The 128076-nt window shown below is 36.6% G+C and overlaps 12 protein-coding genes across 12 annotated transcripts; 4 read left to right on the top strand and 8 right to left on the bottom strand.

Moving 5' to 3' along the window:
- Positions 1-5832: 5832 nt before the first annotated feature.
- Positions 5833-6807, top strand: LOC125282580 (olfactory receptor 5T1-like). The gene has a single exon (XM_048217664.2). The coding sequence runs from the start codon at positions 5833-5835 to the stop codon at positions 6805-6807; it is 975 nt and encodes a 324-aa protein (XP_048073621.2).
- A 7486-nt stretch (positions 6808-14293) lies between these two features.
- On the bottom strand, positions 14294-15280 carry LOC113249661 (olfactory receptor 5T1-like). The gene has a single exon (XM_026491123.4). The coding sequence runs from the start codon at positions 15278-15280 to the stop codon at positions 14294-14296; it is 987 nt and encodes a 328-aa protein (XP_026346908.3).
- A 14162-nt stretch (positions 15281-29442) lies between these two features.
- LOC125282581 (olfactory receptor 5T1-like) lies at positions 29443-30441 on the bottom strand. The gene has a single exon (XM_048217665.2). The coding sequence runs from the start codon at positions 30415-30417 to the stop codon at positions 29443-29445; it is 975 nt and encodes a 324-aa protein (XP_048073622.2). The 5' UTR covers positions 30418-30441.
- Positions 30442-37812: 7371 nt separating this feature from the next.
- Positions 37813-38792, top strand: LOC113246371 (olfactory receptor 5T2-like). The gene is given in 2 exon segments (XM_026486974.4): positions 37813-38767; positions 38770-38792. Coding segments are annotated over 2 exon segments (930 nt in total). The 5' UTR covers positions 37813-37860.
- A 9067-nt stretch (positions 38793-47859) lies between these two features.
- LOC113246552 (olfactory receptor 8H1-like) lies at positions 47860-48807 on the bottom strand. The gene has a single exon (XM_026487160.4). The coding sequence runs from the start codon at positions 48805-48807 to the stop codon at positions 47860-47862; it is 948 nt and encodes a 315-aa protein (XP_026342945.3).
- A 7317-nt stretch (positions 48808-56124) lies between these two features.
- Positions 56125-57056, bottom strand: LOC113246493 (olfactory receptor 8I2). Its single transcript, XM_026487089.3, is given in 2 exon segments — positions 56125-56432; positions 56435-57056. Coding segments are annotated over 2 exon segments (930 nt in total).
- A 12380-nt stretch (positions 57057-69436) lies between these two features.
- Positions 69437-70494, bottom strand: LOC113246542 (olfactory receptor 1052-like). The gene has a single exon (XM_026487144.4). It carries the CDS (start codon positions 70373-70375, stop codon positions 69437-69439), a length of 939 nt encoding a protein of 312 aa, XP_026342929.3. The 5' UTR covers positions 70376-70494.
- A 7542-nt stretch (positions 70495-78036) lies between these two features.
- On the bottom strand, positions 78037-79046 carry LOC113246543 (olfactory receptor 1052-like). Its single transcript, XM_026487145.4, has one exon. It carries the CDS (start codon positions 78973-78975, stop codon positions 78037-78039), a length of 939 nt encoding a protein of 312 aa, XP_026342930.3. The 5' UTR covers positions 78976-79046.
- Positions 79047-91319: 12273 nt separating this feature from the next.
- Positions 91320-92270, bottom strand: LOC113246492 (olfactory receptor 1052-like). The gene has a single exon (XM_026487088.4). It carries the CDS (start codon positions 92256-92258, stop codon positions 91320-91322), a length of 939 nt encoding a protein of 312 aa, XP_026342873.3. The 5' UTR covers positions 92259-92270.
- Positions 92271-104257: 11987 nt separating this feature from the next.
- Positions 104258-105196, bottom strand: LOC113246491 (olfactory receptor 5AS1). Its single transcript, XM_026487087.1, has one exon. It carries the CDS (start codon positions 105194-105196, stop codon positions 104258-104260), a length of 939 nt encoding a protein of 312 aa, XP_026342872.1.
- A 13995-nt stretch (positions 105197-119191) lies between these two features.
- LOC113250029 (olfactory receptor 5F1-like) lies at positions 119192-120136 on the top strand. Its single transcript, XM_026491442.3, has one exon. It carries the CDS (start codon positions 119192-119194, stop codon positions 120134-120136), a length of 945 nt encoding a protein of 314 aa, XP_026347227.2.
- A 5274-nt stretch (positions 120137-125410) lies between these two features.
- On the top strand, positions 125411-126388 carry LOC113250033 (olfactory receptor 5F1-like). Its single transcript, XM_026491443.3, has one exon. It carries the CDS (start codon positions 125411-125413, stop codon positions 126386-126388), a length of 978 nt encoding a protein of 325 aa, XP_026347228.2.
- Positions 126389-128076: the final 1688 nt, after the last annotated feature.

Genomic DNA, 128076 nt, shown 5'->3' with positions numbered 1-128076 from the left:
TCATGACCCTGAGATCATAATCTGAGCAGAAATCAAGAGTCAGACACTTAATCGAGTGAGCTACCCAGGCGCTCCTCCTTTTTTTTTTTTTTAATGATTTTATTTATTTGACAGAGAGAGAGACAGCCAGCAAGAGACGGAACACAAGCAGAGGGAGTGGGAGAGGAAGAAGCAAGCTGCCAGTGGAGCAGGGAGCCCGACGTGCTGCTCGAACCCAGGACCCTGAGATCACCCCCTGAGCCGAAGGCAGATGCTTAAGGACTGAGCTACCCAGGAGCCCCTCCCCTCCTCTTTTAAATAAATTATAGAATCAAGGGTGTCTATTCCTACAAAATATTTGTTTAATATTAATTGGTGTTGTATTGAATCCGTAGAACAATTTAGGATTGCATTTAATTAATAGATCAATTTTTCACAGTTGGGCTAGCATCATCTTTTTTTTTAAATATATATATATTCCAATTCCATAGATAGCATTTCCTGTCTAATAACTTACAATCTCTTGAGTGTGGCATCTAGGCATACATATAGTTTCCACAATTTTTCTAAGAGTTTCTTATGTACGTAGTTTCTAGTCTATATTAGTATACAAGATCTCAAATACAAGACCAAATCCTATACAACCTAAAATATTTGACCTTTAACTCTGCCATTTTTGTCTTACATAGAATATTACCATTTCCTGTATACTGCCCCATCTCTCCTGTCAATAATTCCTATTCCTGTATTCATGTCTTATCTTTCTTATTTAACTCTCAATGAACTTAAATCTGTTTCTCAGACTACTTGGAACTACAGTATTTTAAAATTCATTAAAAATACAGTAATTTTATTAAATGATTATAAAGTCTGCCATAAGTTGTGCTGTTATATTACTTCATTATGTCCATGTTCATAGGATTTTTTTAGATTTTTTGTTTCTTAAGTAATCTCTACACCCAGACTGGGGCTCAAACCCACAGTCCTGAGATCAAGAGTTACAGGCTCCACCAGCTGAGCCAGCCAGGCATCCCAATGTTTATAGGATTTTGACGGAAGTAAACAGGTTATATTTCCAGGAGGAAGAAACTGGATTTCAGAGAATTTAAGTCGTCAACCCAATGACGTACAGCTGTTTAGTATCAGAGCCAAGACTATCTCTTATTCCATTAGCTTTCTTTTCCACTGAGGAATCATTTCAAACCAGAGGCCAAAGTGCATTTACGTAATCATTTTCATCATGTAGTTCATTATCCAGAACCACTCACTTGTTTACAATGAAAAAAAAAAAAAAAACCTCATCTTCATACTTTTCTGTCCCAGAAAAGAATTAGTGCGTTTTCCTCTTGGGACATCATTGTGAAGTTCAAGAACTCGAGATGGTATAAGAATCTAAACGCATTGTGTTCATAATGTACCTTACTGGACAGTTCATTTCCGCAGGTGAGAGGAGAGGTTTCTTGTAACTTAGAAAATATTTTAGTAACTGGACATATGAATTTGAAACTAGAATGTATGCCTTAATATTTGGGTTTAAGAGAGAAGATTCTAGTTAATTAGTTAATTCAAAGTTATATTAACAATTGATCACTTGGCTTGCTGGGAATACAGCAGGGAAAGTAAAATGGGCTTCCCACATGTTTTAGTCATTAGAGGTGTAATTAGAAATTTGCTTTAATGTTCTTGGTGAAAGAGTATGGTCAATTTAGAAATAGTAGAATTAAGAGGTTATATTTAAAGTTTAAGAAAAGTATTAAATTGTTAAAAAATGACTAACCAGCTATTGTGTATATATAATTTTGAAATCAATATATTTTTCTGATGGAGGGATACAAATTTTAAATTTGTTTTATTAGTGAGCTAATTAATTGTGAAGCAAATTTAGTTTTTTTTCATGATCTAGTAGAGCTTAATTTCTTAAAAAGAAAAAAAAAAGATTTCCAATGTGCAAGGATGCCATATCCTTGATTCTGTGTGATAACATTGCCAGAATTATAGCATCTCACAATGGGCTTGTAATACAGTCAAGTGGAAATAGTGTAGAGTTTGAAATCAGAGAAATCTAGGCTTGAATCCTGAATCTCTTAGAAATTATGACCTTGGTCAAGTTATAAGTCTAGTTAGGCAATTTTCACATCTATAAAATGACACTGAATTATTTAGTTTATCGATTGCTACGTAGATTATGTTAGAAAATGTGCGCAAAATTCCTACCTCCTAGGAACCAGTTAATGATACGTGGTAGCTACAATCATAGCCTTCCTTCTTACTGAGCTGGATATTTGTAACACTGTTCCCTTGGGTGTTTGGTACTTTATATTTTTTGACCACGAGTGCTGGGAACTGATCTTAGGGTTAGGGTTAGTCTTCCAGATTGATCATGTTTTGTTACGAATTTACGATCTATATTTTTGTCTTGCTAGCCTCTATCAAAGAGGAACAGCAAGACATAAACACAACCAGTTCTGATTTTCTTGAATATCAGTTCATAGAAACGCCTGCTTGGAAAGCAGTTTGGATGCAGCAGCTACAGCTCATACTTTTTCTCTATCATGACCCCTGTTTCCTATAGCGAAGTAGGTAAATGCTCTAATGCGACGTGATTTGGAATAAAACATACCTTCATTCATAACCACTTTCTTATTCTGCAGGCAAAAGCGGAGAATCAAAGGTTACTAGAATATCATATTGACAAGCGTATCAGAAGAATTTGAGTAAACATATTATTATTTTAATGGCATGCCCCCAAGCAGAATGTAGTGACGGAAATGGATTTTAAAGTTTCTTATGGCACAGAATATTGGGGTTCACTGGGTTCAATCTCAATAGAACAGTATTTTAATATATAGTTAGTGCCATATAACAAATACATGCATAGCTTAGAGAAGTACTTTGATTTTGTTTGGGACCCATTAATTGCAAAATGCTTTTATTTTTAAAATTTGCTTTTCTAGTCCCTATTCATTGTATTGGAACTATATACAATTTGAGGCCATATTTCATGTGTATGCATTTTCACACATAATTAACACTTCAAGCTAATACAAAATATTTTAATGCATCAGATAAATAAACACTCTACAACCAAACCATTGCAGATGTAGTTGAACAAGTATGCCTGAAAATTTGGGTCAATCTTAGTTATTCTTTGGAGATCCAAGGAGAAGTAACTTTTCCAAGTTCACACTGTCACCAGGTATTAAATCTGAGATTGTAATAGGAGGTTTTCTTAATTTTTTAAAAATGTTGCCCCCTGTTTTTTTAAGATTTAATTAATTAATTAATTAATTAATTAGAGGGGAGATAGGTGGAGCAGAGGGAGAGGGACAAGCTCACCAGACTCCATGGTGAGCTTGGAGCCTGACGAGGAGCTCCGGGTCTTCAGATCATGACCTGAGCTTAAATAAAGATTTGGGCACTGAACTGACTGAGCCACCCAGGCGCTCCTATAATATGAGGTTTAAGAGTCCAAATCTAATCTTAATCTTCTAGAATTGTCTTATCTTAGGCACATCAGTTACACAAAGTTTAGACTTGTCATGTCACTGACCCTTCTCCTGTGTGTATCAGTCAACATGTGTTCTGTGATGGTACCTTTAGCACACTGCCTATCAGTACATTTTTCAGAATTTGCTTGAATGTTTTGTTTTTACTGTACTTATTCTTACCTGCTTAGTTCCTGTTTTGTATCTGAGTCTCTTTAGTAACCATTTTTGTATGTATTCCATGGATTTGAGAGAAAGGGAGAGAGAAGAGAAGAAAAGGTTGGGAAAGAAAGAGAAAAAACAAGAATTTTTTAAACAGCAATCTATTTTTGGTGATACCCCAAAATGCATTACTCATTTTTATACTGTTCATTGATGTCTTTATAAACTGCTTTACTAATATAACAATTCGATGTTAATTATACATTATTTTAAGGGGTGTGTGTGTGTTCTCATGAGAGTTATGTTAGCTATCCAAATTTATAAAAAATCAGATTTAACATAAATGTATTTTTTTACCCTCAATTTTCCTAAGAATCAAATGAGCGTTTTTGGGTATTGTAGAGTGACATTTATGAAGCGACTCTGTGCATTAGAAATGCCTTCCACAGGAATTTCTAGAACATTTCTGGAAAGATAAAGACATAGGGTTTTCTTCTCTTTCTAACAGTAGCCATATTGATTTATTATCTCCCGATGTGTGGGCATCTCAATGTAACAAAACTGTAGCATGTTTCCCATCGTGAATATAAATCACTTGTGAGTAAATTCAGCCTGGCCTTAAGGACTGTGGATTTTTTTTTACTCCTTTTAAAAACAATTGTTGGTTATAAAATGCCAACAGAAAATCCAAAGTCAACATGCTGAAATCTACCCCCTAAATATGATGGATCCAGGAATTAACTGTGTTCCAATAGCTGAGATTTCAGTCCAGATACAGGTGCCTCTTTAACATTTTTTAAGTTTCCTTTATTCGCATGGCACTTCATGAGAAACACTATGATGACATTAAGAAAACAAAACAAAACAAAAAATAAATAAATTATTTTGAGGCAAACATAGTGACTTTACTCCCAGCAGAATCTTCAGAAACAATTTTGTTATCTATGATCAAGTGACATTAATTTCACAGTTATTTTAGAAACTGAAATTTCTATTAAGAAACTCCATAAGCAACAATAATATATTTTAAAAAATGGCCAGGATTTCTATATGAGACAAATATATCTCGAAAATAAATCCAAGGCTTTTGTAGGTATGATCACATAAATTGAAAAACATCTTACATTGTCATTAAGATAAAATTTGAAAAAAAAATAACAGTATGATAGGCTGTAGAGGCCAAAACGAATGACTTAATGATATGTATTTTGAGGAAAAAGAAAGAAAAAGAAAAGGAACAAAAAGACATAGCATGGTTTTTGTTTGCAAATAAGGTGCATCTCTTTCCAGAATATTGTCTATCCTTCTGTTCACCACAGCTGTAGATGGAAACTACTAGAACAGGATAATTGCCAGAAAAAAAATGATGTAAATGATTTTGGTGGAAAAGGCAGCCTTGTATAAGCTGAGATGCCGAACTTACCCCATTTCCTAGTCATCTGGAAACCTGTTAAAATTAAATAATTTCCATAGTATTTCTCATTTATTTTTTAAATATTTATATATTTGAGAGAAAGAGAGAGAGAGAGGGAGAGAGTGTGTGTGTGTGTGTATGCATGCAAGGGAGGGAGGGGCAGAAGGAGAGACTCTTCAAGCAGACTCCCCACTGAGCATGGAGCCCCACACAGGGCTCCCTCCCACTACCCATGAGGTCATGACCTGCACCAAAACTAAGAGCTGGATGCTCAGGTGACAGAGCCGCCTAGTCTCCCTAGTATTTCTCATTTAAATTCAACACAAGCTTGTGATATAAGTGTACTTGCTCCCATTTTAAGAGTTGCAAATATTAAAGAAAGGACTTTCATGCACATGGTAGCAAATCCAGAACTAGCATTCAGGTGTGGACTTTCCACAATTATACTTTAAGACTCAAATATTCCTACGTTTATTCATCATTGTGAATTTTAAGATTATTCAGTATGAAAAATACAATAAAGAATGGAACAGAAAATGATGTAGACAATAAACTGTTTAAGACAACAGGATATTTTTAACTTGACAAATGTAGTCAATGGCTGAAAAAAAGCATTTCTTCCTTTATTTAACAGCAACATGCAACCACATGGGACCAACATCTTGATTGCTGCCTATTTTATCAGCGGCCAGGAAATCATTATATCCTGGTAAGAAACAAATATGCGGACGTAATTGGCTAGACTCCATGTTCACAAGATATTGCCTTTAGCCCCTCAAGAAAAAAAGTGCAATGCCAGGGTTTCCATCCGATTTCGGTTTATACAGGATTCAGATGGAAAACGTGACTGAAGTCACCACGTTTATACTGACGGGCTTCACAGATGATATTGAGCTGCAGGTCTTCCTATTTGTACTATTTCTGGCCATCTATCTTTTCACGCTGGTAGGAAATTTGGGAATGGTTATATTGGTCATTGGGGATTCCCGGCTCCACAACCCCATGTACTATTTTCTGAGCGTGTTATCATTCCTGGATGCCTGCTATTCCTCAGTTGTCACCCCAAAAATGTTAGTCAATTTCCTAGCAGAGAACAAAGCCATTTCCTACCTTGGATGTGCAGCCCAGATGCTTCTCTTTGTCACTTTTGGGACCACAGAAAGCATTCTCCTGGCTGCCATGGCTTATGATCGCTACGTAGCGATCTACAACCCTCTCCTGTATTCCGTGAGAATGTCACCCAGCGTCTATGTGCCACTCATCGTGGCTTCCTATGTCGGTGGCATTTTGCATGCTTCTGTACACACGGTGGCCACGTTCAGCCTCTCCTTCTGTGCGTCCAATGAAATTAGACATGTGTTCTGTGACATACCTCCGCTCCTTGCCATTTCTTGCTCTGACACCCACACAAACCAGCTGCTGCTCTTCTACTTCGTGGGCGCTATTGAGATAGTCACTATCCTGATCGTTCTCATCTCCTATGGTTTCATTCTGTTGGCCATTCTGAGGATGCGTTCTGCTGAGGGGAGGCAGAAAGTCTTCTCTACGTGTGGCTCTCACCTAACTGGAGTGTCAGTTTATCATGGAACCATCCTCTTCATGTATGTGAGACCCAGTTCCAGCCACGCTCTGGACCATGACATGATAGTGTCGATATTTTACACAATTGTGATTCCCATGCTGAATCCCATCATCTACAGTTTGAGGAACAAAGATGTAAAAGAGGCGATGAAGAAATTGTTTGGTAAAAATTGGTTATCTCAGTAATGTATACTGTTCACGTTGACCAGTAAATTAAGAAAAGTTGAGAATAATATTTATTGTCTTAATATTAAAATGATAGTGAATGTATTAGTTTGCTCAGACTGCCATACCAAAGTGCCACAGACTGCTGGCTTAACAACAGATATTCATTTCTCACTGTTCCAGAATCTACAAGTCTGAAGGTGCAGGAGGGAGAATTTCCTCTGAGGCCTCTCTCCTTCACTTGTGGGTGGCATTCTTTTATTTTTTTATTTATTTTTTAGTGGCAGTCTTTTCTTTCGATTTCCACATGGTCATTCCTCTCTGTGTCTCTGTGTTCTGAATATACATACGTGTGTGTGTGTGTGTGTGTGTGTGGACACTGGTATGTATTTATTAAATATAAATATATTCACATGTACACATATTTATTATATACAAGTATATTTATACTGGAAGAGTCACATATGCATGTGATCTTTCCTTTAAAAGCTATAGTATTGCCTTTCACCCACATGTGAGTCAAACTTGATAGTCTCCCATAGTTGCAGTTCTTAATAACTTTATAATTATATCTGACTAGCTTGAAGAAATACCACCCAATTGATAGCAAAAGTCCAGCTCACATAATCCCAGTCCACTTCCCTAGAGTCTCTGGCATCTGTCTCCTGACAAACGCACTCTGCTCCATCCTTGTCTGTGCATTGGCGGCAGGGGGCACAGTCAATACATTTAAACTCTGGTGTCATTACCAAGCCGCTTGTGAGGGTGCATCTCTCCCCTTTTTGTTAGTTCATTGAGATGGTGGACATTAAATCCATTTTCACTTCCTCACAAAATACAGAGACCAGGCATTAGCATTTACCAAGATTATACTTAAACCCAAGTTTGACGAAAGACAGGCACACTTCAGAGAGTGACATACAGCAGCTGGCAGAAGCTAAGCTAAGCCCGAGCCCATCTTTGTGGGTTTTCCTGGAACCCTCTGCAGCCTCAGCCTTGGCTCTGATTCTTTTGACCATCATCACCCTTGATGCCCTTAGAGATGCCACCACGCCTCAGTGCCCAGACCCAAGAACCACGGTATAGAAATTCACCCTGACTGTACTCATGTTCAGTCCTGCTTCCAACAGACCTCATTTTCATTGAGGGCAGGCGTCCTTCAAAGTTAATTAACTGGAAATGGTTTTGGTTTTCTATCCCTCCCTCCTTCCTTCCTTAATCTTCATTATTATTTTTTTTTTAAGATTTTATTTATTTATTTGAGAGAGAGAGAGAGAGTAAGAGAGAGCACAAGAGGGAAGGAGAGGGAGAATCAAGTTCTCTGCTGATCAGGGAGCCCGACATGGGGCTTCATCCCAGGACCCTGGGGTCATGACCTAAGTGAAAGGCAGATGCTTAACTGACTGAGCCACCCAGGTGCCCCTATCATTACTATTATTTTTAAGTGTTAAAATCCATTTGGTTCCAATAAGATGATCTCCTTAGAACACAGAACACAACGTAAGGATATTTCCCTAAAGTGGGATTGTTAAGTTTAAAACAACCTTAACTATACAAATATAGATAATCTCTTACAACATCATATACTCCAGCACCCCCAATTTTTCTTCTTTTCTTTTCTTCTATTTGGAAGGTTCTCCCAGCTGCCATTCACATGACTTATTTTTTAAAATGCCTTTTCTTAGTGAGGATTTCATTGATTACATTATGATAATTGCAATTTACTTCCATTGACCATCTTCATATTCTTTCTTTCTTGAATATAACTATTGCATTTGTCCCTGTTTCATATAATATACACCTAATTTATATTTGATTTATTGTCAATTGATTTTCCAGACACATATATTTGGAACACTGTCTGATACATATTGTTGCTCAGTAAATATTCCCTAAATGAATAAATATTTTACATACGAAATGGTCAAAAACATTTTTTAACTTAATGAAAGGATGCACGTGAAACAAGATAAAATGTTCTATTTAAATATTAGTTACTGTTCTAAGTTTTCTAGTTTATCTTTTTCCTTTAAAAGAAGTTCCTAAGAAAGTTAAAAATAGAACTACCCTATGACCCAGCAATTGCACTACTAGATATTCAGCCAAAGGATACAGAAAGACAGATTCAAAGGGCCCATGTACCCCGATGTTTATAGTAGCATTATCAGTAGTAGCCAAACTATAGAAAGAGCCCAAATCTCCATCTACTGATCAATGGATAAAGATGATGTGGGAGATATATATATATACTAGAGTGTAGTATGCTAAGTGAAATAAGTCAGTCAGAGAAAGCCAAATGCCCTATGATTTCATTCACATGTGGAATTTAAGAAACAAAGCAGATGAACATAGAGGAAGGAAAGAAAAGAGACAGTGGGAGGGAAGTAAACCATAAGGGACTCTTAACTATAGAGAACAAACTCAGAGGTGATGGAGTGAGGCGGGTGGGGGATGGGCTAGATGGGTGATGGGTATCAAGGAGGGCACTTATGATGAGCACTGGGTGTTATATGTAAGTTATGAATCACTAAATTCTACCCCTGAAACTAATTTCACATATATGTTAACTAACTAGAATTTAAATAAAAACTTGAAAAGAAAAGAAATAACAATATTTCCTCTTTCTATTGGTCTATTTTGCTGTTCTTTCCTAGCTTTCTCATTTGGGTACAATTTTCCAATGAATAGTGTGTCAGTGCAATCACACATATTTTATTATTTCATATTTTTATTATCAGTATTTCTGATTTTTCCTTTTTTTTTTTTTTTTTTACTTAGTAGTAGTTGAGTAACATCTAAAAATGCTTAAATGGAATAGTTTGAGAGTTTTTGAAAAATTTGTTAATCATATCCAAATAGCATGCAAGTTTTAAAAATTTTGTTTGTTCAGATCTTACTTTTAATCGATATATGGAAGTTTTCATAAATACTGCCCCTACACTTGTAAAGAGAGTGCAATGTCAAAGTCAAAGCTTTATACATACTTATCTACAAAAACAATTTCATCTAATATTTAATTTAAGCCTTTATGTCCTAATTAATGTTTTCTTAACTGAAAATATTTAATACAGCTGTATTAAGTTTCCTAAAGTTAGCAGGCTTCTTTCCATTTCTCTCTTTGCATCTGCTGTATGAGAACTTTCCTGTTTGGGATATGCGTTGCTACATTTCTATTTGCATAGTTAACTTTCACTGTGGATGGCAGAGCCCAAGTGTAGGCACCCAACCTCAGAGACAAAGGGATGTGGTTACCCCCTAGGACGGCAAACTTAAAGCAACAATCAGGGTCGCCCTACTTACTTACACACATGGCCTTGGCAAGTTGATCATGGTATTCTAGAAGTGAAATAGATGAGGGATACTACATTTTGACGTGTTCCTTATAAGCAGAAAAGTTCTAGGTTAAGTGACCAGTCTAACTTGTCACAAAGTCTAACTTGAATCACAAAATCAGAGTCACTGTCCCTCAACCAATTTGTGAACTGAGACAGCTTACAGTCCTAGAACCCCTTTAATGAAGGGAGGCCAGGTACCCTTGAGGGAGGACTAAAGTATACTACCAAGAATTTAAACTATTACTCTTTCTCTAAGCCTTTCCCAGAGGGACTTTGGACCTTTACCAGGGTAACTGTGCGTTGGTGAAAAGGAAATAACCAGATCTTTCAGAACTACTGGGCACTAGTTCTGAACTGATGATGATTCCAGAAGACCCAAAACATCGTTGTGTGTTTTTGTGTGCGTGGCTCAACAGTAAGGGTAGGAGCTTGTGGAGGTCAGGTGGTCAGTGGAGTTTTACTTCTGACTCATCTCACAGTGAATCTTGTATGCCCCTGCACCATCCTGTGCTTATTTCTCCAGTTCCAGAATGTCTACTTGGAATAGAACAACTCAGTCCCAACCTGAATAGAACAACTCGATGCCCACCTTGGTTCCCTGACCTATGGAATAAGAGTTATCACGATGGAAATATCCAAATGCAATTATAACTGCCTCTATCAAGAAAAATAGTAAGCCAGAATCAATACTGCATTTTGAAGGGTAATCAGAGATTAGTTCCACCATCAAAGACTTGAAGGTTGCAGGAGTGATGATTCTATTATATCCCCATTTAAATCTCCTATTTGGCCTATGCAGAAAACTGATAGGTCTTTGATAATGACAGAGAATTACCATAAGCTTAACTAGGTGATTATTCCCATTGTTGCTCTTGGACCAGATGTGGTTTCGTTGCCTGAGCAAATTAACACATACCCTGGTACTTGGTATGCTCCTATTAATCTGGCAAATGCTTTTCCCTTCATGCATTTTCATAAAGTTTACCAAAAATAGTCTTCTCTGAGCTAGAGAGTCCAACAAACTTCACTGTCCTACCTCGGAGTATATCAGCTCTACAGCCTATGTCATAATTCGATTCATAGATATTTGTTCTCTTTGTCTTCCACAAGGTATCACCTGGATCCACTGTCCACATTGATGACATTGTACTGAGTAGACTTAATGAGCAAGAAGTAGCAACTACTCTAGACTTACCGGCAAGACATTCATGTGACATGAGTTGGGAAATTAATTTAATGAAAATTCAGTGACTTTCTGCATTAGTGAAATTTCTAAAAGTACGGTGGAAATGACGCATGTCAAGATATCCTTTCTAAGGTCAAGGGAAATTTGCTGCATCTGGTCATTTTTACAACCAAAAAAGTCCCACTAGTGGACCTCTTCTTTGAAGGCAGTATACTCTTCATTTAGTTGTGTTAGTCATGTCCTAACTGACCTCAAAAGTTGATGGTTTTGAGGGGTTCATGATAGGACAAGGCTGTGCAATAGGTTCAGGCTGCTGTGAACCTTCTCTTGCATGTGGACCATATGATCCAGCAGGTCCTTTGGTGCTTGGAGTGACGGTGCCAGAGAAGGATGCTGTTTTGAGTTTTGGTCAGCCCCTATGGGGGAATCAGAGTGTAGACCCTTAGTATTGTGGAGCACAGCCTTGCTACCCTCCATAGACAACTACTTCTCTTTTGTAAAACAGCTTTTAACCTGCCACTAAGCCTTAGTAGAGACTGAACACTTTACCACGGTCACTAACTTACCATGACAGCTGAGTTTCCCCATTCAAAGCTGGGTGTTTTCTGACCCAACAAGTCATAAATTTGGGCATACACAGCAGCCCTCCATCATGAAATGGAAGGGTTGTATATGAAATTATGCCTGAGCGGGCCTTGAAGGTCGAAATAAGTTACATGAAGTAGTAGCCCAAACACCAAGGGTCCACAATTCTTCTCTCTTCCAGCCTCAATCTATGGCTTTCATGGAGTTAGTTCCCTATGATTATCCGGCAGAGGTAAGGAAGACTGAGGTCTAGTTTACAAATGGTTCTGAATGATATGCGGATGCCACCCAGAAGAGCACAGCTGCTGCAATGTAGCTTCTTTCTGTGATATACCTGAAAGACTGCAGGGAAAAGAAATCCTCCCAGTGGGAAGAACCTTGAGCAGTATATCCAGATGTTTATTTTGCATGGAAAGAGAAATAGCCACATGTGAAACTACGTATTGATTCATGTTCTGTGGCCAGTGGTTTGGCTGGACAGTCAGAGACTTGGAAGGTACATGACTAAAAAATTGGTGTCAAGAAGACTGGTCAAGAAGTATGTGGATAGACCTCCCTCTCTTTGTTAAGCATGTGAGGATATTTGAATCCCTTGTCAATGCCCACCAAAGATTGACCTTAGCAGAAAAGAATTTTCATAATCAAGTGGATACGGAGACTCATTCTATGGATATCATTCATCCTATTTTACTAGCCACCCCTCTTATCAAGTAATGGGCTCGTGAAATGACTGTGGCAGCAGGGATGAAGGCTTGTATGGGGTCAGTAACATAGACCTCCATTTACAAAGGCTGACTTGTCTGAACCCATTGCTGAGCACCCAATCTGCCAGGAGCAAAGACCAGGACTTAGGCTCCAAGATGGCACCATTTCCTGGTGTGGTCAGCCAGCTACTTCATGGCAGACTGTATACATTGCACCACTTCCATCATTATAGGGCAATGTTTTGGGACTGGATATATTTGTCTTGGGGATTCCTAGCTTTAACACACCATATACTATTTTCTTAGTATGTTATCATTCTTGGATGCCAGTTATTCCTCAGCTGCTACTCCAAAAATGCTGATCAATTTCCAAGCAGAGAGTAAAGCCACTTCCTATCTTGGATGTGCAGCCCAGATGCTTCTCTTTGTCACTTTTGGGACCACAGAAAGCATTCTCCTGGCTGCCATGGCTTATGATCACTACATAGCAATCTACAACCCTCTCCTGTATTCCGTGAGTGTGTCGCCCAGAGTCTATGTGTCACTGATCGTTGCTTCCTATGTCAGTGGCATTTTGCCTGTTTCTGTACACACAGTGGCCACGTTCAGCCTCTCCTTCTGTGCATCCAATGAAATTAGACATGTCTTTTGTGACATCCCTCCACTACTTGATCTTTCTTGTTCTGACACTTACACAAACTGTATATACATATATATGCATATACAATGCATACATGTATGATATATATAGTGTATATATAATGTGCATATATATTATATATACATGTATTCATATAATTAACCAGTTGTTGCTTTTCTCTAAGCTCTACTTTTGCTTTCCTGAGCCTAAGTACACTATCAATCAATGTTACTATCTATTACTTACTGGCATAACTTCTGCAATTTCAGAATAGATCTTATCATTTCTATGATTGCACAGTAATAAGGAAAGATTTTGATAATGGAATAAAAATATATAATGTTGGGCCAAACAGTGAAAAAGTTATGGCCATAAGCCTAGATGGATATTACTCTGAAAGCACATGGAGAGCAAATGAAATAACATTAAGGAGGTCTTGCACAGGGAGCTCAGGATGGAGAAGTAACCTCATAATGAATGTGAAAGACTTTCTAAAAACAGTGTGATGATACACTAATCCATAGAATCCTGCGTACATAGGCTACTACATAGTAATAGTGAGTGAAAATTCATAATGACTGACAACAGCAATACACTTGCATCGACAAATATTCAATATGAATCAATCTGAACGCAGTAAAATTACATAGATGATACAAATGATCTATATTTGTAAAATGCTGTGTTGAAGGGCTGATAAATGCTTTATTTGAAAATATTCTAGGGGGGCGCCTGGGTGGCACAGCGGTTAAGCGTCTGCCTTCAGCTCAGGGCATGATTCCGGCGTTATGGGATCGAGCCCCACATCAGGCTCCTCTGCTATGAGCCTGCTTCTTCCTCTCCCACTACCCCTGCTTGTGTTCCCTCTCTCGCTGGCTGTCTCTCTCTCTGTTGAATAAATAAATAAAGTCTTTAAAACAAAAAAAAAACAAAAAAAAAGAAAGAAAATATCCTAGGATATACAGATGGTTTTATTCACTAACCAATACATTTTCTTTAGTTTCAGGGTATAGAGACATAAACTGAAATGCAACATTCTTCTCAGATTAACTCAATGCTAATGATGCGTTTTACTTAGGAACCAATTTCTTACAAACAATTTCTTCATCGCCTCTTTTACATCTTTGTTCCTTAAACTGTAGATGATGGGATTCAGCATGGGAATCACAATCGTGTAAAATATCGACACTATCATGTCATGATCCAGAGTGTAGCTGGAACTGGGTCTCATATAGATGAAAAGAATAGTTCCATGATAAATTGTCACTCCAGTTAGGTGAGAACCACATGTAGAGAAGACTTTCCGCCTCCCCTCAGCAGAATGCATCCTCAGAATGGCCAACAGAATGAAACCATAGGAGATGAGAACGATCAGGATAGTGACGATCTCAATTGCACCCACGAAGTAGAAGACTAGCAGCTGGTTTGTGTGGGTGTCAGAGCAAGAAATGGCAAGGAGTGGAGGCATGTCACAGAAGACATGTCTAATTTCATTGGATGCACAGAAGGAGAGGCTGAACGTGGCCACTGTGTGTAAAGTACCATGAAGAATGCCAGCAACATAGCAGGAGACGATGAGTGGCACATAGACTCTGGGCGACATGCTCACGGAATACAGGAGAGGGTTGTAGATTGCTTCGTAGCGATCATAAGCCATGGCAGCCAAGAGAAAGCATTCTGTGGTCCCAAAAGTAACAAAGAGAAGCATCTGGGCTGCACATCCAAGGTAGGAAATGGCTTTATTCTCTGCTAGGAAATTGACTAACATTTTTGGGGTGACAACTGAGGAATAGCAGGCATCCAGGACTGATAACACACTCAGAAAATAGTACATGGGGTTGTGGAGCCGGGAATCCCCAATGACCAATATAACCATTCCCAAATTTCCTACCAGCGTGAAAAGATAGATGGCCAGAAATAGTACAAATAGGAAAACCTGCAGCTCAAAATCATCTGTGAAGCCCGTCAGTATGAACATGGTGACTTCAGTCACATTTTCCATCTGAATCCTGTATAAACCGAAATCGGATGGAAACCCTGGCATTGCACTTTTTTCTGGAGGGGCTAAAGGCAATATATTGTGAACATGGAGTCTAGCCAATTACATCCGCATATTTGTTTCTTATCAGGATATAATGATTTCCTGGCCGATGATAAAATAGGCAGCGATCAAGACGATGGTCCCATGTGGTTGCATGTTGCTGTTAAATAAAAGGAACAAATGCTTTTATTCAGCCATTGACTGCATTTATCAAGTTAAAAATATCCTGTTGATTTAAACAGTTTATTGTCTACATCATTTTCTACAATTAATTCCTGGATCCATCATATTTAGGGGGCAGATTTCAGCATGTTGAGTTTGGTTTTTCTGTCGGCATTTTATAACCAACAATTGTTTTTAAAAGAGGTAAAAAAAATCCACAGTCCTTAAGGCCAGGCTGAATTTACTCACAAATGATTTATATTCACGATGGGAAACATGCTACAGTTTTGTTACATTGAGATGCCCACACATCTGTAGATAATAAATCAATATGGCTCCTGTTAGAAAGAGAAGAAAACCCTATGTCTTTATCTTTCCAGAAATGTTCCAGAGATTCCTGTGGAAGGCATTTCTAATGCACAGAGTCGCTTCATAAATGTCAGTCTACAAAACCCAAAAACGCTCATTTGATTCTTAGGAAAATTGATAGAAAAAAATACGTTTATGTTAAATCTGATTTTTTATAAATCCGGATAGCTAACATAACTCTCATGAGAACACACACACACCCCTTAAAATAATGTATAATTAACTTTGAAATGTTATATTAGTAAAGTAATTTACAAAGACATCAATGAACAGTATAAAAATGAGTAATGCATTTTGGGGTATCACCAAAAATAGATTGCTGTTTAAAAAATTCCTATTCTCTCTCTTTCTTTCCCAACCTTTTCTTCTCTTCTCTCTCCCTTTCTCTCAAATCCATGGAATACATACAAAAATAGTTACTAAAGAGACTCAGATACAAAACAGGAACTAAGCAGACAAGAATAAGCACAGTAAAAACAAAACATTCAAGCAAATTTGAAAAATGTACCGATAGGCAGTGTGCTAAAGGTACCATCACAAAACACATGTTGACTGATACACACAGGAGAAGGGTCAGCGACATGACAAGTGTAAACTTTGTGTAACTGATGTGCCTAAGATAAGACAATTCTAGAAGATTAAGATTAGATTAGGACTCTTAAACCTCATATTATAGGAGCGCCTGGGTGGCTCAGTCAGTTCAGTGCCCAACTCTTTATTTAAGTTCAGGTCATGATCTGAAGACCCTGAGCTCCTCGTCAGGCTCCAAGCTCACCATGGAGTCTGCTTGTCCCTCTCCCTCTGCTCCACCTTTCTCCCCTCTAATTAATTAATTAATTAATAATTAAATCTTAAAAAACAGGGGGCAACATTTTTAAAAAATTAAGAAAACCTCCTATTACAATCTCAGATTTAATACCTGGTGACAGTGTGAACTTGGAAAAGTTACTTCTCCTTGGATCTCCAAAGAATAACTAAGATTGACCCAAATTTTCAGGCATACTTGTTCAACTACATCTGCAATGGTTTGGTTGTAGAGTGTTTATTTATCTGATGCATTAAAATATTTTGTATTAGCTTGAAGTGTTAATTATGTGTGAAAATGCATACACATGAAATATGGCCTCCAAATTGTATATAGTTCCAATACAATGAATAGGGACTAGAAAAGCAATTTTTAATAATAAAAGCATTTTGCAATTAATGGGTCCCAAACAAAATCAAAGTACTTCTCTAAGCTATACATGTATTTGTTATATGGCACTAACTATATATTAAAATACTGTTCTATTGAGATTGAACCCAGTGAACCCCAATATTCTGTGCCATAAGAAACTTTAAAATCCATTTCCGTCACTACATTCTGCTTGGGGGCATGCCATTAAAATAATAATATGTTTACTCAAATTCTTCTGATACGCTTGTCAATATGATATTCTAGTAACCTTTGATTCTCCGCTTTTGCCTGCAGAATAAGAAAGTGGTTATGAATGAAGGTATGTTTTATTCCAAATCACGTCGCATTAGAGCATTTACCTACTTCGCTATAGGAAACGGGGGTCATGATAGAGAAAAAGTATGAGCTGTAGCTGCTGCATCCAAACTGCTTTCCAAGCAGGCGTTTCTATGAACTGATATTCAAGAAAATCAGAACTGGTTGTGTTTATGTCTTGCTGTTCCTCTTTGATAGAGGCTAGCAAGACAAAAATATAGATTGTAAATTCGTAACAAAACATGATCAATCTGGAAGACTAACCCTAACCCTAAGATCAGTTCCCAGCACTCGTGGTCAAAAAATATAAAGTACCAAACACCCAAGGGAACAGTATTGCAAACACTCAGCTTAGTAAGAAGGAAGTCTATGATTGTAGCTACCACGTATCATTAACTGGTTCCTAGGAGGTAGGAATTTTGTGCACATTTTCTATTATAGTCTACATAGCAATCGATAAACTAAATAATTCAGTGTCATTTTACAGAGTGAAAATTGCCTAACTAGACTTATAACTAGACAAAGGTCATCATTTCTAGGAGATTCAGGATTCAAGCCTAGATTTCTCTTGATTTCAAACTCTACACTATTTCCACTTGACAATATTACAAACCCATTGTGAGATGGTATAATTCTGGCAATGTTATCACATAGAATCAAGAATATGGCATCCTTGCACATTGGAATTCTGTGTTTTTTTTTTTTTTAAGCAATTAAGCTTGAATAGACCATAAAAAAAAAACTACGTTTGCTTCTAGATCGATGAACTCACTAATAAAATAAATTAAAAATTTTTTTTACATCCCTCCATCAGAAAAATATTGATTTCAAAGTTGTATATACACAATAGCTGGTTAATAATTTTGTCTCCATTTAATACTTTTCTTAAACTTTAAATATAGCCCCTTAATTTTACTATCTCTAAATTGACCATAATCGTTCACCAAGAACATTAAAGCAAATTTCTAATTACACCTCTAATGACTAAAACATGTGGGAAGCCCTTTTTGCTTTCCCTTCTGTATTCCCAGAAACGCAAGTGATCAATTGTTAATATAACTTTGAATTAACTAATTAACTAGAATCTTCTCTCTTAAACCCAAATATTAAGGCATACATTCTAGTTTCAAATTCATATGTCCAGTTACTAAAATATTTTCTAAGTTACAAGAAACCTCTCCTCTCACCTGCGAAATGAACTGTCCAGTAAGGTACATTATGAACACAATGCATTTAGATTCTTATACCATCTCGAGTTCTTGAACTTCACAATGATGTCCCAAGAGGAAAATGCACTAATTCTTTTCTGGGACAGAAAAGTATGAAGATGAGGTTTTTTTTTTTCATTGTAAACAAGTGAGTGGTTCTGGATAATGAACTACATGATGAAAATGATTACGTAAATGCACTTTGGCCTCTGGTTTGAAATGATTCCTCAGTGGAAAAGAAAGCTAATGGAATAAGAGATAGTCTTGGCTCTGATACTAAACAGCTGTATGTCATTGGGTTGACGACTTAAATTCTCTGAAATCCAGTTTCTTCCTCCTGGAAATATAACCTGTTTACTTCCGTCAAAATCCTATAAACATTGGGATGCCTGGCTGGCTCAGCTGGTGGAGCCTGTAACTCTTGATCTCAGGACTGTGGGTTTGAGCCCCAGTCTGGGTGTAGAGATTACTTAAGAAACAAAAAATCTAAAAAAATCCTATGAACATGGACATAATGAAGTAATATAACAGCACAACTTATGGCAGACTTTATAATCATTTAATAAAATTACTGTATTTTTAATAAATTTTAAAATACTGTAGTTCCAAGTAGTCTGAGAAACAGATTTAAGTTCATTGAGAGTTAAATAAGAAAGATAAGACATGAATACAGGAATAGGAATTATTGACAGGAGAGATGGGGCAGTATACAGGAAATGGTAATATTCTATGTAAGACAAAAATGGCAGAGTTAAAGGTCAAATATTTTAGGTTGTATAGGATTTGGTCTTGTATTCGAGGCCTTGTATACTAATATAGACTAGAAACTATGTACATAAGAAACTCTTAGAAAAATTGTGGAATCTATATATGCCTAGATGCCACACTCAAGAGATTGTAAGTTATTAGACAGGAAATGCTATTTATGGAATTGGAATATATATATTAAAAAAAAGATGATGCTGGCCCAACTGTGAAAAATTGATCTATTAATTATATGCAATCCTAAATTGTTGTATGGATTCAATACAACTCCAATTAAAATTAAGCAAGTATTTCTGCAGGAATTGACACCTTGTTTCTATAATTTATTTAAAAGAGGAGGAGTGCCTGGGTAGCTCACTTGATTGTTTCTGACTCTTGATTTCCACTCAGATTATGATTTCAGGTTCATGAGATGGAGTCCCTCATCAGGTCTGTGCTCAGAGAAGACTGTGTCCAATTGATATTTGTCAAAATTTCTGAGAAAAATCTGTGGAGGAAGGATAGTATTTTTTTTAATGGCGTTTAATTTGTAGAATATCCTTATGACACAAAAAAAGAAACATTGGCTCATTGTTTGCACATATATAAAACTTTTCTCAAAATGAATCTTACACCTTAATATAAATCCTTTGCTACACATCTCTAGAGAAAATTTGGGCATCTGTGTGACCATGGGTTAGTCACAGATTTTTAGATAAATCTCAAAATACATGAACCATGGGAGAAAAAAAGGGATATATTGTATTTCATCACAACTAAAATCTTCTGCTCTGGGAAAGATATTGTTGAAGAAATAAATAAACCACAGGCTAATACAAAATATTTGCTCAACAGTTACCCAATAAAGACTATATATCCAGAATATATGAAAAACTCTGAAACAATACAAAACACAACAACAACAACAACAACAACAACAAAAGGGCAATATATTTGAACAAACATTTCTCCACAGAAGACACACAGATGGTAACTAAGCTTGTCAAAAAGTTAAACACCATTTGATGTTAAGAAAAGAAGTGCAATTGAACACAACAAGGTCGTCCTATACTATATACCTACCAGAATGAGTCAAGTTTAAACATATAATAAATACTGATACTATATCACATGTTTGGATGTCAGGAAGTAATATTTTTAGCCAATCACTGAGGTTTTAATGTGATTTAATATGGAATCAGCTAGGAGCACCTGGCTGGCTCTGCCAGTGGAGGATGACTTTTGATCTCGGGGTTGTGAGTTCAAGCCCCTTGTTGGGCGTGGAGATTACTTTAAAAAAAAGTATGAAAACAGCTAATAGAACGCACTTGCTATTGTATTTTACTAAATCATCCTTGATTGATTTTTTTTTTATTTCTAGCTAATTTCTGTGTTCTCTAACTCATGTTTTCAAATCCTTCCAATATCTAGCCTTCTGCTTTGTAATTTACTAATATAATTTATGATTTAATAAAACTTTATTATTTTAAAGTTTGTTTGACATTATTCTGAGAGATTAAATTACCATATTAGTTTGCTTGTTCTACAGCCTTACTTTATTCTCTGATTTTAGTAACTTTGGAACACTTCACAAGTTATCCCTTCATACTACAGTTGAGCCTTGAACAACGTAGGTTTAACTATGTGGGTCCACTTACACTTGGTTTCTTTTGGTAAATACAGTACAGTACTGAAAGGTATTTTCTTTCTGATTTTATTAATTACATTTTTTGTTTTTATAGCTTATTTTTTTGTAAGAATACAGTATATAATACATATAACATACAAAATATGTGTTAATCAACTGTTTATCTTATCAATTAAGACTTCTGGTCAACAGCAGGCTATTAGTAAGTTTAGTTTAGGGGGAATCAAAAGTTATACACAGACTTTTGACTAGGGGGTGGCACCCTTATTCTCCATGTAGTTCAAAGGTCAACACTATAATATTACATTAATCCTTTTATCTGCCTTCCCCCATGTTTACGTATGATAGGCATTTTGACTCTCATAAGGACATATATATGTAGTTTGGAGATATGTCAAGGTAGCTTTTCAAGTTTTGTGCTCAAGGGATCTCGGGCATGTTTTTATAGTCTTAAAATATTGTCTTATGTGTAACTAATTGAAGTCTCAGAGCTAAGCCTAATTCATTAGCACTCCTACCTAGAACTGTTTTCCAAAGCGCTACTCTACACTTTACACATTAAATGTTGCTGTAAACGTACTTTCTGAGACCTACATCTTCCAGAACCCCCCTCTTATTTCAAACTTTCCTTCCTAGTGATTCTGCGCTATACACTGACTTTCCACTTTCAGGATTTTATTCCTCAGAGTGAAGCCCTATTCTTTTGGAAGGGAATGTATGTTGCATATTTCTGAGATCCTCAGGGACCTAGAGCACCCATCATTTTAGTCTCCTATAGTCTCTTTGTGACATCCGATTGACCCTGGGTGGGGATGGGGAAGTCCTAAATCTTCAACTTGGGGCATCTAAAGACTTTTCCATTTCACCAGCTTAATTTTGCTGATCATCCTCTCTTTCTCATGTGAGTTTTCAAAATTCCTAGGTTCCAAATATCATAGATCCTCTTAATACTTCCCTTTCCATATTAACCCTGTGTTTGGTGAAAGTGCTGATTTCAATAGTATTCTGCTGCTTAGGGGTGACTTGATACTTTAAGAACCCTTAATGTGGGATTAGTAGAGATCTTTTGCGATGGGCTCTTGTCAAAGGGGTCATTTTTTTTTCTTTCATTTTTGCCTTTGCTCATTTTTAGTTATTTTGTTTGCTGTTGCATGTATATTTCATTTTTGGAAGTGTTTTGGGGGAGCTTCTGTGTTTTATAATGAAAAATTTTTATAATATTTTTCTTCCTTCCTTATCTTAGTTTCTTTCTTTTTCATTTTTTGTGGACTTAAATTTTTAGAGAAGTTATAGGTTCGTAGCAAAATTAAGAGGAAGGAACAGAGATTTCCCAAATACCTCTTGTCCCCATGCATGCACTAACACATCATAACTACCTATAGGCTGCCATTTACCTTCGGGATCACTCCCGGTGTTAAATATTCTATGAATTTGAAAACAATGTATAATAACATGAATCCATCATTATAGTCTCATACAGAGTGTTTTTAGTGCCCGAAAATTCCTCTGTGCCCTGCCTCTTCATCTCTCCTCTCTAAACCCCTGGCAACCACCGATCATTTTAGTCTCTGCAGAGTTTTGCCTTTTCCAAATATCATACTGTTGAAATCTTACTGCATGGAGCATTTCAGATTGACTTCTTCCACTTAATAAAACATTTGTTTCCCTCTCATCTTTTCATGGCTCGAGAGCTCTTTTTTTTGGTTTCGTTTTGGTTTTTTTCCCCACTGTGTAATCATTCATTGTCTGGAGTACTGCAGTCTATTTATCTATTCACCTCCTGCAAGACATCAGGTTGCTTCCAGATATAATTCTGGCAATTACAAATAAAGCTGCTCTGAACATCTGTGTGCAAGCTTCTGTGTGAACCAAAGTTTTCGGCTCCTTTGGATAAACCCCAAGGAATGTGATTGCTGGATTGCATGCTAAGAACATGTTTAGCTTTGTAATTCCTTCCCCCTTTCTCTGTTATTGTTGGTCATTCATTGCCCTTATATGTAAGCTTACATAAGCGTGCATACACGTAAGACACACACAGAAGTATATGTTATCAAGTACATTTCTCCTATTATTCTATCATTTCACTCTACTCCCTTCTTGATTGAATGTTTTCTGAGAAGTTGGGTGTGATTCTCATGTGTTCTTCTATAGGGGAAGTGTTTTTTTCCTCTAGCTTCTTTCTGAAGTTTTTTGATTTTTGTTTGATTTTGTTTTATTCTTGTCTGTACTTCAAAAATGATATGTCAGTGTATAATTTTTATGGCATTTATCTTTCTTAGTGTCTTTGAATGTTCTGGACCTGGATCTGAAATTAATTTGAGGAAATTTTCGGTTATTATTGTTTCAAATGTTACTTCTTTCCTGTTCCACAATCTTTGGATATTCTATCTGTTTGTTTTTCAATCTTTGTTCTCTTTGCTTTTCAGTTTTTGAAGTTTCTATTGAGATGTCCTCACATTCAGAGATTCTCTCTTCTGCCCATTAAAGGCATTCTTCATTTCAGTTAGTGTTTTTGCCCCTCCAGTATTTCTTTTTGGATGTTCTTAGGATTTCCATTTCTCCACTTACATTGCTCCCCTGTGCTTCCAGGAAGTGTACTTGAACCCTTAGAATCTTTAGCATATTAATCATAGTTGTTTTAAATTCCCAAACTGATATTTAATTCCAACATCCCTGCCAAGCCTGGTTCTGCTTTGTGCCTTCAAAGTGCTCTATTCTGCCTTTTAGTATGAAATATAATTATTGTTCTGGGTAGCCAGGCAGGTGTACTGGGTAAAAGGAACTGCTGTAATTGGACTTTTAGTGATGATGTGGTTGGGTGTGGGAGCTGGGGACCTGTTCTATAGTCTCAAGATCAGGCCTCTGTCCTTTAGGGAGCCTGTGCCACCAGACTGAAATTCACAATTGTTCCTTAGTCTTATTCTCCCCCCTTAGGTGGGTCTGGATGGCTAGTGTAAGCTGAAGTTGGATATTTCCCTCCCCGCTCCTTACTTGCTCTGAGAATACGCCAGCAGGGTGGGCACTGGTTAACTCCTTTCTCCTGAGAGCAGGCTTTGGCATTCTTTGCAAATAGTTCCTTCTCTCTTCTCCTGCTGGAAGCAGAGGGATGTTTTCTTCAATATTTACTGTGGGAACCTGGTCGAGCTCCTGAAGGTAAATCTCATAATACTGGAGAAGGGGGGACTCTGTCTGGATACCCCCTGAAAGGTTTTTTTTTTTTTTTTTTTTTTAAGACTTTTTATTTATTTATTTGACAGAGAGACAGCCAGTGAGAGAGGGAACACAAGCAGGGGGAGTGGGAGAGGAAGAAGCAGGCTCCCAGCGGAGGAGCCTGATGTGGGGCTCGATCCCAGAACGCTGGGATCAGGCCCTGAGCCGAAGGCAGACGCTTAAGGACTGCGCCACCCAGGCGCCCCACCCCCTGAAAGTTTTAACTCCCAGAGTTGATCAGACTCCACTTTCAGCAATTGGTCAGTCATCGCTCCCGTGTTCTTCTCTAGGCGCTGGTTCCCATGGTGTTTTCTGTTCCTGAGTTTCTGACCCGGTAACATTTGATTCCCTCTCTTTGCCTGTTTCTTCAATCTTGGAGGCTACTGCTTGCCCTGTGCTTCCCACTCTTTAAGGATTCAAGAACAGTTACTGATTTTCCTTTTTTTTTTTTGCAGTTTGTTCAGGGTTTTACTTGTTGATAAGACAGAGTGGTGTCTTCCAGGCTCCTCACCTATGGAGCTAGAAACTGAAAGTCTCCAATTCTGTTCTATTATTTATTTCTTTTGTTCTCTTCCATAGTAGAGGATGTAGTGAGATGTCTGGTAACATACGTTGTCTGCCCATCGTGACGAGAGGGTGACTAAAAGGAATTCTTCCTGGCATGGTGCATCAGTTCATTCAGATTCATTTCCAACATCAGCACAGAGATGAGCTGCGCAAGCTCTGTAGTATGCCTGTCCCAACTTGCAGCGTCCTACTTTACCTTCTTTCTCAGTTTTGCTTCTATGCTGAGGAAAAATAGAAATCGGACCGGCAAAAGACCAAGTGACAATCAGAGAAGTAGGAGAACTCGGATTGATTTTACACCGGCGGACCCAGATGAGTTTGTGCCCAAAATTCTGGGCCCCAGGCAATGGGGTTATAGGGCTTTTATAGGGGACTGCAGGCAGTCAGGTTCCAAGGGCTATGCTGGCTGCTGGTAGGGGGTTTAAACTGGGGGAGTGGGGGGGGGGTGCTTTAGGCGGGAACAGCAGTGCAGGGAGCCTGCGGCAGGAAGCTTGTTTTTTACAGAAGCGGAAAGGGCTGGTTATCTCTTGCTCCCAGTAGGGCTTCTAGTTATCTCTAGCTTATTGTTAGTAACTTTCCATCTTCTGGGGCCTCCTGGCCTGGGCCTGCTCTGGGCCATTTTTCTGTTCACTCTCCTTGGTGTTTATAGTCCCCAGCATCATTTTTCTGCGTCTCCCCGATTTAGTAAGCAGAAGTATTTTTGAACAGATGAATACATGACTGATTATCATTTTTCTACCCCAGGTTTCACTAGCTCACCTATAAAGTGAGAAGTTATTCACTAGACCTCTTGTTTCCAATCCAACTGTTCATCAGGAGCACCTGGAGAATTGAATAAAAATAAAATTTTTGTGAAGCCTGCTTTGTCTATCAATGTTAAACTTCTGTATGTAGGTTCTAGGGCTGTGTGTGTCTGTGTAGAGATATACATAAATTACCAGGTTGTCCAAATATGCCATAGATCAGTATTCAGGAATCACAGTATTGTATGACTTCTGGAGTCATACTGAGCTTTAAATGTCTATGTCTTCTATTCTGCATGCTTATAGCATTTTGTATTTTTTTAATCTCATGAATAATAACCATTTAAGTAAGTCCAAACTTTATATTTTTCTTTTTATACACAGAACTTGATAATGTGAACAGAGTAGACCTATAATGAATGGAATGAATTTGGGTTACTCTAAATCCATGTGCTATAGCTTCCAAAAAATGTAGTGTAATTTTATATTTTATAGTTTATCATATATACTGATTTGTTGTAATATAAATAACTTACATTGCCAAGATGAAGAAACTAAGCCCCAGAGAAGTTTAAATACTAACCCAGTTATCAGAGCTATTATCATGTCTTAAGAATTCTCATCTAGTATTAAAACACACATATATGTGTGTGTGATTATTACATACATATACTAGAACGTTATTGAGGTGTAACTGACAGGTAAAATGCTGTACCTGTTTAATGTTCACCACTTGAGGATAAGTGTACACCTGTGAAAACATCACCACTATCAAGGCCATAAACCTATCTTCACATCTCCAAGTTTCCCGGCCCCCTTTGTTGCTCTCATTTCATGGTAAAAACATGAGCACAAGATTTACCCTCTTGGCAGATTTTAAGCATATAACACAGTGTTGCTAAGTATAGGCACTATACCAGCACTTACTTAACTTGAGTGATTGAAACATTGTATCCTTTGACCATGACCTCTCCATTTCCCCATCCTCCCACCCATAGAAACCACCTTTATATTCCCTGATTCTAGGAGTTTCTCTATTTTAGATAACTCACAGAACTGAGTTCATACATTATTGGTCCTTCTGTATCTGACTTATTTACTTAACAAACATCGTTCTGGTTCATTCATGTTGTTACAAATGGCAGGATTTCCTTCATTCTGAAAGTTGGATAATCTGTTGTATGTGTATACCGCAATTTCTTCATTCATCTTTCCGTAAATAGACATTTTAACGTTGTTTCCATATCTTAGGTATTGTGATTAATATTGCAGTGAACATGGGCCTACACTTGGGCTCTGCCACTCCACAGCGAATGTTATCTATGCAACTAGAATGTTAGCAACACATATCCTAAACAGGAAAGTTCTCATATGGCAGATGCAAAGAGAGAAATGGATAGAAGCCTGCTAACTTTAGGAAACTTAATAGACCTGTATTACATATTTTCAGCTAAGAACACATTAATTAGGACATAAAGGCTTAAATTAAATTTTCAATGAGATTGTTTTTGTAGGTAAGAATGTATAAAGCTTTGACTTTGACAGTTCTCTCTCTTTACAAGTGTAGGGGCAGTATTTATGAAAACTTCCATATATTAATTAGAAGTAAGATCTGAACAAACAAAATTTTAAAAAATTGCATTCTATTTGGAGATGACTAACGAAGATTTCAAAAACTCTCAAACTATTCCATTTAGGCATTTTTAGATGTTACTCAACTACTACTAAGTAAAAAATGGGAAAAATCAGAAATATTGATAATGAAAATACAAAATACTCCCCTCCCACTCTCTCTCTTTTCTTTCCTCCCTCTCTGTTCATCTGCTTTGTTTCTTAAATTCCACATGTAAGTGAAATCATAGAGCATTTTTTTTTAAGATTTTATTTATTTTTTTGACAGAGAGATAGAGACAGCCAGTGAGAGAGGGAACACAAGCAGGGGGAGTGGGAGAGGAAGAAGCAGGCTCCCAGCAGAGGAGCCTGATGTGGGACTCGATCCCAGGACTCCGGGATCATGTCCTGAGCCAAAGGCAGACGCTTAACGACTGAGCTACCCAGGAGCCCCCTATGTCTTTTTTTGACTGACTTATTTCACTTAGCATACTACACTCTAGCTCCATTCATGTTGTTAGAAATGACAAGATTTTATACTTCTTGATGGCTGAGTAATATTCACATATATATACATATATACACGACATTTTATTTTATCAAACAATAAATCAAATATAAATTGATTACATATTATTACATATTATATGAAACAAATGCAATTGTTATATTCAAGAAAGAAAGAATATGAGGTTAGTCAATGAAAGTAAATTGCAATTATCATAATGTAATCAATGAAATCCTCACTAAGAAAAGGCATTTTAAAAAAGGAGTCATGTGAATGGCAGCCGGGAGAGCCTTCCAAATAGGAGAAAAGAAAAGAAGAAAAATTGGGGGTGCTGGAGTATATGATGTTGTAAGAGATTGTCTATATTTGTATAGTTAAGGTGTGATTTAAACTTAACAATCCCACTTTAGGGAAATATCCTTACGTTGTGTTCTATGTTCTAAGGAGATCATCTTATTGGAACCAAATGGATTTTAACACTTAAAAATAATAGGAATGATAGGGGCACCTGGGTGGCTCAGTCGGTTAAGCATTCACCTTCCACTTAGGTCATGATCCCAGGGTCCTGGGGTGAAGCCCCATGTCGGGCTCCCTGATCAGCCGAGAACCTGCATCTCCCTCTCCTTCCCACTTGTGCTCTCTCTCGCTCTCTCTCTCTCTCTCAAATAAATAAATAAATAAAATCTTAAAAAAAATAATAATGAAGATTAAGGAAGGAAGGAGGGAGGGATAGAAAACCAAAACCATTTCCAGTTAATTAACTTTGAAGGACGCCTGCCCTCAATGAAAATGAGGTCTGTTGGAAGCAGGACTGAACATGAGTACAGTCAGGGTGAATTTCTATACCGTGGTTCTTGGGTCTGGGCACTGAGGCGTGGTGGCATCTCTAAGGGCATCAAGGGTGATGATGGTCAAAAGAATCAGAGCCAAGGCTGAGGCTGTAGAGGGTTCCAGGAAAACCCACAAAGATGGGCTCGGGCTTAGCTTAGCTTCTGCCAGCTGCTGTATGTCACTCTCTGAAGTGTGCCTGTCTTTCGTCAAACTTGGGTTTAAGTATAATCTTGGTAAATGCTAATGCCTGGTCTCTGTATTTTGTGAGGAAGTGAAAATGGATTTAATGTCCACCATCTCAATGAACTAACAAAAAGGGGAGAGATGCACCCTCACAAGCGGCTTGGTAATGACACCAGAGTTTAAATGTATTGACTGTGCCCCCTGCCGCCAACGCACAGACTTAATGATGGAGCAGAGTGCGTTTGTCAGGAGACAGATGCCAGAGACTCTAGGGAAGTGGACTGGGATTATGTGAGCTGGACTTTTGCTATCAATTGGGTGGTATTTCTTCAAGCTAGTCAGATATAATTATAAAGTTATTAAGAACTGCAACTATGGGAGACTATCAAGTTTGACTCACATGTGGGTGAAAGGCAATACTATAGCTTTTAAAGGAAAGATCACAGGCATATGTGACTCTTCCAGTATAAATATACTTGTATATAATAAATATGTGTACATATGAATATATTTATATTTAATAAATACATACCAGTGTCCACACACACACACACACACACACACGTATATTCAGAACACAGAGACACAGAGAGAAACGACCATGTGGAAATCGAAAGAAAAGACTGCCACTAAAAAATAAATAAAAAAATAAAAGGACTGCCACCCACAAGTGAAGGAGAGAGGCCTCAGAGGAAATTCTCCCTCCTGCACCTTCAGACTTGTAGATTCTGGAACAGTGAGAAATGAATATCTGTTGTTAAGCCAGCAGTCTGTGGCACTTCGGTATGGCAGTCTGAGCAAACTAATACAATCACAACCATTTTAATATTCAGACAATAAATGTTCCTAACTTTTCTTAATTTAGTGGTTAATGTGAACCGTATATACATCATTGACATAACCAATTTTTACCAAACAATTTCTTCATCGCCTCTTTTACATCTTTGTTCCTCAGACTGTAGATGATGGGATTCAGCATGGGAATCACAATCGTGTAAAATATCGACACTATCATGTCATGGTCCAGAGCGTAGCTGGAACTGGGTCTCACATACATGAAGAGGATGGTTCCATGATAAACTGACACTCCAGTTAGGTGAGAGCCACACGTAGAGAAGACTTTCCGCCTCCCCTCAGCAGAACGCATCCTCAGAACGGCCAACAGAATGAAAGCATAGGAGATGAGAACGATCAGGATAGTGACGATCTCAATAGCGCCCACGAAGTAGAAGAGCAGCAGCTGGTTTGTGTGGGTGTCAGAGCAAGAAATGGCAAGGAGCGGAGGGATGTCACAGAAGACATGTCTAATTTCATTGGACGCACAGAAGGAGAGGCTGAACGTGGCCACCGTGTGTACAGAAGCATGCAAAATGCCACCGACATAGGAAGCCACGATGAGTGGCACGTAGACGCTGGGCGACATGCTCGCGGAATACAGGAGAGGGTTGTAGATCGCTACGTAGCGATCATAAGCCATGGCAGCCAGGAGAAAGCATTCTGTGGTCCCAAAAGTGACAAAGAGAAACATCTGGGCTGTACATCCAAGGTAGGAAATGGCTTTATTCTCTGCTAGGAAATTGGCTAACATTTTTGGGGTGACAACTGAGGAATAGCAGGCATCCAGGAATGATAACACGCTCAGAAAATAGTACATGGGATTGTGGAGCCGGGAATCCCCAATGACCAATATAACCATTCCCAAATTTCCTACCAGAGTGAAAAGATAGATGGCCAGAAATAGTACAAATAGGAAGACCTGCAGGTCAATATCATCTGTGAAGCCCGTCAGCATAAACGTGGTGACCTCAGTCACGTTTTCCTTCTGAATCCTGTATAAACCTAAATCTGATGGAGACCCTGGCATTTCACCTTTTATCTAGAGGTTATAAAGGTTGTTGTTGTTGTTGTTCATAGAATACACCCTATGTATCCTTGGGTTTGTTTCTTAGAAAGGTACATTGAAATCCTTGGCAGTGAGGGAATAGGCAGTGATGGACTTGGAAGTTGGGTTCAAGTGAATGCATTATCCTGTATAAATAAATTAAATAAATTATGTTATTAAGTTGTTGGCTAAATTTGCCATGTTAAAAATTGTGCCAACAAGGGAGTTGATTTCCAGTTAGTTTCTGTTAAAATTCTCTCACCTGGTTTCATATTGCAAGATCTTAAAATCCTCAAAGATACATGAAGATAGGATTTTAAAAGTCTGAAGGTAGTATAATAAAAATTACATACGTGAGTACTAACCCTAGATTTTGTACAATGAGTGTGAGATTCCTTTTTTCTGTGTGTGCACAGTTGTCAAAATGGGAGCAACAGTATGTATATCACAAAATTGTGATGCATTTAAATGAGAAAAACAATGTGAAATTATTTAATTTAAAAATATTCTCAGATGAGTATAGCGTGGGATGTTAGACTTAATTTCATCTTGTCATATAGGGTGGCCCTTTCTGACCATCCCAATATTCTATGGTATCAGGCACCTTAAAAATTGTGCTTTGGGCATGTCAGTAAAGTGACAGTAGGTTTACTTGCATCCCCCTGATGATTTTGTCCATAATAATTTTCCTACAATTTTTAATTTATCTGATTTTATCTGTAGTGCAAGAAGGTAGCTTGTGGATGAAGGCATCCTTTAATCCAAATCATGTCCCAATAGAGCAATTATCTCCTTCACTCTAGGGAACTGCAGGGATGAAACACAAAAAAATATAGTTTACTTCTTCCAAAATGCTTTTCAAACAGGCTTTCACCAACTAATATTTAAGGAAATTAAAACTGATTGTGTTTATATCTAGCTAATTTCAGTGTAAGAAATAGGACCTCGATAGACAAAATTACAGACCATCAGTGTTAACAAAATAGACCAATCTGGAAGACTAAAATTGTCAATTCTTCAACTGTAATGCAGTTAGAAAACATAAAGTAGAGTATACCCATGAGAAAAATGTTATCATTGCTAAACCTGAGAAGGGAAGCTATGATAGCAGCAACCACATAATATTAACCACATAATACTAAGGGTCAGAAATTTTGCGTACATGATCTTATGTAATCTGCATAGCAACCTGCAAACTAAATAATTTAGGATCCTTTCATAGATGAGAAAATTGAGAAACAGCCCAACCTATAACCTGCCCAAGGGCATACAGTTAGTTAGTAGCAAAGCCAGGATCCAAGACCAGGTTTCTCTGTCCCATACTTTAACTGTGTCCACTTGACCATGTCACAAATTCATTGTGATATGCCCTAATTCTGGAAGTGTTATCTCCTAGAAACAATACAAAATAATATCCTCATGTGTTTGAGTTCTTTTATAAAGCCATCAAGTTTAAGCAGGCCATGATTTAAAAAAAGAAAACAAAACTGAAGTGGCTTCTTGATCAAGTAGCTGACTAGTAAAACAAATTTAAAGTCAATGCATTACCTTCCATTTGAAAAAAAAAACAAAAAAACAAAACAAACAAACAAACAAACAAACAAAAAACCATTATGATCCCAAAATGGTTTGTACCCAGTGGTTGGTTGATAGTTAATTTTCTCTCTATTTAATAATTTTCCTAAATTTGTAATATAATCCCTTATTTCTACTACCTTTATTCCAACTATTATCTTTCATCAAGAAAATGGAATCAAATTTCTTTTTTTTTTTTTTTTTTTTTTTTTTTAAAGATTTTATTTAGTTATGTGACAGAGAGACAGCCAGCGAGAGAGGGAACACAAGCGGGGGGAGTGGGAGAGGAAGAAGCAGGCTCCCAGCCGAGGAGCCCGATGTGGGACTCGATCCCAGAACGCCGGGATCACGCCCTGAGCTGAAGGCAGACGCTTAACGACTGTGCTACCCAGGCGCCCCCAAATTTCTAACTTACAAACCTATTGACCTAAATATGTCTGTAGTCTTTCTTATCCCTGTTATGTTCCCTGGAATTCCCTAATTCAATTTTAACTCAACTCTAAGTTAACTAGAAATGTTTGTTTCAAATTTAAATATTAAAACATAGAAACTAGTTGAAGATTCAAAGTTATGACTTCTGAAATATTGTGTAAGTCATAAGAAAACCTTTCCTCTTACCTGTGGAAATGAACTGCTCACTCAGTTAAGGTACCCTATGAACGCTAAGCATTTGGACTTTATACCAGGTTCTCGAGCTCTTCTTGAAGTCCACAGGGATGCCCCAAGGAGAAAATACACTAATTATCTTCTGGAACAGAAAAGTCAGATAATTTCATGTTTGTTTGTGTTTGTTTTTTGTTTTTTTTTCCCATAGTAAGTGAATGGTTCTGGAACAATGAAATACAAGATAAAATGATTACATGAATGCCCTTTGGCCTCTGGTATAAAATAATTCTTAGTGCAGAAAGGATAAGCATAGGGCTAGAATCCTAATGCTACAGGATATAATCCTGGCTCTGACAGTAAATAGCTATGTGTCATGGGGTCTCTGACTGAAATTCTCCAAAATCCACTTCTTTCTTCCTGAGAAAATAATCTATTTCCTTGTCTTTTAATAAAGATTACCATATTTATTTAACTTTTAAAGTGCTATCCTTTTTTTTTTTAAAGGTTTTATTTAATTATTTGACAGAGAGAGAGAGACAGCCAGCGAGAGAGGGAACACAAGCAGGGGGAGCGGGAGAGGAAGAAGCAGGCTCCCAGCGGAGGAGCCTGATGTGGGGCTCGATCCCAGAATGCCGGGACCATGCCCTGAGCTGAAGGCAGACGCTTAATGACTGAGTCACCCAGGTGCCCCTAAAGTGCTATCCTTCTAAGTGCCGTGAGAAATATATTTAAGCTCACTGAGAGTTTACCAAGGAGAAAGGCTATGAATAAACAGGAAGTATTGAAAGCAGAGATGGGGAAGTATACAGATAACTTTAACATTCTATGTAATAAAACAGGATATTAGAGATCTGGCAGAGATAAAGGTCAAACTTTCTGTGTTGATCAGGGTCTTGTCTTGTCTTGGAAAACTTATATACTCACCTATAAACCAGCTCCTGGTAATGTACTTAAATTCTTCAAAAATTTGTTGAAAATACATTGATGTGTAAGCTCAACACCTAGGGAACCTAAATTAATAGATAGGGAATGTTGGTCATGGAATTTGAATTTAGGAAGGAAGGAAGGAAGGAAGGAAGGAAGGAAGGAAGGAAGGAAGAAAGAAAGAAAGAAAGAAAGAAAGAAAGAAAGAAAGAAAGAAAGAAAGAGAAAGAAAGAAAAAGAAAGAAAGAAAGAAAGAAAGAGAAAGAAAGAAAGAAAGAAAGAAAGAAAGAAAGAGAAAGAAAGAAAGAAAGAAAGAAAGAAAGAAAGAGAAAGAAAGAAAGAAAGAAAGAAAGAAAGAAAGAAAGAAAGAAAGAAAGAAAGAAAGAAGGAGGGAGGAAGGAAGGAAGGGAGCTGATACTGATAGGGAACTGAATTATAAATAAAGGATCTATTAATTAAAATTAATTAATTTGCAATCCCAAATTATCTATATATTTAATGCAGTCCTAGTTAAAACTAAAAAAGCATTTTTGCAGATATTAACAGGGGAATTCTACAATTCTACGATATAGAATATTTCTATCACCCATAACATGATTGTTGTTACACCGATGTGTATGTCCATTTAAATTCACGTTATCTGGCACATATAAATGGTAGATTTTCTGTATTTATATTAAAAAAACAATAGCCCCAACTTTAAAAAACAAACAAACAAACAAACAAACTCTTACATAGATTAGCCTTTGCTTCATACTGCGGTTATCTTTTCAGGGGAGATATAGACTAAAAGGTATAAGAGGCTCCTTGGGTTCTGGCCATGTTCTACTTCCTTGGCTTGTTTACAGGGGTATGTTCAATTTAAAAATTCATCAAGCTGGGATGCCTGGGTGGTTCAGTCAGTTAGGTGCCCGACTTTTGGTTTTGGCTCAGGTCATGATCTCAGTGTTGTGAGATGGAGCCCTGCATTGGTTCCGCACTGGGTGTGGAGTCTGCTTAACATTCTCTCTCTCCCTCTCCCTCCACCCCTCACCTCATCAAGAAATTCATCAATGTGTACACTTAAGACGTATGTACTTTTCTCCGTGCTCATTTTCTTCAATGGAATTAAAAAGGAAACAAAATATTGTGCCATAACTTTTCTAATAAATGCCATAAACCCTTGTTACTTAAAAACTCTATCTCTCATTTTATTTGTATACCCACTACTGAGATGGTTATACATTTTTTATGTGTCAATTTTATGTTTGTATGAGTCACATTTCTATTGTTTTTAAAATTATAATTTAGTTCTTTTAGGTCTGTCATTTTCTATCATATTCTTAATTATATTTCTTTACTTGAAATTGATTTTTCTTCATCTCTCTCTTTACTTTCCTTAATTATACTATTACTGACCACTCAGTCTTACTGAATTTTTTTTTAAAAGATTTTATTTATTTATTTGACAGAGATAGAGACAGCCAGCGAGAGAGGGAACGCAAGCAGGGGGAGTGGGAGAGGAAGAAGCAGGCTCATAGTGGAAGAGCCCGATGTGGGGCTCGATCCCATAACGCCGGGATCACGCCCTGAGCCAAAGGCAGATGCTCAACCGCTGTGCCACCCAGGCGCCCCTGAATTTTTGTTTTATTTCCACTTCCTGGTTTATTATTCTGAGTTCTTTGTGTCATATTTGCATATCCTTATGATGTATTGTTGTCTCATTCCTGACACATTTGATTTTCTTGAGTTCTTAGTCGTTTAAAAAAAAATTTTTTTTGGTTTTATATTACTTTAAGATGGATTTGATATGGTTCATTTGATCCTTTTATGGTCTTATTCGATGCTCTGATTTTGAACATTACTTGGTTATTTTTATCCTTTTTCAATTTAAATATAATTATATGGAGTTCAGTAGTAACCCTTTTTTCCTTCATTGTGTCAGTATGATGGGCATTTTGACTATCAGAAGGAGGCACATGTGAAGTTGGAGATACATGGGTAGGTTTTCCAGTTTTGTGTCCAAAAAGATCACTCTCGTGTTTTTATGATGGTCTTAAAATATTCTTGTACAGCTCCTTTAAGTCCCAGAGCTAAGCTTTCAGGAGTGCTTTCTGCCTGCTGTTCCTTGGGTCTAAGCAGATGTTGCCTTCTCCAGAATACTCTATACTTTAGACTTGCACACACCTCTAGCAATCCTTTTTGGGTCCTCCATCTTTCAGAAGACCCTCCATTGTTGAAACTTCCCTTCCTAGTGTATTTGCCCTACCCAACTGACATGGTTCTCAGCATTTTCTTCTCCTTGAAGCCTTGTCCTTTTCAAAGGGAGTATGTGCTGCATATTTCTGAGATCCTTTTCAGTCTCTCATGGATCCTTCATGACACTGATTAAGCCCGGGTAAGAGCAGGGACTATCCAAAAAAATTCAAGAAAAATAAAAATTCTACTGGGTGTCCCAGTAGACATAGGTCTACAAGTGTTAAATGTCTGGATTTTGGTCCTAGCTCACTCTCTCTCTCTCTCTGTGTGTGTGTGTGTGAATTGCGTATGTATATATCTGTTTTCAACCAATCAATAGATATGTTTATTTAATCTGAGTAAATGCTAAATTAGCATTTACATTTTACAAAATTACATGATTTATCAAGTCCCACAGAGCTTTAAGCTTTTAATATCTCCTCCACATTTCTATAGAATTTTGGGGGCTTTTCCTACTACCTTCAATAATAATCCAACAGACTCAAAATGTATACTTTTAAATGTACACATTAAAACCACACACTTTATAATTTGAACAGAGTAAAAGTGTAATACATTTGATTTATTCTAATAAAATTGCTTCTATTGCCAAAATGAGGAAATTGCTTCTTAGGGAAGTTAGTTCTAACCAAGTGTCAGAGCTATTATATAAGTGTATGTCTCAGATCTAAAGATTTCTTATCTATTGTCAATATATACCTATTTTTTCTTAAGGCATTATTTTAAACCAGAAATCAAATAAGTATTTATTTTATAAAACATTAACATGTAGTAGATTATTCCAGACTTCTTACTTTTTCATTATTGAGTAAATTCTTGGGCTGTTATTTTGAACCAAAGATAATTGGGGCATATTCCTGTTGGGGCACCTCCCGTGGGGTTTATAAACAGCTGAGTAAGTGGATATAACCAATCTAAATGAACCATATTCATAATGAACGTAAACCTACCTTTGCTGTTCTGTAGGGAAGAGAAATTTTCAGATAATTTGCAGAATATATAGGATGTGAAACCTCAAACAACAAAGTTAAATATGCTATGACATCCCCAATACTAAAGCCTTGTTGCCTGTCACATAGGTGAATAGAAAGCATTTATCACCAACCAGATTCATGCAAAGTCTGGCTACGAATTGGAAAATAGCGCTTCCTGGCATAAAACAAAGGTAATAGAAAATAATGAATTTCTGTTTGTAAAAGTAATAAGAAGGCTCCCAGTAGATGGATGTGTTCATTTTCCTCATGTGAGAAGACAGACCAGTTCAAGTAAAACAAGATAAAATTTATCAATAGGAGCCCAGAAGACACTTGACTCATTCAACTCTCTGGGGGCTTATAGTTTGATACAATAAGGAAAATAACAATTCTTTTATTTTGTGAGCCAGTTATTGTAGAAGCCACTTCACAATGTTCCTTATCTTGTTATGTTTCTCTAGTCCTAATGACTTAAAAAATATTCAAATACATAAAAAGCCATGTTAAGTTCTACGTCCGTGGAGGTGTTGGGGAGGAAAGTCAGTTGCGAATGAAGCAGTGGCATAATAAGAAACAATGGAAAAGGTGAAAAGTGCCTGCTGTCTGAGGGAGACCTGGGAATGAATCCTGCCCTAATTCTATAGGTGAGTAGATTGTAGCAAATAATTTTACACAATTTCTGAAAGGTTTAGAATTCTGGTGTGAATTCCAATGTTGTGTTCACTGTTAGACTATTTTGTGTTCGTATGTTATAAGAAAAACATATTTAGCTGTTCAGTTTGTGGTTTAATGTGATTTAAAAGGATAATAGCTAATAGAATTCAGTGGTAAATTAACCATTTGACCTCACAACTTTAGAAATGACATAAGTTGAGCCAGTGAGTAAACACTCAAATATTCCATTTAATTCTGCAGTGATTGGCGTGAACCTTTGACCGGCCATCTTCCCACCGTCTTCTGATCAGCTGCTGGGAAATTATGCCTTGCCATGAAATAAATATGAGGACAGAGTTCACTATCCCTGAGTTGCACAACTGCTCACTTTTATCATATTAATATGAATTACAATTTTATTAATATCTTCAAGCTTGTTCCATGAGGTATCGGCATGAAGAATGTCACTGAAGTCACCATTTTTGTACTGAAGGGCTTCACAGATAAGCCCGAGCTGCAGACAATCTTGTTTTTCCTGTTTCTAGCAATCTACCTCTTTACTATGATGGGAAATTTGGTTTTAGTTGTTTTGGTCATTGGGGATTCCCGGCTCCACAATCCCATGTACTATTTTCTGAGCGTATTATCATTCCTGGATGCCTGCTATTCCTCAGTAATTACCCCAAATATGCTAGTAGATTTTATATCAAAGAATAAAGTCATTTCATTCCTTGGATGTGCAGCCCAGATGTTTCTCGCTGTCACTTTTGGGACCACAGAATGCTTTCTCCTGGCTGCCATGGCTTATGATCGCTACGTAGCGATCTACAACCCTCTCCTGTATTCCGCGAGCATGTCGCCCAGCGTCTACGTGCCACTCATCGTGGCTTCCTATGTCGGTGGCATTTTGCATGCTTCTGTACACACGGTGGCCACGTTCAGGCTCTCCTTCTGTGCGTCCAATGAAATTAGACATGTCTTCTGTGACATCCCTCCGCTCCTTGCCATTTCTTGCTCTGACACCCACGCAAACCAGCTGCTGCTCTTCTACTTCGTGGGCGCTATTGAGATCGTCACTATCCTGATCGTTCTCATCTCCTATGGTTTCATTCTGTTGGCCATTCTGAGGATGCGTTCTGCTGAGGGGAGGCGGAAAGTCTTCTCTACGTGTGGCTCTCACCTGACTGGAGTGTCAGTTTTTCATGGTACAGTTCTCTTCATGTATGTGAGACCCAGTTCCAGCTACGCTCTGGACCATGACATGATAGTGTCGATATTTTACACGATTGTGATTCCCATGCTGAATCCCATCATCTACAGTTTAAGGAACAAAGATGTAAAAGAGGCGATGAAAAGAGTATTTCAAAAAATTGGTTTATTAATTAATTATATTTTTCAGACTAAACATTAAATCGAAACAAATTAAGAATGCGGTACATTGTCTCCAGCTGAAGAAATTATGATAAAAATATTTTGTTTCAGTTTATTAGTGTCTTTCTAGTCATCGTAAATTTTTTAAAAACAGAGATTGTAAACGAAGGCTCTATATGCTCTGAAGGAGCATGTAGGACATGGTGCTGTTTCTCCCGTAGCCAGGATTCACAGGTCCAGGATTCAAAAGGTTGCAAAGGAAGTGGCACCACTCACTATTATGCCTAGTGATCTACACACAAAATTTTGCTCCCTGTACCTATAACCTTACAGTTTCAGGAACAAAGATTAAAAGAGACAATGAAAAATGATTTAAAGAGAAATTATTTCATAAATAAAGGACATTTTTAGCATTGAGTAAAACCAAAAAGTACGTTGGTTGTTTGTCCCTGCTTTTAAGCACATTGGTACATGGAATGAAAGAATACACTGATTTTTTTCACTTTGCCAACTGCATCATTTGGCTTCCAGAGTATAATTTATGGGGTATGGAAAATCATCTTTAAGTCATTGGCAGAAATAAGAGAGAAAGGAATATATTTAAAATGGTTCCCACTAGATTTGATAATTTATTCCTTTTACTGAAACACATAGAGTTGTCAGATTTTGAATATGAATGATAAATAAGATGAAGGCAAAGTAAAAAGTAAAAAAGAGGGAAGAAGGGAGAGAGAGAGGAAGGAAGAAAGGAAAAAAAAAAGAAAGGAAGGAAGGAAGAAATGAGATCAGTTTTATCAGTTATATCTATGCTGATTCTGAGATTTTGTTACATTTTCAAGAGGTGAAACTACAATCCCAATAAATATTGCACTGATACGTGGGGCATTAAGTAGAAATTACAGCACTGGTTGGGATTTAAAATGGTGTATGAATAGGTGAAGGGATTAAGAGTATATTTGTCTTGACAAGCACTGAGTAATATACAAAATTGCTGAATCCCTGTATTTTACACCTGAAATTAATGTAATACTGCATGTTAACTGCACTGTAATTAAAAATTTAAATAAATAAATGTATAAATTTTCCACTTTCACTCAGGATGTGGAAAGCTGCAAATAATGTTTTAAAACATCCAGATAATCTACAAATTATAACGTTTCATGACTCTGTCAAAGAGCGGAGTTTGAAAACATCCAAATAATCTGAATTACCAGGGGAGAAAAGCCCCTCCAGGAGGAGACGAGACACAGGAACTGTTTCACCTTCAGAAAGGGTGGGAGAATGATGTGGCCACCATGCAAGAATATAGGAAGAAATTAGCTAAATAGACATACATGTATATAGATATCTATATACAGAGAGATCATATATATAAATTATATATATATATACACACACAGAGAGAGATGTTAATAATATGTTAATAATACATATATATACAGAGAGAGAGAGAGAGAGAAATATGTTAAAGCCAGGTTTGGGCTATTGGGAAAAGAAGAGAAGCCTAGAAAGAGAGAATTTACCTTCACTATAAGTCTCTGCTGTACGCAGCCATGAATAGTAAGAATAGCTCATAAGAATAGTAATAAAAGGAACTTTTCCAAAACAGGTGTTTCTAGGTGTCTTGAAAAGATTTAATTACTAGGCTAAAAGGTCTAGTGGACAGGTGCTTGGGTGGTTCAGTTGGTTAAGCATCTGATTCTTGATTTAGGCTAGGTCACGATCTCGGGGTTGTGAGATTCAGCCCCATGTCCAGCTCCATGCTCAGCCCAGGGTCTCCTTGAGATCCTCTCCCTTTCCTTCTGCCCCTCCCCATGCTCATTCTCTCTCTCTTTCTAAAGTAAACAAACACATCTTAAAAAAGTAAGATCTAGTGGAGACAGTAAACAATATATATGTGAGTATATATTTCATCAGATAGATGGAAACCCTAAAGAAGTGTCCAATGCTAGGCATTCAACACATACCCACACACTCTCAGTATTAGAGACAAACAATTCTTTCAACAGGATCATTAGTAAATCAAAAAAGATGAAAAAAATCAGAAAACTTGAAGATAGATAAACAATAGAAATTAAGCAAACAGAATGAAATCTATAGAAAAAAATAAGAATAAAAGTATCTAACAATTGTGACATAATATCAAACAGTCTAATATACATAACAAAAATAGAGAAGGAGTGAATCATAAGAAATATTTGAAAATATAACAGCCAAGGGACTTTTCTAAAATTAAGGAAATATCAAACCATGAGTCTGAAAGGTCAGTAGACCCTAGGAAGGAAAAATACAAAAAGCAAACCAAACAACAAACAAAACACACCTAGACTCACTAGTATCGCTGATTAATAATAAAGATAAATAGAAAATTATGAAAGCATTCAGAGGAAAATGCATGTCACATACAGAAGAAAAATATAAGGATTACAGTGGATGCCATCAGAAATGATTCACACCAGATATAATGAAGAAACACATTTAAAATAGTGAAAGGTAGTCACTGCCAATCCAGAATTTAATATCCATAGAAATGTTTGAAATATCTTAGAAATATAAAAACAAAATAGACTTTTCAGGAAATAAATATACACATACTGAAATAATTTATATCCAGCAAACTTGTGTTCCAACAATTATTCAGCCAAAAGAAGTATAACAGAAGAAAATATGTGTCTACACAAAGAAATTAATAAAACCAAAAATATTAGAATGAAGATAAATATAACAAATATTGGATATTTAATTGTAATTTCTTTAAAGAGTAAATGACTGAAGTAAAGCTATGCTGATGCATTTTGGTTTAAATTATCCATGAAAGTAGAATTTATGACAAAAATAGAAAGAAAAATGAAGAATTTGGTCTTTACTGCTCTAAGTTTCTGATATTAAAAGTTATGTCGTATGTTATTCTAGGTCAACTGTGGTATATTAAATACGCGTATTATAATTCCCATGGTCACCATTGAAAAGAGAGACGATACATATTATCAATAATCAGGAATGAAAAAAGGGATGTCACTTGGTCCCCACAAATATTAAAAGGATAATAACAGGGTGCCTGGGTGGCTCAGTCAATTAAGCGGCTGCCTTCGACTCAGGTTCTGATCCCAGGTTCCTGGGATCTAGCCCCGCATATGGCTCGCTGCTCATGGAGGAGTCTGCTTCTCCCTCTCCCTCTCTCCCCTGCTCATGCTCTCTCTCTCTCTCTCTCTCTCTCTCTCTCAAATGAATAAATAAATAAAATATTTTTAAAAAAAGGATAATAATAGAATATTACAAACAACACTTTGTTAATAATTTTGAAAATTAAATGAAATATACAATTGCTTAAAGATGCTCCCATCAGAGGAAATGGGTGACCTGAATAGTCCTATATCTATTAAATAAATTGAATTACTCCTTAAAAGTCTGTATGAACAAAAATCAGGGAATTATTTTCCCAATGTGACAATTTCCCCTTTCTCTCAGACTGCAATGTGCAGAGTGCTTTTCAATGATGCTGAAAAGGACCAGATCTGGAACAGCAATGCCACAGCATAGAAGCAGCCTAGGAGCCATCCACAAACCTAGCCAGCTAAACTCTGCTACGTTCTAATCGAGGGTACTTGTTTCTTCTTTGCTGAGACACTGTTTCCGAATCCCTTTGCTATACCACCATATCCTGTGCCTTGACGATTACAGGTTTTCTCTCCAGAACAATTCTATCGTCAGATAAATTGTTCCTTTTTTTTTTTTTCCAGAATCATCTTTCTGTAAGTAGGATTGTGCCTGTATGCTTGAGAAAATTTAGTTAGCATTGTCAAAATCGTGCTTTCTTCCACCAGCAACTCTAGAGTCCAGAAACATCTACCTCTTAGCAGCCGCTGGTGTTTTACTTAATGCTTTCTTTACTATGATGGTGAATTCTCTGTTTTCACATCTGATAATAGCTGTATTCTCAGCCCGGACTGATGTTGAAGAATGTGAGTTCTAGAGCTGAATGGTCTCAGTTCTAATGTGGGCTTGTTCTTTAAAGTGGAGTGACCATGAACCAGTTACTCAATCTCTTTGTGCCCCAGGCTTATTATCTGCAAAATTCTTTCTTCAGATACATTTATTAAGGCAGTTTTCTAGATGATGGGGTACAACATTGAAGTAAGTAAAAATCCTGGCTCATGATATAGGGGCAATAGGGGAGGAATGCAAGAAACAAAAGGCACAAGATAAATATGTAAAATGTTAGTTGGGGGAGCCTGGGTGGCTCCGTTGGTTAAGCGTCTGACTCTTGATCTCAGCTCAGGTCTTGATCTCAGGGTCATGAGTCATGAGTTCAAGTCCCATATTGGGCTCCACACTGGGCATGGCACCTACTTAAAAAAAAATGCACACTATGTGTGTGTGTGTGTGTGTGTGTGTGTGTGTGTGTAAAATAAGTCAAATATGTATCTTTATTAGTTGGAGAGAAACAGTTATGGGAAACAAATGAAGCATAGAAGAGGGCGAGAAGCAGGTAGAACTTTAAATCAGGTGATAAGGGATATTCTTATTAAGTAAAGAATAAGAAAAAATCATACATTTGTATATGAAAAGGAAGTTGCAGGGTAGAGAGAAGAAAAGGGAAAATTCTAGGTACTACCGAGACTAACGTGCACAGAGAGAGTTAGGAGTCCTTTTTTTTGTTTGTTTGTTTTTAAGATTTAAAAGGTTTATTTATTCATGTTAGAGAGAAAGCAAGCACAAGCAGTGGAGGGGCAGAGGGAAAGGATCAGAGAGAGAGAGAGAGAAGCCGGCTTTCTGCTGAGCACAGACCCTGATGTGGGCCTCCATCTCACAACCTTGAGATCAAGACCTGAGCTGAAATTGAGTTGGATTCTTAAAGGGCTGAGCCATCCAGGTGCCCAGGAGGGCATGTTATTGAGATAAAGTAAGCATGATGGACAGAATGACAAGGAATGAGTTACTAGATGTAAGGGGTGGAGACAGCATCATTTTGGACCAGTGGGTTCCTGTAAAAGTTCTGGTTTCATTCTTAGTGGGAGGAGAGGTCTGGTAGGATTTGTGGAAGCAATATGATCCAACTTACTGTTTTACCACTCTGGCCCTTGCAATGAGATTAGATTCAAGAGAGCTAAATTCAAACAGAGCAACAAGCCGGGGGCCTGCGGCAGTACTTTTGAAAGTGTGGTCCCTCGGGCAAGTGTGGTGGCAGAGAACGTGCTGAGAGATAGACTCTGGCTATAGTCTGTATTCAGAGTCCACATAGGATGCTGTTGGAGTGGATGTCAGGTGTGTGACATAACAAGATAATTGTGGATTACTCTTAAATCTTTGCCTGAAGGACTAGAAAGATTGCTTTCCATTATGTGAGATTAGCATTTGGATATTGCTAGTACCTACCTGAAAGTTATCTTGCGAAGATAAATTATGATAACATATACACGTATATATGCCTCTGGCTTTGTTTGGCACACAGTAAATGCTCAACAAAATATGTTATCACCATATCTATCAATTATTTGGAAGCAGACACAGCTTCTCATATTTTTGTTATGCTCTATTCTACTCTTATTTTCTTTATCATATTTGTATTAAATAGCATTTGGCATGGCAAGAAGAATATGTCTTAAATTATGTCCGGGCATATCTTACATAAAATATGGTATGCACTAATATAACAAGGAATTTCAGAGGGCAAAGACAAACAGTCTAAATCTTTTATATAATGCATAGGTTATATTACATATATGTAATAACATACACACTTTCTAAATTATATTATAAATAAGATGTGGTAGCCCTACTTTAATTACAATTTGATTTAATTTAATTACCATCTATTCAACTTAAGTGCTATCCACAAAATCACAGAATCTCTTGGCCATCTTTGCCAACTCAAACCAACTGGATACATTTCCTAATCACAAAAGTAGACATCAACAGAAACAAGGTGAAAAGATAGTGTATAGAAAAGACCAGAAAAATGAAAAGACCTATAAATATATTAAATGACATAGTACAGCTGCAAGATGAATGATCAGCCAAAAAAGCGTATTATTGAGGAATAAATATTTATCATATACTTATTAGTAATTGCAAACAAAAACAAATAACAGTAGCAATAAAGAAAAGTCTAGACCATACAGATATCAAAGCAAAAATAAGTCATGATAATCTTAAGTGGCACTGATATACGAGAATGGAAATTTTAAAGTAAATTAAATGGAGGAAAATGATGCATATTTAAAATTTTGAATTGTTGACACTTTTGAATTGGTGAAAAATTTTTTAACTTTTAACTTTTAAATGAGAATTTGCACTTTTGCACTTTATTTTAAACCTTTAAAAAGTATTTAGGAAAAATAATCAACTATAATTACATTTCAGAAATAAAAATTCTATAATATTATTGCTTGAAATGAAAACTATGTAGTCACAAGAGTTTAAACAAAAAAAAATCAAATACTTGGAAAATGGAAGAATACATTCTTAACCTCTACATAGCAGAGAAAATTAGACTGGTGATGGGTAGTGAGGAGGGCACGTATTGCATGGTGCACTGGGTGTTATACACAACTAATGAATCATCGAACTTTACATCAGAAACCAGGGATGTACTGTATGGTGACTAACATAATATAATAAAAAAACATTAAAAAATTAAAAAAATAAAACGAATTCGGATTATATAGAGGTAAAAAGGAAAGGTAAAGGAAATCTCAGTAGTATGACTACAGTTTACAGGTTGCTACAAATTCTGAATTCATTGTTATTTCTTGGCTTTACAACTTGTCTCTGTTGAAAGAAAATTAAAACAAATGAGTCAAATATTTAATTCAACATTTATTTTTAGTGACCATAGCAAACCTATAAAAATTAGGAGAAAGGAATAATGTAAAAAAAAAAAAAACAAAAAAAAACAAAAAAACACAGAAAAGCAGCGTTTACTGAAGCTTATTGGCAAGTCACAGAAAGGTAAGGTTTTTAAATAATTATCAGGTAGCCACCAAAGAGATATCACTGCATACAGATTTTTGTATTGATGCATTTGCATTTCAGATCCAAAGCTGTGCAAGATGACAGTCTTGATTTTTTTCCCCAAATACCCATAACACATTCACCTCATATTTCAGTGACAAAGGCATTATCAAGGGTTATACTCGTAAGTGTACATAGAAAGCTGTAGAAAAGTGCATAGAAAATGACAGAAATTTTGCTTATATAAGTAATATATGCACATGCATACCTAACTATAGACCCAGAGGAACACACACAAAACAGTTACTGACTGCTAAGGCATTTCTATGCCCTTCTTGCATGGTTTCCATGGTGAGCTTGTTCTCCAATGTTAACAGACACCATCTTAAAATCAAAATTGTGAAGTGTTGAGTTTTTTCCTTAGTTGTTTTTCAATTAAATTAGCCAAAAGTAACTTATAAAACACGAGTGAATATTCTTTTTTTAAGATTATTTATTTATGTATTTATTTATTTTGGTGGGGGGAAGAGCTGAGGGAGAGGAAGAGAGAGAATTTCAAGCAGACTCCCCACTGAGTGTGGAGCCCAATGCGTGGCTCCATCCCACGACCCTGAGATCATGACCTGAGCTGAAATCAAGACTGTACACTTAACCAACTGAGCCACCCAGGTGCCCCACAAGTGAATATTCTTTAAGAAAAAGCCATCGTGCATTAGAAAATATGACAGGAAGGGCAATGGGTGGCTCAGTCAGTTAAGCATCTGCCTTCAGCTCAGGTCATGATCCCGAGGTCCTGGGATAGAGCCCTGCATTGGGCTCTCTGCTCAGCAGGGAGTCTGCTTCTGCCTCTCTCTCTGCTGCTCCCCCTGCTTGTGTGCTCCTCTCTGTTTCTCTCTCTCTGTCAAACAAATAAAATCTTTAAAAAAATATTGCATGAAAGTAAGCCTTCTAATGATATTGGCCAGCATTTATTAGAACTGCCTTGAATGCTTTACACCCATTATCTGATTTATAATTAGTTATAAATTAGTTATATGGCCCTGGAATCATTATTAATCTTGTGCAGTTGAGGAAACTGAGGCTGATCTATTAAGGGTCATACAGCTAAACGGGTAGCAGATTTAGAATCTAAATCCTGGAATGTTTGATTCCAAAGCAAGCTCTAGTAATTAGTTATATGGCCCTGGAATTATAATTAGTTATATGGCCCTGGAATCATTATTAATCTTGTGCAGTTGAGGAAACTGAGGCTGATCTATTAAGGGTCATACAGCTAAACGGGTAGCAGATTTAGAATCTAAATCCTGGAATGTTTGATTCCAAAGCAAGCTCTAGTAATTAGTTATATGGCCCTGGAATTATAATTAGTTATATGGCCCTGGAATCATTATTAATCTTGTGCAGTTGAGGAAACTGAGGCTGATCTATTAAGGGTCATACAGCTAAACGGGTAGCAGATTTAGAATCTAAATCCTGGAATGTTTGATTCCAAAGCAAGCTCTAGTAATTACTCTGCTGTATTTTTTCTCCATATAATAAATGAAATAACTTCTGAAACTGCTGTCATTATGCCCAAAATGGAGTTTTTTTCCATAATAAAATTCTCTGAAGTTGGACTATTCACGGGAATTTGTATGATATTGTTTAAAAGAAGACAACTATATTGTCTCATTTTGCATATCAGTTGCGCTTAGAAACACATATATTTATTTTTTAAAGATTTATTTATTTATTTATTTAAGAGGTGGGGGAGGAGCAGAGGGAAACGAGAGAGAGAATTGCAAGCAGACCCCCTTCTGAGCATGGAGCCCAACAAGGGACTGGATCCCTTGACACTGAGAACATGACCTGAGCCAAAACCACGAGTCCAAGGCTTAACCCACTAAGCTAGCCAGGTGCCCCCAAACACATATATTTAGATCATAGTTTAAGCTATGCTTCATGGCTTTCTATTATAACTTGGAATTTCTAAAGACATCTTCCAGGAAATATCTGAGATCATATTTGGTCAAGTAAAGAATGGTTCGATGGAAATAAAAACAAATTGAAGGAGTCAATTGGTTTTGCAGACGAAGGAAATACACTGTAAGGAAGAGGAAAAGCGATGAGCTGAAAAGTTCAGCATTGCTTATTTCAATTGCCTGGAGCCCTCTGCCCTCTGCATGACTCTAATGAGAGCATTTTTCACTTCTTTGTTCCTCAGACTATAAATGAGTGGATTCAGCATGGGGATCACAATAGTATAAAAAACAGAAGCCGCTTGATCCTTTCCCAAGGAGTAAGACCTACTTGGCTTTAAATAAGTAAAAATCATAGTGCCATAAAAGATGGTGACACCCAGGAGATGAGAGGCACAGGTAGAGAAGGCTTTTCGCTTTCCTGAAGTAGAAGTAATTTTCAGGATAGTTGACAGAATGGACACGTAGGACACAGATATTGTGATAAGAGACACCATTAGGGTGGAACCAGCAACAATAAATATCATGATTTCGATGTCATGTGTGTCAGTGCAAGACAGGGCTAAAACTGGGGGTGTGTCACAGAAAAAGTGATGGATTACATTGGAGTCACAGAAATGCAATCTGCTCATGCAAAGCACATTGACAGAGGAGTCCGCAAAGCCAATCACATAGGACCCAAAGACGAGGGAACAGCAGAATCTTGTGGACATAACCACGGGGTAGTGCAGAGGATTGCAGATAGCAACATAGCGATCATAGGCCATTGAGGAGAGAAGGAAACATTCCGCGGCCCCCAAGAAGACGAAAAAGTACATCTGGGTGAAGCAGCTCCCATATGAAATATGCTTGGTGGAAGTCAGTAGGTTCTCTAAGGTTTTAGGTATGATGACAGTTGAGTAACTGAGGTCAAGAAATGACAGGTGACTAAGGAAAAAATACATGGGGGTGTGCAGCTGGAGATCCAGGCGGATTATCAGGATCATTCCTGCATTGCCCAGCACAGTAACCAGGTATATCAGGAGAAACAGCACAAAGAGGACCAGCTGGATCTCGTCAGAATCTGTCAATCCCAGAAGGATGAAGTCAGGCACCTGTGTGTCATTCTTCCTACCCATAGTGTCAACTGCCATGAACTGGGAAGAAATCAAATTTGACACTTAGCAGGAATGACTTCAGAAAGGTTTGTGTTTGTATGAACCACATGGCATATTTATAACTGTGTTTCTAGAAATCGATGATGAGTGGTTTAAAGACTAGGACTGAAAAAAAAATTAACTTGATTGCCAAATATAAAAATAGGCATAAATTGATATTTGAATACAGTATAATTAAAGGTAACATACTGAATAATTAAAATGAGACTGATACAGTTCTAAATACTTCTTAATGCATTTAGTCCTCCTGAGACCATTATACCATAGGTGCCACTGTTGGCCACGTTTTTTAATACAAGTGAGAGGGCACAGGTTAAGTAACTTATCCAGAGTCAGTGCTACTCAGTGTTGGCACTGTGATTCTACCAAGATAGACGGACTCCAGAAAACATGCACATAATACATATTCCTGTTTATAATAAATTTCAGCAAACCTGAAGAAAAAGTTAGATACATAACAAATGTTGATATAAAAACAGTTCTAGTGCATTATTGACTGTCCTTTTTTTTTAATATTATTTAATACAAATGACAAATTTCAAATTTAGGAGACTTTAGTAAGATACAATAAAATTACAGGCCACATATTAGTTTTAATTTCCAAAAGATATGAAGTTGTCCTAACCTGATCATTCAAAATTAAATTTCTAAAATATGTTCATTATTTATAGACCCTGATTCCATTAAGTCTATATTTCTGATTTCACAAATCCTGGCATTATTTGGGGTAAGATCTAAATGACATGTGTATGCAGACTTCTAATTTTGAGAGAATAATACTTACTGTGAACCAAAGTTGGAGGAAAGAAAACCTTCCAATATTATCTGCCTAGTAGCTTGTCAACCTCAGGTTGCTCGCAAATCAAATTTGATAACCATTTGAGTCGAAAATTTCTGTGATATAATATTTGGTTTTTTTTAGATAAATTCTTTTTAAATTTTAGTGTATTCATTTTGTTTTATTCTGAGATAAAAAATTATCAACCTAGAAATTTTGTTCAGGTCCTGATCAAACAGAAAATTTGCCAGGAAATTATTTCTAAGAAGAATACCAGGAAGTTACAGTGAACATAAGCAGAGCGGAGTAAGTCCTGCTTTTAATCCTGATCATTCCTGGCCACCTCATATCCTGGGGACCTAAGATAATTTGATGTATGGTCATCCCTGTGGACCAATTTCCAAGGAAGATTGCTTGGCATGTTTCCAAAGACAAAAGTTCAAGGACTAACTGCAGCTGTGTTAGGTTTGAGAAAATAGTTGCCTTTTCCCTTAGAAGCCACACAATGAAGAGCCTGATGGTTTGATTTTCCTTCGTGATGCTCTAAATTTTTTACTGGGACAATGAAGAAGCTTTTTCTATTTTTCTTGCTCTCAAATTCATCAATTGTTATCTAAGTTTTATCATTGTATTTCCTGTATTATGTTTGTGGGGAAGGAAAAATAATATTTCCCTCTACTTTTCTAGATTCTTGGTTGAGACAACCACCTCCTCCTACAATAAAAAACATACTAACAAAAGAAAAACAAAAGTTTAACAACCTGTATATGTCTTGTATACATGGGAAATTATAAGCAGAAAGAGTTATGGGTCCCCCAATAAAGAAACAAGACGAAGCTTTCTTGACATAAGAAAAATCATTTTAGGCCCTGGTCATATTGTGATCTATGCCTGACCAGCACTTCTTAACCAAAGAATATTCTTGAGGTATTTGTGCAGAATTTAAACCTCTTTGAGCACTCAAAAACTGGACTAATTGAAGCCAGAGAATTGATGACACTAACCCTTGTCTGCCCTCCCTGAACTTTGTTCAACCAGGATCGGGACTCTATCACCTTCAGATGACCTTTTCCCCAATTCTATGCTGAATTCCCCATTGTGTAAGTTCCTTCCTGAATATGCATGCACCCTTAGCTTAAAACGTCCCAGGTTTTGTTGTTTTAGGAAACACTGTTCTGGGAAATATTCGCAATGTTCTCCTTTACTTGTTGCAGATAAAACCCTTCCTTTCTACTCTTTGGCTTCCTTGTGTCTTTTGGCTCAACACCCACCAAGAAGTGAACCCAGCTTCAGGTATCAAGATGACCAGGAAAATTAGCACCTCAAGTGGCCCAAGTCACCACCTTAAGTACCATCTCCTGCTAAAGACAAAAGATTTTGGGGGTGGAGGCCAGTTATAGGAGGTTAAAGGCAGAAGAAAAATTATTAAATTTCCTTACTACCTACAGCCCATTGACAAGTCCATTAAACAGGCAGAGGGACATTCCTTTAGTAACTTAGCTGACTAGATGTTGATACTTTGTTAAGGGCAAAAGGCAATTTTAATCCAACCCCCAGTCCCCTGTAAGTCTACTTTAACATATAAAATTCCTTTAGAAACTTCCTTTATCTGTACCCTCTAAGATACACATTGCCCAAGCATATGGCCCACTGATCTACATCTGATGGGTCTCATGACTAAGGTTTTATTAGGCAGTAATAAATGACCTTTTCCCAATAATTGCTAGCCCCCTCAAGGTCCTGAAAACCTTGCTTCCAAAATTCCTTAGAGGCTTAAGCTGTCCCTAACCCCCTCCCAACTTAAAACCATACAATAATTTTTCTTCTGCCTTTGTTTCCCACAGCAGTTACCAGGAAAATCACAGTAAATAAGGGTTTGGTTGTTATGCAGATTTAAGTCTATGCCTTCTCCATTCACAGAAGTTTCTAGAGATTTAGTTACCCTCTTCTTCTTGGAACAAAGAAGGAGACATTTATACAAATAGAAGAGAGTGCTTGGAGACAGTTGGACTTACTCCCTTAAAATAATATTTTTTTCAGATAAGTCTCCAGTGATAGGGTCACACTGAAAGAAATGAAGTAGATATCCACAAAAATATATGGAGGAAGTGAGCTTCAGGCAAATGGACTAGTAAAAATAACGTTCTGCAAAATTAGTTCCTTCTTCCCAAAGCCGAGGTCCATCTTGTCAGTTCAGATGGAAGAATGAACACGAGGTTATATGAACCCCAGGCATGGGACCACTCAAGGAACACGTAGGCCTAAGCTCAAAGGATAAAGATGCTTATCATTCAAAGGAACCTGTAGGACAAGTAGTTAACTAGCATTACCCTAGGGATAGAATCTTCAGGTGCACCTAATGAACTCTAACATAAAGAATAAAGATATATTTTCAGATTCTGAGTCTCTTGAAATGGAAGCGACTTCCAGAGGACCAGATGAAGCAGCACCAGAACAGTTGCTAGGATGACCTCAGGGACCTCCAGTCAATGCATTCACCTACTCAGGAGATCACTGCCACAAATGTTGCCCTCAAAAACCCTCACTTGCAAGGCATCACGGTGTTCGGGACTTTAGAGCATTAGCTCCTTGTTCTAGGTGGCACCACTCCAAGAAATAATAGCCTATCTTTCTCCACTGCAAAGGCTCAGGGTCTGTTTTTATTGGTTTGCTGTGCATTGGTTGGACAAGCTCTCCCTTGGTTTAGTTACATTCCTAATGTTTTACATCACTTTATTTTGGTAAAGATTATGTAAAAATATACTGGAGTTTGTATTTTTTTCCTCCAAATTTTTATTTAAATTCCAGTTAGTTAACACACAGTGTAATATTGGTTTTTGGTGTAGAGGTTAGTGATTCATCACCTACATACACCACCCAGTGCTCATCACAGGTGCCCTCCTCATCCCCATCACCTTTTTAGCTCACCCACCACTCACGTCCCCTCCAGGAACCCTCAGTTTGTTCTCTGTAGTTGAGAGTGTTTCTTGGTTTGCCTCTCACACACTGTCTCTCTCTCTCTTTTTCTTTCTTTTACCCTTATATTCATTTGTTTTGCTTCCTAAATTCCACATATGAGTGAAATCATATGGTATTTGTCTTTTTCTGACTGCTTATTTTGCTTACCACACTACCCTCTAGCTCCATCCACGTTGTTGTAAATAGTAAGATTTCATTCCTTCTTATGGCTGAGTAATATCCCATTATATATATATATATATATATATATATATATATATATATATATATATATCTCACATCTTTATCCATTCATTAGTCGATGGACATTTGGGCTCTTTGCATAATTTGGCTATTATTGATAATACTGCTATAAACATCAGGGAGTTTGCACTTTGACTCTCTCTGATAGTCTTTGTCTTTTTAGAATGTATTACACTTAATAAATATAAAATCAGTTATATTTTCTCTAGTATTTTCATACACCATAGTACGCCTATTTCTAGTTTCCTTTCCTGAAATGCATTTTCCTTTCTTACTTGTTGTCTTTTAGTCATTTTTAGACAGTTTATCTACCCATTTTGAAAGAGACATATCCAGTGCAGAATCCCGATTTATTCTACACTACTTTCTCCAATTATCAGACAGTATTCTGACATCTCTTTCTGAATAAGCCCCTAATCTTTGTGTATGAGCATAAATGTGACTCTAACTTTACCTGATATCAAGAAGTCAATTTCATTCACTATGTTTTATTTTCATTGAGTAATGTATTGTTTCTTCAGGAATTTCTATAAGATTTCTTAAAATAAAACAAGTTAAGAAGAATAATCGTATGATATTTTGTTTTGACACTAAAGGTATGTTAAAGGCGGCGAAATAGAATGCACGCTCAAGGAATATACCCAGTTAACAGGAATGCGACAAAGGCACCCCAGGTTTAACAGTCTGAAAATAAAAAAAAGAACACTCAGTATTTTTATATTGAAGCCTGATACATCAAACATATTTTAAATAGAATAATTTTTTCTACCATATTTTTTTTAAAGAAGAAGATAACTGGCAAATTAAACATACTATGATCACTTCTGGGACAGAGTCCCAGAGATTACGGAGTTGGTTTTCTGGATTGGTCAATGGCAAAAGTTCTGGAGAGTCTGGCAGAAAGAAGCACTGAAGAAAAGACAAAGACATGCGTGGCCCATTGTGAAAAGATGTATATTACAGGGTCCAGAGGGAAGGTACAAAAAGCAGCTGGAGGAAAGAATGATGGGAGGTATACTAGCAACAAATATGAAGAACATATTGAAAAACATAGATGGACATCTAATCATAATTTTGGACAAATAAAATATAGTTCTACTTCTTATCTTGAGCAAGAAAAGTGTGACATGTTTTTGCTCCAAGACAGAGATCAGCAAGAAAACATTAATAATATAAAAGAGCAATTAGATATATAGTTTTATTAATGGTAAATAAATATTAAATCTTGAAATTATTTATAGCAGCATACACATGCAGTGTAAGGGAAGATAAAAATAACATACAATTAGAACCAGGGTAAATACAAGTCATGTGCAAAAGCCACACAATTATAAAAAATTGAGCGTTGTGTTTAGAATGCATGAATGAAAATCCTTGGTGGAAAGAGTGAAAACAAGGGAAATATAATCATTTTAATAGTTCTTGATGATGGCGATGAAAAATCTTCAGAACCACCAATCTGAATCAGACACTGTGCTTAGAAGGAAAAAAAAATCTCACATAGGCTTAATAAAAGGGAATGAGTAATGAGACAGAGAGTAGTCTTAGTAGGTCCATAAATTAAAGCATAGTATGTTTCTTAAGTTATCACTTATAATAGTTTGTAGAATAAAATGTTGCATTGTAAAATGAAGTTTGCAGGAGTCAGACCCTAGTAATACAGATCAGAGAAGAAAATTAAAAATTGAAAAGCAAAGGGGCGCCTGGGTGGCACAGCGGTTAAGCGTCTGCCTTCGGCTCAGGGCGTGATCCCGGCGTTCCGGGATCAAGCCCCACATCAGGCTCCTCCGCTATGAGCCTGCTTCTTCCTCTCCCACTCCCCCTGCTTGTGTTCCCTCTCTCGCTGGCTGTCTCTATCTCTGTTGAATAAATACATAAAATCTTAAAAAAAAAAATTGAAAAGCAAATGTATATATGTGCACATACAGATCCCTTCACATGCATTACCATCAGCCACTCCAAAGACTGAAACCTGATTTTCTTAATAAGAGGTTTGTGATGTATGATATATGCATTTACTCCAATTATTTAAAATCATATATGCCAAGTATGATTCTGCATATACTTATTTCCATATCCTAACAATTGAGGGAAAAAAGTCCTTTGATAGAAAATATATCTGTTAATTACTATGCCAATTTTAGCATGTAAATAAGAAATGTTTTTGAAAGAATTCTAGAAATAGAATTTTCAACTAAGCTAATAATTTTTGAATGCCAATATGCAATGACTATCCAGATTCTACCCAAGAACGATGGAAATGGGAGAAAGGCAGAATGTTGTACCTGGATGTATTGATTGCTGTTCTTCCACCAGCAAATAGACAGTGAAGAAAATATTTACTTCCATATTTTGTACATGATACATTTCCTAAATGTGGAGAGCACAATTATGAATAAGCAAACTCTTCTCTGAAAGAGCTTACGTTCTTGTTGGACAGAAAGAAGTATTACAGACCACACATATTTTCTTATATGTGCTTCATCAAATTTGTCTGCAGGTCCTTTCAACATACATTTTAAACATGATTGCCAGCTCCTTGGATTACTGCTCAGTGATTTATTCACAATAAAGACAGTACCGAAGGACACATCTTTCCAGTGGTCATTTTGTAACAAAGCTTGGGGTGGTCCATTAAAGAGGGTCTCTTTTCAAGGAAAAACAAAATAAATACCCAGTTTCTCCTTCTAATACCATAGACTTCACCAAGCATTTCTGCCTGATTTGGAAAAGCAAGAATCTCTGTAACATACTTCCAAATGCTTTGGGAATTGTGCCATAGTTGGTGCTTTATCTACACACACACACACACACACACACACACACACACAGAGAAAGAAATGCTTATCAAATGTTTGAAATTTGGGAAGCATTTTACGGTTTTTTTTAGAAATTAAACTCTGCTGCGTTTGATAGAGACCATACTCCATAAACACCACTTTCCTTTGTCCTCAAAGCTCACGTTTCACAGATAAATGACCAAAATTTTAACTCTGTGGCAAAACTAATCCACATGGTCAAGAGATTTTCTATATTAACCAGTGTGTGTTGCCATGGTGTTTGGTATATATAATCTACATGCCGACATGAACTCCTAATATGCTAGTTCAGTATTCTATATAAATAAATTAAATAATAATTCACCACCCAAATATCAAGGCTCTAAGTTATCATTTAGTTAACGGTAAGCCTTTTGAGTTTACTCTATGATTTTCCTGATTGCAGTCCAATGCCTGAAGCCATCCAAGTGTGTTTTTATGGTAACACACACAGATTTGTCATGACAGAGGTTTTCTACGTATGACTCTTAGGAGAGCATTTTTCACATCTTTGTTCCTCAGACTATAGATCAGAGGATTCAGCATTGGGATGACAATGGTATAGAAGACAGAGGCCACTTGTGCCTGGGTCAGGGATGACGTGTTATCAGGCTGCAAATACGTGAAGATCAGGGACCCGTAGAAGATAGTTACGCCCATGAGATGGGACGCACAGGTGGAAAAGGCCTTCTGCCGGCCTGCGGCCGACTGGATCCTCAGGATGGCTGAGATGATGGCCGTGTAGGTGACCGTGATGAGGAGCAGGAACTGAGAAGTGTGATCCCAGCTAACACAAAGATCACCATTTCTGTGCGGAAGGCATCTGCACAGGACAGGGCCAAAAGAGCTGTGGTATCACAGAAGAAATGACGGATGCTGGAATCACAGAATGCCAAGCTGCTTATCACACAGACTGAGACCAGAGAATTTGTGAAGCCTATTGCATATGGCAGGACTCCCAGCCAGTTGCACACTTTCTGGGACATAATCACTGGGTACAATAAGGGATTGCAGATCGCTACGTAGCGGTCATAGGCCATCGATCCCAGAAGAAAGCACTCACTGCACACCAAACCCACAAAAAAGTACATTTGAACAAAGCAGGCGACAAAAGAGATGGTTTTCTGTTGGGATTGGAAATTTACTAGTGCCTTGGGTGTTACAGTGGACGAATAAAATATGTCAATGAATGCTAAGTTGCTGAGAAAAAAGTACATTGGTGTGTGAAGCTGAGAGCTGATTCTGATTAACATGATGAGGCCAAGGTTTCCCAAAACAGTGAACAGATAAATAAGGAGAAACATTAAGAAAAGACCGACTCGCAGTTCAGGGTGATTTGCAAATCCAGAGAGGATGAAGAGGGTCACCTCAGTGAGATTGTTCCCAGCCATTTGTATCAAGGCAGGCCTTTGACTTACCTGCTGAATGACAGTAGCAAAAATTAGAGAGTGATGCAAACTTCAAGACTGAATCATCGGAGTGGACTTAGAATCCAGTAATGAGAGAGTAAAAGATGGCAAGCACACACGTGGTGACCTCAAGTTAATGGAGAATTTATACATGATGTTCCATTTTTTTTAAAAATAGAACTGGCAGACATGAACAAAAAATTCCAAGTTGACAATTGCATGGGATTGGTGGCTCTCTAAGAGACAGCTATCTGGAAGGATTTGGGAAGAGATTCCTCCTGAGATACACAATCTCCTACCTCAGTCCGTCATTGGGCCCTGAATTATACACCTAGCAGTTAATCTACTGGAATTAATTATATGATACTTTTAGAAAATATAAAGTTTATTTAGGAGAGGAGGTTCTATGATTTGTGAATTTATTGATACTTTGTGTGGCAGTCTTAATTTGTCAGCACCTAACAGACACTTTACGGGGTCATTTTAGCAGCGTAACAAGATCTGAGATGGGCACATCTGATCATTTCTTGGATTCAATAAAGGTTTGTTAAATGTTGTAAGGGGGAAAAATATATATATATATAAAATATCCTACTTACTTTATATGTTAATGCTAAAATTCTTTATACTTTTTTTTTCTGTCACATACCCTTTCTATTGGCTAGCTAAGGCCAAACATGAGTTCGTGTGTAATATAGTCAAATTGTTTTGTGTACGCATTCAGCAAACATGTTTGCTCCCAACATAAAGCACGTGGTTATCAGTGACATCGAGCAATAGTCCATTCATCACCAAAAACAGTAGTTGCAAGTCAAGAATAAAAAGACTACATATAGTAAAATGTGGTTTGCTATATTTACAACAAAGTGTTAAAATGCAAGGTGCTCTTACAAGAAAATCAGAGAACTTATTTGCCTAATTCAGTCAACGTAAATATGATGGTTAATGCCAAGTGTGGTTCAGATGTTTGACACTCCACGCGAGTGACCCAGAGGGACTTGATGTTCATGCAAGGAGACTTAATCATTTAGTGTTTCCCACCTTCGCAAGGGCCTCTATTCTTTACCAATTCGTTTAACAAGCATTTAATCAATAAAGACATTTGTCTTGCCTGTTATTAGAAGCACTTTTCTTAAGGCTTACTGGAAGATGCAGGCGTGTAAAAAGGAAAAGATTTTCAGTGTGAGAAACACACACTTGCACACACACACACACACACACACACACACACACAATGATAAGATTAAACTTACCTGGGAATTAGTTATCCAAAGGAGACCTCTGTGAGCCGTCTTCCAATTATTCTTAGGTTTATCAGAGGACAGGAGAAAACATGCAATACTCACCAAATTCACCATTAATTTTCGACATACCTTTGCCTCATACACAGTTCTGGATCTCATGAATTGTTAATACGATGGCTTTGATCTGTTGCTGCGGTTTAGCCCAGAGCTAAATTTCCTATATAATAGACTTCTATTAATATTATGGAGTTGAGGGGAAAAAAGCTGGTGTTGGGGACAGTTCTAGGTAATGGGTCTATTACCTTCCATTGGTAAAGTAGAAAAAAACAGCCAAATGAACTAAGATAACTGTTTATTTTTATGTGCTTTCTTGAGAATTAAAATCTAATATTTTAGCAGAAACCTAGATTCATATTCAGGATTAGTTTTGTTCTTCATATATTTCTAAAGCAGTGTCAGAACAAAGGATTATCTTCAGAAATCTAGTTGTGTTAACAGTCTTCTCATAGCAGCATCTGTTCCTCAAACTCTCAAGCTTGTATCATAAAGAAATTGGCCAATTAGCATCTCTTGAGATTTGCATTTTAATTGTACCCCAAGGTCTATTCTTAATTTGCCTGAGATACATCTCCAATGGAAATTTTCAGAAATACATATTCCTTCCTTTTGTGTATTTCAGTTTAAATGGCTATAGGCATACTGAAAAATGTAACTGATATAGCTTTCAAAATCAGGTTTTTAAAATATTATTAACATATATGTAATATATACATGATACATGTTTATATAATATAAATGATATATTTAAATATATTAAAATATTTTTATAATAATATATTCAATGGTATTATAATATGATGTGATATAATATATAATCATATACATAATAGCATATATGATGTGATATTATATATAGTGCAATATATATAATGTAGTTATAATGTATATATCATGCATATGTATATATATGAAGCTTTTCTAAAACACTAAACATTATAAAAATATGTGAGATACACAATGTTAGAGAGTATCAGATTACTGTTGCCTCTGCCTGGGCTTCCTAGACAACCCTCCCAGCAAGGGGAAGTAGACTATTTACTGATTACTATTTACTGATTACTATTTACTGATTACTGTAGACTATTTCCTATTTACTGATTAAATGATATTATTATATATTGAAATTATGCTACCACGATGTCAACAAACCATCTACATATTTATGTTTAATGCAGGCACTTAGTGATTTTTAGCTGACTGTGATCAATGACACATACACAAAATCACTGACTGAGAACAAGCATGCCATTGAGGAAAATATAAGAGAAACCTGAAATGAAAAAAAAAAAAATCAAACTCTACTCTCAGTTTCATGATCAGCTGATAGGAATTCAATTCACATCGTTATCCCATTTGTTGTTTGTTTATTTTTTTAAAGCAACTTCCTGGGTCACACTCCTAAAAAAGAATTCTGGGTTAGTAGGATCAGACCCCCAAAAGTAAATTTTTCAAAATGCCTCAGGTCCACGGATGATTGACAAACATCAGGTTTGAAGGACTTCACAGACTTGTCTAATTAAATTGTTTTCCTCCTGTAATTCTTACAGTCTCTCATTTTACTTATCTTTAAAAGGGGTTTGGTATTATGGTGATGAAACAAGACAGAGTCTTCATTGGGAGAGGGAAAAATGCATTTCTAATCCTACTTGTCACATTAGAGACTTTTAAGAAGGAATAAAATCTATTATGTATGCACCATAGCACTTACAGATAATCAAGTACGTTTTTGGTTTTGCTCTTCTATGTATCTTGGAAAAAAACAACAACTTTGAAAGACTTGGATGTATACCTGAAAACTTAATTTTCCATCCACTCATCATTAAGCAGCTATTTAATGACAGATACAGACAGGACTCACTTTATTGTCACTTTATTGGTCTTCACAGATATTGCAGTTTGTTTTTTTGTTTTGTTTCATTTTTAACAAATCGAAGATTTGTGGCAACTTTGTGTCAGCAAGATTTAGGGGTCATTTTCCATTACCATTGGCTCTCTTCATGTCTCTTTGTCACATTTTGATAATTCTTGCAGTATTTCATACGTTTTCATTATTATGTTTGAATTGCTGCAATCTCATGATAAAACTTTAATGAATGAGGAATTGCTTCTTATGAATGAGCAAAGGGCATGGTTTATTGCATTGGAATCTACTGCTGGTGAAAAAGCCATGAAGACTATGGAAATGATGTAGGACTTAGAATATTACGTACACTCAGTTGGGTTTGGGAGTTGACTCCTATTTTAACAAATTTCTACTGTGGGTAAAATGCTATCAGAAAGAATCACATGGTACACAGAAATCATTTGTAAAAGGAGGAATCTATTAATGCAGCAAACTTCCTTGTCATCTTATTTTAAGAAATTGCCTCAGTGACCCGAACTTTTAGCAACCACCACCCTGATCAGTTAGCTGCTAACAACACTAAGGAAAAACTTCCACCAACAACAACAAAAAAAAAAAAAAAAAAAAAAGACTCACTGTAAGCTCAGATGATGGTTAGCATTTTTATCAATAAAGCAGTTTTAAATTAAAGTGTGCACATTGCTTTTTTTAGACCAATGCTATTACACACTTACTAGGACACAGCATAATGCAGATGTATTTTTTAGGTACTGGGAAATCAAAAAACTCACTTGACTGACTTTATTGCCTAGAACTGAACATGCAACATCTTTGAGGTGTGTGTACATTATGCTTTGTGCCAGACTGCGAAGAGGAGAATGATATTGTCTCTGCTTTCACATTACTTAGAGTTCATTGGTTCTTTCAAGGTTCAAAATTTGGCTCGGTTCTTTGATAGTCTGATATTTGGTGAGCCTATAGGCTATGGTGGACCACGGTATAGGATCAGTGGACATTTAATAAACGCCAGTTCAGTTGAATTCATATTTGCTTATTAGCCCGTTTTGAGTTCTAGGTGTTAATCAGTTATATTTAGCATTTTATTTAGATACTTTTAGGTTTATGGAGTTTTGAGTTGTACTATAAAGCTGGGTAAACTTTATAAATGTTAACATCTTACTTAATCATAATACAATTATTGCCACTAAAAAAAATTTACAGTGAACCAATAATATTAACTAACCTACATATTTTTTCAATTTCACCAGTTTTACCATAAAGGCCTTTTTCTATTCCAGGATCCAATCCAGAACAACATGCCGGCATTAATGCCATCTCTCTCTAGTCTCCTGTGTTCTGCGACTTTCCCATTGTCTTTCCTTTTCTTCCATGACTGACACTTGTCAAGATTACTCATGGAGCATTTTGCAGAGGATTACCTGATATTTTTCTTGTGCTTAAACTGAGGCAATTCATTACAGGGAAAAGTGCCAGAGAGGTGGTATGTTTGCCCTTTCATCGTCTCTGGGGATGCATGATGTCAAGGAGTGATATTACTAGTGATTTAAACTTGATCACTTATTTAATGTGGTGTCTGTGGGACTTTTTCACTACAAAGCTAGGACTTTTCTTTATAATTTATATATACTTGGGGAAGGTAATTTAGACTATGTAAATATTCCATTTTTTCCTTTGGGCACCCATCAAAATGTTTCCTTTACCAATTATTACTATGTTGTTTTTGTAGCAAATTTCCATTTCCCCATTCTCTCAACTTAACTTATTTATTTATTTATTTATTTATTTATTTTGATGAAAAGATTTAGATTTAGATCCAGCCTACTAGACTCAGTTTAGATGATTTCAATTTTGTTGGCAACATTCAAAGTATTATCTTCAAAGAGCCACTGGAACATATGCCTTCTTCTCTCCATCGGGCCTGAGCAGGGTGTTGACTTTGGCCACATCGATGTCATAGAGCTTCTTAACAGCCTCTTTGATCTGGTGCTTGCTGGTCTTGACATCCACAATGAACACAAGTGTGCTGCTGTGTTCTATTTTCTTCATGACTAACTCGGTAGTCAGGGGAACTTGATGATGGCATAGTGGCCACACTTGTTTCTCTTGGGGGAGGTCTTTGGAGAATATTTGGGGGGCCTTCAGAGAGCAGTGTCTTGGGCCATGGGAAGGTAGGTGATGGCGGATCTTCTTTTGTGGCTGTGGATGCCTTTTAGCACCATTTTCTTGGCCTTCAAAGCCTTTGCTTTGGCTTCAGCTTCGGGAGGAGTAAGGGTCTTCCTTCTTCACCTTTCATGCCACCTTCATGAAAGGGCCTTTCAACATATTTTAATTGAAGTTATTCTGTAAGGAAGAGTTGTTCTTTCTTCTCTGGGTATTTACTTAGTTCCTAGTTATATGAATATATACTCATTGTAATTACTTTTTCTTTGGGTCATCCAACACTACCATCATTTATTTTGTTGCTCACATTGCTCCAGGTCTGCTATGGAACCATCATGGAATTAGCTCCTGTACACTTGCTCTTTGGTCATACTTTTGACTTTTTTTTTTTTTTTCTCACCTCTTACATTCTGGCAGTGCAATAAGCTCCAGGCTCATCTTATATTTTCCTGGACTCAGCTCCAGAAACAACTACTTCTCCAAGGAATCTTGCCATCTTTTATGGGAGGATGGTATTTGGAAACCAGAATCTGGACATATTCTATTTTTATGTGTGCACCCATATTTTTCATGTAAGAATATGTCACACATATTTTTGATGCTTTTGAATTTCTAAGTCTCTGTAATTATAACTTTTCGGATGAAGACTGTGCTATAGTTGAAAATGTTTAGATTTAGGAACCATAATTCTGAGTTTATGTCTTGACATATCATTTACTACTTTATGACCATGTGAACATGTCTTAATCTCTTTAATCCTCAGCATCCATGTCTACAAAATGACAATAGTGATACCTGCCTCATGTGTTTGTCAAGATGGATTTCTTTTTTTTCTTTTTCTTTTTTTTTTTTTTAAGATTTTATTTATTTATTCGACAGAAATAGAGACAGCCAGCGAGAGAGGGAACACAAGCAGGAGGAGTGGGAGAGGAAGAAGCAGGCTCATAGCAGAGGAGCCCGATGTGGGGCTCGATCCCATAACGCCAGGAACACGCCCTGAGCCGAAGGCAGACGCTTAACCGCTGTGCCACCCAGGCGCCCCTGTCAAGATGGATTTAAATACTATATTCAAACTGTCTTGTATACTATTGAGGATATGCTAGATGTTCAATCAATGTTTATTTCATTCCTTTATTATAAATGAGGTTGTGATTATCTATTATATCTATACACCCACGTTTATTAAACTGTGTTCTCCTCATTGGACTTTACATTCATCATGATTTCTCTCTTTTTAAAAGTAATTCAGAATAACTATTATCTTTTTTCCTTTAGTTAAATAACCAGAGTTTATTTTGGGACTAAACTTACAACTTTTTGTTACATATTAGTGGGAGGCATTCTAGAGTGGTCTGACAAATTTTAGTTTCAAGGACGATTGTCCCTAATCATCAATGTCATCATAAAACCTTGCCTCCATTGAGCATTTATATCTTTTCAAGCTCCATATATAATAGAGCTCAGTAAATGCAAGGTTATTTTATTAGGGATTTATTTCATTACTAGGCATCAAGAATACTTCCTTCTACTTTTGTTTGCTATCTATATGACCATCCCTTTAATATTATTGAAAACCTCACTCCTATACGTGACTGGTTTTTTTAAACTGTACTAGATAGAAAAGCTCTTAATTTAGAATTTATTTTTATGAATTCCTCAAAATCAAATATGCCATTACATTATACGTTAAAATACAACAAAAACCCAAAACAAACAAAAACCAAAAACACTCTTTGAAATACTTTACTTATTGATGTATTAAACAAGTAAATATTGTATACCTGCTATTGTGATAATCACTATCCCAGTAATGCTGAAACTATGAAGCTGAATAGGATGCAGTCTTTTCCTTACAGGACTAAACAGCTCAGAAGAGGAATGAAGAGTAAAAACTAAAGTTCACAATCCATTTTTACAATACAGTGTGCAATGATAGAACAATGGAGGAAATCAACTAATTTTCTCAAGGAAAGCTTTCTCTAAAGAAAGTCTTTAGAAAGATGGGCGTTCTTGCTCTTGGACCTTGAGAATGATTAAAGATCAGTATAAATTATTAAAATGAGAGAATACATGTGGCATTAAGGAAAGAATTATGACCAAAACCTTTTTCTGAGATAAGAATAGAGACACAGTGAAGGTAAGGAAGCAATGGAAGAAGTCAGAAGACTATTTCAATAGTTAGGGTTGAGAACATAAGGCCTGAACTGAGACAGCAGCACTGATGATTAGTGAAGAAAAGGAAACTGATTTTAAGGGTATTTGGGAACTGGAGTCAGTAATACTTAGTACAATAAATATTTGAATAAAGTAAGTTAGATGAATCTGGCTGACTTGCTAGGTATTTGACTAGTGTGATTGAATGTACGAAAATACTTTTGTCCAGAAAAAAAATAGTATAAGAATAGAAATGAGGTGCAGGGACAGTGGTGAGATTACTTTTAAATGCTGGGTTTTAGAAATTTGAAGGACATTCAGAAAAAGAACTATTTTTCTTCAGTGAGATATAAAATGCTCACGTCTAAAAAAAGTATGAATGTGTCTCTCAGACTTTCTTAGTTATCTTAACTAGCTTGCAAAACAAATTGCTCTGTAATATCATGTACAGTTATAAGGGAACGGGACTGAAATTCAGACTGCCACTAATTACCCAACGAGCAATGAGCCCAAATGCATATATAACATATAGTTGCATTTCCTTCTCTTCAGTACTTGGCTTTCTCACTAGAAGAACAGATGATAACGTTCCATTCAATTATAAATTTCTATGATTCTGAAAAAAGAACATGGTGCCAAAAAAGTAGCCATCCATGTTCAGGTCTTTAAAATTCATAAGTAATAAACTTTTTAGTATCCACCAGCACAATACCTATGGAACTTATAAGACAGTACACATAACATCTGTCTGATACTCTAAACTACTCCCTACAAATTCTCACCAAATTGTTGTCCATCTTTGGCTTGAATCTTTCAAGGGATTTTTATTCTCCATGCATCTCCCTTGATCTCAGGATATCATATATTGTAAAGCCTCATTACACTGAGTTGAAATGTATTTCCACATAGCTTCTAAGAAGTCAAGGTAGCATTAAAGACACATTTCTTTGATTTTCAAATGCATATAATTCAAACCTTTTAAAATTTTTATATTGTATTCCTTTATTTATTTATTTATTTATTTATTTATTTATTAAAAAATATTTTATTTACTTATTTGACAGAGAGAAAGACAGCCAGGGAGAGAGGGAACACAAGCAGGGGGAGTGGGAGAGGAAGAAGCAGGCTCCCAGCAGAGGAGCCCTATGTAGGGCTCAATCCCAGAACGCCAGGATCACGTCCTGAGCCGAAAGCAGACAATTAAGGTCTGCGCCACCCAGGTGCCCCTATATTGTATTCCTTTAAACTCTGTAAAACAAATCTAATCCCTTTTTTTATGACATTTCTTCAATAATGAGGCAATTATAATGTGTGCCTTGACCTTTTCAGTTCCATATCCATCGACATGATATGTTTTTATCAGCATTGTTCCTTTCCCCTGCAAAAGCACTTTAATAAATCAGAACATTGAAATATGTAGTATTCACACCTACATATATTAATTCAGGATTGCCTGACCACTGTTAATTGAAGTAGAATCAAACACCTTAATACCTTAATTTTATCATACAAACTATGTATCTATTTATCCTCAGTGTATCTGAGGATAGATAGATCCTCAGATCTATCTAGACAGGGAGGTTAATATATAGATACATTGAGATGTCTATAGATATAGATATATACTATCATTAACATTGCACTGCTACCAGAGGTTTTAAATAGCAACAAAATCAAACATATATGTTCAGGTTGGCTATGGATCTAAAGAAAGAGACTTACATTCACTCACATGCCATAAAATTATATTAAATTACTGCTTTAATTTTAAAAAAACATAACCAGAAACAAGATCATCACAAAGTACAGCAGTAGATAAAGCAAACCTCAGCGAGAACTTTGCTTGGTTAAGATCCTTTACTGACTGTTGGAGAAACTATCTTTGTATAAAGCTAATATCTCACTAGATCAGAGAAGTTAATTTTTGTGGCTCTTTTATATATCAGCCTTAAACTATTGGGAAAATTCACTCTAACGATTTATAACTTTTGTAAGGAATATTTAAATACATCTGGGTTCTTTGTGGTTTTAATGGTGTTCCTAAACAATACTACTATCTATAATTTTATAATATTTCAGAATGCCAATTTTCCACCAATTTCACCCCTTCCATATGATTTAATATTCTCCCATTTTCTTGATTTGGTCCAATGATCATGTTCTCAAGTCTTTATTATTATTATTATTATTATTATTATTATTATTATAAAGAACAGAGGAAATTTATCTCCTCAAATTGCTTCTCAATCAATTGATAATTTGGGGAAAGAAGAGCACAATTGCTCATTCTACCTTCATTAATTTTCACATTATGAGTTTTGACTTCCCTCATTTATGAAATTTTATTGTGCAGTACATTTTTTATTTCTATGAGGTTATAATAACTAAGCTTTTAAATAAGCATAATTGTATTGATGAAGGAATTAGGTTTTATACAAATCTTTTGGAAAGTAATTTATTTTTTTTTAAGATTTTATTTATTTATTCGACAGAGATAGAGACAGCCAGCAAGAGAGGGAACACAAGCAGGGGGAGTGGGAGAGGAAGAAGCAGGCTCATAGCGGAGGAGCCTGATGTGGGGCTCGATCCCAGAACGCCGGGATCACGCCCTGAGCCGAAGGCAGACGCTTAACCACTGTGCTACCCAGGCGCCCCTGGAAAGTAATTTAAAAAAGCATCAAAATACATTTTTCTGTGTATTTTACCAAAGAATTCCATTATCAGAAATCTATTGAGATAAAAACAATTAGAAAAAAAGATTTATATGCAGGCTTTATCATTATGATAGAAATTTCTTCGTAAAGCAAGAACTCTAAGTATATAACACTGGGAGATGGATACTTTAGTAGGCCCAATGTAGCATTAAATTATAGTCTGTGATTATGAGATATCCAGAAAACTGCTTGCCATTGCCTAAAATCTCCCTTACTATAGGTGATAGTTTTGCTTTTGGAAGTTTGATTATAACAATAACAGTGATGACTGAAAAGCTGTTATATTAAAATATTCGACAATGGAATTATTCTGGAAGAAAATATGAACTGTCTGAAACAGGAAATTAAAATTTGCTTTAACACATCATATTACATATTTACCTAAATTTAATTGTCAAGCAATAAGAAAAAAATTCCAGAGACTTACAGATTTTAACAGGAAAGATTTATTGCTGTGAGTAAATATCATTCCATTTGATAAACATTCTTTTCACAAACTCAAAACCATTGTTCATTACATATTGTGAATGTGCCGTTAGCCAAAGGCTATGCTTGCTTTCTTAACAGCTGTGGTAACAATGATACTGGACAGAGTTTTTGATGCATGGCTGAGTGAGTAGAACAATAAACACTATATAGAATGGTGAACATAAGCAACATGGGGTTTTAACAGTCATTTTGTTGAGAAAACTATCAGCATTTTCAAGTGGTTGTTTTATAGAAGTTTTCTAAAGGCTGATTTTAAGGGAATTCCACTGTAATCTGATATGACAGAATACCTTTGCATTGCTATTTTGGTATTTCTTTTAAACAACTGACACTGGGGGTACCTGGCTGGCTCAGTTGGTGGAGCATGCGCTCTTGATCTCAGGGTAATGAGTTCGAGCTCTATGTTGGCATGGAGTCTACTTAAAAAAAAAACAGTATTAATCAGCTGGCAGAAATGGAATTGCCCTAAAAAGGAGCCTGTGGAGGGGCACCTGGGTGGCTCAGTCAGTTATGTGTCTGACTCCTGACTTCAGCTTGGGTCATGATCTCAGAGTCTTGAGATCAAGCCCCGTGTCTCCCTTCATGGTCAGCGTGGAGCCTGCTTAAGGTTCTCTTTCTCCCTCTCCCTCTGCCTCCTCTCCCGCACTCGCACATTCTCTCTCTAAAAAGAAGAAAAGGAAATTGAGGAAATATTTTTTAAGTTAAATATTCAGATTGTGACAGTTCTAGGTAAAGATGGCATACAAAATACAGGGATTTCTATTTGTTTCTTAAAATGGGAGGAGGCCTGTGTGCAAGTATATGTATGGATGTATGTGTGCGGGAATTCTATCTCTCAGATGTTGATCTTGTCTGGTCCTGGGTGAGCTTTTAACTCCATTGATCCTTTGTTTTCCCATCTGTAAAATAGGTCAGCTCCTTTAGAGTTGTAAAGAAGAAGGAAGATTGAGTGCGCTCTCTGTAACCGATTTTCACTGAGTTAGTAGAGATTCAAAATAATAAGTTGCATTCGTAAGGGATCAAAATTATATAGTGGCATAAAATTATTTTCAACTGGAGACACTTGGGATTCAGTCGATGCATAAAGAGGCTTTTTCAGAGCTTTCGTCATCTGACTAAAGGCAGGAACCTCTAAGAGTGAGGCTGTTAAAATTGCTCTCTCCCTGGGGTGTTGTCTCCCAAGAAAGAAGACAGAGAAGACCACTTGCCCCTGTATAAGCAAGCAATATCACAAAATTTCCTATCTCTCTTTTGTTCCTTCAAAAATCCATTTGTTCTTCCCACAGAAACCTTTCACATACCAAATTAAGTGTATGAACCCCATCTCTAATTATTGAGTAAGCTACTTTTTGTGTGTATCTTACATACATATGAACAAACTTTGCCTGTTCGCCTGTTAATCTGTCTTTTGTCAGTGTAGTTCACAGGTCCTCAAACAGTAAACTTAAGAGGACAGAAGAAATATGTTCCCTCTCAGACAGAATGTATTGAATGTGTATCTGCATATACATATATACATATACATATATATATCTGTGTGTTTCCAAAAGCCAATAATGAATACATACTTTGAAAATACCATTTTTTTCCTCCAGCAAATCTCACAGGTGTTTAACAATGCTCCTGCCTGTGGAATCAATAAACATTCCTTAAAGGTTTCTTCTCTAAAATTCATGGTCACTGAGCAAATACTTTTCTCAAAATAATTCTTTTCATTGCTTCTTTGGCCTCTGTATTTCTCACACTGTATATCAGGAAATTTAGGACTGGCAGCAAAAGAGTATAAAACATGGACAGGATTTTGGCTCTGTCCTGTGGGTAGTTAGAGCTGCTCCCCAGATAAGTAAATATCACTGTTCCATAGAAGATAGTCACTACCATTAGGTGAGAAGCACATGTGGAGAACGCTTTATATCTGCTCCTTGTCGAGTGTAACTTCAGGACGGTGAGGAGGATTCCCAGATAGCAACTAACCACTACCAGAAAGGTAGTCACTGATGTCGTGCCAGAGAGGACTGTAAATAAAATTTTGCTGTACTGGGTGTCGGAACAGGACAGTTGAAAGAGCAGTGGGATATCACAGAAGTAATGGTTGATGACGTTGGGCCCACAGAAAGACAGGCTGAGCAAGCTGCTCAGGTGGGTGAGTGAGCTGGCAGAACCTGCTAGGTAGGAAACGGTCACCAAGTGGACGCAGAACGTGCGAGTCATGAGGCCCTTGTAGTGAAGTGGGCGGCAAATGGCGACATAGCGATCATAGGCCATGACCGCCAGGAGGAAGCATTCAGTGGTCAGGAACATGCTGAAGAAGGAATATTGAAGAAGGCAACCGTGATAGGAGATGACTTTCTGTCCTGCTATGTAGTTCACCAACATTTTAGGAATAAAGACTGAGGAATAGCAGAAATCCAAGAAAGCCAACTGGCAAAGGAAAAAGTACTTGGGGGAATGGAGCTGGGCACTAGTCCAGATGACTGTGATGACCCAAACATTGCTCACCACAGTGGCGAGGTAGATGGAGAGAAACAGCATGAAAAGGACAGTATTCAGCTCTGGGTTATCAGTCAGCCCCAGGAGAATGAATTCGGTTACCACACTGACATTTCTGTTGGCCATTTGTATGTCCCCTTGTGGGGGGTCTGCAGGGAACAAGAGGACAATGAAAATAACCAGAGTATAGTGTGAATATATGCATTCAATCGACTAGCATCTTTAGGAAACTGCACGGTCTTAGTTAACAGTCACAGTCCATAGGAAATTCAATTCTCTCAAGTGTGAGGAGTCAGCCTGAGAAGAGACTTTGATTGACTCAAAGTCTCATCAGGGGGTGTAAACTGACATTACGCACTGTAAGAACCTTGGCAGAATCAAAACTCCCTTGGAAAGCCTCTAGGAATGTAGATTTAACAGAAAGAATTTAGGAGATGGACCTGGGGTAACAGTATATTCCAAATTCCAGAATACAAGGCAAGAACCCTGTATTTGAGGAAAAACATTTCTTAAAGAACACAAAAACTCAGTATGTAACAAGTAAATTTCTGAGCCATCTAGCAAAACTACTGTGTATGACATCTTTTTAATTTAGACAAATAAAACATGGCACATGTTACACAATAATATATATATATATATATATATATATATATATATATATACACACACACACACACACAATATATATATACATGATGGAATTTATAGACCATCCATAAAAATGGAAAATGAGAATTAGGGATGTCTGGATTAGAGAGTGAAAAGAAGTCAATCATTTTCTATCATAACATTTGCTATTCCAACAGATATTTGTCATTCCATTTTCTGATTTCTTAGAGCATTTATTATCCAATGGCGTGGATTAGTCCATATCAGATTTTTTTCATTAATCAAGAAACTTTTCAATATGCTTTGATCCCTGCAGTCAAAAAACCTCGACCCTGATTTCAAGGACAATACATATACTTTTGGTACATTAAATCATGCATGGATATGGATTTTTATCAAGAAAAGGATTATTAAATTAATTTTATTTTAGGCTTTCTCATACAATCCGGATTACATGAAAAATAAAATTATAATAGCTGGCATATTAGGGAAATGAAAGATTAAGTAATTTTGGAGGAAAGGTTTCTTCATTCCAGGATTTATAGGAATACATGATGGACTATTGTACTTTGGGAGTTTCCAATAAGAGAAATAAAAATAAAGCATGCTTTGCATTAATTTGACAATTGAATCTATTTACATTGAACGTTAATGAATAGGATGTTTCATAATCCAGGCTTTGGGAATAATATTTCTTTGCTATTGAATAAAAGGTGAGAATGACATGGGTTTGATTCTCTGCCCTTTACTCACAATGTAATGTAAAGTTATTTAGTAACAATTCAAATGTTGCAAACCTTGGGACGGGATTGCTTTGATCATGTCTACTTTACTGAAATGCCAGAGGTGAAAAAGAAGTACCAGTTCTTTTTTTTGCTCCATTAAACTGTGGATTTCATGTCTAAGTCTTAGTTACTAGCTTAACTACAATTTCATCTGTGGATCTTTCTCAGAAATAGTTGTGATAATTGAATAAGAAAATATGTGAAAACTGTCTGCACAGCCCCTAAATGTTTGTTGTGTAGTCAAAGTAAAACAAGTAAAACAGATACCAGACTGTCTATTGACATACCGGACAAAAGGCTTTTGACTAAAGTAATATTTTGGATCTTTGCTCTTTTTTGTTGGTTTCGTTTTGTTTAGATAGTTTTGCCTGCCTCCCTGGACTTGAAGCAAACCATTTGTTACTTTGACTATGAGTTCCCTCTTATGTCACTGATTTCATACTTGTTTCTTTGATTTTCATTTAACAACTATTGACTTTCATCTGGACTGCCTTTAATGCCATTTTTCCTTTTACTGTAAAGTCGGTTATACACAATAAATTAATCTTTGAATCTAAAAATTAGCTCTGGTAACAGGGCCAAAAATCACCACTCTCTCAGATTTAATACAAGTCACAGCTTGTAATAATTAAACTTAAATTTTAAAGAATTTCTTTAAATAAATTTCTTTTTGTAATTTACATATTCATATGAAGCTCTAAATACAGTTACCTGAGGATGTAGGGAATGAATCCACTAATTTTTTTCTTAAAGATTTATTTGAGAGAGAGAAAGCATGAGTGGGAGGGGCAGAGGGAGAGGGAGAATCTCAAGCAGACACCCCACTGAGCATGGAGCTGGACACAGGTCTTGATCTCACCACCCTGAGATCATGATCTGAGCCAAAACCGAGTTGGACACTTAACCTGACTGAGCCATCCATGTGCCCCAAACACACTAATTATTTTAAGAGAGCTATTCAATGGGCTCAGTGAGTTACGCATCTGCCTTTGGTTCAGGTCATGATCTCAGCGTCCTAGGATGGAATCTGGCATCAGGTTCCCTGCTCAGCGGGAAGCCTGCTTCTTCCTCTCCTTCTGTCTCTCCCCCTGCTTGTGCTCTCTCCCTCTCTGTCAAATAAATAAATAAAATCTTAAAAAAAAAAAATAGAGCAAGAGAGCTATTTGATGTGGCAATGGTCTAATTCTATTTCACTTATCTCAATCATTTGAATGGATTTGAAGCAGATGATTTTTCTTCACTTTCCATTCATAGCATGTATTAAGAGTTGCTGTTTTTGAAACCTGGAGAGGCATTTATAATTCCTCTGTTAGAGCACATAAATATAACACCTACCTGATGCTGAGATGAAGCTTAGACCTTTCTCTTAGTTTCCTGACTTGTGCTTATATTTGGTTCAGGGTCTTTGGAGGATGGAATCCCCAGTGATTCTGTGATATTACATTTCATTAAAAGAGCAAAGAGAGACTTGGGAAAGGTAAGGTCCCAGCACCATCTTTCCAAATTATAGTAATTCATGGATTTGGCCATTTCTCAGTTTTAGAAAAAACTGTCACATAAAAAATGTATCACACACAAAAAAATGTATCAACTACATAAGCCTCTGCAAAACAACATCTAAGTTATTAAAAATGAACTCCATCAGTGTTTATCATTATAATTTACATAATATAGTTATATATATTTTATATATATCTTTTTTAGTTTTATTTATTTTTTTATAATAATATTTTTTATTATATTATGTTAGTCACCATACAGTACATCCCTGGTTTTTGATGTAAAGTTCAACGATTCATTAGTTGCGTATAAAAGGGCTAAATTCCATTTGCTGATGACCATATGCTTCTCTACATATGTATTATTATTGGTAGTGATTATGGAAAATATGTATATATCTTTCAATCTGAGATAACCCAAAAGAAGTGGAAGCAATCAGCAATCACTAGATAGTCAAGCGTGTGTACGTTCATACACTAACTTGCCTTTTAATATGAGACAATTTAGTCAATTAAGACACTAAAATAAATATCAAGTTTAACATTTTTGCCACTGTGGTGGTTGAACACAAATGTAATTTTTAGAAATTCTAGGTAGGCTGCTACTTGGAGGATAGAATGAAGAACAGAGAAGGTGGTAAATCAGAGTAAAAGGGTAGGCATTTACATTTAGTAAAAAAGGGGAGGGGGCAAATAAGAATAAATAAGTCACTGATACAGGACAAATGCAACCAAAGCAACAAACTTAACTGTACAAGAACAAGGTGGTGAAAATTCGCAGTGATATTCAAATGAAGCAATAGTTAGACTAACACACAGGGGATATTATAATTAATTTTACTAACAAGAAGATTGCTTTTTCTTTGGCAACAAAATATTAAGTAGGATCGTAGTTGGGGTTGTTTTTATTTATTAAATGCCTCGTATGTTCCAGGCACTTCACAACTATTATCTCTAATCATTAGGTAATTTTATGTAGTTGAATATTCTGATGCATATGATTCGTATTATATGTGGCCCAGAATTATTAAAGGAATTGTCTGAGTTTGGACTTAGGAAATGGTGGGACAATACCTTAATACGGTGATTGTCTCATGTAAAAATTTGTGTTGCTTTTACTATTTATTCCATACAGTCTTTTAATACCGACAGACTAAGAGTGAACATAATAAGGATGGAATTTGGAACCATATTATATGAAAAATATGAAAAAGTCAGGGAATATCCAGTATGAGAAAAATTAGACTCAGGACAGTATTCTTTTTTTTTTTTTTTAAGAATATTATTTATTTATTTGTTTGTTTATTTGTTTGTTTGTTTATTTGGCAGAGAGAAAGAAAGAGCACAAGCAGAGGGAGGGGCAGAGGGAGAGGGAGAAGCAGGCTCCCCACTGAGCAGGACTCCATCCCAGGACCCCAGGATCATGACCTGAGCTGAAGGCAGACGTTCAACCGACTGAGCCACCGAGGTGCCCCTCAGGACTAGTATTCTGATTCAGCGAAAACTGAACATCTGAGCAGTCTACGAATGAAGAGTGAGAATATATGAATTTTAAGACTTCATGAGACATATCTAAGACTGATTCCAGCTCTAAAGAAAGAGACGGGTTTTGCTTAAATTGAAAAAAAAAAAAACCCTCATATTTAATTGGTGAAATTTAAGAAGCTAGTTTTATAGGGTAAGGATGATAAACTTTAGACCATTTTTAGAGGGCATTCTATAGTGGATTAGGGTTTTGAAAGGATGACAATATGCTCCATAGATATCCATAATTCTGGGAATCACAATTCATTCACAGGCACAACTGACCAAGGACTAACTGAAAATTGCCATCAAAGCTGGGATCAGTGTAATCACTATTGTGTTCATAGCAAAAGACCAAATCTCAAATCTTGGGAACCATAAATTCCTTACACTGACTTGTGGGTCCCTTAATAAATAACAAGCATGACCATGGTGCAAATGCACCCATGACTAGTCCAAATACTGCCAGCAACTTATTTCCCTGATGCATTAGGCCAATTCTAAACTCCAAACACCAAGTCTACACATGAAATAAAAAAAAAAAATATATATATATATATATATATATAATCACATATTTAATAGAGATTGTGAACTAAGAGGAAAGTTATGTTAGATAAACATCTGCTGAGTTCTGATTTCTCCAAGTGTTGATGTTGAGCAGTAATCAATTTTATGGATGGGGTAGAGAGATTGGAGCTGAAGGTGCCCATTCTCAATTTTTTATCCTGGTATTTTACATGAAAATGGAAGAAATAGCATCAGATACTTCATTCATGAAGTTCTCATTTATTTCTAATTGACTAAGTATATTAACCACTTAAGGGTATTTGGAATGTGCTTGACTGAGTTACATTTAGTGATATGTGTGTGTATACACACACACACACACACACACACATACATGTATATATATGAATCAGGTGCATATATATACAGTATATTACTCATTATGTAGGGTATAGTACCCATTATATAGAATATATTGCTCATTTTCCAATCTTCACCCTACAAATCTGTGACACACCCTTCATCTGCCTCAAAATTTAAGGATTTTTTTTTTTATCTTATTTGAACATCCAGTTACTGTTTATACTATAATACAGTAACTCTTTGTTAGGGTGAGTTGAAGGTCAGTATTAAACATAAACAAATGTCATACTTTTGTTCCATAAAATAACACCCTTCCCACACATGTCCACTTAGTAAACTATTTTATCTACATCCTGGCCGGCCAGGGTTTTATGAGGTGAGTATTGTAACAGAAGGAGGTGAGTATTGTAACAGAATGAGTTCAACTTGTTTTTCTGAGTTTTAATTATCTAGCTCGTGTATTATTATGTTTGATACTCTAGGATATAAGATATTGAATGCTGTTGAAAAAATTGTGAAGAACTATATAAAATTAGGTTTACTTATCATTATTATTTTACCTTTTGATTTTTTCTGAAAATCAAAACTTTAATACAAATTCATTTATATGAATGCCTCTTATACATAAATGTCACATACATGTAGCCTTAGGGGCCCAGTTTCAAATAATATATCAAATAATTTTAGGGACACCTGGGTGGCTCAGGCAGTTAAGCATCTGCCTTGGGCTCAGGTCATGGTCCCTGGGTCCTGGGATGGAGCCCCACATTGAGCCCTGCATCGGGCTTCCTGTTCAGCTGTTTCTCCCTCTCTTTCTACTCTTCCCCCCTGCTTGTGTTCTTGCTCTCTCTCTCAAATCATAAATAAAATCTTAAAAAATAAAAAAAAAGAAATGATTTTGGATAATCATAAAGGGTCATACAAATTTTATATGATGTTCTTGGTGTTGGTGGTGTCATTATTTCATTCTGAAAAGTAAACTTTCGCATGAATTTCTTTGCTTGCATTTCTAATATAATAAGAATGTCATTTGCTATCTTTTTTCATGTTTCAGTTTGCTATCTTCACAGATATTGGAGCCATTCACTCACTGAGAGGAAAAAAAAATAAAAGTTTAATCTAGCCTGCCATGTAAAACCATATATTAATATTTATAGAGTAGTCAGGTGCCTCATTGCGCTGCTTAGCCTAGCTGTCTCTTATTATTTCAGTATTTAAAAGACTCTCAAAAAATTAAATATAGTTTTATTTGCAAATGAAGAATACTTTTGTTTCCTGGTAGGAGACTTCATAGCAATTTAGGGGGAAGAGATCACTATGAAACAATCAATATTTATGGGCCTGATTTCATCATTATGCACCTGTACATATGATTTGAATCAAAGGGAAAACAATGGCTTCACATATGTTCCCTTCCTGTAATGCATAGAACAGATGTCCTCCTGCATAAAATACCTTCAGGAAATTTCTTGTTTAAAGTCTAAAGAAGATTCTGGAAGTTCTTTAATGGAAAAAACGGGAAATGAGTCTGATTTTTCATGACTCCCTAATTATCTTGGAGGCCTCCTTCCCATGAAGTCAAATTCTTCAAGGTAAATTTTCTCTGAGTTTTAGTAACCCTTCCATGTGGAGTGGTAGTAAAAGTGTGGCATTCTGTCCTGTTCAGTTTCATATGTAATAAGGGAAACCAAAGCCAGGAATAGGGAAATGGCTCAGACTAATGACTGGGAGTGAAATCATGCAGGCAACCTAGAACCCAAGTTCTTTTTCTGACTATTTTTGAGTATTTGCATTTATTTTGAAAAATGTCTGCCTATAAATAATCCAGGCTAATTTCAGAACATGCATATGCCAGCTATGTGGATAATTCAAGTACCAATCCTTTTTGCATTAAAAGTATTTTACTTATTTCTCGTGCTTAATAGAGAGACTGAGTTAAGAGATACTTTATTCCTGGGGCGCCTGGGTGGCACAGCGGTTAAGCGTCTGCCTTCGGCTCAGGGCGTGATCCCGGCATTATGGGATCGAGCCCCACATCAGGCTCCTCTGCTATAAGCCTGCTTCTTCCTCTCCTACTCCCCCTGCTTGTGTTCCCTCTCTCGCTGGCTGTCTCTATCTCTGTCGAATAAATAAATAAAATCTTTTTAAAAAAATTATAAAAAAAAGAGATACTTTATTCCTTACCAATCTTATGTTTGTATCTGTCTATATGTCTGTTTATGTGTCTGTTTATCTATTTGTATGTACTCATTCTTCAACTGTCCAGAGATAAATAGCCTAAATCTTGCTATGGTTTTTAGGTTAGTTTACACAGTAACCAGACATACCTCTTGTACCTGTTACTCTTCTGGCTTTTTTCTTCTACTGTAAAATGGAAGGCTCCCATTAGGTAAACTCTGGAATTCCTTTGGCTCAAAACTTTAATAAATTCATGTAAATATTCTGATCTAGAGGACTTCTTTCTATGCTATTTTGGGACACATATGGTGTGAAATTAACAAGGAAAATATTTCATTTCTATAGCTCTTTTCACAGCATCTTTTACTTCCTTGTTCCTTAGGCTGTAAATCACTGGGTTTAACATAGGAATCACCAGCGTATAGAACACAGACACCACCTTTTCTTGTTGTAAGGAATATTGGGAACTTGGTTGGATGTAACTAAAGCTTATAGAGCCGTAGAATAAAGTCACAGCCATTAAATGTGAAGCACAGGTGGAGAAGGCTTTGTGTCTACTGGCAGCTGAGCGGATCCTCAGGATAGTAGCAACAATGAAGACATAGGAGACCATCACAACCAAGAAAGTGATCATAGCAATAATTCCAGAGAAGATTAAAAGCAACAGTTCATTCATGGATGTGTCAGAACACGACAACTTCAATAGTGGGGGAAGGTCACAGAAGAAGTGACTGATGATATTTGGCCCACAGAAAGACAATTTCACCAGGCCGATTGTGTGTGTCAATGAGTTGATTAAGCCTCCTACACATGACCCAATGACCAGGACCATGCAAACTCTTTTAGTCATAGCCACTGTGTAAACTAAAGGGTTCACGATGGCTACGTAGCGGTCATAAGCCATTGCCGCCAGCAAGAAGCCCTCAGTGGTAAGGAGTGACACAAAGAAAAAATATTGCATGATGCACGCAGAGAATGAGATTGTCTCCCGTTCAACAAAGAAGTTCAGCAGCATTTTTGGTGCAAAGACTGACGAATAGCAGGCATCCACAAATGACAGACAGCTAAGGAAATGATACATGGGTGTTTGGAGTTTGGGAGTTATTTGAATTAGAATAAGCATTCCTAGATTCCCCACCAAAGAAATGGTATAGATCAGCAGGAACAGAACAAAGAGGACCACTTTCAGTTCAGCCCTATCTGTCAGTCCCAAAAGAATAAATTCCGTAACCAATGTAAAATTCACATCAGCCATGTGCGTGTGTTTCTTGGTACCTGTTGATGACAAGAAAATTGAAATTGAGAATAATCATGTCACACCATCAAGACTACTTGGAATCCCTAACTAGCTGTGCAACTTGGGCTGTTGACTTTTCTTTCCTGGTTTTTTCACCTATAAAATTAGAAAAAAAATTTTTTTAAGATTTTATTTATTTATTTGACAGAGAGAGACAGCCAGCGAGAGAGGGAACACAAGCAGGGGGAGTGGGAGAGGAAGAAGCAGGCTCATAGCGGAGGAGCCCGATGTGGGACTCGATCCCAGAACACCAGGATCACGCCCTGAGCCAAAGGCAGACGCTTAACGACTGCACCACCCAAGAGCCCCTAAAATTAGAAAATTTTAACTAGAAAGTCGCTAGTCTCTTCAAGTACTGTTTACTAGTCCATTCCAAAAGGACATCCCATGAATAAAAAAAAGTAAATAAAACATTAGGGTCTTAGCTTCAAGGTGCATGTAAATGCTTCTCTTTTTATGCAGAGGGGGAAAAAAAGCTAAAGTAAATTTTATTCTAAAAAAAATATGCAAAGCAAAGTCCAATTTATAAAGCATAATAACCAAGGTTGGAAATTTAATCTGTGGTCTCATTGAAGTTCTTTTAAACTTCTCACTTTGGGTTTAATGGTAGCTAATACCAAGTACATCAAAATATAAGAATTAACTTTACTATGGCATTTGAACTGAGAAATTCCACGTAATTTCATGTTTAGTTCATATTACACAATTATTTTTGTAAATCGGTTGTGATGAAAGACAAAGCCCTAACATCCATAAACTTTGTGGTCATCCTTAGAAAATAGCCAGAGGCATTGGTTTCTGAGAAAAATGCCACTGGGAATGGGAGGAGAAGGTACTCTGAGCTGGCATGTGAAACATGGTGAATAGCAACTTATAATTGGCTTTTGATATGCAATAGAAATATCTTACTCAGGAGACTCAGGAAACAGAGTTTTTATACTTTTTCTGATAAAGAGCAATGTAAACCTATAACATAAAGCAAACCTATAAAGCATACAGATACGTTTCCACAATATTTTTTTGGATGTTGCAATACATTTCCTAAAACATGCAATGTCTTTTCCACTGAATACACAATGGTTGATTATTACATTTTGTCTGAAAAAAATATAACTATCTTTTTACACTATATAGAAAATAAAAATAAACATTTTAGGCATTTACAGTGCTATAGTTTTACCTCTTTAGAATAAAGGGAGATGTTTTTGATGGCTTCATTATCCTTTCACTTGGGAGATGCTATATCTTTAGTACAGTAGGCAAACTCAGAAAAAACAACATTACAAAAATATTGAAATAGTCAGAAATGACGTAACTGTGTTAGATGTAGACTACCTACACTGATAGGTGAGGAATGCTATGGGGATGTAATTATGACAGATAGCAATTCACCCTTTACAGAAGAATATTCCACACTGATTGAAACTGATTTTTCATTGTTTCACTAGATGTTGCCTAGCAATCTTGATGTTAATGTAGAAAAAGAAATTGAAGTGTAGGATAAGGGGTGAGAATAAATGGCCAAATTATAAATTCCTCTTACTCTGTGTTTATGAGAATAAAATTAAAACATAATTTTTGTGTCTTCATCATCGTGTTTTTGTATTTTTAACTGATTTGCAAAATGTATTTATAAGAGAGTCAAATAAGTGAGTTTCACTTACCAGTGGAAGAAAAAAATATTCAATACTTTATCTTATTTAGGAATCTTTAACTGCTCATTCCAGTGGATTATTTCTCTATATCCCCCCCCAAATAATCAATCAATCACACAGAAAAGTTATATTTGTCTAAAACAGTAGTATAAAAACTGGGTAAATGATAGTAGTTACAGGTAGGAGGATTGAAATTCAAACTTCTCCTTTAATATATGATAATCATAGGCAGAGCCTCCATGATATGAAAGCAAGAGTAAGATGGTCAAAAATTTTAGTTATATATTTACTTTAGTACCAATGGGAATAGAGTCCCCGGGGCTAATCGTCTGATCAAAAGGATATAATAAATACATGATTAAAAGTTCCTCTGTGTTTCTTGAGGAACTTAGGAAACTCTCAAGACCTTAACGGCTCCCTGAAGGCATTTAATTTCCTGAATGTTAGAATGAATAGAAGGAAATATAGGGCAAGTAAGTATAGGGGGAAAAACAAAACAGTATATAAATTCTGAAAACCAGTGCAATAGAATAGATAGTGATGATGCCTGCTTGGTACTTTAGCAAGAGAAGCTTTTCAGAAGAATCCATTAGTTAGGCCTACTTGTCAGAAAACACACATGGTGATGAGCAATGGGTGTTATACGTTACTAATGAAGTGTTGAACCCTACATCAAAAACTAGTGATGTACTATTTTTTGGCTAATTGAACATAATAAAAAAATTTAAAAATATAAAAAAATAAATTTAAAAATTAAAGCTCTAGGGGCACCTGGGTGGCACAGCGGTTAAGCATCTACGTTCGGCTCAGGGCGTGATCCCAGGGCTTTATGGGATCGAGCCCCACATCAGGCTCTTCCGCTATGAGCCTGCTTCTTCCTCTCCCATTCCCCTGCTTGTGTTCCCTCTCTCGCTGGCTGTCTCTATCTCTGTCGAATAAATAAATAAAATCTTTAAAAAAAAATTAAAGCTCTAAAAAAAAAAAAAAGAAAGAAAGAAAACACACATGCATACGTCCACATCCACACACACACAAAAGTGAAACTAAAACCCAAACATCAGTGGGCTTTAAGGTAGTAGAATAACACCTGGTTAAAAAAAAAAATCTCCTCTGTTTTCTTGGATTGTGAGGATGGAATCAAAGAAAATTAAAACTACTGCTTCTTCAAAGGCTTCCTTGAAAGGAACCCAACCACCCCTATCTTGAATGTTTTTTCCTCCATTCTAGCATGTGTCTGCTGATAGACAACTTTTGGCATTTTGCCTTCATCTTAAAATGAATAATGAGGAATTCTGGTAGCAGAATTGTAAAATTGTAAATTTGATCTGTTTAATCGTAAATTGTCGTTTAGTTACAATTCTGTAAATAGGAATTGTCCTTTACTGTTTATTCTGAAAGTAATGAAAATTTGCCTCCCTAAATGGACATTTCCTAAATGCCTCAATTGAAAGCTAAAAGAGCAGGCTATAGGAGAGGGTATTAGGTGATAGTCTAAAGTTGAATTAGGCCAGAAGATGATTCACTATTTTAGAAGGCCTAGAAGATTCTAAGTACCTGATGCATTCTGTGTTATTTTCAAGTATATAATTTATTACCAGTCCATATATGAAGAACTATCTGAGACATATATATCAGAACTATAAAAAAGATTAAGCTTCTTAGACCAATAGCCTCTTTTCTCCTAGGAAATTATAGATCAAGGACAAAAATTATCTGAAAAAACATAAATGTCTCTATTTGCAGGTGATAAGGGAGAGAATAAAATAGAGTAAGGATTGCTAAAAGGATTATTTAAAATGGAGCAGGGAGGACACCGAAGGGGTGGGGCTAGAAGCCAAGGATATGTTCCATATTAAAATGGATGCAAATGGACTTTCTGCCTCAACACAGTTCCACCTAGCAACCAATCCCAAACAAGTGAGTGTAACTGTAGCTATGCCAGCACCAATCACATTTCCTTCAAAATGATTTATGTAAATTCCCTCTCTCCTCTTTGAAAACTGTAACCTCCTTTGTTTCTCCCAAGCACACTTTTGACTTTGGTTGAACTTGCAGTTTTGTATTTCCTTGGTTGACACAGGCACTCAGTTGGGGGAAAAAAAACCTACATTTAGAAAATCCCTATCAGGTTCTCTATCTTCTGCAGATCCATTAATCCCTTGAGATTACACACAATACTATTTTCTTTTTTCTTTCTTTCGCTTTCTTTCTCTTTCTTTCTTTCTTTCTTTCTTTCTTTCTTTCTTTCTTTCTTTCTTTCTTTCTTTCTTTCTTTTCTTCCCTCCTTCCTTCCTTCCTTCCTTCTTTCCTTCCTTCCTTCCTTCCTTCCTTCCTTCCTTCCTTCCTTCCTTTCTTTTTTTTCATAATTTCTACACCCAACACGGAGCTCAAACTCAGGACCCCAAGATCAAGAGTCAAATAAATGTTCTACAGCTTAGTCACCCAGGCACCCCACTCAATGCTGTCTTTAAAACACCTATTTCTGGGAAGTGGCCTCATATCAATCATCAGATACTTAAATGGATACCCAAACTAAGATGTAATGTCTTAACATTAAAAACTGATATTAAATTTTAAAAGTTGATATTTAGCACATATATAGGGCTGCAATTGAATTCGGCATATAGAAAAATTTAGCAGCATTATTTAAATGAATTTAGTACAGATTTATTGATTTTTTTGTCATGAAAGACTTTGTAAAATATAATTCAGAAGTATATTAATTAATACAACATATTGAAGTGTTATATTTTAGAAAATAATAACTTTTTTCAAATAAAAGTTATCAAGGAATAATTATGATACAATAAACAGTGTTCAGTTTAAGTGTGTAATTTAATGAGTTTTGACAAGTACATACTCCAGACCAATTAGTACTATAATCAAAACATAGAATTTTATCTTGTTCTCTTCCTAAGAAACCCCCATCTCTGACCTCCAACCCCAAAGAACTGCTGATCAGTTGTATATATTTATTTGTGAGATTTGTTTTTGCAGAGTTTCACAACATTTGGGATAATACAGTTTTTTTTTGGTCTAGATTTTTTTTTTCAATCAGAATAATGTTTTTAGATACATTCGCATAGTTACATAAATCATTAGGTCTTTCTTTCTTTTTTTCTTTCTTGGTAATATTTCATTGTATGAATTAGCATACTTTGTTTACCCACTCACCTGTTATTGGACATTTGTGTTGTGTGCAGTATTTGGCTACTTTGAATAAAGTTGTTGCAGGGGCACTTGGGTGGCTCAGTCAGTTAAACATCCTACTTTTGGTTTTGGCTCAGGTCATGATCTCAGGGTTGTGATATGGAGCCCTGCATTGGGCTCCTGCTGAATATTCTCTCCCTCTTCTTCTCCCTCTACCCTCTGTGCTGTCTCTCTCTGTCTCTCAAATAAATTAATAAATCGTTAAAAAAAAAAAAAGCTGTTGTAAATACTAGATTAAAAGTTTTGAATGGGCATGACTACTCAGGTTTCCTGGATAAATGCCTAAAAATGGAGTGTTCCAATTCATTAACAGGGACTATGTATTAATTTAGATCTCCTATTCCTCTTAGCAATTTTTTATAGTTTTCATGTCTTTACTGTTAAGTCTTGATTTTTTTGTTGTTGCTGTTGAATTTATTCCTAAATTCTGTCTTACTGTAAGTGGAAATATTTTATTAATTTTTGAATTGTTTGCTATTAATATACAGAAACATAGTTCATTTTTGTATATTGATTTTGTCTTTGACATACATAATAATTTCACCTGAGAAAGAGAATTGTGCTTCTTTTCTAATTTGGATCCTTTTAGTGTTTTGTTTTGTATTATTCATTTCATTTTGTTTTGTTTTCTTTTGTATTGTTCTTTCATTTTGTATTGTTCTTCTATTTTGTATTGTTCATATATTCCTTATTTTTTGCCTCACTTTTGAATTGTTCTACCTTTCACATTTAAGCCCATTTATTCCTGGAATTTATTTTTGTGTATTTTTGTGTATCATATGTTACGTGATAGGAATCTCCAGTAAAATGTGGAATAGAATTTTTTTACCATACGACGGCAGTTTTGTCCAGGTTTTGTTTTGCTTTGTTTTTTGCTTTGCTTTTTACCTCTCTTTTCTCCTCCTTTCTGGAAACTCCACTATGTATCTATTGATATACTGAATGGTGTCGTGCAAATCTCTGAGGCTGTTTATTTTCCTTCATTCTTTTCATGTTTGTTCTTCAAATGGGATGATTTCCATTGATCTAGCTCCAAGATGACTGATTCCTTCTTCTAGCACCTCATATTTGTCATTGGATCTTTCCAGTGGATTTTTCATTTCAGTTATTGTATTTTTTTTTTTTAAAGATTTTATTTATTTATTCGACAGAGACAGAGACAGCCAGCGAGAGAGGGAACACAAGCAGGGGGAGTGGGAGAGGAAGAAGCAGGCTCATAGCAGAGGAGCCTGATGTGGGGCTCGATCCCAGATCGCCGGGATCACGCCCTGAGCTGAAGGCAGACGCTTAACCTCTGTGCCACCCAGGTGCCCCTCAGTTATTGTATTTTTAAGTACGGAATTCTCATTTGGTATTTTTATCAATCCTTTTCTCTTTATTGAGATTCTCTATTTGATGAATACTTACTGTAACACTTTCCTTTAATTCTTTATATATATTTTCTTTAGTTACCTGAACATGTTATTTACAATAGTACTTTGAAGTCTTTTTCTGCTCAATATAACATCTGGGTCATTCAGTTTCTATCGACTTTTTTATCCCTGAGTCCAATGTGTTGCATTTTTCTGTTTCTCTGTAGGTCTTGTAAATTTCTGTTAATGACTACACTTTATATGCAATACAGTGTTGATGCTCTGCATTTTGTATGTGCAGGTTTGTTAAGTACGGACAATTGTTTTTCCAAAGTTGTTGTTCTGAGTAACATCTCCATCAGGCTTTGTAAGAGTTGTAACTGCTCCATCTCTTCAGCACTTGATATTGTATGCTTTTTTTTTTTTTAAGATTTTATTTTTTTAACTAATCAGCTATACCCAGCATGGGGCTCGAACTCACAACCCTGAGATCAAGAGTCACTTGCTCCACTGACTGAGCCAGACAGGTGCCCCTGATATCATATACTGTTTTTATTGTCTTATCTTTTTGTGGTTAATTTTCCTTCCCCAGATTATTAATAAAGTTGAGCAACTTTCTTTTATTTGTATTGGAAGTTGGGAAATTTTCGATATTTATTGTGTCATGTGCCTTACAAATACTTTGCCCCCATCCCCACCTTTTTTTTCTTTCCGTTATGTTGTTTATCTTAGTTTTATTGGTTTGTAAGATTTCTTTATACATTTTGATTATAGTTTCATAAATATGTAGGAAAACTATTTTCACTGACTCTGGTTTATTGTTTCATGCTATAAATATATTTTTAAGTATCAATATAATTTAAGTTCCTTAATCTCTCCTTAATGGTCAGAACTTTTTGTGTCTTATTTAAGAAATGTTTTGCCTATTAAGTTTTTAAGACCTCTCAATGTATTTTTTTTTTACTGTTCTAACTTTTGCATTTACTATGCTATTGATTGCCTTCCATTTTAAATTGTGAAATTTGAAATATTAAATATAATGCACTCTGTTCCCTTTTTCACTTTTCTTATTAAAGCCTTAGAAGATTTAACCCCATTGATCCACACTGTTTTTTGCATTATTGTTTCCATGCATTTATATTCTATTTATTTTAAACCTCCTAATAAAATATTATTATTGTTGTACAGTCAAAATTCAATCACAATTTATAATTACCCAGAAATCTCCAATTTACCCTTCCCTTTGCTTTCCATATTTTCATTGAAATTCCATTTTTTGTCCCTTCCTCTGAGCACTTGTTTAAGAATTATATACATACACGGACACATACATTATAAAGTGCCCTGATATCAAGTATACAATTTATTTCAGATTTCTTTTTTTATTTATTCATTTGAGAGAGAGAGAGAGAAAATGCAAGCACTCAGGGAGGGTCAGAGGGAGAGGTAGAAACAGACTCCCTGCTGAGCTGGGAGTTCAACGTGGGGCTCGATCCCAGAACCCTGGGATCCTGACCTGAGCTAAAGGCAGACTGAGCCACCCAGGTGCTCCAAGTATACAATTTATTTCAATTTTATGTACATGTACATGAGCATAAGCACCACACAAATCATAATGATAGAGATATTTCCAACACTAGAGAATGCTCCCTTACAGCTATATTACCGTAACTTAAATTTATCTGTTGTTAAACCTTATACAATAGAATCTTACATATGGAGTTTTTTTTAACATATGGACTTTTTGTTTCTGCTCTCTTTTATTGTGCATAACATTTGTGACGTCCATTTACCTTATTGTACATCAGTAACTTTTTAATAAAAGTGCCGTTTAGCCTTCCATTTTGTGACTATATCAAAATTTATTAATTTATTCTCTTAAAATGGTCTGGGTTTTGTTTTTAGTTTATAAATATAAATATAAATAAAACTGCTGAGAGCATTATTGTTCATGTATGTTTGTGAACACACACACTCATATCTGGGAAATCTTGGGATATAAGTTAGCCGTATATTCAGCTTACCATCAGACAGTTCTCCAAAATGTCTGTACCATTTTCGTACTCCTGTGGAAATGTGTGAGTAATGATACTAAGCATTTTTACATATGCTTATTAGCTATTTTGAATGTCTTTCATGTAAGCTTTTTTCCTACCTTTCCCCCCATATTTAGTTGTCTTGTCATTTATTGACTGGAAGTTCTTTTTAATATATTCTGGATGAATTTTTTGTCAGTACACACTCTATGAATATTTTTTCATATTCTGTGGCTTGGCTTTTCAGTCTCATAATGGTATATTTCCAGGGACAGAAGTCCTCATTTAAAACAAAACCTCACTGGGTGTTGTATATGTGTTGAATCACTCAACTCTACACCTGAAAGTAATATTACACTGCAGGTGAATCTACTGGAGTTTAAATAAAAATTGGGGAAAAGAATAAATAAATAAAACACAGATCTATTCTCCCATTGTTCTTTTTATTTTACTATTTTTATATCCTTTTTTTAAGATTTTACATATTTATTTGTCATAGAGGAAGAGAGAGAGAGCAAGAGAGCACAAGCTGGGGGGGGGGGGGGCAGCAGGCAGAGGGAGAAGCAGGCTCCCCACTGAGGAAGGAGCCCGAAGTAGAACTTGATCCCAGGACCCTGGGATCATGACCTGAACCAAAGGCAGACACTTAACCAACTGAGCCACCCAGGCGTCCCTATATATTCTTATTAAGAAATATTTGCCTATTTTGATGTCATGAAGACACAAACATTTTTACTTCTAGAGGCTGTATTTCTTTTTCATCTTTCATACATTTCGTTCCCTGATCCATCTTAAATCAATCTTCATGTATGATGTGAGTTGAAGTTAAGGTTCGCAGCTCTTCTGTGATTCTGCTTATATTGTGTGTTTTCCCACTCTTTCTTACTCTTTTTAGAAATATTTTCTGGTTCTTTGCATGTGATTAAAGATGCGTAGAAAGTAAAGATGACATTACTTTCCACCACGGAGGGCTACATTCTTTCTAAAAAGGCATAACGGATGAGAGGCTGACTAAGTTAATTTAAATATTATTTGGGCTGGTTCTGGACTGAGTTGAAGTTAGACCTCATTTTTCTTCTGCCTTGTCCCTGTTTGGGTGTAGAATTCCCAAGATATTGATTAAGAGGTGGGCCTTTCTGTCTCTAGCCCTTAAACACTGCAGAAAGTTAAGTTTTAATTCTTTGGTGGCGTGAACTTCGCTCCTGTACAGGCATACCTTAGAGATATTGTGGGTTTGGTTCCAGAACACTCCAGTAAAGTGAGTCATATGAGTTTTTTGGTTTCCCAGTGCATATAAAAATTATGTTTATATTGTGCTATAGTCTGTCAAGTGTGCAATAGCATTGCGTCTAAAAAAGCCAGGGTGCGTACCTTAATTTAAAAATATTTTATTACTACAAAAGGCTAACCATCACCTGAGCCTTCAGCAAATCATCATCATTGATCACAGATCACTGTAACAAATATGCTAATAATGAAAAAATTTGAAATATTGCAAAAATTACCAAAATGTGACACAGAGATACAAAGTGAGCAAACGCCTTTGGAGAAGTGGCATTGATAGACTGGCTTGACGCAGGGATGCCATGAACCTTCTGTTTGTAAAAAAACACAGTAGCTGTGAAGTTAAAGTGAAGCATAGTAAAGTGAGGTGTGCCCGCACATCTTCAAATTGCAGCCAAGAGCTTGAGGGGGCTGCCAGCCTTGTGTCAAACGCAGGCTTCTACCTCTGGTGGGACCTTATCAACCAAACACCTAAAGACCGAGAAAAAGATCACCGTCTTGCCAGCTCCATTTGAATCTGCAAAAATCTGAATCTTCTGTGCTCCATAAAAAAACCCTCAAGCCCTTTTTGCCTGGCTTACAGCAAGATCAAAATCTGCCAAATGTTCTTGGGAGGAAACCTTTGTTACATTTGTTGTTAGCTCTTCCTTCTAGCAGGACTTTGTGTCTTCTAAGCACAGGAGGAGAGTGGAAGATTTCAATCTACTCCTGTGGCCCAGAACCAGTATTTTACACTCTCCACCTTCTGTCCCATCCTATTTCCTGGGGCGGGGGGTGGGGGGAAATAGCTGTGTGTTTAAGCTCCGATATAATCCAGTTCATCTCCTCAGGCCACATAACTGCCGAGAGGACCACTGTTTTCTCTTCCCCCAGAATAGTTACAGGGCACCGGAGACCCTGCTTTTGGTAGATGGCAATTGTTAGTATTTGTATTGTTTCGGACAACACCAAACATTCCTCTCTGCTTTTTAGAAGTTCTTTCTTTCTTTCTTTCTTTCTTTCTTTCTTTCTTTCTTTCTTTCTTTCTTTCTTTCTTCTCTTTTAATTACTTAGGGAAGAAGGAGCAGAGGGAGAGGGAGAGAGAGAATCTTAAGCAGGCTCCATGCTCAACACAGAGCCCAACACAGGGCTCCATCTCACGACCCTAAGATTATGACCTGAGAGGAAATCAAGAGTTAGACGCTTAACTGACTGAGCCACCCAGCTGCCCCAGAAGTTCTCCACTTAAATCTATCTATCTATCATCTATCTATCTATCTATCTATCTATCTATCTATCTATGTATCCATTCATCTACCATCTATCTGTCTCATGTATCATCTATCTATCCATCCGTCCATCCATCCAACCATCCATCCATCTATCATCTCTCTATCTAATCATCTATCTATCCAGTCTATTGTGTCTCCATCCCTCTGTATATTTGTTTACCTGCGCTTCAGGCCTACTCAGACCCAGAATATGGCTAATGCCCTGAGAAGAAATGCAGCCATGTGATGAAACCTGAAAAATATCTGTCTGAACCTCTCCTGAGTCTGCGGAGCCCTTTCCAGGGCCCTCCATGCAAGCCAAGCCTGCACTGTCAAGTGTGCCCTGAATCAGTGAGGCCGTCAGCTCGCATCCCAAGGTCATGCCTCCCTGAAACCTAAGTCCCTCTAACTCTCTTTTCTTCAATAGCTACTCACTTCATTCAACAGATAATGTCTTATCTTGCTTTGCTTGTGATTTTTGTATAGATGCTGTTTTGATCACAGGTTACTCCATCCAGAAGTAAAAGTGCATATTTTCTTAATTTTTTTTTTATTTTGAAACATTTCAAACCTATAGAACAGATTCAAGAATAAAACAGATTTGCAAGAATATTTAAATGATCTCTCCTGTGTTCCTTACCGATAGATACAAACTTCAATTGCTTATTTACTTTATCAGTCTGTTGATCTTTAGCTTACTGTATGTATATATGTATGTGTGTGTATACACTGGTTTATATACACATAATTTCTTTATAATTATAATGACACAATATTATTTTATATTATCCAGTACACAGTCATGCTTTCCAAAAGTTTGAGACATAACATCAGGTAATTCATTCATCTTCACACAATACTCTGAAAACTCGCTTCCCATACCCCTCCATCACCTGTTTCTCTAACAGCTTTGCCCCATATCTTAAATCTCTTAATGTTTGGATCTCACAGAGTAACTGGTGCAAGTAAAGGTACTAAACAGAACTATATTGAATGAATAAACTATAACTAATGACAGTTTTTTTCTATAGCTATTCTATACCATTAAGATACATAATTTAAATACAAAAATGGAGATATGTGTCTTTACTTGGGTGACAGCATTTTTAGAACAACAGCAACAACAAAAAAGATCAGATCCAAGAAAATCATGCCAAGAAACTATTTCATTTTTCCTCTGAGATAAGAATACATTTGATAAATTCCTATTGTTGGAGCGTTCTTTTCATTTGAATCAATGTCAGAGTCCATGGTGAGTTCTTTCAGAGTTTAGCATCAGAATTTGTTAGGAAAAAAAAATGTACTAGCTCTTGAGAGAACGAAACTGTTAAGTCACAAAACAGTGAATGGTAGAATATAGTGATTTTCAGTCTTCATGTCAAACTCAACATTCACATCTTCAATTTCATGAGACTGCCTTCATTATAGTTTTGTTGGTGTTTGTGTCTGTGATACAATTTTAAGAAAAGTCTATCTATTTAATGTTAGGTTAACAAAGCCATGGACAAGATTGGCTCAGATGGGAGTTCTCTTCAACGATATTGACCTTTTGGCTGCATCTTTCACATCCTTATTTCGTAGGCTATAAATCAGTGGGTTTAGCATGGGTATCACCAATGTATAAAACAGAGCAGAAACTTTCTCCTGTTCCAGGGAATACTGAGAACTTGGCTGGATATAACTAAAGGTCACAGACCCATAGAATAAGGTCACAGCAGTCAGATGAGAGGCACAAGTGGAGAAGGCTTTGCGCCTCCCCTCAGCTGAGCGGATTCTCTGGATGGCAGTGATGATGCACGTATAAGAGACCATGATGACAGTGAAAGTGAACATTGCAATGACCCCAGAGAATATTAAAAGCAACATTTCATTGTTATGGGCATCAGAACAAGAGAGTCTCAGAAGAGGGGGAATGTCACAGAAATAATGATTCACAATATTAGGACCACAGAAATCTAGTTTGAGCAAACCTATTGTGTGTGTGAGCGAGTTAATGAGCCCACCCAAGTAAGATGCAAGGACCAACTGAACACAAACCCTTTGGGTCATTATGACTGTATACAACAAGGGATTAGCTATTGCCACATAGCGGTCATAAGCCATCATAGATAGGAGGATGCCCTCTGTGGTTACATATACTGCAAAAAAGAAACTCTGTAGAACACAACCAGAAAATGTGCTGGACTTACGTTTCGATAGGAAATTGACCAACATCTTTGGAGCAAAGACAGTAGAGTAGCAGATATCACAAAAAGAAAGGTTGCTAAGGAGGAAGTACATTGGAGTATGAAGTTGGGCATTTAACCAGATCAAGATGATCATCCCCCAATTACCTGCCAGAGTGGTGAAATAAATAAGGGTGAAAAGCAAAAAAAGAGGGATCTGCAAATTAGAGTTTTCAGTTAAACCTACCAGAAGGAATTCCTTCACCCCTGTATGGTTCCAACCTGCCATGCATTCAGGTTTATATAGCTTTTCAGTTGCAGAACAAGATGATATCACTCAGATGAAAAAGATATATGTATAATTTCTTCCACGATCCAGTATCCATAATAGTATTGGGGTGTTTGTGTTTACCCTGTAGCTGGTTGAAGAAAAGAAATAAACTTCAGCAGTGGGCTATATGTATACTAGACAATCCATTTACAGTGACTCAAATTCATGGAACTAGAAATTATTTTATGCCTTGTTTCTCAGTTTCCACATCATAAATACTGAGAGAAGGAAACTCTTTCAGATCAAGAAAGTATTAATTGGTAAAACTGACAGTTAAACCCCAATATACCTCAAACCGAACCTCTGACTCATGTTAGGACACATATACAAGTTCTCTGCTTACATCGGCTATGCACTGTGGCTCCTTGTGATAGAAATTACTTCCTTACCTTTTGGCCAAACTACTGCTACTTTTCAACACCTAGTTAACTCTCGATGCTGACATTCATAATAGGCAACCCCTTTCCTTTCCAAATCTCTATGCCTCACCTTCTTCTCAGATTCTGCACTTGGAAGATCAATGACCATGTCCTCCATAAGAGCTGAATTGAGAGGAAGAGGTAGAACAATCTTTTCTTCATTTAATATTGTTAAGGCCAATCAAAAAAATAGCAGTGCAATTCAATTGGAAAGCCCTTTCCTTTTGCATCTTTGGATAATTTCACTTATGCATTTTTTTTTTTTAATCAACATTAAAACAAACCCTCCAAAACCCAATGTCAAGACTCGGGGTGTGAGGGTGAGATACTGAAACTATACCTATCAGATATGTCTTGTTATTATAAAATATTATATACAAATAAATATATAACTGATTAAGTATTATATGAAATATTGTTATATATTTAAATTTACAATTCTATAACTTCATAAGTATATACATGTACTTGTAATTTGAAATGGTATATATTGAATGGCTTGTGACTAAAAATTGCTTATAAGACAAAGGAAGCAAAAAATCAGATAACATACAAAAATAAAACTTAAATAATAATCACAAATAAAAATGCAAAAGAGCGCACTATCAACAACAAGCTGCCGTACTGAAAGACCCCAAATTATAGCTTAGATAGTCTAATTTAAAAACAATACATATTGATTTGAAGTCTATTATATTCAGGCACGCTAGGGTTGTAGTGGGAAGAAGTAGCAGCTTGTAGCAAAAACAGTCTTAAGCTCTGAGAATCAAATGTCTGTGTGCATGCCCTGGTTTTATTGCGGACAGGCTACAGTGACAAACTCAAGGAAAAGAGAAACTAATTCTTAACATATTATTGGATTCATAAAATAAAATTATGTCTAAAATATTTCCAAAACACTATTATATAGATATGAAAGGAATGGTTTTTCTTGTGATATAGTTAAAATACATTCTAATTCTCAGATACTCTATCTTAAAGAATTTTCCATAAATGTGCAAGTAGCCATAAGTTACTATATAAACCAACTATTAAATACTGTAAACACACATGCATACATGAGAATATTGAATGTAGGTGTTATGCAAATATTGCCCTTTTTCCCATAAAATGAGAACCTTTGAAACCTTTGAAATATAAATAACCCGCAAGTTAGGACATTGTTTTCTGGCTATTTGGAAACAATATTGAAATCCTGTAGCTGGTAATGGATTATTTTAGTGTGGGGAGATAGAAAATATTAAAAGATTTAAATCTACCTACGTTACTACTTCTTAAATATATTCATAACAAAGCCAAGTTCAGAGTAAATAGAATATCCAGTGAAGACGACCAGGTTTTCACGATTCTTAAAAGACTAATTGCTGAGAGTAGAGATTTCTTAATGTTCGGTTGCTTTTCTTTCGGGGACATGAGCGCTAGGTCATGTGTAGATGTGAATCTCAGATGTCCAGAGGTTGGCTCATTAGCATCCTTCTGGTCTCTGGAGACTGGAGCTAATCAGACCCCTGCAGGCCTTCCCAGTCGCCATTCACTAGATGCCTTTGCCCTCACTTTGATAAAATGCATTTCCTTTTATAAACAGAACACTCACATGTCTTGGGGAAAAGGCACAAAACAGAGAGTAAATGCAATGTAGGAACTAAAGAAATGTGTTCCACTCATATATATGCTACTCAGACAAATCTTCAAATGTTCTCATGTTGAAACAGCTGAGAGTCTTTTTTCCCTGTGAAATGGGGACATTTACACATGTTCTATCAACCTCATTGGTTCCTTATGAAATTGATATAAATTAATGCATGACATCATACTCTCCACTTTAACAGTAATTTACATTAGATTTTTGTGAGATTTTACACACATGCACATACACACAGAATTAGTTGAATTGTATACTCTCCTTTTGGTTTATTTGTATAAAACAGTGTGCTTTCATTGGAAACCAGGGATGTACTGTATGGTGACTAACATAATATAATAAAAAAACATTAAAAAAAATCAACAGTGTGCTTTTCTTTTCTCTAATAATTCAATAGACATCACAGAGCTGTGGATTATGTCTTATAATTCTTTTGTAGCTTCCATTCTATTGAAGTGTAGACACATGAGACACTGTGGAGATTTTACATATATTTCACATAGCTTTATTAACTTTTTGCATAATTTATATTTGGCACTCTTAATCACACAAATAATATATTTATTACTGTATGTTTGGGAGAGGGTGATGGATGGTTTTGTTAAGGTGTGTTAATTTTAACATGAAAGCAGAGTAAGTTACAACATATGCAGATAAATAAAATAATGAAGTCATGTTAATCCAAATATTGTAAAAAAACAAATAATTATCCCAAATTACATGCAGTTGTGAATCCAATAAAACAGCATTAGAGCATCTTTAGATACAAAATAGGATACATTGCCATGTAATGAGAGAAAAGAATTTCGAATCCAACAAAACAGTCAGTGAGGAATGGAGTTAGCTACATAAGGAATTAGAGTTGCAAATTAGAAGCAGAAGAAAAAAAAGCAATATGGTTAAATGTAGCCAGATTAATGGCATATACTTTAAAACCAACTGTTTCATAATTTGTGAAGTCATTGCTACAATAACTTGAACAAGGATCGGTGTCAATGGCAAGAAGAAAATCCTGTATTTGCTGGCCAAAAATATCTTGGCTGATACACAACTTAAGTTTTTTGAAATGGAATCTCTGACTTTCTTGAGATGGGTTAGTTCCTTCAAAAATGGGGAAGTATCTTGGATCCTAGGAAGGTTAGATTTATTATAGAAATGATAAATTCACAAAACCCAGAGTTTAAGAAAACTTGTTATATTTTATCATCAGACTCATCATATTTGTGAAACCAACTTCAAATACATAATCAGAAACTGACTTAGAACTGGTTGTTTTGCTGAAAATTGAAGGAAATGTTAGTGTGATTTTAAACAGTATAAATTAATAAGACAATTTGGAATTCAACATATTTATATATTCATGTGTTAAAATATAAAGCATTTATATTCTTGTGTTGATTTAATTTGTTGACCTAATAAGCTTGAGAAAATCAAAAGAAATATATAAATTCAATTTAAAATATAATCAGTTTAATTAAATAAGATTATATATTATAGCAATTTTAAGAGCCCTTTGAAAAGTGATTGTTATAATTTACTAGTTATATAATTAGATTACCCTGTTTTGCAATTTGAATCAAAATGTAAGGGAAAAAGTTGATTTTTATGTTTATTACAGCAAAATATTACTTGTTAAATAAAATAATAGAAAATTAACAATGGAAAGTCTTTTCTGTGTGGAAAAGTGGTTCTTGAGGCTAACAAACAGTTCACATTTCAAGAAATAGATGAGGAATAATTTGTTCAGTATTCTAAAACAAAATCACTATTCACATTAATTTCCAGCCTTTTAGATAAATTACATTTGAAGTTTGACATATTAATAACTTAGTTTATTAATTGCTGATTACACACTGAAAACTTCATTATATTCAGAATCTCACATAGCATTCATGGAATTCTAGTGATATTGGATTAAAAAATGTAACTTTCTATATGCATCCATGAAATCCAGTATTAAATAACAAAGAAAGAAAGGACCAAAGAGGAAGGAAGGATAGAAGGAAGGGAGGGAGGGAGGGAGGAGGGAAAGAATGGGAGAAGGAAGGAAGGGAGGGGGAAGAGACAGAGAGCGTGAGAAGAGAAGGGGAGAAAGAATATCCATATAACTTTGAATATAAATTGTAAAACAATAGATAGCCTAGGATAAGCATTAGTTTTGTTTTGTTTTTTATGATTTTTATTTATTTGAGAGAGAGTGAGAGAGAAAGAGAGAGAGCAGGAGCAGTGGGAAAAGGTAGAGAAAGAGAAGCAGACTCCCCACCGAGTAGGGAGCCCCGATGTGAGACTCATCCAGGACCCTGGGATCATGACCTGAGCTGAAGACAGATGCTTAGCCCACTGAGCCACCCAGGCACCCTAGAACAGACATTAGAATCTCCATCATTATTTTAAAAGCTTTTGTAATTTCACTTTCATAATGCAAAGTTCAATCATATGAAGAATGATTTGTTATTCAGGTAAGGATTGGCAATTGAAAAATTTAAGAAGAATTACTAACATGCCATTCTTAATATATACTCAGCATTCTTCAACATCTAGACCTATGTCTGGCAAACACTACCATTTAACCCCCTTCCCACTCAAGATTACAGACATTCTTTAACCTTATTTTATAGATATAGATCAGATTTTATATCATTGTACAAGCCTTCTATTAGAGTCCCATAGACAAAATCTTTCTATGTCTTTCTGTAGCAGTGCCTAACAAAATGCCTGGTGTATTGAGTTGTACGATAACTGTTAGTTGAAAAACTGAATATATTTTATATTACTCTATGCACCATTTTTGCAGTTTTAGGTAGAAATAAATAATAGTTGTAAAAATTATAAAATATGAAGGGATTGATTAAGATATGTGTGCATGTGAGTAACTAAATATGGCAGATACAAAGGAATAATTGAGTTGCATTCCAGAATAATCAATGAAAAATGTGCACTGCAAGCAGAATAATCAACAATTGGCTATTCCTCTGTAAATGGATGCCAGCACTCCAACTGATCATAGTGGCTGACATTAATTCTGTGAAAATATATTCACTAGTGGAATGTGAAGCAATACTTGTTAATCTAAAAAGCTAAGGCAGATGGGCTATTCCTCAGAAATGACAGGTAAGGATTAACTTAAAGAGTGATTTCTTACAGGCTGTCCTCTTGCAAAGTTGCATGGAAATCAGCTATGAATCAGTGTGAAGTCAGTAAAGGAAAATGCTGAGGCGAGGGAGCAGTGAAGGCACATGTCAAAAGCTTCAGCATCAGTAATTGGACTCCATTCCCCTGATTACGCCAGGAAAAAAAAAAAATGGTGTTTCCTTAACCATGAAGGCTGAGCTCGCAGATCAAGTTCCTGTCTAATTTATTGTATTTGCACTTAGGAGGCTTGGACCAGAGGATCTCAATCTTCAAGTCATGGGGACACTGATGCATCCCAACCTATAAATGTTGAGGTGGCGTCTTTGGGTGGTCATTAGTCTGCCTACCACACCCACCCAGATGGTCATTAGAAAAAGTTTCTAAGCAAAATTACCCATTTTTACACTGTAGCCACAGATTTTAGCCTTATTTATATACCACTTATTTTCATGATGGTGATAACAGCTATGGGCTAGTTGACTCACATGACACCTCATTTACTGGACGATTTGTTCCTAGAAGGCTAACCTTTGTATGTGGACAAATGCCCACCCCTGTCAGCCACACATGAACATGGCCTGCACCCTGGGGCTTGTCACTTAACCATCCTTATGTTTCCACACTTCTTCCATGACCTATGATTTCACTACCGTACTTTAGTTTGGGTGTTAAGGAGCAGTGCTTCTCAGATTTCTAAGAAGTGAAAAAGATCTAACTACAGCTTCCGTGGTGGTCTTTTTATCGGACTGACCTGCCAGTCATGCTATGCCAAATAATCAAGAAGACCACCCAATTTTGGGGGGCAAGTGAATTAGCCTGGAATACTTGTCCTGGAAAATTTTAAACTTCAGAATTATCCTCTAAATTATCCAAGGAGGTATATGCATCCTGGTTCATGACTTGGGTCGCATGTACCTCAACATCAGCAGTCTTCTGAATTGGGGAAAAGCCCAGATGATTGTCTAAATTGAACCATCACTGTCCTTGGACATCTTCTCTTGGAGGAGTCTTAGATGGATTGACTCCTGGTTGAGTAAAAGGCTTCAAGTGTAACCACACCTTTTTTTGTTATGTTCACAATCCTAAATGTACATACTTGCTCTTGCAGCAATGTCAGGGATCATGTCGACAGCACTTTTTAGTGGAAATGGAAAGGATCACGGACATAGTGTGGTCGGAATCATGGAAGCCACCATTTTGGATAGGAAAGAAAGAATTAGACTTAAGGGCTAATTTGTTCAAAGCAAATTCTTTGCTGCCTATGAAAAGTATATAGGGTTGAGAAGTTAAGAAAATCAATTATGATTCAATGCTGTGGTGGATCAAAGATGGCTGTAAATTCATTGACACACCTCCCCTGGAATCTGGGGTCACCTTCATGACTTACTTCTTAACAGAAGACAGACGGAATTATGTTCTGGGACTTCTGAGGCTAGGGCATGAGAGGCTGGTAGCATCTGCTGTAGTCTTTTGGAACACTTGCTCTTGGGTTATCCTAAGGCTATTTTTTGAAAGGAAAATTTGGAAAGACCAAAAGGAGATGCCCTAAGACTGCATGAAAAAGAGATGCCCAGCCAACCTCTAGCTATTCCAGTCCCAGCTATTCAAGTGATCCTAAGTGAGACACCAGGCACTGGGGAGCAAGGAGACTATCATTATCTAGCCCTCCCCGCATGGTAGATTCCTGAGCAAAACAAATGGTGATTGTTTTTAGCCACTAGGTTTTGTGGCAGAACAATATACAACCAGAAAAAAATGCTGAATACAGGGCAACTCAGGTCACATATTCTGGCATCACTTTTATAGCTCCATCTGAAAGATCTGGACTCCAGCCCTAGCTCACCCAGATGTGTGGTGGTGCCCCTTTGGCAATGCCAGGGTTCCATCGTCTTGCATGGTCTCAATTGTAAGGCTTGTTTTTCAGCTTCAAAATCAAGCTTTAGGACTTGGTGCTCTCCCAACTAGTGAATTTTGAGTTTGCAGAAAAGGGTTAAAACAGGGTTTGGCTATGAGGTATGGGTATTAGACCCTATCCCCTGATGGGAAGGAGGGATTGTTGCTTCCATAAGAATATACGTTAATATGTATTCTGCTTCTCAGTAATGATGGCTGATCCAGCCAGATTATCATACATTATCTCAAAATGGGATAAACACTGATGAGAACAGTGTACTTGATGCTGCTTCCATCTGTGAGGAGGGGTGACACCAGGAGGCAGTGCCAGGAAATTTTCTTTAGTTTGCTCAAGAACACATAAAACAGAAATGATTTTTGTGGAGCATAAACTCTTACGTTCTTATAGGAGGAAAATGATATGTGCTGATAAAATCCTGTTTTTTTATAAACAATGATGACTATGTTTATATAACAACGCAATGGACCATGTACATGCTTAATTAGAAGCTGACTTCTATTCTTAGCAGCTAAGAGAATGTATGGATTTTCAAAACTCACCCTTCATCTCTATCAACTTGGCAAACATCTCACGTGTTCCAAGAAAGTATTTTTTATTTATTTCTCAGATGAAAATCACATATGGATGTATTCTTTTGAATATATCTTTTAAATACAACCAAAATATTTTTTTTGTTTGTGTATTTCATGTCACTAGAAAAAAATGGTATTTTTTAACTCCTGCCATGAAATTCACTTGTACCTACCTTCCAATGTTCAATGTAAGGGTAATAAAGATGTAAAATTGTCACATAGATTTTATTTCTGACCTGAATAGAGATCCACATTAAAATGCAGATATTATTACAGAAGGTACACTATTTTTAGGATTTTAAGTTCGTCTCTTCCTTGTAACCGAAATGTAACATAGCTTCTCTGGTAACATTTTCTCTTTCTCATCATAGACAGAAGCAGAAAAATAAATCTCCTGAGATGTGATGAACATAAATACCCTACTTTATTATAATTTTTTCTCAACTGTAGCCCACTTCTTAATATATATGCATTCAGCTTTAAATTTATGTGCTTACATTATTAAAATTATGTGTCAATTTTCTGTGTTCATGCAGTAGATATTAGAAATAAATCATCTATGGGGGCGCCTGGGTGGCGCAGTCATTAAGCGTCTGCCTTCGGCTCAGGGCGTGATCCCGGCGTTATGGGATCGAGCCCCACATCAGGCTCCTCAGCTATGAGCCTGCTTCTTCCTCTCCCACTCCCCCTGCTTGTGTTCCCTCTCTCGCTGGCTGTCTCTATCTCTGTCAAATAAATAAATAAAATCTTAAAAAAAAAAAAAGAAATCATCTATGGAACATAAGAACTAGGAAGATCAGTAGGGGAAGAAAGGGATAAAGAAAGGGGGGGTAATCAGAAGGGGGAATGAAGCATGAGAGACTATGGACTATGAGAAACAAACTGAGGGCTTCAGAGGGGAGGGGGGTGGGGGAATGGGATAGACTGGTGATGGGTAGTAAGGAGGGCACGTATTGCATGGTGCACTGGGTGTTATACGCAATGAATGAATCATCGAACTTTACATCAGAAACCAGGGATGTACTGTATGGTGACTAACATAATATAATAAAAAAACATTAAAATTAAAAAAAAAAGAAATAAATCAACATTAGGGAAATAAGGCAGAACAAAATAATATCTCATCTGAGATGTTTTTACCTAATTATTATTCTGATATATTCAGGCAGTGACCTCACTCTTATGGGTTTCACTTGTTTTATAGTCAAAGGAATAGTCTTGACTAAGTTCAGTGGTTCTCGCTCATGGGTAATTTTGCCTCCAAAGAGACATTGGCAAAGTTTGGATACATTTAGCTGTCCTGGACAGGGAGGGTGCTACTGACATCTGGTGAATAGAGATCAGGATGCTGCGTAACACCCTAAAATGTGCAGAATAGGCCTCTCTTCCTCCCCAGTAAAGAAATATTGGCCCAAAATGTCAATAGAAACTTTGGGCTAGATAAACTCTTCACAATTTTACAGTTTACAAATACACTATAGTCAAAAAATGGGCAGAAGACATGAATAGACAGTTTTCCAAAGAAGACCTACAGATGGTCAACAGACATCAGAGCAAAGGTGGTGATGATGATTAGAGCCAACAGAGCCAAGGTGCTCACCACCAGTGGTCATCAGGGAACGACAAATCAAAACCACAATGAGACATCACCTCAATCCGGTCAGAATGTCTAAAATCAGCAACACAAGAAACAATAGGTGTGACAAGGATGTAGAGAAAGGGGAACCCTCTTACACTGTTGGTGGGAATGCAAACTGCGCTAGCCACTCTGGAAAACAGTATGGAGGGTCCTCAAAAAGTTAAAAATAGAACTACCCTATGACCCAGGATTTGTACTGCCAGGTATTTACCCAAAGAATACAAGAACACTAACTCAAAGGGATACGTGTACCCCGATGTTTGTAGTAGCACTATCAACAATAGCAAACTACGCAAACAGCCCAAGTGTCCATCAGCAGATGAATGGATAAAGAAGATGTGGTATATATACAATGGAATATTACTCAGCCATCAAAAAGAATGAAATCTTACCATTTGCAACAACGTGGATGGAGCTAGAGAGCATTATGCTAAATGAAATATATCAGTCAGAGAAAGACAAATACCATATGATTTCACTCATATGTGGAATTTAGAAAACAAAACAAAGGGACAAAGAGAGGGGGAAAAAACAGAGAAGGAGGCAAACCAAGAAACAGACTCTGAACTATAGAGAACAAACTGATGGTTACCAGACGGGAGGTTGGCAGAGGGGATGGGTGAAATAGGTGATGGGGATTAGGGAGGGCACTGGGTGTTCTGTGGAAGTATTGAATCACTGTATTGTATACTTCAAATGAATATTACATTATATGTTAACTAACTGGAATTTAAACAAAAACTTAAAAAAATAAAAACAATGATGGCAGCAACAACAAAACCAAATACATTGTAGTTTATTTATTTTAAACTAACTTATTTTAGAAAATGAAAACTTGTCTCAGATTTAATAGGCCCTATTAAGGAAGCTGATAATTTTTTTATGCAACCTCATATCCATAACACAATGGATGGATGATGAGAAAGAATCAGCTTAATGTTTTTTTAAAAGGAAATTGCACTAAAATTAAAAGAAAAATTCAAACTAGCCTATAAGTTTCAGAAACTAGTAAAAAAATAAGAACAAATTAATGGCGTCGTACTGTGTACTCGGGCAGTCTTCATAGTAGGACAGGTGTTTTAACATGCTGAAGGTCACTAATTTGAATATTGAGTTCTGCATTTTTGTTTTTTGGGTTGTTTTCTATCTTCTTTCTTTCTTTCTTTCTTTCTTTCTTTCTTTCTTTCTTTCTTTCTTTCATTCATTTTGTTTTGTTTTGTTTTTTGGTTTCCAGCAACATCTCAGAACATTTGGAATGCTTCACAGATATTTTTGAAATGCCTAATTTCTTCTGGGAATCAAATCTTTACTGTTTCTTTAAATCAAATGGTAATATAATAGTAAAAAAATAATGAGCAATGATATACCATTACATTGTAATTGACAGTATAAGCTTTACATGTATTCAGGAGATTGATACATATTTAATCACCTAATTTTCGAATCATACATATGCTAGTAGTTTTACATATATTAGTTCATTTAATACTCAAAGCAATCCATGGCAATGGGCAATATCTTATCGGTGTCCATTTATAGGGTAGACTAATGCAGTCATTATATCTTCATGCTTACTAGAAAATGCACAGTATTATATATTCACACGTACACAATTTATTCCTTCAACTTTGTCAAGATAAAACAAAGGAAATGGAGACCGAAGGATCAAAATCAACCTCAGAAAATGTCTGACAATTTAATCCTCAAAAGTGATCCCAGAGCAAGGAATATTTATACTTTAATTGGTTTGCATTGTCATTTGCAGAATAAAATGATTAAAACAATTGTTCACTCCTTGAAGATAGGGACTCAAAGATTAATTCAGTAACATGGTCAAATAATTAGTAATGTATACAGTTTATAATCTTGATGATCTTCACAAACTTGTTTGGTTTGTACATGTCCCCACTATGAATGGAACAGTAGAGGATCCCTTACACTAATCAATCTAGCCCAAAGAAAATCAGTGTGTCATAACTTCACTCTGTCCTAATATTAAAGACACCATTACTATGTGACGTCTATCTGATTTCCTAAGAGCCAGTGAAACCACCATTTCTTACCATGAGTGATATCAAATGTCCCTGATGATAAATGTTCTGCAAGTGCAGAATCTAGACTCAGTTTCCCAAACAAAGCAAGCTACATTTACTCACTCATCTTTCCATCCATCTATTTATTCTACCCATTCATCCATGAAACACACATGTAATGCGAATGTGCCATATGTCCACTACTATATAGGAACTGGAACAATAAACTAATAAGATACATATACCCTGCTGCCAAGGAGCTTCTAATATGGGTGGGTTGACAGACAATTCAACATATATCTTTAATACATCATGATAAGGAATATAATGAATCAATGCACAAAGTATTTTATAAACACTAACTGGAAAGCAATTATTATTATTTATTTTATTTCAAGAGTATTTCACAGAGTAGAATAATTTTGGAGAGCACATTTCTGAATGAGAGGACAAAAGTATCCTAAAGTATTGAGGATGAAAAGTTATCTTTATTTCTGAAAAATGATAATAAATTTCAAAGAGTTGACATACAGGGTATGCACGGCATGATGATATTGGAAGGGCAAGCTATATCTTGAATATTCTTAAATTATTCAAGTTCTTATTCATTTAAAAGTCCAGTTTCTTTCTAGTAGCTTTTTGAGGGCATCCTTTACATCCTTATTTCTGAAGCTATAGATTATTGGGTTAAACATGGGAAAGACAACAGTATAAAACACCGCAACTACCTTGTCAGTGTCTAGGGAATAGCTGGTGGTGGGACGTAAGTACATAAACAGGAGCGTTCCGTAGAATAATGTGACCGCTATGAAATGGGAAGTACAGGTGGAGAATGCTTTGCTCCTGCCCCCTGAGGACTTAATGCTCAAAACAGTGATGAGGATACAGAAGTAAGAGATAAATATGACCACAAAAGTGCTGGTCTGAATGAAGCCACACAAGGCAAAGAGCAAAAGCTCATTGATATGTGTATCCACGCATGATAAAGCTAAGAGAGGTGGGATATCACAGAAGAAATGATTAACAATATTGGAGCCACAGAACGGTAGCCTGAACGTGAGGCACACATGTGCCATCGCAGTCATACTTCCGCTGAAGTAGGCCAACACAACGGAGCAGATACAGACCCTCCTGGACATAAGTGTAGAATAGAGCAATGGGTTACAGATGGCTGCGTAGCGGTCGTATGCCATTGCTGCCAGGATAAGGCACTCAGCATCAGCAAAACAACCAAAGAAAAACATTTGTATTGCACAGCCATAGGGAGAGATGCTTTTCCTGGATGCTAAGAAGTTCACCAACATTTTAGGGGTGATTGCTGAAGAATAGCAGATGTCCAAGAAAGACAAGTTGCTGAGAAAATAATACATGGGTGTTTGAAGGCATGAATTGATATTAACTAGGATTATTAAACTCATATTTCCCACCAGAGTGAGTGTATACACTATGAGAAATACCAAGAATAGTGTGACTCTGAGAGGGAGATAATCTGTGAATCCAGCAAGGAGAAACTCCGTTGGCATGGTGTAATTGCTCTCCAACATCTTGGTTCTCTTGTTTTTCTTGTCCAAAATAGATGATATCAGAATACGTGAGTTGACTTGAGTGGTGTATGAAGCAAGGGTATCTTTAGTCTCCCTTTTAAGGAAGCAAATAGAAGTATAATAAAATCACAGCTATCACATTTTCTGTGACCTATTTGGTTTGTTTCCTTTTTTTTGCCATTTTCTTTAAAAGAGGTAATTAAAAATCTTCCTTGATACCAGAGGCTGTTATGCTGAGCTGGTGTTCTGAGATGCAGTATAACTCTCCAAAAGTTGTGCACATTAAGAAATGAGATTAGTTCCTTTCAAGCTGAAGGGAAAGGAATGTGGCTTGGTCGATAAGATCTAGCAGAATTGTGAAAATTGACAAAATCCTTAAAGCAAAGCTTTATTTTTCCATCCTAAAATCACGTTCTTCCATGTAAAGGAACGTTGAGAAAAATTCTAGGAAAAAAGTGCCCACAGGTAAACTAGATAATTCTACAGAACCATATCTGTGATCTTGGGAAGTAGTTAAACATCACAGTTAACACAGTAGTTACTGTAAGAGATGACTGGGTTCAAAGCTAAGCTTTGCTACTTACTGGTTGTGTGGGCTTGATAAAGTTATTTAACCGCTCTGTGTTGGCTAGAGGAATAAATGAGTAGATATTTGTAAAACATTTATGTTACTGGCATATAATAAACACTAATACGAGCATTTATTACATAAAACTAATTAAAACAAATAAATTGACTTTTTTGTTTCCTTTTAATAGCTTATTCAATACTGAATTTTATTTATTTATTTATTTATTTATTTATTTATTTATTTATTAAGCAGGCTCTGCAGAAGGCATGGAGCCCAACGTAGGGCTTGAACTCACCACCTTGAGCCCCGAGCTGAAATCAAGAGTTGGAGGCTTGACCCCAACTGAGCCACCCAGGCACCCCTCAATTTTATTTTTAATAAAATATTCAAGTGTCTCAAAATTCGTCTTATCTTTGGCATCCTGGGTATATGATCTGTGTTGTCTTATAGAGAAAAGCCATTGTGTGTGTGTGTGTGCGTGTGTGTGTGTGTGTGTGTTCTACGCAAATATACCGTTTGGCAGTAGTAAATCTTTTACACATGTCCCAAAGTTATTGCTTTCGTCTCCCTGGGTTTCTGTCTCTATCTCACCCCTGAGGTAAGACAGTGTCTGATGTGAGGTTCCTGAAACATAAAACATCTTAAAGAACAACGTATCTCTGCACTTATTAGTGGACTTCAAAACTGACTAAATGAGAAAATAGATGTTGTATGACCGGAAGGAAATTAATCAAGGGAAAAAAATAGGATGAGTGCAAATAAAAAATAAATCCTAGCATGATGGAATACGTTCACCAGGCAGTTACGGAGTAGTGATGTTAGAGCGACGCTGCAGTGAACAATAAGGCAAATGAACGATGGAGGTCTATTCTGTCTACCATGCTTGTTAAGCTCAGAATTGCCCCTCCCCCAACAAAATGACCTACAATCTTCTAGAGACACTGAGAAGAGAGGTTAGTGTTCTTTGGGAACCAGATCTTAAAGCGGAGTAAGGTGAATGTCTGAAACTATGGTGACACAATCCAAACTCTTAAAGGAGAAAAAAATGTTTACGTGGCTATGCTGTGCAAATGTCATTTGTAAGCTTTATATAATATTCACATTCTCCCTTAAATCTGTCTTTTCTTTTTTCTCTGAAGGTGTGGTTAAAAAATCAATTCAGTGATTAAAGTGGTTAAAGAATCTGTAATTAAATGCTTGCTATATAAACTTTAAATAAGGAGTTTGCACAGATTCGGTGGTTAAAGAATCAGTTTAATAATCATAAAAAGATTTCCTCTAAGTCATTTTTGTCAAAATTCTAACTAAAGAATTAACATTAAAGAATCAACTAAATAACAAAAGTGTCCCAAATTTAGGACATTTTGCGCCATTGGTTTTCAATGATTGTATCAGATGAGATCTCACTATTAGCAGCAGAGCGATTATTAAGAGTAACAACAGTCTACACTGAGAGCTCTAGGTCATCACATCTGCCTGCTTATTGGGGCTTGACTTGCAATCACTGGTACAGAAGAGCATGAAGATTAGCAAGGAAGATTAGCAAACAGCGAAAGAGTAAATGTCTGGATACCTGGGCTCTAATTCGGGTTCTTGCACTACAGGTCATTTCATCTTCATGTGAACCTATCCTTGTTTATAAAATCACACTTACTTTATTTAGTGTATAGAACTGTCCTGTAAGGCAAATGAGTCCGCATAGTCAAGAGCTTCATGATTATGTAGGAAAGTTTCATCTTTGGAGATTAGTAATAGAAATTCTAAAATCAGGCAAGTTTATCAAAATGTGTTTTATTTTCTCACTGGAAACACCAAAACAGATGGTACTGTGCAATGCTGGTTAAACACACAGGATTCAGAGGGAGGCAAAATTGATGTTAACCTCAGACGTGGCATCTAAGTTTCTGTAAGTCACTCAAGTTCTGTATCCCTAAATTTCTTGATTTTGTCTATCAGTATAATAATATTCCGTAAGGTTGAAACCAGGATTAAGCTGGTTATAAGTGTTATAAATTTACAACACCATTTACAGAGCTTATTATATTATAGATGTATAAAATGGATCCATTATTGTCTATTATTACTATTAAGGGCATTATGATTGTTTGATAATTCAATATCTGACTTCAAAGTCATAAGTTCCCTGAATTGATGATTATAGGAACAAACACAAAGTAGTCATAGTATATGTGAACATAGGTATGTGCTCATAGCAAGTGAAACTTGGCTGATGAGGGTTACTTAAGATTTACTCAATTAATTAGACCATTGGATTTCCCCAAATTCCAAAATAAGCACCATTAGTTTCTGCCTCCTGGCAATAAGGGGCACAATGAATCAGGCAGTGGTTTTGGAAAATGCCAGGGGTAAGGTAAGTTCAGATTTATACCTCCTTCATCCTCCATCCCCTCCCCTGGCCCACACATGCACACAAACTAAGAAAACACCACAGAGAATCAGTGAACCTACCTTTTATCTAAGACAACATTACCTTTGTTCATTGTTACATTCACAACAGACAGTCACCTACCTTAGCCCCATCTAGAATTTTGAATCAGAGAATTTATTTTGTACGAGAGGCTGACAACCCTTCTATCCAAATTTTACCAATGGGTCTTATAATGGATGACTATTTATCTTCTCGGCGGTGACAAGTGGGATATGACCCCAAGATAATCCCCAACCCCAGGAGGACTTTGGATAGGTAATTACTTCCTTTCCAGTGGTGTGGCTTGAATGGTTTATTTTAAATGAGAAAGATGAAAAATGGTAACAGAATGGACTCCAATGTAGTCAGTTACAACAAAATATATGTGTCCATCACTGGGAGATGTTTGATTAAAAAATAACAACAACAACAAAAATATTTTAGCAATACCGAATAATAAAAAAAAAGGCTTTCTCCGGTAAATGTTATGATTCTATCAGATACTGAAAGATGCTTTAAAGCATCAGTCATAAGACGGGATTCTAAAGTACAGTCTCGATGCTATTAAGAATCCCAAGCACCCTGATTTTGGTTTTGGTTTATCTGAGTGAGTACAAGGAAATATGCCTTGAAGGATAAGCTGCAGGAGTGAGAGCTTATGTGTCAGGCGGCCTCGATTTGAACGTTAGTTTTGCCATGTCACAACTGTGAGATATTAAGCTGCTTATAAACCTGATTTTTGTTAATTTTTAAGCTGTGAATAATAATTGCCCATCTCATCAAATTCTTGGGGGGATTGGGATAATGCACGTAAGACCCAGCTCCTTGTGAAGAAGGTTGTATTCATTGAGTACCTGTTCCTTTTCTTTAACAATAATAGCAGCATTTCTTATACTTAAAATTTGGTTTCTGGACTTTAACTTGTCGGCATTGGTGTAGAGTCTGTACCTTAAGACTCAAGGTAGACAGAATGCAGAATGGATAAGTCTGGGATGCTGGGGTGCCAGACGTTGCAAACAACTGGCTTTTTTCTTGTATCTAGTGGGAAAATTAAAATAATTTTTGTTGCTACTAGAGAGGCAAAACCTCAGTGTATTTAAAAAAAAAAAAGGGTCATCTTTTGTCAATCAAAACAGCAATGTGTGTGAAGAATTAAGAGCTAGAAAAACACAGCTTAAAAATTTCTGAGAAAGGGTGCCAGGGTGGCTCAGAGGGTTAAGCATCTGCCTTCAGCTCAGGTCATGATCCCGGGGTCCTGGGATGGAGCCCCGCATCGGGCTCCCTGCTCAGCGGGAAGCCTGCCTGCTGCTCCCCCTGTTTGTGCTCTCTCTGTCTCTCTGACAAATAAATAAATAAAATCTTTTTAAAAATTCTGAGAGAGAAGATGCCAAAATTACTGTTCTTTCTTTCCGCCTATTTCATTTAATAAGCCTACATATCTTTTGAGAAAAGAAAAATAATTAAAAAAATAGTGATCTCTTAGTTGTATTTTTAAAAAATATGATTATAAAGAAAATCTACCTTTCTATAAGGAGTGTATGTTTGTTAAAACACAAAGGTGGGGCACCTGGGTGGCTCAGTTGGCTAGGCATCAGTCTTCAGCTCAGGTCATGATCGCCTGGTCCTGGAATCCAGCCCTGCATCAGGCTTCCTGCACAGTGGGGAGTCTGCTTCTCTCTCTCCCTCTGCCCCTTCCCACTACTCATTTTCTCTCTCTCTCTCTCATAAATAAATAAAACCTTAGCAAACAAACAAAAAAACCCAAAAAGATATCCTTCACCTTAAAGAGTACTACCTTGTTTTACAAACAGTGATATGGGGACAAACAACAGTAAAACAGCTCTGCTTATTAACAGCAGAACATGGATTGGCCAACTCCTTCAAAGTAGAAGGAAGGTGGAGGACTAGTTGAGAAACTTGGCAGGAACCAAAGGAAATAGAGGAGTGAGGGTAACAGCATAGAACAGTCTGCTTCCTATCTGACGACTGCCAGCCCCTTCCATTGTCAGCTGCTGTGAATAATCCCTCTTTTGCTTTACATTCAAAAGACTCAAAAGTTAGGAATGGAATTTGTGATTAGCCAAGAGTAGTGCACATATTCCAGCTTCAGTTTCTAGGGAGCTAGAGATGAAATCTCTCTCCTTAGCCTGTTACGGGGCTGAAGAGGCATTGCGGCGTCCCCGCCGTCCAATTCAGGACAACCACTACTGCATCCCTCAGAGGACGTGCTGCTTTCCTTCACACAAGCAGTTTAACCAGAGTGAGGAAGAATCATTTTTAGGAGTGTGTTATTAACTGTATACAGCCCATACCAAAAAGCCCATCCACATAGAGCTTCCCTGAACCTCCCCTTCACTACCAATTGCATTCCTTCATGCTCCTGATTGACTGGCCAAACTGAAATAGATTTTTAGATTTCTTCTATAAGCAACATAGCTAAACATGTTTATTTCTGGAAAAATTATCCAACATTCTCCAATAATCTTCAGGAATTCCTTAGCCTGGCGTAATAATACTGTGGCAATGCATTCTTTGCAGTAATCACTACAGTATGTAGAGCCTGACAGCAACTGGGCTTACTTTTTTTGTGTGTGTGTGGTTTTTTGTTTTGTTTTGTTTTGTTTTTGTATTGTTTTGTTTCAACTCTTCCATTAGTTAGCCATTGAGAAGTCAGTTCCTTGGTGCCATGCTGTGCTGCGAAAGTAAGTGAGTATCTCCTGAAAATTACCTGGACCTTTTGGATTTGTTCAGGCCCAGCTTCACATAGGTAAATTCCATGAAATAATAATGTTCTTCATGGAGTACCTGACTTTATCAATAAGAGATCTTATAACCCCATGTTCATAATGGAAAATTTAGGACTCGCAATACCCTGGTGTCCCGTGGGCAGGTATTCTATCTCAACCAGAGCCCAGTAGCAGGATAACGCTTATTTTTCAAAATGAGAAAAGTAAATTTGCTGAAGCAAAAAAAAAAAAATGTAATCTTCTTAAAATCTCTAAAGGCTTCTGTTACTGCACACAACATTTTGATACGCCAGGGTCCATTTGGGGAATGTGATAGGAAAAAGACTGGGTATAGAGCTGTTTGCATTACAGTCCAAAGAGCCCTTTCTGCTAGGCATCCTTCAGAAAGTTGTCAACCCTTAAGAGAGTCCACTGAGGGGCTCAAATGTGGGCTCACTCACATAGAAGATGTAGCCTCCAGAATTGAAAGTGGGTTATCAATATGTTGCGTCTTTTATGTGGTAGGAAACACGAGGTATAAAAAAGTGTGCTTCCATTTCGGAAGGATGTGATCTTGTGATTTATAATAAGAAATACATATTTGGTTTTTGTCCCAGTTTCTAGCACAAGGCTTCTAAAACCCTTGGAATTTTCCTAAGTGTTGAGAGAGATAAAGATGTCTTCTGCTATGGTACTGATGAGGTGACTCTTGGAATGTCCCTATGTCACCTAAGGTTGGGAAGGGAGAAGGGAGATCACTGGAAGTTGAGTCCATTGCCAATGGTCACTGATTTAATCAATCATGCCTATGTAATAAAGTTTCCATAAAAACTGGAAAGTATGGGATTTGGGAAGCTTCCAGATTGGTGGGCACTTGGAGATTCAGGGACAGTGGTGTCCTCTGAGAAGGCTCCGTATCCTTCCCCCATACCTTGCCCCATGCATCACTTCCATCTGGGTGTTCCTGAGTTATGCCCTTTTATATAATAAACTGGTAATCCAATAAGTGAAATGTGTCTCTGAGCTCCGTGAGCCACTGTAGCAGTTCAATCAAACCCAAGGAGGGAGTCCTGGGAACCTCTGATTTATAGTCATTTCAGTCAAATGTACAGGTGACAATCTGAACTTGTGATGGGCATCTGAAGGGTGTGGGGAATTTATAGGATAGAGACCTTAATTATAATCCAAGGAGAGGGTCATTAGAATCTCCAATTAATGGCCAGTCTGTCAGAAACTTGGGTAACAACCCAGGCTTGTGATTGGCATTTGAGGGTGGGGTGGTCTTGTAGGACTGAGTCCTTAACCTGTGGAATCTGATGCTCTCTCTAGGTGGGTCGTATCAGAATTGAGTTCAACTGTAGGATACCCTGCTATACCCTGCTTGCATCCAGAGCATTACTTGCTTGGTGGTATGGGGGGGGGGCACCCCCCTCCACACATTGGTAATTGAGTGACGAACTCAAAATAGAAGATACACCAACATTCCCTAAATGTCTGGACCCACAGAAACAAGGCTTCTAGATTGCTGATATTTGCAGATGCCATATCATATTTTGGTCTTCAATACAATGCTAGTTGTATATTTTCATGGGATAGTGAGAGGTAAACTAATTTTTATTTTTCAAGAACCTGGGATTTACACAGAGACAAAATGTTTGAAACTTCTTTGTTTTCCTTGCCAAGAAAAACAAAGCAATTCAGGACATTTGTTTTTCCTGGATGGGGTAGGGAAGTAGAGAAAGCATCATATCATTGAAAAGCTACATATAGGGTATCATGGGCTGTGCTGTAAAAGTGCGATATTAGGAATAGTAGTTATAAATGGAAGTCATCACCTGATTACATTCATAAAGAATAATTAACTAATATTTTGAAAAGTCATTCATTTTCTATACTGGCAAAACTAAACAGCCAAGTTACAATTCTGTGAGAATCACTGTCACCGTTTTTCATGTTGGAACTGTGCAGTAATGGGCTAACTCAGTCAGTCTGGATTGCCCAAACTCTGCATTATTCCAAAGCTCTTCGAAGACTGAGCTTTGACTGGCCCTGAGAGATAACTTCTGAAACCTTGGAATATGCTCCTTAATAAGAGCATCTTTGTATCCTGGAGTCCCACACCAGTTTAAGCTAATGATGTGATTTAAGATAAATGCCTGTTTTTATACACCTGGGTTTTCTTCAAATGCTTTGGGCTAGGCTGGATCAGTTTGAATTCTAGGGTGGAGCAGCTGAAGACAAAGTAACAGGACAGTTATGTGGGCTCTCCAAGCGTATGTCGTGCTCTCCAATAAAACCCTCTACACTGGGGCACCGGGAGGCTCAGTCAGTTAAGCATCTGACTCAGCTCAGGTCTTGCTTTCAGGGTCATGACTTCAAACCCCGTGTTGGGCTTCACGTTGGGTCCGGAGCCTACTTAAAAAACAAAATCCTGTACACTAAGATTTGGTTCAGCCTTTCTGGTTGGCAAGAATTCATAACTGTCATTGGGCAACACCGCCAGGAGAACCAAGTGCTGTCTGTGTGACCTCACCAGGAGAGGACCAGTGGAAACTATGCCTGGTTTCTGGACACTGCCCTATACATCTTTCTCCTTTGCCAATTTTAATCTAACTGTGCAGCTGTAATAAGCCATAACCATAATAGTGATTCTGAGTTTTGTGAGTCCTTCTAGTAAATCACCAAAACTGCTGGTGGTATCGGGCACCTCTGACAGAAGTACTAAACTGTTTCCTCAAGCTTTTTTTTTTCTTTTAATTAAGATTTCAAACTTCTTTATTCTTTAGTATATAAAATATGAAATTTAACCTATTCCAAAAATAGAAAATAGATATTAAGAAACCGAATTACATGAATACATATAAATTCACCTCCCAAGTTAAATAAAAACGAAGAATTTCGAGTATTGTCCAAACTGGAAATTCTCTGTGATCACCCCATTATCCTGCTTCCTCGACAGTGACAACCAGTCTTCTGTATTTTTCATTCCTTAGCTTTTACTTTTAGAAAACAATGTATCCAAGCTCTTACATATATTTTTCACAAATCTACTTTTTTTGTTTTTGAATATTGTAAATGTGACGGCATCCAGTTTGTCCTTTCTATTGCTTGCACTTTTCTTCAGTATTATGTTTCTAACCCTATTTTATGTTCATACTCATTCCTGTACTCTTTAATTTTACAGTTCCATAGTATTATTTTTCCTTAACGTTGCCATAACTAAATTGTCTGCTACTTTCTATCGTGACTAATGCTTCTATGAATGCTACAGTTCCCTTGGTGCACACATGCACGTCTGTCTGGGTACATCCCTAGATGTGGCAGTGATTGGATACAAAGTATGCCTACGTTCAGCTTTAAAATATAATCAAATGTTTTCTAAATTTCTTGCTCATATTTATACTCTCGATAACAGCACGTAATACGTCAGGTTCCATATACTTACTGACACTTGTTATGGTCAGACATTTAACACTTTTTTTGGCAGCATAGTGGGGGTGTCAGATATTTAAATCTTCAACACATCTGGAATTATTATTTTTTTGCTTATTATATTAAGTAGGGATCTTTTCTTTTTTGAATGCAGACAGTATATTTTCCCCACTGTTTTTTTGTTTGTTCGTTTGTTTTTGTTTTTTTAAATATATGCTCTTGAGGCACCTGGATGGCTCAGTCAAATGAACATTGGACTCTTGGTTTCAGCTCAGGTCATGATCTCAGAGTCCTGAGATCAAGCCCTGCCTTGGGCTCCATGCTCAGCAGGGAGTCTCTTTGGGATTCTCTCTCCCTCTCCCGGCTTCTTCCCTCTCTATCTCTCTCTCAAACAAATAAATAAATCTTTGAAAATATGTATATGTTCTCCATTCACCCTTGGTGACATCTTGCATTAAATTTTCATTTACATGTGAATCTGTTTCTGGATTCTGTTCTGATCATTAGCCTACGTTAAACTTTCTTTATTGGTAAGCTTTCCATCATATAATGGCAATCCCTCTTCAGGATTGGCTTAGTCTTTTAGTTTTGGGTTATTCAATAAATATTTAAATTACTTGTTACTTTCAGGGGCCCCTGGGTGGCTCAGCTGTTAAGTGTCTGCCTTCGGGTCAGGTCATGATCCCAGGGTCCTGGGATCGAGCCCTGCATCGGGGGTCCCTGCTCGGTGGGAAGTCTGCTTCTCCCTCTCACACTCCCCTTGCTTGTGTTCCCTCTCTCGCTGTCTCTCTCTGCCAAATAAATAAATAAAATCTTTAAAAATAAACAAATAAACAAACAAACAAATAAATACATTGTTACTTTCAGAATGTTTTTGAAATTTTATTTGGAATTGTGCTGTATTTAAAGATTAATTTTATAAAATATATCTTTAAAATATTGAGCCATCTTTGTAAACATGGTGTCGCTATTCCTATTTATTTAAAATCTTTCAATGATTTTTTTTTAAGATTTTATTTATTTATTTGACAGAGACAGCCAGCGAGAGAGGTAACACAAGCAGGGGGAGTGGGAGAGGAAGAAGCAGGCTCATAGCAGAGGAGCCTGATGTGGGGCTTGATCCCACAATGCTGGGATCACTCCCTGAGCTGAAGGCAGACGCCTAACCGCTGTGCCACCCAGGCGCCCCTTTAATGATTTTTTATAATGTTCTTCACAAATGTTTTGAGTATCTATTGTTGGGTTATTTTTTTCAAAGGACCTTTAATTTTACAAATATTAGCCTTTTACATCTAAATCTTTTCTGCAGTGATAAGGGTATACAACTAATTTTCGAATCAAATATGGATCCCAAATTTAGCAACTCAAACGTTTTTATTAATCTTCATAATTTGCTATTTTACCCCTTTCCATGAACCTATTCCAAATACCTTTTAAAGTTTTGCTTTGTTTTGGTTTGGTTTTTTCTGAGCCATATCTTCCATTGAATTGTTACCTAGAATTGACAATATTGAACATTATTGTCTTTTACATAATTTTAAAGTAGTGTCACTAAACTTGTTCATCAGTTTTGATCATAGGATGTCAATCTAATCGTTTAACTTTTGGTCTTAATTAAAATTATGTCTGAGCCTTTAAATGCAATTTTCCTGGCTTCTCTTGCACCATTATTGACATGAAAGAAGATGTAAAAATAAATAAATAAATAAACAAAAATAAACAACCTTTGCAATAACAAATCTTTTGGAACAAAAATTCAAGCAGCCTAATCCTAAACTTTTAACCATTAAATTACAAAAGAAGACGTGTTATTAAAGGCGATAGTCTGCTATGTTTTAAAGCATTGCCATTTCACCTTTTTAAGCCACAAATTTGCGGTGCTGAAGTTACTACCCTCTGAGGTAGATCAACCCGTCAAAGTGAATGCCCAGTGGGTCTCATCAACAATAATCTTTGCTGCATTTTTTAGCTTAATTTCAAAGAAGGTACAGTGCAATTATTCCTGAAGGGATAAGTACCATGGTGATGATTACCCTGCGAGACAAATAATCACTAGATGGTAAGGAAAGGCAGACTCCTTGCTAACTGTTTTTAATGTAATAAATCCCTTTGTAAATTGTGAATTATTATTACCTTCTGCATTGGGGGAAATATAGGGTTCAGCATCAGAATGCTTCCTAATTATGTTATTTTTTATTGAATCTCAAGAGAAATCAATAGACATTACAGTTATGTAATGAATCGACATATTTCTCATTCTTCTAAGTATAAAAAAAATCCACACATGCACTTCAGTGACAGAAATGAATAAATTAAAAACCTACTTTTCCTACAATATCAATTTACAATTTATTATGTGTATTTGTTTTATTAATTTGAATAAAATTATTAGAATAAACTATTAGCATTGTGAGATTGATCCTTAGATAAATTACATAGATGAAAATTTTACAATCTAAGAAGTGATGCATTATGAATCTAATTATTTATAAAAACAACTTGAAGATTTTTAAATTTATAGTTTAAAATATAACCACGTCTATTTACTGTTTTATTTATTTATCCACAAACATTTGTTGATTGTCTACTGTATGACAGACGCTGTTCTATTAACCTGGTCAATAATTATAAAGCTTTGTATTCCAAAAATTTTGTTAGAAAATTAAAAAGAAAAAAATATAAACAAGTAACTGAATGATACATTTTGTTATTAATATGTCCTGAGAATATAATTGAATATGTTTTTCTAATTAAGGGCTTCACTTTACCTTTGATGTTGAAGTTTTTTAAAAATATTTAAAGTACACAGCAATCATACATAATAACAAGATATTTAGAAATCCGAATCAATAAAAATGAGTATCCTCTCTATGATATAACTCAACAATTAACAAAAAATATTTAGTTCATTTAAAATTATTCTTTCAAATTCCTTTTTTATGCAGACATTTTTGTTTGTTAGGTAATAACTGAGTAAGTGACATGTGAAAATATAGAGCTTAAACTACATCTCATAAACTGTAATGTCCCTTTGATGAATAAATTTATACCAAGTCAAGAGACGGCAATCATTAAAACACTGGAGATTATTTCTCATGTACCTTAAGTGGAAAATTTTAATATATTTTGACTTCTCTATGGAAATAGACTCTGTGTTTATGGATGCTCCATGTTTTTTTTTTTTTGTTGTTGTTGTTGTTGTTGTTGTTGGTTTTTTAGTTTGTTTGTTTGTTTTTTGTTTTTTTCACTTTGCTTTATTTGTATTTAGATCTGGAAATCTGTTGTTTCATCCCCTTACAGGATCAGAATCACAAACATTAATTGTAAAAAGCCAACACAATTTTAAAATCATAAAAAATAAGTTAGGTTTTTTTGATCCATTGTCTTATTTGCTCAGGGTATCATATTTCTTTAAATATTGTACAATGGAATTAATTTCTCATTGTCATTAAATTCACTCAAGAAGAGAGTTGGATTAAAGGATTAACTTGCCAAGACAAAGGGAAAAGTGTACACACACACAAACACACATACACACAAAAGGAATGGAAAAGAAAAATAATGCTTTCAATAATTGAAAAGCAAGGGAAGATTAATATATTGGTATTGGGCCATGTACCCATTTGGGATAAGCTGCAAAGAGAGAGGAAAAACACAAATAGCCAATTAAAATTATTATCATTTTTTTAACTTTGGCAAAAGACTATTTTTTAATTTTTTAATTCTTTTTACATTCCACTGTAGTTAATATATAGTATATAATATAGTGATTCATCAATTATTTTGGTGAGACGTTAAAGTAACACAGAGATCAGGAACACCTCTATGATGCAAGGTCCACATAATGTTTGGTTCCACATATATGCATGTGATCATTATGTGTTCTCAGTTGAGACCGGAGTTCCTGCCTTAGAGGATTGACTCATAGTTAAAATCCACAATCTGGTTCCCATGGTTACTCTTTTCTCTTTATGAAAATAAGTATAAAAGCATAGCAAAGTGTATTTTTCAGAAGGTGTCTCAAATTCTGACAAATAGCTAATTTGAATTTTCATTGCATTGCATTGCATTTAAAAAATAGAATTTTTCTACTTTTGATTTTTAAGCTTCAACTGAGAACTCCTAATAGAAAAGAAAATAGTAAACTATCCAGGTAAGACCCTAGGAAGGAATTTAGCCGGATTTGATGCTGCTGTTCACAGAGGTGGACAAGTATCATGTCTGCTACTACATGATGTAACTTGAGAGTGTATTTGTAACAAGAACAATTGTTTCATTCCCTTTCCTTTTAAAACACTACAAAATCATTCCTAAGACTATAAGAGGTATCAAAATATTGGCTATTTAAAATGGTCACTATATTTGTTACTTGAGGTAGACAAGAACAATTTTTAGGTGCTTTGGTGGTGAGGAATATTCAGAGTGCTCCTGAGTGGAAAAAATAGATTTCAATTAAACACATGTATCTGTTCACAGAATGAGAGAATTTGAAGCAAGAATATTTTTATCATTTGCATATGGATGTTGGCTGGAATGAAAGAGCAGAACAACATAGAGAGCTTTTGCAGAAACTGAATGGGAGTGTGTGGTCTTGCACTAGTAAGTTGAGAGACCCTCAAACCTGATTCAATACAGACAATTGTTCATTAAATTCAAAGGCTGATCTATTTGTTCCCCAAATTCCTCCTACTCCATCACTCGATTTACTGTGTTGTATTATCCTAGGTTGTGTTCTCCCCCATGTGTGGACGGCCTCATAACAGTTCCATTTCCTGGAAACTTAAGACAGGAAAGTATTTACACCTAATGCAAGTTTAAGCAAACGATATGTGTGACGAATGGCCAGAAGAAACCACACGGCCCTGACTGAGTTCATCCTGCTGGGGTTAGCTGACACGATGGAGCTACAGATTGTCCTCTTTCTGCTTTTTCTGGTGATTTACACACTTACAGTTTGGGGGAATGTTGGGATGATCCTCTTAATCAGGACTGACTCCCGACTTCACACACCCATGTATTTCTTCCTGGCCAACCTGTCCCTCGTGGATGTTTGCTACTCCTCCACCATCACCCCAAAGATGCTGGTGGACCTGTTATCAGGGAAGAAAACCATCTCCTTTGCAGGCTGCTTCCTGCAACTGTACTTCTTCATCGCCTTGGCCACGACTGAATGCATCCTCTTTGGGTTAATGGCCTATGACCGGTATGTGGCCATATGCAACCCGCTCCTTTACCCTGTGGTCATGTCCAGGACAGTGTGCCTCAAAATGGCAGCGGGCGCTTTTACAGCAGGGTTCTTGAACTCCATGGTTAACACAAGTTATGTGAGCAGCTTGCCATTCTGCAGTTCCAATGTCATTCATCATTTCTTCTGTGACACCCCCCCACTTTTTAGGCTCTCGTGCTCCGACACACACCTGAATGAAAGTATCTTTTCCACATTTGCTGGTGTGAATATAGTAGGAAGTCTGCTGGTCATCCTCACCTCCTACTCCTATGTTCTCTTTTCTATCTTCCGTATGCATTCAGGGGAGGGGAGGCGCAAAGCCTTCTCAACCTGTGCCTCTCACCTGACCGCTATAACTCTGTTCTATGTCACCGCCATCTATACGTATCTGAGACCTAGTTCCAGCTACTCTCTGGATCAGGACAAAGTGGCTTCCGTGTTCTACACGGTGGTGATCCCCATGTTGAATCCTCTGATCTACAGCCTCAGGAATAAGGAAGTAAAGAAGGCTTTATGGAATGTAACTACCAGGACACGCATCCCTTCGTTTCTCTGATTTGTTTGGTAAATTTTCTGAACTAGGTAGCAAATGAACTTTCTAGGTTCATTGGCTCCTACATTTTTCATTGGGATATTTCTAAGTAATTGCTTTCTGTTAATATTCAAGTGCATGCACCCATTTAGGAACCAAGTAATTCACAAGTCTTATAGATGGACTCTGGGCTTTCATGTAATTGTTTAGTTTTGCTGGGTCCTCACAAATAGGGTTTATTTCTAATCAAATCTTGGTTAGAGAATGAAAGAAATTTAGTATTTAGAATCACAAGTCACAATAGCACATGCAACTAACCATATAGAATATTTGGAATTGTTCACTTATGTTTCCCATGCATTTTTATTTCACTATTTTTGATCTGTAAGAGACTGTTATGTATCACTCATGTGTGAAACAATTTAAATTTAAAATATATTTGCATTTTAATTTATTGAATTATCTTCAGGAGGGAGGCTTAAATCAAATTTTAGGACTACAGTTTTAATTGCAGCTATAAACTCACCATTTTTTTTTCCAGAGCCTTCTCCCCATACACACATATATCCATTAATAGATAAGTGTGAGCTTGTCTAAAACGTGGTATCAGGAGAAGTACCATCTCATTAGAATGCAACTGTATGGTGACTAACATAATACAATAAAAAATAAAAAAATAATAAAGTATACAATGGAATATTACTCAGCCATCAAAAAGAATGATTTTTCAACATTTGCTGCAACATGGATGGGACTGGAGGAGATAATGCTAAGCAAAATAAGCCAAGCAGAGAAAGACAATTATCATATGGTTTCACTCATTTATGGAACATAAGAAGTAGGAAGATCGGTAGGAGAGGAAAGGGAAGAAGAAAGGGGGCGTAAACAGAAGAGGGAATGAACCATGAGAGACTATGGACTCTGAGAAAGAAACTGAGGGCTTCAGAGGGGTGGGGGTTGAGGGAATGGGATAGGCTGGTGATGGGTATTAAGGAGGGCACGTATTGCATGGTGCACTGGGTGTTATACGCAAGTAATGAATCATGGAACTTTACATCAAAAGCTAGGGATGCACTGTATGGTGACTAATGTAATAAATAAAAAATATTATTATAAAAAATAAATAAAGTATAGGTATAATTTTAAAAAAATGAATGCACCAATTACAACTCTCATATTCCTTTCTCTGGTCTTCAAAATTTCCAACTTTTCCTTCCCTTCCTGTCTCTTGGACGGACACATAGGACAAAGTTACGCACACACGCATTCAGCTGCTCATAGTTTATTCAGTGCATAGCTCCAAGGAGGTAGATCAATGTTCAGGGGATGAATCTGACACAGTGTCTTTACAATAAGCTCATGCATTTCCTCCTTATAGATATCTATCAATTGTCAATAAAAATCAATTCAACTTAATATTAAAGCCATGCTTTGCTGGTATGGAGGTAAACAGGGAGTTGGTTTAATAGAACTTTGCAGAGACTGAGTAGGGGTTAGCGCTTCCTAAAGAAACAACCACACTTGGAATTTTGGGGGCAGAAATTCCCCATGACCTTTGCCCTTGCAGCTGACGTTGCACCAGACAAAAGTGATGTCCCTGTCATCTGGGATGTAGACACTGCATATGCTGTGTCCCGTCACAAAGAGTCCAACTAGCTCAACCATCCAATGTACCCAGTGACCTATGTAGGTGACCTTGCCCAGAGAAGTGTTTATGATGTCATGGCTCTTGTCTATGCACCTGTGGGCTTTACTGTCCCTCCCCAGGTCTCGGGTGGTTACCTGGCCTGGACACCCTACAGCAGAAGGATCAGTTTGTTCTCTGAGATAATTGTCCTTCCTCTGAGTGGCTCGCCTACGGTTTTCTGCACCAGCTGGCTGCTCCCTGGCTGGATTCTTTCTGCGTTCCCTGTCCCCAGTATTTAGTAGATTGATATATAGGACCAAGATACTTCACAAGTAAATGGCAATAATATGTTCTGTCTATTAGATATTTTATTTTTTGGTAAAATTTGACAATAAAAAGCATGTTTGGGAGAAAAAATCCAGGAATTCTGAAATTTGGTTTTTAAACATATCCTATTTTAGGCCAAGTTCTCTGCTACTAATTCACCTCTCCTATATTTACTGAATCTTATTCCAGAGTCTACAAATACTTACAACTTTGAGACTAATGATCTCTTAACTATCTTGCCTGCTTTTTAATTCCTTGAGTATGTGTATCTTATCTAAATTTTCATTATTTCTATAACCCATAAACTTGTAAAAATATTTTTAAATTTTCATAATTTATTGCTTATTATTTAATATGTTTATGTAAGGCATGTTCCAAATATTGCATATTTATTTAACTCAAAATAATTTAAACTGTAAAATCGTTGAGTCTTCTAATTAATATGTTGGGTGGAATTTATCATTCTCTTTTCCCCTATGTATGTGACAATATGTATTAAATTCTTTCATGAATGTAAATAATCTTTTTGGTTCTTTGTATTGTATTTCCATAGTTTTCTGTTTTTCTAATTAGTGTTTGCTTCTGTTGAATGTAAAATTCAAATTTATTATCCAGTATGCAGATATCAACCAATATTTTGCCTTATTCAATGGTTCTTCAGCTGTTTACTAAAATTAATAAAGGATGTTTAAAGTATATGCATTTTGGCTCTGCTTTGGTCAATATTTTCATCAGGGATTAGGTGAGGCCGGAAGAGGGTAGCTTACAAACCTGCGACCATCACCAAGTTGGAAAATAAGCACAGGGTTGGAAGAAATGGAACAGTCAATATGCCAATCACATACATGCAAAAACACACCGAAGGAAAAAAGATGTGTTATGAGTAGATGGAGCCCTACATTTAAGGAGAAAAAATGTGTACAGAGAGTTTGATAATTTTGATTTAGTTTGTGAGTGTTAGTAAACTAATACTCACATACTATGTATGTACATGCATGTGTGTATATATATTCACATACACAAATGTGTATATACACACATATATGCATATACAAAAATATATATCTATATATTTATGATCTTCCAAGTGACTGGGATAAAAGGGGACAGGACAGGGTTAGGTAGCTGGGTATTGTTTCCTTCTGCTGAAGCTGGTGCTCCAGTTGACTCACCCACTAACAGTTGGCCTATTGAAAAGTCATTTAATAGCCTGAAATCTCAGCTGCAAAATGTATAATGTAATATCGTCACTCTCAAAGACTGGAAGGGAGGATTAGTTGAGAATTTAAATGGAAAAGAGTAATATATTACGAGTTCTCAATGCAAATAGGCTCTCCGTGATTATGGACGCCAAATGTGGTTTATTTCACCTTGCTTTCCTTGTATTTAGACCTGAAAAATCTGTTGTTTTTTCCTTCTAGGATCAGAATCATAGAAAATATTGCAAAAGCCAACACAATTCTGAAATCATAAAAATTAGTTAGTTTTAGTTTTAGCTAGAGTTAATTTTTTTATCCATTGCATTATTTACCCAGGGTTCAGTATTTCCTTAAACACTGTGTAATGGAGTTAGTTTCTCCTTCTCATTAATTTCACTCAAGACAAAGTTGAATGGAAGGTTACACCTGTCCAGACAATGGGAGGGGCACACACACACACACACAGACACACACACACACACACAGACACATACACACAAACACACAAAAACATAATTTCACACAAAAAGAAAAAAAAAAGAATAATAATTTTTTCAATTACTAAGTAAACAAAGGAAGAATAATACGTTGGTACTGGGCTATGTACCCAATCAGAATAAGCTAAAAATACAAAGAGAGAGGCAATACAAATAACCAATTAAAAAGTACTATCATTTTTTTTCTTTAAGAAAGATCATCATTTTTTAAAAAGTACTATCATTTTTTTTTTTACTCTAAGAAAGACTTTATTTAAAGTAACATAAACAAATATCAAATGATTTCACTCGTATGTGGAATTTGAGAAACAAAACAGATGAACTTAGGGGTTGGGAAGAAAAATAAGACTAAAACAGAGAGGTTGACAAACCATAAGAGACCCTTAACTGTAGGAAACAACCTGAGGGTGGCGGCAGGGTGGGGTGGGGTAACTGGGTGATGGGCATTAAGGAGGACACTTGGTGGAATGAGCCCTGGGTGTTATATGCAACCGATGAATCACTAAATGCTACCCCTAAAGCTAGTAATACACTATATATTAATTCGATTAAATTTAAAGAAAAAAAGAAAAAGAAAATGCTCACAGGGTGCCTGGGTCGCTCAAAAATAAATCCATAAATAAAGTAACAGAGAGATCAGTGAGTACTTTGTGATACAAGCCCCACATAATGTTTGATTCCATATATCTGCCTGTGATCATACTGTGTGACCTTTTGAGACTGTCTGCCTTTAGAGGATTGACTTACAATTAACCCATAATCCAGTCCCCATGGTTACCCATTCTTTAGGAAAACAAAATAAATGTGCACCAATGAGTATTTAATCACAAAGTGAATCAAATTTTACAAACAGGTATAGGGAATATTACTGTATTTCATTTCATTTAACAATGAAAACTTCCTTATTCTGTAAGTACTATTTGAGAATCCTTGCTAAAAATGAAAATACTAGATTACACAGGTAAGACCCTGGGAAGGAAGTAACCAGGATTTGGTGCCGCTGCTCAATGAGGTGGACAGCTAGCATGTCTGCTGTTAAGGTGGTTCACTTAACAGTGTACTTTGCAATGAGAGCAATACTTTGGATCACTTTTAAAACACTACAAGTCATTTTTAAATATATGATAGATTGTAAATAGTGATTATTAGAAATGGTCGCTATTGTTGCTACTTGATGGACCCAAGACAATGCATGGGTTTGGAGTTGAAGAATATTCAGAGTGGTCCTGAGGATAAAAGGAAAGGAAAAACAAGACTGAGCTAAACTCACTTACCCACTCAGAATATGGGAGAGATATCAGCAATGATATTTTTTATCCTTTGCATTTGGACCCAGACTGTAGAGACAGACAGGAGTACAAAGTATGCTGCTTGTGGGAAACTGAATGGGAGTGTGTGGTCTTGCACTACTGAGTTGAGAGACCCTCAACCCTGATTCAATACAGACAATTGTTCATTAAATTCAAAGGCTGATCTATTTGTCCCCCAATTTCCTCTTACTCCGTCACTCGATTTACTGTGTTGTATTATCCTAGGTTGTGTTTTCCCCCATGTGTGAATGGCCTCATAACAGTTCCATTTCCTGGAAACTTAAGACAGGAAAGTATTTACACCTAATGCAAGTTTAAGCAAACGATATGTGTGACGAATGGCCAGAAGAAACCACACGGCCCTGACTGAGTTCATCCTGCTGGGGTTAGCTGACACGATGGAGCTACAGATTGTCCTCTTTCTGCTTTTTCTGGTGATTTACACACTTACAGTTTGGGGGAATGTTGGGATGATCCTCTTAATCAGGACTGACTCCCGACTTCACACACCCATGTATTTCTTCCTGGCCAACCTGTCCCTCGTGGATGTTTGCTACTCCTCCACCATCACCCCAAAGATGCTGGCGGACCTATTATCCGAGAAGAAAACCATCTCCTTTGCAGGCTGCTTCCTGCAACTGTACTTCTTCATCGCCTTGGCCACGACTGAATGCATCCTCTTTGGGTTAATGGCCTATGACCGGTATGTGGCCATATGCAACCCGCTCCTTTACCCCGTGGTCATGTCCAGGACAGTGTGCCTCAGAATGGCAGCGGGCGCTTTTACAGCAGGGTTCTTGAACTCCATGGTTAACACAAGTTATGTGAGCAGCTTGCCATTCTGCAGTTCCAATGTCATTCATCATTTCTTCTGTGACAGCCCTCCACTTTTTAGGCTCTCATGCTCCGACACACACCTGAATGAAAGTATCATTTCCACATTTGCTGGTGTCAATATGGTGGGAAGTCTGCTGGTCATCCTCACCTCCTACTCCTATGTTCTGTTTTCTATCTTCCGTATGCATTCAGGGGAGGGGAGGCGCAAAGCCTTCTCAACCTGTGCCTCTCACCTGACCGCTATAACTCTGTTCTACGCCACCGCCATCTATACCTACCTGAGACCTAGTTCCAGCTACTCTCTGGATCAGGACAAAGTGGCTTCTGTGTTCTACACGATTTTGGTCCCCATGTTGAATCCTCTGATCTACAGCCTCAGGAATAAGGAAGTAAAGAAGGCTTTATGGAACGTAACTACGAGATCCCGCCATTTCTGTGGTTGTCTGGTTGATTTTCTGAACAAAACAGTATTTAATTGACTTTTGAAAGCTGCGTCAAGACTCCAGTTTTTCTTTAGAATATTTTCGGAGTGATTAGAGTCTACAGTATTCACATATATGAAACAACGAAGCATAAGGTAAATTATGAAAGTTATATAAGGCCATAGAACCTTCATGTAATCCTTTCTACTTAACTTCTTTTCAAGTCAAAATTTCCAAACTGTCTCTCCCTTTCTCTCTCTTTGCCTGTTACATACACAGAAACCACATAGACACTTTTAGCTGTGACAAAGTTTAATCAGTGCATGGTTGCAAAAGGCATAGATCAATGTTCAGTGTATAATCTGACATATTCTTTATAATAAACTCATGGCTTTTCTGCTCAAAAATTGTATATCATTTGCAAATCATTTTAATTTAACTTGATACTTAAAGCTGAGCTTTATTAATATGGAAGGAAACAGGGAGTTGATTGATTAGAAACTTGGCAAGTACCAAGACTTGCCTAGGAGACAGCCACATGTACAGTTTTTGGACAGAAATTCCCCATGGTCTTAACCCTTGCCACTGAAGTTGCAAGTGATAGAAGTAGCGATGTCCATGTCATCTGGTATGTAGACATAACATGGATGGTTTCCTGCCACAAAGACACGATCCGGATTGTATTCCAATGTTTCCTCTGATCCACATAAGTGATCTTGCCCAGACAGGTGTACGTGAAGTCATCGGTTTTTTCTATGCACCCGTGAGCCATATTCTCACGCCCCAGGTCCATGGTGGTTACCTGGCCCTGGACACCCTGCAGCCAATGATCAGCTTGTCTTCAGAGATAATTTGTTCTTTGACTAAGTGGTAGTTTGCTCATATTCTTCTGCACAAGCTGGATGCTCCTTGACTGGACCCTTTCTTTTCTCTGTCCTGGGTATTTAGCAGATTCATGGATCAGACTGAGATATTTCACAAGTAAATACTAATATTATATTCCTCTTATTAAATGCTTTAATTTCTTTTAAAACTTACAAATAGCACTAATGGGCGATAAAATCCAGTTATTCTGAGATTTGGGTTTGAGACATGTCCTATTTGAGGTCATGTTCTCTGCTCTCTAGTTAACCTCTCCAACATTTGCTGAATCTCCTTGACAGAGTCTACAGCTAATTCCAACTTTGGGAGCAATTTTCACTTAATTATCTTGCATGCTTTTTTAATTCTTTGACTACATGTTTCTTATCCATTTTGATTATTTCTTTAAGCAAAATTACTTGTAAAAATATTTTAAATTATCCTAATTTCTTGCTTATTGTTTGTTACATTTATGTAAAAAGTGCAATTATTATATACTTTATGTAACTCAAGATAAGCTTAAACTATAAAAACATTGAGTTTTCTCATTATTATATAGAGTGGGGATTTATCACTCTCTTTTGTTTTAAGTCCTTGACCATATTTACTAAACCTTTCCTCATGAATGTAATAGTGTTTTTGCCTCTTTGATAGACTATATCCATTGCTTTTCTCTTTTTCTAATTCCCTCATTCTTTTGTTTTGGCTGAATTTTAATTCAAATTCATTATGCAAATATACAGATGTCAACCAACATTTTGTCTCATTTAATGATTTTTGAGTAATTTATTTACTAAAATTAATGAAAGATGTTTGAAGTATATGCATTTAGGCTTTGTTTTGGCCAATATTTTCATCGGTGATTATGTGAGGCCAGAAGAGAC

This window comes from Ursus arctos, unplaced genomic scaffold (assembly GCF_023065955.2).
Source record: "Ursus arctos isolate Adak ecotype North America unplaced genomic scaffold, UrsArc2.0 scaffold_23, whole genome shotgun sequence".
In the NCBI taxonomy this organism is placed as follows: domain Eukaryota; kingdom Metazoa; phylum Chordata; class Mammalia; order Carnivora; family Ursidae; genus Ursus; species Ursus arctos.
Note: the sequence above shows the minus strand (reverse complement) of the source record. Positions and strands in the feature narration are given on the sequence as shown.

Bases quoted from the DNA above. Each gene is read 5' to 3' on its own strand.
- LOC125282580 (XM_048217664.2), top strand. From the start codon at position 5,833: ATGCCAGGGTTTCCATCCGATTTCGGTTTATACAGGATTCAGATGGAA.
- LOC113249661 (XM_026491123.4), bottom strand. From the start codon at position 15,280: ATGCCAGGGTTTCCATCCGATTTCGGTTTATACAGGATTCAGATGGAA.
- LOC125282581 (XM_048217665.2), bottom strand. From the start codon at position 30,417: ATGCCAGGGTCTCCATCAGATTTAGGTTTATACAGGATTCAGAAGGAA.
- LOC113246552 (XM_026487160.4), bottom strand. From the start codon at position 48,807: ATGGGTAGGAAGAATGACACACAGGTGCCTGACTTCATCCTTCTGGGA.
- LOC113246542 (XM_026487144.4), bottom strand. From the start codon at position 70,375: ATGGCCAACAGAAATGTCAGTGTGGTAACCGAATTCATTCTCCTGGGG.
- LOC113246543 (XM_026487145.4), bottom strand. From the start codon at position 78,975: ATGGCTGATGTGAATTTTACATTGGTTACGGAATTTATTCTTTTGGGA.
- LOC113246492 (XM_026487088.4), bottom strand. From the start codon at position 92,258: ATGGCAGGTTGGAACCATACAGGGGTGAAGGAATTCCTTCTGGTAGGT.
- LOC113246491 (XM_026487087.1), bottom strand. From the start codon at position 105,196: ATGTTGGAGAGCAATTACACCATGCCAACGGAGTTTCTCCTTGCTGGA.
- LOC113250029 (XM_026491442.3), top strand. From the start codon at position 119,192: ATGGCCAGAAGAAACCACACGGCCCTGACTGAGTTCATCCTGCTGGGG.
- LOC113250033 (XM_026491443.3), top strand. From the start codon at position 125,411: ATGGCCAGAAGAAACCACACGGCCCTGACTGAGTTCATCCTGCTGGGG.